This window comes from Pogona vitticeps, chromosome 3 (assembly GCF_051106095.1).
Source record: "Pogona vitticeps strain Pit_001003342236 chromosome 3, PviZW2.1, whole genome shotgun sequence".
In the NCBI taxonomy this organism is placed as follows: Eukaryota; Metazoa; Chordata; class Lepidosauria; order Squamata; family Agamidae; genus Pogona; species Pogona vitticeps.
Window position 1 is genome coordinate 157,341,535 of NC_135785.1, and position 121,896 is coordinate 157,463,430.

At 43.0% G+C, this 121,896-nt stretch overlaps 1 protein-coding gene and 2 long non-coding RNA genes across 4 annotated transcripts; 1 reads left to right on the plus strand and 2 right to left on the minus strand.

Moving 5' to 3' along the window:
• Nucleotides 1-7,988: 7,988 nt before the first annotated feature.
• LOC140705798 (uncharacterized) lies at nt 7,989-12,954 on the minus strand. Its single transcript, XR_012085321.2, has 2 exons — nt 12,231-12,954; nt 7,989-10,945 (listed from the first exon to the last, which is right to left on the minus strand). It is a non-coding gene; the product is annotated as an uncharacterized LOC140705798 (long non-coding RNA).
• A 45,484-nt stretch (nt 12,955-58,438) lies between these two features.
• Nucleotides 58,439-117,958, minus strand: LOC140705797 (uncharacterized). Of its 2 annotated transcripts, none has more exons than XR_013544048.1 (3): nt 115,948-117,958; nt 97,256-100,065; nt 58,439-58,880 (listed from the first exon to the last, which is right to left on the minus strand). It is a non-coding gene; the product is annotated as an uncharacterized LOC140705797 (long non-coding RNA). The 2 variants fall into 2 exon arrangements; XR_013544047.1 differs by lacking the exon at nt 115,948-117,958 and adding an exon at nt 111,280-112,580.
• A 50-nt stretch (nt 117,959-118,008) lies between these two features.
• On the plus strand, nt 118,009-119,812 carry SPRY2 (sprouty RTK signaling antagonist 2). The gene has a single exon (XM_078391396.1). The coding sequence runs from the start codon at nt 118,009-118,011 to the stop codon at nt 118,954-118,956; it is 948 nt and encodes a 315-aa protein (XP_078247522.1). The 3' UTR covers nt 118,957-119,812.
• The last annotated feature ends 2,084 nt before the right edge of the window (nt 119,813-121,896 follow it).

Below are 121,896 nucleotides of genomic sequence, written 5' to 3' on the forward strand. Positions count from 1 at the left end.
AAACAAACCGTGGTTTAGTACCCAGCCACACACCACCATTAGAAGTCATAGTTTCATTGCTGCTGGCTTGACAGTAGTTTGAAAAGAATGGGAAATCGCACCCTCTGTGCATGCTCTGTTCCCTCTCACCTGATTTAGGACTATATGGGTCTTCTTTTAAAAACAGGAAATGACTGGCCAGACAGAAAGTGACAGACTGAAGTTGGGGCCCCATGGGAGGTGAATGAGACTTTGCCCAAACTGCTTTATTATTAAAATTTGCAAATACACTCGGTGTGTACTTCAGCTTTCAAGGATTGTGTTCCCTAACCATATCTGAATGCAACATCATTATGAGAAGTGTTGTTTTAAAGGCAAAAAAGTTGATAAACCTACAACCCAGATGGTGGTTGTGGGTTTTTCGGGCTCTTTGGCCGTGTTCTGAAGGTTGTTCTTCCTAACATTTCGCCAGTCTCTGTGGCTGGCATCTTCAGAGGACAGAACTCTGTGCTCTGAGTGCTGTCCTCTGAAGATGCCGGCCACAGAGAGTGGCGAAACGTTAGGAAGAACAACCTTCAGAACATGGCCCAAGAGCCCGAAAAACCCACAACCACCATTAGATCCCGGCTGTGAAAGCCTTTGTGAATATACTACAACCCAGAGATTCAAATAACACAAAATGGTACATGTCATGGGATGATTGTGATAATCACCCTCTCTTCCCCTCTTTTCCCTCTACAAATATTTTCTAGAGAAGGTTCAGCTCAGCTTAAATTCAGTTTACAAAATATTATATATATTCAAAAGCTAGTAGAGAACATCAAAGGATTACTTCATTTCCTGCAAAGGTTATTTAGTTGTTGCTGTTTTGTTTTGTTTTGAGTGGGGGGAGAAATCTGCTCTGTGCCGATATGTGTGAACTCATTGAAATCCACAAAAATACATAAGAGAGGCATAAAAATATTTATGACTAAACCAATAAACTGAGTGAGAGCTTTAGAAGATGCTTATGGAATGTCGTATTTTGCAAGCAAGGACTTGCTCAGCCTTTCGGTGTCAAAACAAAGTCTGTGAAACAAGATAAGATCTGTCATATTACAGCCAAATTAGTCAAATAAATTAAGAAAACAGGAATGTAATCTAAGGTGAACTAATATGAAGGTGCATTACAGCTGACTGCAAGATATTTATAAAGAAAAATATTTTAAAAATTAATTACACCAAACATATGAAATATAAATTTCCTTTCATTGGGAAGAAGAGACTCCCCACACAGGGCTGGGTTTATATAAAATCAACTGCTGAGAAGTGTTGGAAAATTGTATGCAGTTAGATCTGTTGTCACTGATACTACTTAATTGAGCATACAGTACTGTGGTTTTTCTATGCTAACAGCAGTAAATAGATGTAGGTACCAGGGTAGGTGTTCAAACTCTTTAAGTATACTTCTTACCAACAATGACCCATGGTCAACAATAGACAAAGAGTTAAACTGAACAATTGAGATAGTACCGCTTTAGATATGTGAATTCCTTAAATCCTGATTGGATAGCTCTCTCACCTCCATAGCTTGCTTTGTTTTGTGATTGGTTATCAGGCGGTAAACACGAGCTATATTTGCAAGTGTGATTGCTTATATAGAGAGTATAGAGAAGAAACTGAATCACTGGAACAATAATATGCTTTCAGTTTCTAAAGGTATGTGGTACCTTAAAGAATAATAAATGCATTACAGTATAAAGGATTTCTTTTCAAAGGTTCCACTAGCCTCCTTCTTGCTTTTCAAATCTCTTTGGAAATGAAAGCACATTTTCAATCTGGAATCTGGAAGATATATGATTCAGGGTTTGGTAACCTTTTAAATCTGTTCCTACCAAGCAAACTTCCTCTACTTTTAACTAATTTCCTCTACCATTGGACAAGTTATCAAATAAGTGTGACCACTTATTTGATGGTCTCTTTCTGTGCCTTTCTCACAACCAGGACAGTTTCAAGCCAGGCCACATACTGGATTCAGAAAACCACTCATTCTAAACTGAATCAGCTTAATTTTGGCCAGTTTGTCTGAGTACCACATCAGAGCAAAATGGTCAGTATTAATGAAGTGAAATTGATTAATGAATCAAATTGTATCCAAAGTACAAGTTGAATCAGATGGGCATGGATGTTTTAGCCTTTTCCTTTGGGAGGGAGCAAATTGTAAAAGTGTATAGTAAACAAAACCTTGATACTAGCTGTGCGGCATGCTTTCGTCCCACTTTCAGTTCTATTGCGTCTCCAAATTTCCTGAATATAATTGAAAAACAAAGAAAGAACTGCACCTGTTTTTGTTTCCCATTGCAAGTCAATGGGAAAATTATAAATCAATTCACTGTGTGACTGCATTGGCCCTTTTGGTGTGGTCTGATGCAGTTTAATAGGGTTGCTTGAGGTCAGAGAGATATGTCATTTGGTTGATCTTTGTGTCCAAATGGTATACCAATCTCGAGTGATTCTATTTCTGGCTAAATGACCCACTTCAGGATATTAGCAAATTGGAAAAAAAATTGTCTCTGCTAGGTTGTCGCTGGTGTACCGAATCACTTAAATAAAATTAAAGAATGCTTTTCTTTGCATTTGTATGAAGTGCTGGTTCAAACTGCCAGGAAAAAAAGAGCAAACCAATCCACCTTCCAGCATACCAGACAATGGGATAAATGCCCATCGGATCAAGCCCTCAGATCCAGGGCACAAATCAAACTGGATGCAGCACAGATGTTTCTGAACTGAATCAGGATATATTCCAAAGCTCCAAACTGGCCTACAAATTGGACCACACCCTAGTTTTAAGTCTTTTTGGCCCCCTGACTGAGATCCAGTTCTGCTTCACACATGTCCATGCACACACACTGTTAGTTCCTGACAATGAAAATCAGGATTCATGAGGAAAGAAGCAAGTTCTCAACAACATTGAGTAGGTTTTTTTAAACTGCTTTGAAAAGCTTTCCCCTTTCTTAAACCTTTAAAGTACAATGAGCACATCATTTAGAACACAGAGTCTGCCAACAACATACTTTCACAACTGAGGCTACAGTCATATGTAAATTTGCCTGAGAGCAAACCTTATGGGGCCTGCCTTTGAGTAGATGTACTTCTGTATGTATGGAAGCAAGAGCTGGACCGTAAAGAAGGCTGATCATCGAAGAATTAATGTTTTTGAATTGTGGTGCTGGCGGGGACTCCTGAGAGTCCCCTGGACTGCAAGGAGATCAAACTTATCCATTCTGAAGGAAATCAACCCTGAGTGCTCACTGGAAGAACAGATCCTGAAGCTGAGGCTCCAATAGTTTGGCCATCTCATGAGAAGAGAAGATTCCCTGGAAAAGACCCTGATGTTGGGAAAGTGTGAAGGCAAGAGGAGAAGGGGATGACAGAGGACGAGATGGTTGGACAGTGTCATCAAAGCTACCAACATGAATTTGACCATGTTGGCAGCTTTCATTGGGGCAGTGGAAGACAGGAGGGCCTGGCACCCTCTGGTCCATGGGGTCACAAAGAGTCAGACACAATTTAATGACCAAACAAGAACAACTTCTGTATGGCTTCTATGATAAGGTAAAGTATAGATTAAAGCTTTTAATGCCTTCTGTGCAGTGTGTTGAATTTCTAAATCAAGATAATAAAGGCCTGTATCATCACTCAGAAAAATAAGAGTTCCTGCCCTCTCCAGCTCAACTGATTTTTTTTTACTTTCTATTTTTCAGATTTAAAATAAAAAACAAAAATAAATTGAAAAGAGGAAACAAACAAAAACCAGCAATAAAATGTTAGTACTCCCTATTAACCACCATTATAAATTTACAAATTAATTGCAACAATTGTTGCATACATCTCATATTATACATACAAATCAGTGAAGGCCTTCCAGATGTCCAGGTAAATGTCATTATGAAATTGGTGTCTATATGATACTTGTTCAAATGAAGTTAGTATTAATAGATCCTCTGACCATTGTGAAGTGGATGGTGAATTTTACTTCTTCCAAGCTTTGAGTATTATTGCTGCATGAGAGTGCAGCAAATAATATTGTGTAGCAGAGCAAATCAACACTCTACAAGGCAATTTTAAAAATGGGTGCACGCCTTTAAAAAATTATAAATTTGAAATTGGATTTTGCATCAGCAACTAAATTTGGCTCAGATGTAGCAGTCAATGGCAGCAGTCAAGATGGTCTACATACCCTCTTCTGTTCACTACCATTCATGATTGTTGAAAAATACCCCTGACAATTGCTTTGTGTTTGGGTGAAAAGTAGTTAATTAATGAAAAAACGAGTCAGCTTCTGGGATTTTCCCTTTAGTGATGCCACTTTGTGGAATTTGTGCTTTAGAGCAGGGGTTCCCAACCACTGGTCCATGGCCTTGGAAGGACGGGGCTGCCTGGACAGACAAGCAGCGAGCAGGAGGTGAGTGATGAACCAATCTCCCCCTCCTGTCAGCACGCTCCTATTAGGTTCTAATGGGCCTATTAGATCCTATTAGGTTGATCTGAGGAGGCGGAGCTTCACTCCTCATGCCCCTCCTGCTACTGCTAGATCAGTTGTGCCTTTGGCATTAGGATCTCATAGGAGCCTGCATGCCTATTAAATTCTAAGCTGCTGCTGATTTAATAGGAGGTGGAGATTCAATTGCAGCTCACCTTCTGCTCCTGCTTGCTGCTCATTTGTCCCAGCACAATACATATCATGGGCTCAATTCAAAGCTATCCTCCAACAACCTACTGCATAACAAGTACCCCCCCCAGACCTTGGGAGAATGGTCTTCAATTAAACTGGTCCCTGGTGTCAAAAACGTTGGGGACCACTGCTTTAGAGAGCACAAGATTTGTGCTTTAGAGCCATGGCCCCCTACCTTTTCTGGGGCCACAGACTGATCTGGGGGAGGTAGCTCCAGGCGCAGGGGGTGGGGGCAGTGCAGTGGGCGTGTCACACTCATAGGGGCATGTCAACCTCACAGGGGGCGTGTCGCACTTGCGCGCATGCATGTGAGCACAACACACACCGCAGGTATGACATGCCCCCCACACGTGTGTGCGGGGGGGGCGGAGATCCGTATCCATGGCCCAGTTCTGGCAAGCCCATGGACCAGCACCGGGCCACGGACCGGGGGTTGACGACCCCTGCTTTACAAAGCACAAGATGGTATCTTATAGACCACTTGACTGGGTATCCTGTAGATCATTTTAACTGTTGCTACTAGTTTTGTCAACATTCAGGCTGCCCTTTTGCTTTGTAAAGCTTGGAATCCTTTTTCCTGCTGGTAACACAGGCATGATATTGTGCAGCAATATTGGGTTATTTCTTGGCGTTTTTAGTCATGGATACAAGAAGTACAATACCCCACATTTGTAAACTGGGGGTTATTGAAGAATTGAATAAGTCTCTTAGCCATCATAAGAGCTCATAAAAGTACAATTTTGTTAGACTTCATAGAACAGGAATATTTTCAGTGTCATGAAAGGGCAACAAATTATTATTTATTATGTTAATATAAAATTGAATTTGTATTTTTAAATTGCTAGATATTAGCAAAATGCTTGAAGAATTTTCTTGGGAGAAAAGGACAGGATTTTTTTCATTGGTGCAATGTAATGCTAACACCAAAGCATTCACAATGAACACTATAAAAAACAAAACCTTTTCCTGGGCTGCATTAACACGGATGCCTGAGCAAAGTAATGAGTAACTCAGTGAGTTCCTTTTAGAAAGCAGCATTCCAAGCTCTGTTTTAAAACTGGTTACACTGCAATCCTAAATAGCCAAAATAGCCAAGGGCTGCTTGATGTAACATTTGGTCATCAGCAACTGTACTAAATCCAAGTCTCTTCCAATTTGAAGGTGTTTGGAATGACTTAAGAGAGATAGCAGTACTCTCACATTTGCTTGAGTTATCCTGCTATAGTGGAATGCAGAGGGGTTGAATCTGAACTAACTTGGCTTCTTCTTCACTCTACATAGCTTCTCCCTCATTCTGCACTCTCCCCACCATTTTTTAAAATCTTTTCATGACAGACCTTTACCTGCAGAGCAGTTCAGAGCAGAGGAGCCTCATGGCGCAGAGGTTAAACCGCTGTACTGCAGCCAAAACTGTGCTCATGACCTGGGATTCAATCCCAGGTAGCCGGCTCAAGCTTGACTCAGCCTTCTATCCTTCCGAGGTCAGTAAAATGAGTACCCAGCTCACTGGGGGGGGGGCAATTTGTAGCCTGCATAATTAACTTGTAAACCGCCCAGAGAGTGCTTGAAGCACTATGGGGTGGTATATAAGCAGCACGCTTTTTGGCAGATCTTTGAGATTAGCCAGAAGAAGGGAATTCTGCTAGCACAAAGGCATTTCCGCTGACATGAGGGGATTTCTACCTGCAGAAGTGGCTTTGGCTTCTTCCTAACACTCTGGAATCAGGATATGTTTGAGTCAAAATTTTAATCTTAAGTACTAATGAAGTGTTATGTTAAATAAGCAATATTTCCATGTAGAACCACTATGGAATTTCTGCCTTATCTTTTACCAGGGATATTGCCAAGTCTTTTGACTTGAGTCCCAAGTCTGATTCTGAGTCTTGGGGTCCAAGTCCTGTGAGTCTCTAGTGCTTCAAACACTCTCTTCAAAATCCCCCCCCCCCCAAAAAAAGGAGGAGTGAGTATGGTTCTGTGGGTTGTGTGCATGGGAGGTTTGAGGCTTGTGGGAGGGCAGAGTTTGGGTCAGCCCTGCCCTAAATCTAACCATTCCCTCAACCAGCCCCAGCTCCCCCTTTATCCCTCCAGGGCAGCCTAAATTTCTTCCTTATCCCAAGAGACCCAAGGAAGAGGAGGAGGAAGGCAGGCTCTTCACTCACAAAGCTCCAGCGCAACAATCTTGCAAGAGGAAGCCACCTTGGAAGAGCCACCAGTGGAGGGGTAGAGGCTTAAATGAAGACTCCATCCACCCCTTTGACTTACCCAGATGGATGGCTGCCTCTTCGACTTGCCAAGATAGGACACTATCAGTGGAAGGCTTTCCTCCTTGTCACTACCTCCTTTTTAAAAAAAGACTTGGATTCGACTCACAACTCGGACCCATTTTTCTGATTCACATTTTTGAGTCTCTATTATTTTAATAGAGACCTAGAGGAGCGACAGACAAATGGCCTCTCCTGCAGGTCACCATTAAAATAACAAGGACTCAAAAATGTGACTTGGAAAAATGGATCCAATTTGTGAGTCTAGATTGAGTCTTTTTTTAAAAAGTCAAGTCCAAATCGAGTTGCTGATGTGACTTAAGTTGGACTCAACAGCAAGTCACAAGTCCCCATCCCTGTCCTTTTGTTGTTGTTTAGTCATTGTGTCCGACTCTTCATGACCCCATGGACCAGAGCACTCCAGGCCCTCCTGTATTCCACTGCCTCCTGGAGTTGGGTCAAATTCATGTTGGTCGCTTCGATGACACTGTCCAACCATCTCGTCCTCTGTTGTCCCCTTCTCCTCTTGCCTTCACACTTTCCCAACATCAGAGTCTTTTCCAGAGAGTCTTCTCTTCTCATGAGATGGGCAAAGTATTGGAGCCTCAGCTTCAGGATCTGCCCTTCCAGCGAGCACTCAGAGTTGATTTCCTTCAAAATGGATAGGTATGTTCTCTTTGCAGTCCAGGGATCTCTCAAGAGTCCCCTCCAACACCACAATTCAAAAGCATCAATTATTCAGTGGTTAGCCTTCTTTATGGTCCAGCTCTCACTCCCATAAACACAAGCAGGGCACTGTCAATTCAACACATATACATATTCTGCTTTTAAATTCCTAGATATTATTAGAATACAACTAAGTTTGAGGGAGTCACTTAAGATGGGACTTTATGCGCTTACAAATAAAGGCTGTGTGTGATAAGACAACTGTGCACTATTGAATTTGTGGGGTAAGTTATATTAGGCTTTTATAACACCAAACACTGGACAAGAGGAAGTTCTCTCAATTCCCATCTTAATTTATCTGGGTAGCATGGGGGTAGACTTCTGCTGTACCACCAACCCCTTTGAGCATTTTTAATTGCCTCACTCACTTTTCTTAGAAGATCCTATTTCCTCCATTAATTGTGTAAAATGAGTAAATGTTATCCCACCTTTAGGACTGAAATACTCCTTTCTGATTACCCAGTAATATTTTTAAAAAGTTTTGTTCTCCCCCTCTCCTCTTCTTCTTCTTCTTCTTCTTCTTCTTCTTCTTCTTCTTCTTCTTCTTCTTCTTCTTCTTCTTCTTCTTCTTCTTCCTTCTTTCTTTTTTAAAAAAGAAGGCTAAAAGAGGAAATTGCTTTGCTGGCTAGTAGCCATGCTGAAGCTGAGAACATGTCTTTTAGTAAAGAAAAAGTATCTCATTGAATAGTTTGCTTTTGAAAGGCCTAGAGACAAGCCTCACAGTCATTCAGTACAAGCTGCTGCTAAAGCTCTAATAGAAGTCAGAACAATTGTTCATGTATACCTTGCTGCACATCACAGTAAGCAGCAGAAAGTTGCTTACAACCAATTAGCATTCTGCTGATCAACTTGGAATCTTTTAACTTCGAGAAAAGATACTAACACAGAAAGAGTTTGGTGTACCTACTCATTCATCTTCTGTTCAGTCAACAACATGGCTATATCCCTTCCCCTTGCCCTCATTCATCATCATACCTAAAATGACAACAGTTCTATGCATTTACTTCAGAAAGGTAATTCTACAGTATATTCATAGGAACAAATCTGGGGGACCCAAAACCTGTTCTATATTTTTGTGATAGTCTAAGACATTGGTTGGTTCAAACCAAACTGTTGCCCTATTAGGAATTTCAGAGTCACAGGGATGGCTTACAAGGTGAAGAACCTCTCATTTTGTATGAATCTATCGATCGACTATGGGTGTGTTTACACTATTGAAATAAACTGAGTGATAGATTGGGGGTTTTGAAGTTGGTTTAAAGTCACATAGTAGTCGTGGGGTTTTAGATCGATATGTGCATCCTCTTGAGACAACTTTTAATCCATTTTTAACCTATGTTGTATATTGGTCAAAAGGCTAAATGGGCTTCTAAAATCATTGCATTTGAGGCTTTGTTCTACACTCACCCACAAGTGCACTGGCATGTGTGCTCAATTGTGTGGGGTTTGTCAAGTAATTGATGCCAGGATCATGAGTTTGGGCTGCAGAGAAACCTTGTACGTAGTTTGATCTGTTATATTTTTTTTCTATCTATAAAGAAAGAGAGAAAGTTCTTTGCCTACTTGCAGGACAGCAAGGATAGGGTCAGTTTGTCCTCCTGCGGGAGGGAGTTCCAAAGTCTGGGAGTAGCAATTGAGAAGATTATCTCCTGCGTTCCCACCAAATGCACCTGTGAAGGTGGTGGGACCAAGAGAAAGGCTCCTTGCTCCTTATAACCGCAGTGGCCATCTCTAGTGGCCATATAGGGTATTAATGCTGAACAGCTGTTACTTCTCAGCCTAACCTTCTTTATGATGGAAGAATTAAGGGTGTGCCCTTAAAAAAATTGACTCCAAAATTTTCCACGAATCACCGAAGCAGAATTCTGGGAGTTGAAGCTCACAAACCCATACCTGCAGTCACCTTCAATTCACTCAGCTAGGGAGGGTCAAGACCTCCTTCTAAGGCCTTCATTTCTGCTGCAATGCTTCCTGGGAAGGAGCTGCCACAATGCTTCTAAGCATTGTACTCTTGTTGTATTTTATGTTCTGTAGTGTAGAGGGTGCCTCCTGAAGAACTACAATCCACAGGAAACATTACAGCAGGAAATGGAGGTTAAAAACAAGGAGGCCTCAACCTTGCCCAGGTGTATGAAATAAAGGCCTCTGCAGATATGCATTTGAAGTTTGAAACTCTCAATTCCTTCTGGGGAATTTTTGGAGAACACTTGGAATGCAAGAAATAAGGCTAAATAATGAATGGCATACCCCTGGTAAGCGTTTAAAAGGATAGGAAGAATTATGACCAGGAACTTCAGAGGAATCAAGGATCCATAAGCCATCAATCATTCAGTGAAAGCATGGGCAAACTTTTATTGCTGGAGAAATTAGATCCTCTTCAATTATACAGTATGCAGAGCAAGAATCACAGCACTAGATGTCTCTTAGGTGGCATGAGGACAAACCTTGGGGACTCAGCTTTTTCCCATATTAGGACAGCACTGCCGACAATATTCCATGAGAGTAAATATGGGGTATGTGAGACTGGAGTGGATAAAGTCTTGGGTTCATTTGTGGGCTGCATTGATATGTCAGCCACAAGGCTTAGTAGGCCAAGGATATGCTTCAGGAAATCACACCTTTCAAGCTAACTCACCTCTCATGGGTGTTGTGAGGGGGAAAAGGTTACACCCAGCATCTTGTAGGAAGGGTGAAGTGGAACTTAAAATACCATTTAAAAGGAAGAATGCTGAGATGTGACAAAAACAGACAGTGCCTGATAGAAGCCACCCCTTCCCACTGGAAATCACTGGCTATGATTTTAGCGGGGCCTTGCTTGTTTATTCTTGGATGCCCTCCACAAGGTAATCCAAGACATCTTTGTCCAGATTGTCCTGGACAATGGACAAGACGGCAATTCCTTGAGCTAGTCAGTCCATTTCTGGACATCTGGCAGCTTTTAAAAACAGCTAGTATGAATGGAAAAACTTCTTTGTAGGTCCTTGGAACTTAAATAGTTTTACATACGCAACCCTAACGATGTTTATAAGTTTAGTCACAATGATTCCGATTCAGTTTATGCGCAACATACACACACGCTCCTTTGAAAAGCCTCAGTCTTTCAATATTTCAGCTAGGGCTATGCACAAGCCCTCCAGCCTGGTCCATGCTTAAATAAGATTGCTCTTGATTGCCTTGTCCAAATTTGGAGACACTCTGACCCAGTCTTTGCTCAGGTCTCTGCTGGTATTTGTTTATTTCCAGAGCCCTTGGAAAAGCTCCATTCCTGCAAATAGGGAAACGCAAACAAATATGATGTGGTGTGTATGTGTTGTGCAGCACCATCAAAAGCATTTAAGGCAGATTTTGCCCACATCCAACTTGGAAAACACAAGAAAAAGTAAAGGAAGCGACAGCCCTTATGAACTTTAGCAGTTACACCATTATAACAAGAAGAAAAGAAAAGCAGGAACAGGGTAGAAATACAGACCGTATCTTCTTGAAGTGAGATATTCAAAATCCATACAAGAAGACAGGTGTGCACACATATACTCTATGTTAGTAGTGTGTTAAAAGTTGTGGAAGAAATCAAGAATGCAAAGCTTATGGTATATGTATCAAAAAAAATTACTCATTTTGCACCAATATTTTTTTTTAATGCACAGTATGATTGCTACAGTCTAGAGATCTCATGCAGAGACTCTCAGGAGATAGAGGGTACAGGAGACTCATAGGAGTACTAACTGCAGGAAATTTGCATTTCCCTTCACGCCTAGTTTGATCCTTAACTACAAATCTGGAGCTCCGTGGTTGAACCATATCTTGGCCATAATCTCAACAGATCTTCTTCCTGGCAACTTCTACCAGTCTCAGACCTCTTTCTTGCCCAGACTATAGTGATTATAGTTTATTTAAAAAACACACCTACCCCAAACTCCTTTCCAAAGCCGTACATTATTTTCCAACACTGCAATTCCCACAGAGCAAAATAAAGTTTGCTTGAATGCAAGATGAGGAGCTGACTGAAATCACACATATGTTGCTGCTGTTAGTCTTGGATGTGTGGGAAATTCTCAGTGGCACTCGTGGGACCCTCAAGGGCTACAGACAGTGGTGGTTTGCAGGATGCCCATGGGAGATTTTACTGCAATGACAGGAATTAATCCCCTGCCACAGTCCCACAGATCCTCCCCAACAGTGGTGGCCATGCACTGATAAAAATAAAGAGAGAGAGGATTTTGAGTGATGAGTTTAGCATCATTTATAGCAAAATTGGTATCATAAATGCCCTCATCACTTGGGGAGCAGCACTTAATACTTGCTTACATTTGTGAAGGATGCCCAACTTGCAGGTTGGTACAGACGTCTGGTAGGTTAACATCCTTTATCTTACCCTAGTGTAGGCAAGTATGCAAGGTAAATATATATCCCTTCCAGGTATAGGCAGAATGCCTTCTTTCCCAATACTATTTTATCCATACTTCGTCCTTGCAGCAAGGTGAGTAACCCTCACCAGGGTCAGATTGTCTGATGGCTGCCACACACACTGATACAAGGCACTTCTCACCCACCTCTTCCTCATTTTTCTCCTGATCTCCAGGAGGCCTTGCCCAATGGTCAAGGGTAGGAGAGATGCAGCAACTTCCACTGACCTCTGTTCCCAACAATTTGGTCTGGATAGAGTCTCTCTGAAAGATAGTCCAGGAGAACTAATGGAAGATCTTAAAGATACCTTGAGTCAGAGATTTTTGCTTCTTCTCTTCCCAGGTCGTGGGCTATCAGCCAGCATCTCCCCCACAATCTACACCAACTCCTTCCCATGAGTCCCCATGTTCTCCTTCAGTAGGATAATGGAATGTTGCTTCAAGTCTAGCACTGCCTCATCTGGTAGACTGTATACCATTCATTTTTCCTTCTCTTCTCACTTTTGTTGGCTCGGATAGTCAAGTAAATAGACATTCAAGTCCCCACCTCTCATTTGGGTGCTGTCCACCATTGTGATGGTCTACTCCCATCACCGGCAGATTTGTGCTGCCTATTGGTGCTATAATTGCAGGAGAGCACTACCACGACACACTCTACCCTGAGTTTTGGATTGCCTCCACCAGGGCTAAAGTGACAAGCAATCCCAGAGTCTCCATGATAGTTGGCCAAAGACATTGCAATATCTGAAGTAGATGAGACTGCATCATTCTGACTTCATCTATAGATTATGATTAGATTATATACGAATATCCCCACGCAGCTGATCCTAACAAGGATCTGGTCCCTGGGACCAGACTGTCCACTCATGCATCCTGCTGTGGCTCTGGTCCTGCTTGTCCTTCCAGTGGTGCCCGGACCTCTGCTCTCTTCCTGCTCAGTTGGCCACTCCAGGCAGGGGGTGAGAAGACAAGTGTCGCTGCACGGCGGCTGAGTGGCCAACCAAGCGGGAAGAGAGCGGAGCTCCAGGGGCCATTGACAGGATGAGCGGAGCCAGTGCTGCAGCATGATGGGTGAATGGACAGCCAGTCCCAGCACCGGACCCTCGTTAGCTTCAGCTGTGTGAGGATATTTGTATTCATATATTTATATGAATATCCCCCTCTCTAATTATGGCCATTGAACTTTAACAGGATAGCATCCTCCACCTCAGCTGAGGATAGTCAGCAAGCTTAAGGATATATGGCAAAATATCCCCAGAGATTCTGGGAAGACAGTGAGAGAGGCCACTGCTGCTTCCTTATCCACCAACATCTGCTGCCTTGGGCAGTCACCCCACTCCATCTGATGATGGGGCCTAATGGTAGGCCTGATTTTTTTTTTTTCTAGCTTGGTCATCAGAGATGCTTAAGAATCAGTGGGGAGCAGACCCGTGCAATTGCATAGTTGGTGAAAAAGTGGCCAGCGCTCTTTCTGAAAACAAGTGAAGGAATATACCATTTTTAAGATTCCACCTCCATCGAGTCTTCTGTGACCATCAATGATGAGAAGGGGCTGCTGAAGCCTTTTTTCTTGGACAATGCACATAGTCTGCTGGGATGACAAAACAGCTTGAAGTGGCACTGATTAAGGAACAAGGAGAAATAGGTTCATTTGCCTAACAAACATTCACCTAGAGCCACCAAGGAGCAAGGTTTTTTCTCTAAGCAGGCTCTGAGATCTGTGACTGTGACAGGGAAAACAGGAAGGGGGAAAGAAAGGAAAGCTGTTCAGGTACTTGAAATGACAGTTTTTTGCCAAATAATTTGAATAGAACATTTGACAGGCATTTTGTCTGAGCTTCAGCTGACAGTGAAATTTAGCAGTTTGTTAGGCTAGCAAGAAAAATGGCATATTTCATTAGGGTCAAACAAGTCATGGTGGAAACATCATTCAAATGATTTGAATTGAGGTCTCCTGGGTCTCACCCTGATACTTTATCCACTACATCACACTGGCTCAGACATGACTTATTTATTGCAAAAAGGAATAGATTTCAAATAAGTACTTACCTCCAAGCAGTGACTAGTACTAATTACATCCACCTAGTTACTCTGGAAAAGGTATCTGGAAGACAGATACTAAATCCTGCCTTGTTCCCCCATTGCTGCAGCTCAGCTCACCACAACTCCTTTGCTCTCACACTTTTTCATCATTCCTGGGTTACTCCCCATAGCAAGTCTACAGCAAATACCCACCATCCTCACAACCACCACCACAGCTGCATTTCATCTTTTAAAACTGTTGCATTTCAGTTTTTAAAATTATGCAGTCCAGGTATCTGTGTGTTCTTATTTTGTCTTTTGCAAATATAGCATTTCTTCTGGATATATTTTCATTAAATAAAATTTTATCATTCATTCATTCAAAATATTTTACCTTGCCTTTCTCCTTTAAAAGGATCCAAGGTGGCTTAAAAACAATGAAAGACAATACTTAAAGTTGAAAACAAGGAGTATACAATGGTAATTATCATTGAAGGACAATATTTAAAGCTAAGAACAATGAATAAGGAGGCATCTTGCAACATTAACAAGCAATATTAAGGCAAAGATCAATGAGTATACAAAAAAAGTCACTTTGAGAAATGGAAAACAGTCAAAGCAGTAATGCATAACAATCTATCTAAATATCACACATAAGTAGCTGGTTAAAGTAGCTGGTTCTCCTTCATCCAGTCCATTATTGATACTAAACACGGATCTAGAGCTGAAATAGCTTTCTCAGATTTACATAGCAAGAACAGGTAGAGTTGAGTGTCATCTGCATACTGGTGACACCGAATCCCAAAACTCTGGATAATCTCCCCCAGTGGCTTCATGTAGATGTTAAATAACAAAGGAGACAAAATAGAACCTTGGGAGATCCCAGAGGTCAGCAGCCAGGATTTGGAACAGGAGTCCCCCAGCACTAGCTTCTGAGCTTTCTTCCAGGAAGGACTGGAGCCACCATAAAACTGTGCCCCCTTGTCTCATTCCAGAGATATGGGTCAGGAGGATACTGGAGTCAATAATATTGAAAGCCAGGTCCAGCAAAACCAACTTCTCCTCTTGCCTTCACACTTTCCCAACATCAGGGACTTTTCCAGGGAGTCTTCTCTTCTCATGAGATGACCAAAGTATTGGAGCCTCAGCTTCAGAATCTGTCCTTCCAGTGAACAATCAAGGTTAATTTCCTTCAAAATGGTTATGTTTGTACTCCTTGCAGTCCATGGGACTCTCAAGAGTCTCCTCCAGCACCAAAATTGAAAAGCATCAATTCTTTGGTGGTCAGCCTTCTTTAGGGTCCAGTTCTCACTTCCATACATCGCTGATGGAAAAACCATAGCTTTAACTGTGTGGACCTTTGTCAACAAGGTGATGTCTCTGCTTTTTAAGATGCTTTTTATGATGTTGTCTAGGTTTGTCATTGTTTTCCTCCCAAGAAGCAGGCGTCTTTTAATTTTGCGGCTGTTGTCACCATCTGCAGTGATCATGGAGCCCAAGAAAGTAAAGCCTGTCACTGCCTCCATAAATTCCCCTTCTATTTGCCAGGAGGTGATGCGACCAGTGGCCATGATCAGTTTTTTTTTTTAATGTTGAGCTTCGGAACATTTTTGGCACTCTCCTCTTCCACCCTCATTAAGAGGTTCTTTAATTCCTCCTCACTTTCTGCCATCAAAGTGGTATCATCTGCATATCAGAGGTTGTTGATATTTTTCCGGCAATCTAATTCCGGCTTGGGATTCATCCAGTCCAGCCTCTCACATGATGTATTCTGCATGTAAGTTAAATAAACCGGGGGATAATATACAGCCTTCTCATACTCGTTTCCCAATTTTGAACCAATCAGTTGTTCCATATCTAGTTCTAACTGTTGCTTCCTGTCCCACATATAGATTACTCAGGAGACAGATAACATGGTTAGGCACTCCCATTTCTTTAAGAACTTGCCATAGTTTGTTGTAGTCCACACAGTCAAAGGCTTTTGCATACTCAATGAAGATGTTTTCTGGAACTCTCTGGCTTTCTCCATAATCCAGCACATGTTAGCAATTTGGTCTCAAGTTTCTCTGCCCCTTCAAAATCCAGCTTGTACTTCTGGGAGTTCTCAGTCCACATACTGCTGAAGCCTACCTTGGAGGATTTTGAGCATAACCTTGCTAGCGTGTGAAATGAGTGCACTTGTACAGTAGTTGGAGCATTCTTTGGCACTGCCCTTTTTTGGGATTGGGATGTAGACTGATCTTTTCCAATCCTCTGACCACTGCTGAGTTTTGCAAACTTGCTGGCATATTGAATGTAGCACCTTAACAGCATCATCTTTCAAGATTTTAAATAGTTCAACTGGAATGTCATCACCTCCACTGGCCTTGTTGTTAGCCAAGCTTTCTAAGGCCCACTTGACTTCCCTCTCCAGGATGTCTGGCTCAAGGTCAGCAACCACACTATCTGGGTGGTCCGGGACATCCAGATCTTTCTGGTATAATTCCTATGTGTATTCTTGCCACCTCTTCTTGATGTTTTCTGCTTCTGTTAGATCCCTACCATTTTTGTCCTTTATCATGTCCATCTTTGCACAAAATGTTCCTTTATTTAATAGCTCCAATTTTCTTGAACAGATCTTGGTTTTTCCTTTTCTGTTATTTTCCTCTATTTCTTTGCACTGTTCATTTAAGACGGCCGTCTTGTCTCTCCTTGCTATTCTTTGGAAGTCAGAATTCAATTTTCTGTAACTTTCCCTATCTTCCTTGCATTTTGTTTCCCTTCTCTTCTCTGCTATTTGTAAGGCCTTGTTGGACAACCACTTTTCTTTCTTGCATTTCCTTTTCTTTGGGATGATATTTGTTGCTGCCTCCTGTACAATGTTACGAGCCTCCATCCATATTTCCTCAGGCACTCTGTCCACCAAATCTAGTTCCTTAAATCTGTTCTTAATTTCTGCTGTGTACTCATAAGGGATTTGGTTTAGATTATACCTGACTAGCCCAGTGGTTTTTCCTACTTTCTTCAGTTTAAGCTTGAGTTTTGCTATAAGAAGCTGATGATCAGAGCCGCAGTCAGCTCCAGGTCTTGTTTTGCTGACTGTATAGAGCTTCTCCATCTTTGGCTGCAGAGAATATAATCAATCTGATTTCGGTATTGCCCATCTGGTGATGTCCATGTGTAGAGTCACCTCTTGTGTTGTTAGAAAAGAGTGTTTGTAATGACCAGCTTGTTGTCTTGACAAAACTCTATTAGCAGTTCCCCGCTTCATTTTGAACTCCAAGGCCAAACTTCTCTGTTGTTCCTTTTATCTCTTGACTCCCTAATTTAGCATTCCAGTCCCCTTTAATGAAAAGAACATCTTTCTTTGGTGTCAGTTCTAGAAGGTGTTGTAAGTCTTCATAGAATTGGACAATTTCAGCCTCTTCAGCATCAGTGGTTGGTGCATAAACTTGGAGTACTGTGATGTTGAAAGGTCTGCCTTGGATTTGTATTGAAATCATTCTATCATTTTTGATATTGTATCCCAGTACAGCTTTTCCCACTCTTTTGTGGACTGTGATGGCTACTCCATTTCTTCTACAGAATTCTTGCCCACAATAGTAGATATGATAATCATCTGAATTGAATTTGCCCATTCCTGTCCATTTTAGTTCACTGACGCCCAGGATGTCAATGTTTATTCTTGCCATCTCCTGTCTGACCACATCCAGCTTACCAACGTTCATAGATCTTACATTCCAGGTTCCTATGCAAAATTTTTCTTTGCAGCATTGGACTTTCCTTTCACTTCTAGGCACGTCCGCAGCTGAGCGTCCTTTCAGCTTTGGCCAACCACTTCATTAGCTCTAGAGCTACTTGTACTTGTCCTCTGCTCTTTCTCAGTAGCATGTTGGATGCCTTCTGACCTGAGGGGCTCATCTTCCAGTGTCATATCTTTTAGCCTTTTGTTTCTTTCCATGGAGTTTTCTTGGCAAAGATACTGGAGTGGCTTGCCAGTTCCTGCCCCAGGTGAATTGTGTTTAGTCAGAACTCTCCACAATGACTTGTCCATCTTGGGTGTCCCTGCATGGCTTAGTCCATAGCTTCTCTGAGTTACTCAAGACCCTTCACCATGGCAAGGCAGCAATTCATGAAGGGGGATTAAATCTATAGGGGATATTTAAATATACATATTAGACTCAGGTATAATGTAGTACTGGATAACTAGTACTGTGTATACTAGGGCTGTATAATGTAGTACTGGATAACTAGTACTGTGTAGACTGGATAGACTAGGGCTCAGGAATTTACCATGGAAATTCACCTCTCCTTAAATATCTCACTTAGCTTGAATGTCCTATTAGGGTTGATATAAGGTTCTGATTAGACAACACAATACAACAACGTAAGGTAGTATTACTGTCCTTGGAGTATGTTGCAAAAAGAAATTTGATCCTACTCTAACTTTGGGGGTTATTTGAAATGTTCACATATATTTTTTTCTATCTCATAGCGACTATGGGCATTCCCTTGCAGAGTAATGTCATAAGGATGATGTCCAATTTTGATTGATTGTTGACTGATAGATGAATGAATGAATGAATGTGTGTTTTGATAATCATGAGTGAAAAATGGACACACAACTTCCATCCATATTTTGTTAAGGACTGAAATATATATTTTTTCCCTTTAGACTCCCACTATCACAAGCTTTTGGGAAGAATACTAATGAATATCCAGTATCAGGTCAGCCTTTTCAAATCTTGAACATCAAAGTATAGAAACAGAACAAAACATTTGTCTAAAATACTAAAGGCATCAGCAGATCAAATAATTTGAATTTAGTACTTCTAGACTCAGTTACAAATACCTTACATAAATATGTTCATACCTAAATGTGTCCAGTCTTGTTGATCAATGTGCATAAAATTCACACCCTGACATGTATGAATGTAACACAGCTATGAAAAGTAATCTCTTTGTGACTCATGTAACCTTCCAAAAGTTGATGTAATTCTGAAAACATCCTGGTTAGTTTTCAGTCTGGGACTTAAACCCCTATACATACTACACCAAATTTAATAGAGTAATATTCCAAAAGATTGTTATCAGCTCCTACAGGAAAGAGAAGGCAGTTTGTATAGTTCAGCCAGGGCTATAGCCTTTAACTGGGGGAGATTATTCCAATAGTATGTGCAAATTTATCTGAGAGAGTTTACATGTGTGCATGTAAAGTTGTGCTATGCTGAAATTTTCTGCCATGAAAATATTACCTATTTTCATTCAGCTTGATAGAGAGGTAATTCCTTTCAAAAAGAATTCTAAAGAAGAGGAAATTCTCAAGGTTCTTGTACTCACCTTGTTTACGAGGTAGCTGAGGATAATTGTGCGCACACATCTTTTGTCTTTGTACAATCATTTCTGTGACAGCCAGCAACCACCCCTTTCTTCATGCTTCAGCTGAAGCCCAGGAAGAGGACTCTAATAAAGTCACTCCTGTCCTTCCACAGGGCTTTTCAGATTGAGAAGTGTGGGGAACCAAGGAAGCTGCAGAGTGATGAAGAGATGTATAGTAGAAAGAAAAAGATAGAAATGCATCATCCTTACCAAGAAAGCGCAAAAAAAAAACCTCAATATGAGATGCCAAGATTGGTTGGTTGATAGATTTTGCATCCCAAAGAGAATGTCCATTTATGAGACATGTTTCTGCATGTTTCTGTAAATGTGGAATCAAAAACTATAACTGCAACCAGGTTACATGAAGTATTAAAAGAAGAAATACACACAGCTTCACAGTGGACAAAGACACCAGACACATTAGTAAAGATCCTATTGTGTAAATTGCAGAAGGGTGATAAATGTCACTTCTTGGGGGAGATTTTCCATAATTAAAGCATTTCTCCTTCTGTCCTGTTGCTTGCCCAATTCACATATAATTGATTTCACTGCATGGAAGCAATGGGAGCCATGAGATGGAAGGAGGAAGTCTTTGTTAACCAGAAATGCCTGCTGATAATGCCATGTAGTTGGCAAAGATTTCACAGTCTCCCCACAAAACCCAAACACATTTTTTAAAAAAATAAAAAAGTGTACTCAGAAAGTTTCCTTGTGCCTTGTAGGGGGGCAATGTTTCCACATTTTTAGGTTCCCACACTCCTATGGAACCCCATATACTGATTTTTTAAAAGTTTGACAATAAAGAGAGTGAGGAGGGTGCTCTAATTTAAAAATATTGTTTTTTATTTGTGGGGCTCACATTAATTAAACCCTTTTTTTCAGTTAAGGAAAAACCCATTTCTCTATTTGTTCACACCTTTCCCCTTCAGATCATACCCCTTGGAAATGTGGCCCTGGGGCTGCTATAGATCTGGAAAATGGCCTTCAGCCCTAATAAGATAGCTAACTCCAGAGTTTAGATAATGAGATTATTTAAGAAAGGAAGAGAGAGAAAAAAAATCAGATGACAAGTCTAATTTCAAATAAATAAGTCATTTTGCCTTTCAGTGCATGCTTGCTATAATTTCTCATTGTCACAAACATGCAGTGGAATATATATGGCTCTATATGATCGCTTAAGGCTAGGTAGTTTGTAATATGTATATTCCTTCCTTTCTTTCCCCAAATACAGATGCAGTACCACAGTCTGAAGGTCATTCTTGGTATGTTAGGGGAAATGTGTTACCAACTGCTCACAGATTCTTTGTTTTGCCTATCACAATATGACTTCTGAAGGAAAAACAAAAAAAAACCACAAGGCTGGGTAATAAAGAGACACAAATGAAGCCCATGCTCAACTTTCACAGAATCAATCCCCAAACAGAGCTCACTAGAATGCCAAATACAGAACTGAGAGAAAGCCCTTGGTTTGACAGGTGGATGTCTTCCAGCACTTAGGTGAGCTTCGTTTTTAATGACGTGCTAACTATACAACTTAGTTTAGGAGTGTACTGCTGCCTGGGGAATTCTGGAAGTTGTAGTCCAAAAACACAAATCTGTATAGCTCTAGTATCTGGTTTAATCCTCACATGACAGCTGAAGATGAGAGACCTAGAATCATCTTTTTATTGCCATCTTATGCAATAAGAGGAGAAATGAGGACTGTAACCGATTAGAAAAATAAATAATAGAGTAAATGAGATTCCCACTGAAAATCTTCCATTTCATCCCCAGTGGTATTAAATCAATGCAGTAAATGTGATTCAACTTGTCACCATACTCATACTTACTCATGAGGAAACCCCACTGGATCCTGTGGGGCTTAATTCTGGACTGTGATACATATCATTGCATTAACATGGATTTTGATGGTTCTAGGATACCCCATGGCAGTGACCCAGTTAGGCTGATCTGAGAGAACAAACCAGGTCCTTCTGCTCTTTTTCTGTGCAGTGCCACTCATGTGTTTGGGTTCCTGTTTCAACCATGGCAGGAAAACTTCTTTAAGTCAGGTAACAACCAGATGAACAGATAGACCGTAGGGTCAGTTCTACCATTAGGCCCAGTGAGGCAAACACCTCAGGCAGCAGATATCTGGGGCCATCAGTGGCAGACTTCCAACCATTCCTTCTGCACCCTGAGCTGTTCCTCCCCTTGAGGACAGAGCTGTGTGCATCACATGGCCTGTTTGGCATCCTCTATACCACCCTGCCTTCATAGCTTGGATAAGTTATATTTAAAACTACAGCTCCCAGAACCTCTAAGCCAGAATGCCCCAAATTAACATCTGAAGCTCCATGGAGGACCCTGTCTCACTGCCTGTGTTGACACCTGTCACCCACAACTCTTAGTCCAGTTCGCTTCTGTAGACAGAACACAGTAGATGCTCAATTTTCCTTTGTATCAAGCAGCAAGAAGTCTTAGGCTGGCCCTGACAGGTCTCCTGAAATTGTTTTGTTGGCTGGTTTTGATTCTCTTGCTATGAGAGACAAGGTCCTTTGTGAATAAGAATTGGAAACTGACAAAAAAACAATTTTTTATGTGGGCAAGAACCCTTCTGTAGCAAATTACTGTATTAGGGCAAAAGTAGGAAAAATTCCAGATTTTCATATTTTCCCCCAAACACACTAACATCTATCATGTCACAAAACTATCATATAAATATTTGGACTGTCTGGTTACATTTGTGGTTGCTTTTTTCCCCTCAATGATGGGTCTCGTGTTTGGGTTCGCAATGGATTCGACTCCCTGATACGAAAAAGTCATATACAGAGACATGATTTAGTTCAATCTCTGTGGCTCTTTTAAGGGAGCAATGAAAGCAGAGATAAATGACTTGCCCTAAGTGTCCAGGAAGGCAGAGCAATAAGTCTGGAATGTTGGAGAATTCTTAGAAATGTGTCTCTCTAACCAAACAAGGGCAACAGAGAATGCATATTAGAATAGGGGAACATTTTTAGCGTCTTCTTTTTAAAAAAACCAAAAAGTGACCTCCATCAAGATGTTACAATTTCCTATATTCGTTGCAATCAAAGCACCATTCTCTCCCTGCAAATATCTACCCATTTAATACAAGTACATAAAAGCCATTGATAAAGTCTTTCTACTGATTGGTCCTAATTCAGACCTATTGACACATAACTGGTCACAAGCAAAGATCTGGAGGGGGTATATTTATTCCCATCATTTCCACCCAAAGGGATCTGCCAGGGATTCATTGAATTCTCCCCAACTGTTGTTTAGGTACCACATTTAAGGATGGAATAGCTTACCTCAGTACAAAGTGCAGAGTGGAAGACCAACTCAACATGCTCAAGGGCCCTGTTGATTGAGAGATCTTATGTTGAGAGATCTCAAATGAAGTGTCTGCCAACAATTCCGAGAGCCTGACAATGGCAATAGGAGTGTTTGGAAACCTAATTAAAATGTTTTAAAACAGTAATGGATGAGAAAAGAGAATCCAGTAGCTAGTTCTGACGGAGGATGGCAACAAATGAAACATACCAACTTGATACTAGTCCTGCTATTTCAAGAAAGATCTAAGCATATTCTTCTGCATCACAAAGCTCGTCCTGGGTCAGTCTGGATGATACTCTCCATCTGTGTTGCAAACAGAAACTCCTTTCCTCTGATCTACATTTCAGTCCCATGACCGCACACACACATGGCCTAAACAAACAGAGTATTCACATGCTGGAGTTAACTGTGCCCAAGGATGTGCAAATCTGGCATGTGGATAATCCATGTGCTTTGCCTTATGTTTGTGTTGTGAGCATTTAAATGTTGTCTCTACCACATAGATTGTTGGAATTGGAAGGCGATTTCTCAAGATAGCTGTAGGTAGGGTGTGGTATCTAAACTGATACTCTGTGTAAAGTAGGATGCACCTCAGTCTTGCCTATACCTCCACGCCCCAACAGCAAGGCATGCCATTCCACCCATGATGAGCTTCAGATTGGGACATGCCAATCTGTGACCAAGATACTAAAGCAACAGAGAATGGTACAGTATCCAGGTCTTCTTTTGATGGGCTGGGCTTTCATATAACAGCCTATCCTTTATTAGTATTATTACACCAGAAGTCACTGAATTGAGTTTCCCCAATAGAACGCAGCACTAGCCACAAAAGAGGCAAATAACTCCCTCTGGAGGAGGAGACACTTCTGCCACAATGTGTGTGTGTGTGTGTGGGGGGGCTGCCACAGCAAAAGTGTGTGGATGTATAATTTTCCTTGCCACTCTGGAGGTGGCTGAACTTGGGCAACCCATGCCAGAAAGCTGGCATATGTTAGACTTTTGATCCATGTTCCCTCTAATTTTCAGCCCTGCTGGGTAGGGCTCCACTCCTTGCACATGCAACTCTGCCCCCATGCACACTCTGCCCTCCTGCATATGCAACTCCACTTCCAGCAGGCACAACTCCACAAACCACCACCCCCCCACGTGAGGTTCCATCCACGACCAGAACCAAAGGGGTTGGAAACGCTGTGGGTGTGAAGAGAGGAGGAAGAATACATTCACAGTGGGGGGGGGGTGCAGCATTGCACACCTGCACAGCCTAGAGGGAATGTTGCTTTTGATCCCTATAATTCAACACAGCCGTCACTTAGCAGCAGCGGCATTCCAAGTTTCCAGAATCTGGACTTTCCTTAATGAGTCATGGCCCATCTCTACCTGATGCCCACCCGTCTCACTGGTGCCCGCTGGCCTCACATATGTATGCAAACAATAATAAGCAAACTAAAGATGAAATGATAATTCTAGCCCTCCTTAAGAATTAGGTTTTAAAGGGAGAAGAGTTTGAGGAGGATTGTAATACTGGACACGGAGGTGGGCTAATGCTCTCCTTGGAGAGGAAGCAGAAGTAAATGTTATTTTTGAGAAACCCATCCTACCCTTTATGAACACAGTATATAATATCACATTATTTCTATACTTAGGAAATGCAAATACTATAAGGAAGTTTGCAGATTGTTAAGTGTGGTGCAGTGGTTTTTCTCTCATGGAAACGACAACCATCTATGCAGTATACTGTTCATTAAATCCAAAGGTAAAGAATAAAGCAAATTTCCAGGAGGCAGTACAGACTGTGTGTCTCCTCTGTAACCGGATGCAAATGCCCTGAGAACAAAGTAGCTGCTGTCTCTGGGCATAAAGTCTTCCGAATGAAATTGCAGAGAACAGATCACAGTATCGGAGTTGCACAGGCCTTTCAAACAAATGGCCTTATTCAGCTGGGTTTCTCCCTACCCCCACCCCCAGCATCTGTTTAGGGCCAGATTCATGCAACTTGCTAAAGCAATGCCATTCTTTCAAAAAATCTCTTTTCCCTCAGAGCAATCATTTAAAACTCATCACTTGGTATCAAATCAGCCAAAGAGGAAGGACATGCCAGGAACTGACAAAAGGGGGAGAGTAAGACCATTGGGTGAAATAGAGCAGATCAAAAGATAACCTCTTAGTTCCAAAGCAGAGCTGGGCAACAGCTGTGGCCCTCCAGATGTTAATGGCCTATAATTCCCTTGAGCCCTTGAGCCCTGGCTAGACTGTCTGGAGTTGGTGGGCATTGGTGTCCATCAACCTCTGGAAGGCATGTTGTAGAGAAGAAAAGAAAGATGGCAACAGAATGGAGACAACATTATATAGCTTACAGACACATTTTCTTTGGAGAGTATATGCAAACTGCTAGGTTTCAAGAAATTCAGACTTTCCCAGAGCTTAATTGGCTGTTGTAAAGAGATGGACTGTGAGGAGTATCACACCAAAATAGAACAAAGCACATGGTCAGACCACCCAAGACAGCACTTTTATTCAGTACATGGCCACGGAGGACTGCAAACATTATGTTTTGGTGCTTCTGACATGAAAGCAATGCTCCTAGCAATTGAGGTTTCTGGGCTTTAGATGGCATGGAGGGACACACCTGACACCCACCCCCCAAACAAATACATTCCTATGAATGAAGAACCAACATGCAAGGGAGAAGGGTAGTTTAGAAGCTTCCTACAGGAATCTAGTTTGTATTGGTATGATTATTGGTAAGTTGTTCAGCCAAGACACAAATTCAACATCTTGATGAAAATCAAATGGATATGGATGGGTATTTGTTAGTTCTCTGTGTGAGTATAGCTCATACAGCTCCGTAGGTTAGAATGCCTGGCTGAGGAGAGTTCGAATTCCCACTGTCTCTCTTGGGAAGAGGGGCCAGCTGAGGTCACCCACAATGTGTCTGGCTTATGGTATTACATGCCCTGCTAACTGTGTGACTTTGGGTAAGCTGCTGTGGCAAAATGCCAACAGGTGATGTCATTCCCGCCTGTCCATCACAGAAGCTCAAAAGGGAGGAGCCAAGGATAGGGCAGGAGGGGTGGAGTCAGAGAGACAGTTGGAGATGTGAAAAGGCAGTTAGGGTTTAGGAGAGAGAAGAAGAGGGTTCGTGAATTGAAAATAAACAGGGGCAACAAGGTTGAACGTCACAGCTGCATACCCCTACAGCACCATCAGAGCAAAGGATTGGTAAACCACTGGATCATCATAAGTCCAAATGACTTGACAGAGCATGCTGATTAGTACTATTAGTATTGATTTGGGGGATTCTTGTTTTGGTTTGGTTTGTTTTTTTTTATATCAGCTGAACCATCTCTGATTCGAAAAGCAGCAACTGTTAGACACAGAAGCTTGCTGAATTCACAGCTGAATTTTTCAGCATTTACGATAGGAACATCTGTGAAGGAATTAAGAATCAAGACAGGTTGTGTTGCACACACAGCATAGTGTCCTCTAACAAAGGAGAAGCACTTAAGTAGTCAGTAGGGACATCTAGGAAACGGCCACTTCTGCTCCGAACCCACCACCCTTTGAGGTAGGTGCCTCACTCTGCCTACTGGTACAGCCAGCACTGTTTCTACAACATGTTGAAAAGCCTAACCAGTTCTCCAGTGTAGATTTGAAAGCATAAACTAAAAAATAGCTTGCCTCTTTGGCAGTTCAAGTAGAAATATCCAAAGAGAGACAAATAAATAAAGAGCATCATGCAGACTCAGGTTCCAGTATAGGGTACATTTGGGTAAGGGCAAGGAAGCACCTTGCAGGAAATCTGTACATGAGCCTCATCATTGCCAGAGTATACTGAAAAACAGCAAAAGGACTATCATGGAAGAAAAGGTGTGGACAGAATCAGGCCTAAAATGGGAAGTTATATTTTCAGACATTCTGCATGATATGCACATGCCACAAAAATGAGGTATCACAAAAGCAAGCAATATCACAATGCTCAAAGATATAGCTGGTAAGAGGGAACTAGGACATGGGGAGCAAAAGACTTGTCTAATGATAGAACACTTTCTAAATGGTTTATTGGGAACACTCTTGCATGGTGTCAAATAAAGAGATATTCACTTTTTAAAGCAACTCCTTCATAACTGGAAGATGCTTGTTCATCAGCTTTTGATGGCCTGCGGCTCCTTGACGAAAGACATGTCATCTGCTCAAGTGGCAGCAGAGAGAAGAAACCATTTGGGATGCCAGGATGTAGTCAGAAAAGAGAGCAGACGTTTTGTAGTTGGTTAGAAGGATCCTCCTAAGCAAAAAGTAGGTGGCCATGAAGGAACGCTCCATGAGCATAATATTTGCTTTGGGACACTGATAATGCTTTAAAGTATGTTTGCTGGGACACTCGCCAGCATGCTGAATGTTGGTGAGCAGATGCTACCAAAACAGTGTCATTCCTTGATATTATCTTATCCAACTAAACAGATCTTATAAACAAGTTATATAAGCTCCCTGCAATTTCCTGTTGCCCAGTGAACTGGGAAAGTTCAAGATACTAGTCCCTGAAGTTCTTTGCGGCTAGAAGAAAAGTTTTCATAATCAGCTGTAGCCTCAAAAACAGCAGCAACAACAACAACAACAACAACAACAAAAAACACCTATACTTCAGCCTGAAGGAAGTACAATGGTGGCTGTCAGCTAGAACCACCAATAGCTGGAACCACCAGCTATTCCTTTATGATGCTCTCTCTCTCTCTCTCAAACTTGGAAGGCAATATATACCCATGGTAGCATTGCCAATGCAGCCTGTTGTTGATACAACAGGCTGAAATTATTATGGTATCTCAATCTTACTACATATTACTTTTTCTAAGTACTGTTTTGTAATATGTGTATCAATACAAAATAATTTACACCTGATGAGTGTTTGTTTAGGTAATTGCCATTCTGGGCCAAATTCAGAAGCGATGCTAATGATGAGCAAGTGCACCCCTTGCGGGAGGGAATCCAGTCCTTTATCTCCCTCTTCATCTGCATGAAAAGCCACACTAAAGTTATTATATAACTATCAATGGGATATACATGTTGTATCTCCGGAGTTGAATGACAAGACATTTGGGACAGAGAAAAGAAGGTGCTTTTTGACACAACACATAGTTAAACTGTGGGATTTTCTTCCACAAAAAGAAAATGATTGCTGTCCATTTTTGTGGCTTTAATGAAAGGTGGCTGAACAAATTGGCAGATGATGAACCCATCGGTAGTTACTAATCCTGATGAAAAATGTGTATCCCTTCCAGTACCAGACATTAGCCCTGTGTAGAAAATTTCTCACAGAAGACTTTCTACCATTGCCATTCAGTTTGGTAGGAAAGAAATTGCTTTTGAAAGAATTTCAAAGAAGCAGAAACTCTGGAGAAATCACCAGGGGTAAAGTTCAGGATTGTTGTGCTCGCCTTACTTAGGGAGCAAATGCAAGGACAGCTATGTTAGCACTAAACACATTCCAAAATCCATACTGAGGTAAGCCTCTAATAAATTATACTTCTCTTCCTCGTCCTTCATTGTTCATGCCAACTATTCCTTTCCCTAGGGCAGCACATAGCAAAAGTCATAGAAGCTAGTGACGGATAAAATGGCACTGAATGTTTCTGGAAAGCTAGAAGACAGACCCTTATAATTACATTTTTAAAAAACAACACTTTTTTCACTATTTCCTTTCCTGGGAAAGGAAATAATTGTTCTACAAATAAATTGACTACAGTTATGATCATTTTACTTCAAATAGCTAAAATCATTATTTTAACTCCATTTTTTTTTTAAAAAAAATCTGAAATATACAAGCTACTGGCCAAGATCCAAAACATACCTGTGTTACCTGAGGCAGCATTAAAAATATCATTTTATAATTTAAAAGTATTATTGTACTTTTATGTTTCCAAAAGTTTAAATACACACACACACACACATACACACATACACACACACATGGAGAGATTTTTTTAAAATAGCCATAGAACTAATAAGGGCACTACACAAGAGTGTCATCTGTCACCTGTCAAAGACACTGAAGAACAATGCATAAAAATATTCTTAAACTATTGAAAAATTAATATGTTGCTTTGAAGATGAAGCTGGGCTCTACCTCAATAAAACCAGGTGCTCAAACAGCTTATTAATTACAATGTACATGATTGCAAACAAACAAACAAACAAACAAATATCCTAGAAGTGTTTTTTTTAAATCCTTTTGGTTTATTCAAGCCTAAATCATTGCATAAAAAGACAGATGAACAAAGCAATCCCCAAACACTCTCTTTGCATGTTTCTTATACTCAAAAGAAGTATAAGAAGCAGAAGCGCTATAGTGTAAAATCTAATTTAAGCATTTCTACTCAGAAGTAGGTTTTTTGTACTTTTTTTTAAAGCAGCAGATTGCTCAGGAGTAAGAATGGGCAGCAAATTCTAAGATCATCCAAAATCAGCCTATTTCCACAAAAAACAGTAATATTATTTTAATTTGGTCAATGAAAAAGTCACAGAAAAATCTAATCTTTCAAGATTACAGGATTTTTTCTTCAGATAAGATTTACAAAAGCAGGTGGAAACAGAGGGTAACTTATGGGAACATTTGATCTTAAAATGTTCGAGACAGATATCCAAATAGGACGTATCAGGAGATGTGTTGATGGCAAATTTCAGTCAGGGCAATCCATAGACTTCATGGGAGCAGGAAAGGGATAAAAGTTTGGTTCTCCATGGTAGAAAATACAAGTTTATGTTTTCACGTGTGATCAACATGGCTACTGTCATGAGGTGAGTGATTGGCCAGTTTTAGAATGATATGGAATGTCTTATCGCTGCTCCCAATCTCAGTAGAGTCTACTACAGTAAACCTATGTAGTCAACTGCTAAATAGTGAGTTCAACACATATGTAAATTTCATTGGCTCAGTAGGTCTACTCTGGCTGGAACTAGCGACAACATTCTTGTCTATGCTACAAAATAACTTCACCATAGGAGAAGACAGGAACACACTCTGGATAGAGCTATGAGCTAAAACATAGTTAACTAAATGGTTAGTCCTTAATCATGAAAAGAATAGAAAAGATGTAGTCTGTGAGCCACAATAATTTCATGCTTCATAAGGAATAGGGATGGGTTAATTAGCCAGTCAGAAATACGACTTCAACTAGTAAGGGGCCAGTATCATGAAAGGAGAAGAAAGCAAGTAGCACAAACTGCAACCCATTCAAACCCTCTTGCTTGGGAGAAGAGCTATAAGGATTGACAAAATACGGAGCTTACGTCAGTCCAAAGCTCCTTGCCTCTCAGCCAGAAATCTTTGTTACGTAGGCTAGGATAAAATATTAAAACCTACTCTGTAAATTCTAGTTTGCTACATGAGCCAAGAATACATAACTTCCATGTTAAGTGAAAACATTTCCTGAAATCCACTGTAATTCTGCTCTGCTTGGTAGAGATAACAAGGAAAGGCTGTAATTTTAATTGGTCCTATAAAGCCAGCTCTTATTAAGGTAAATGAATGTAAAAAGTAGATCAAAGGCAGCCTGCACAACTAGCCTGTCAGCGGTATCATTGAAACAGAATTAGCAGCCTTTCTGCACAGCGGTTGACGTTGGAAAAGAACTCTGCAGGACACGCGGTGGTCCTCCAAGCTCATTTATATGTTTTCAAAGAGTTTTAGAGGCAAAGATTCACAGAATCATAGAATCATGGAGTTGGAAGGGGCCTATAAAGCCACTGAGTCCAACCCCCTGCTCGATGCAGGAATCCAGATCAAAGCAGATCTGACAGATGGGTGTCCAGTTTTGATATTGATCTGTAATGCTGCTCAATGGCAAAGCAAGAGAAAAAAAAATGTAACAGGTGGGGGTGTGAGAGGACAGGGAAAAGAAAAGAGGGGCCAAGATTCGAAGCACTCATTCAGGGAAATTCTGTGCATCTTTACCACAGTTTGGAAAATTTTCTTTTTGGACATCATTTCCCAGAATCTCCCAGCCAGCATGACTGTTTACTGGAGTCTGATAAAGTGATTCTATCTTTTTCCTCCTTTTCCTCTTGTTCATATCTACCATTTGAATATTCTAACAAGAAATTGAATAGTCTGCTACTGATGACTGGAGGAGGAGGGAAGTAGACATACCCCTTCCCTCCTCCTTCAGTCATCAATGAGAGACTAACCACTGGGAAGTAAGTGCATATGCTTAAACCGCCCTCTTCCCTCCAAAAGAACACACTGATACCCAGCTGGTGTATCAGTGGTGAGTTCTGGTTTTGATATTGTCTTAATGTCAAATCAATCCTTTGAAAAACTTCCAGTTTATTAATGTGGGATACTGCTCCTGAAAAGCCCAGGAAATGACCCAACATTGCCTTGCAATATCATGCCCGCATTGCCAGCAGGGAAAAGGATTCCAACCTTTACATAGCAAAGATCAGCCTGAAAGTTGATGACATCAGTTTCAGGAGACAAGATGGTCTACAGCAGTGGTCCCCAACCTTGCGACTCCAGATGTTCTTGGACTTCAATTCCCAGAAATCCTGGCCAGCAGAGGTGGTAGTGAAGGCTTCTGGGAGTTGTAGTCCAAGAACATCTGGAGGCCCAAGGTTGGGGACCACTGGTCTACAGGATCCCCTCACGTGCTTGCTACCATGCAAAAAGAGACATCAAACAAGGGAAAATCTCAGAACTTGACTCCTTTTTTGTCTATTAGCCATTTCTCACCCAAACAAAGCAATAGTCATGGCTGTTTTCCTACAAGTTATCTTGATATCTATTGCTTGGGACACAAAATAATCCAAGTGTTTAGACAAAAATCTGTCTTTCAGATCTTTAAGACCCTTTCCTCCAAGGGTCCCATTGATACACAGCTGCTGATTCTGGTGAGGTTTAGTTTTGATATTATTTTATTGTTGATTCATTATTGCTCTTTTGAGTTTGCTTGTAAGCTGCTTTGAAAGGAGCTGCATCCTTAAAAGTGAAATGTAAATGGCTGTGAATAAGAAACTTGTTAATACGGAGTCAGATCACTGATCCACTGAGCCCAATATTACCAGCTCTGACTGGCAGCAGTGGCTTTTCCATGGATTTTACCCTATACCTACCAAAAATATTAGAGGTTGATCATGGGACCTTCTACATGCAAAGCATATGTTTCTGCAACTGGAGCAACAATAGCTACTAACCCCTTTGAATCAATCTATTCATAGCCAACAGCTCTGAGTAATAAATAATGACTGTGTAGGACTTATGGTAATTACATTATGGTATGCTGAACTGACAGTCGAAACAGACATTTTGAACAGCCCATGATTAGAACTGAAGGCATTAAGGCTGCAGACAAGTAATACAGGCAGGCTTTTACCTCCAAAAAGAGGCAACAGAATCCTATGCTTAAATCTTGAGGACCAGTCACAAGAAAAAGTAATTTGCAAATTATAAGAGGTGGGAAAAGCCCCTGCTGTGCCTTCAGGCACATTTAGTAATTAAGGAATTTCCTCTTTCTAACGATGAATTATCAGCAACATCTGTTTCTGCCTAGAGTTATAGCTCTTAAATTTATTCTTCTGAAGGCATGTATGTAATCAGATATGAAGGGAAGAAATGCAACGAAGGGAATACACACACATACACACACATACACACAAAAATAATTCTCATTTCTCTGAGTGATAAATGGTTGTATAGATGTGGCCTATGTACAGTACAATGGTGAAGAATCAAGGCAATAATTTGTATCAAGGAGCAGGAATCATATATCCAGTATCTGGGTCTCATTTCCTAGTACCTTGTGCAGGCTTTGAGTATAAACATGCCATGGGGGGGGGGGACAACACTTTACTAGATGTCTGTATCTGGAGAATCCATGTGTATGTGTGTATACGTGTTTGTGTAAAACCATTCCTTACTATTTGGCGATGCAATAATGGTGATCAGATTACCATACACTTGCACACACACTATGGAGTTGTCCCTTGATAAATGATTACCTGTACTCATTCTTAATTTCATGTAATTCTGCCCAAGTAACTTCACACACATGATGCCAATGGATGTGTTTATATTATTCTCCTTTTAAATGACCATTAGGAATTTGAAATCCCGGCCCAGGAGCCTGTATTACCACATTTCTGCCAAACCAGGTTAGCGTAATGCCCAGTTGTACATATATATGCCTTTTGCAAAAGAAGGCTCCCAACACACCCAGGCAAAGAGAATAAATAAAAGTCTAGCAGAACTATCATGCAAAAGAATCATATCAAGAACTTTTTATCAGATTGAGAAAGCAATCCAAGAAATCTCTGATAGCAATATTCTGCCTAGCAGGGTGTGGTGAAACTTGGCATGTTAACCTTTGTCAGATGGATTGATATCAAGAAGTTGATGACAGCTAGGGCTTTGTGGATTTCCACTGCAGCTCTGGCTCTGGCTTCCACCTGACCACTGAGCAGGGCGTATAAGCCTCTGAAAGGAAACTTGCAGAGACAGAGTGTCATTTGCAACAAATTTAACACTTCAGCAGCTTTGATCTGATAAAGGAAATAATAGCGCTATGTTGGTATAGTGTTGATGCAGGACCAGCACTGTTAAAAGGAAATACAAAAAAAAAAGAAAGAAAGAAAGAAAGAAAGAAAGAAAGAAAGAAAGAAAGAAAGAAAGAAAGAAAGAAAGAAAGAAAGAAAGAAAGAAAGAAAGAAAGAAAGAAAGAAAAAGAAATCAGATCTAACAAACAAGATCTGACTCCAGAGACAACTCCACACTGTTAGTGTGTACAATGCTAAAAATATTTGTACTGAAGGCGGAGGTAACATTTGCTTTCAATGAAGCATGCTTGAAAGATGTTGCCCTTGTGAATTTCTCTCTGAATTTAGGTGCTCTCCATTACCGGATGTTGTCTCATACTTCAGACCTTATCAGTCTACACTCCTCTGGTTTTTATTTTTAATAGACTTTACATGGACTGTTCTGTGTGCAGTTTGCTCCAGTTTCTCATGCCTTTCTGTTCACTCGCATATATCTCCATTTAGGTTACCAAAACCCCAAATGTGTATGGGCAAATTGATGAAACATAGGAGTGAAAAGGGGCCTTAATGCAATTTCCACATTGTGATACTTTTTTGGTCCATTAGAAGAAGAGTTTCACTAGAAAATCTTTTTTAAAATTGCCACCACCATGCGCCTAACCAAAGCTGTGTACATTGAGAATATCTGGCTTGTTTACATCTTAACTTCTCTATATAGGAATTCCTCTTTAGTCACCACATTTCCAAAAGGTTTCATTTTTCCAACTCTCCTTAAGAAGTCATTCCACTGCAATAACTCTTTTTTTGAGCTTGCAAAGAAGGAAAAAAGAAACTACAAATCAAGCAAATAAAAACAGGTTATTGACCATATCAATAACAGAAGCTGTAGTGCTTTCCTAGAACTGCTTTGGCCTTCTCAAAACACCTCACTCATAACCCCTCTATAACTTATATATGCATTCATGTATGCATTATAAAAGCAAAGAGGAAATCTATGTTTCCCCTCTTAATCATGGCCTTCTCTCTGTTGCATCCCCAATTTTATCCAGTAATTCTAAGTATGACTAGGAGCAGGATCCAACTGTGGCAAATTTGCACAAGAATCCAGCTGAACCACAAGGGTGATGATCTTCCTCCCCACGAAGTCCTGTTTGAACTGGTTTATGAGTGGTTTATGAGTTCAGCCTGAAAACTAGCTCTGGGTATTGAGAATGCTGCTGGAACTGGTTTCTGAGTGGCATGATGCAAGGGGAAGAATAGAATGAAGTTGCGCTACAACTGAGGTTGGCTGAAATCCTGTTGCATAGTTTAGTAAACTCCACTATAGCAGGCCCATTGAATCAGTGGAGATTTGGTGAGTCAACTGGTCTCTAGTGCAACTTATTACACTAAGCAGCAAAATTTCAGTCATTACTTCATTAAAGAAAAACAACCCTCACTAACTTCCGAAATGGATAGTGCTGCTTCCATTACATAACAAGACATAGCATTGCCTTACATGCCAGCCATCTATTCTGAACTGCTGGTTACAAAGAGGTGAAAATGCCTATGTGATATGCAACACTCTTTAAAGTGCATGTACTATTTTAGTCTTCAAGTGTGCAAGCTTCTCCTAACTGTGGCTTCATGACTAACCTTGAGGAGCAGACAGATCAAGATTTCTAAATGCAAGATAAACTGTTTCACCAACCTCAAACACAAGTTACAATGCAAGGATATAAACAGTCAAGGGCACAGGGAGAAGTGTATCAGTAACTAAGGAAGCATGTGATTAAGTCAGGAGAAATCTACAGAATCTATTCTCTGAACATTTAACTGATATAGGAACACACCCAACATGATGTCAGATATGGCTTTCAACCAGATAGTTAATGTAGGGGCATAAATATGGCAGGAACAGTGACAGGTGTAATTTCCAGGCTTTGATCTGCAATACAGATAAGGAGTATGTTTATTCTGATTCATAACGACAGCCCAGGATGCAAAGAGAGGAGCAAGCAGTGCTGGGATAGGGGCTTACATTGGCTAGAAGCTTTAAGGAAAAAACCACCATGTGAAACCACCTGTGCAGACGTGTGCCTTTGAGAATAAGATGCAGAGCCTTACAGATTGCAAAGTGCTGAGAGATAACTATTTCTGCTTGCATAAGTTAGGCAGACTTGGCTCCAGGAATAAGAAAGAGAGGATGCAGGCCAAACCTGGGATACATCTTCCAATGAAACATAATCCTATACACCAGTGGTTCCCAAACTTTTTCCGCTCACAGCTCCCCTGAGTGGCGGCAGTGCAGGAGCGACAAGGGACGCTGTGCAGACCAGGAAACAAAGAAGCAGGAAGGAGCCAGAGCTGGGGCCAGCCAGAAGAGCAGCAGCACTAACACCACTCCAGGATCCGTGGAAAAGCTTCCGTGATGCTCCTGACTGCTTTGGTGGAGCCTCTGGGAGCCTGTGGGCACCACAAGGCACACTATGGCACACATTTTGTGAAGTTGAGCTGTACACTTATACTTGAGATTAAATCCCATTGAGCGTGATCCCAGAAAACATAGGAATATGGCAACGATCAGAGTAGCTCAGCATCGCCAGCTCTGAACAGCACATCATGCATTTCAAGCATTGTTTCCTAACCCTACCTGGAAGTGCTAGGGACTGAATCTTCTGCATGCAAAGTGTGTCCTCTTGAGCAGTGGTCCTCAAACTTTTTCGGTCCATGGACCGGTTGGGGGGGTGTGGGCTCCATGTGAGGACCGGTTGGGGGTGGGGCACTCCTATGCTCACGGGTGGGTGTGTCGCACTTGCAGAGGGGCATGCCGTGCTGGTGCTAAACCTTCCCCCAGCACCCCCACAGGAGAGCAGTGCCCCTTCCCTGCGCAGAAGCCGCCATGGGGCAGCCTACCCGGGAAGCACCAATGGCTGGCAACCGGGCTCGGCACCACCCCACCCAGGGCGAGCGGCCGGGTGGGAGCACGCGCGCGATCCTGCTGCTTCCTGCCTGGCCGACTCTTCCTGAGTGGGAAAGGTGGGCTGGGCCGGGGTTGTCTGCAGAACTTCTGAGGATCTGGGAGGGCGGCAGGGAAGGGGCACTGCTCTCCTGTGAGGGTTGCTGGGGGAAGGTTTAGCACCAGCACAGTGCGCAAGTGCGACACACACTTCGGGCGGGGCTGGGGGGTGGAGACCCGTGTCCGCGGCCCAGTTCCAGCAAGCCCATGGACCGGCACCGGGCCGCGGACCGGGGGTTGATGACCCCTGCTCTTGAGCATCCTGCACGTTGAAGTCATGTCCCCTTGCTGGTATGGCACCAGTACAGCTTGGTGGTCCTGTACAGGACCACCAGTACAGAATGTTAGCCCTGAAATCAGGGTTCAATTTCTCCGGCGAAGACAACAGACTAAGATGCACAATAACCAGCTGCCAGTAAAGCCAATCTTTATTGATAAGAACAGCTAGGGCCCTTCGTCTTAAAAGCAGAGAAGAGCCCTGATCACAAATTGCATAGGTATTTTATAGGGTTTTACACAAAGAGCCATAAAGGGGAATATCCTGATTGACTTCTTGAACCTGAGAATTTGGATCCTCCTGTCCATTGGCCAAAGATGTTCCATGGACCTACTCTTATTGGCTATACTTGAATATCCATGCTGTGCCGTTGTGTCGCTTTGACCCAGGGTCATGATATACCCTAAAAAGAGTCCATGAGTCTGCAGAGGATGTGCCTAGATTCTCCTTATCTCTTTAGTAGTTGAACTATTCCGCCCCCCTTTTTAGCTTCCAAAATCAAATGAGATCAAGCAGCATCAGAGTAGTAGGCTCAAACATATTAAATGTGATAGATAAGAGGTGGGATTCCCTTTCCCTTTCTCCCTTTTTACATTATTGTATACATCATCATCATCATCTATTTATATACCTTGCATATTTCACACATTTCTAGGCTATAGGTTTCCAAAGGATAAAAAATCCACTTTTAAAAAATGCATTGTAGAAGCTATATGGAGAACAGCATTCTTCTACTGGGCTTTCAAAGTAGGGTTGAGGATGGTCATCCAATGACAGTATTCAATACACCAAACAAAACAAGAAAAAGGTAGAAGAAGAAGTATATGGTTGGAGGGGTGAAGAGAGGTTGCAAGAGAAGTGTGATACTGTAGCAAAAAGGAGGTGCTGATCATGGAAATAGCCAGAAAAGAGGCTGATAAGAAACTATGCTGTTCAGGACCAGATTATTTGCCTTCTCCTGTATAGACTCAGCTAGTCTTTACACAAAGGGAGAGTGCAATATGTCCACCATATTGCTCTGTGTACCTTGGCTCAATGATTTCTGACACTCTCTCCCTAGATGTCGAGCTGATAAATGTATTGGCAAAGCAGCTACCATGTTCTCTAGACTCACAAAGAGAGTATGGCTCAATAAGAAGCTGACAGAATATACCAAGATTCAGGTCTATAGAGCCTGTCCTGATTACACTCCTGTACTGCCGTGAGTCCTGGACCCTTTGTGCATGGCAGGAGAGGAAGCTGAACACGTTCCATATGCATTGTCTCTGAGGCATTTTTGGTATCACCTAGCAGGACAAAGTTCCAAACAGAGTAGTCCTGGAATGAGCTGGAATTTTTAGCATGCATACACTACTGAAACAGCGACATCTATGTTGGCGTGGGCATGTTGTGAGAATGGCTGATGGTTGGATTCCAAAAGATCTCCTGTATGGAGAATTAATGCAGAGAAAGCACCCCAGAGGGAGACCACAGCTGCAATACAAGGATATTTGCAAGTGGGATCTAGAGGCCTTAGAAATGGACCTCAACAGATGGGAAACCTTGACATCTGAGCGTTCAGCCTGGAGGCAGGTGATGCACCATGGCCTCTCCCATCTTGAAGAGACAATTGTCCAGCAGGCCGAGGCAAAGAGGCAGCCCTGAAACCAGCAAAATCAGGGAGAGGGGACAGATTGTATTTGTCTTCAGTGTAGAAAGGATCGTCACTCTTGAATTGACCTTCTCAGCCACACTAGATGCTGTTCCAAGTCCTCTATTCAGAGCACGTTACCATAGTCTCTCGAGACTGAAGGACGCCTAAATTGCAGCCCGGGGAGGCTCATTTGATGTAAATAAATCCTTTTTTATCATTGGCCCTGTGACATTTGCCCCTTGTGGCCCCTAGTTGTCTCCCCAAAACACAGAACTCACAAAGGCAAACTAAAACCCCTCTTCACATGCTCCCACCAGTTGATCTCCTTATCAACATACTTTACTTAGAAAAGATGAAGGTCCATTCAGTACTGGCTTATTAATAAAACAGGTTTATTGATTACAGATGATTTCTAGGATAATTCATAGGCATATTCTTTCAGTTTCACTAAGCATCAGTGTGGATCCAGGTATCAGCAGTTCCAGCCCTTCTGGCAATTATAAGCCTTATGATGAAGGCCTAAAGTGAGGGGTCTTCATCTTAAATGCAACAGGACAGCCTCTGATTGGGAAGGTGAGTCATGGGCTAGAGCTGTGGGCGCTGGCAGGCCAAAGAGGTCCACTGTACTCTTGAGCAGGGGCTTCAGCTAAAGCCCAGTTGGGTCTTAGGGGAATGGAGCACCCAGAAGCAGGCCATGTTCTATGGAGGCCTGGCTGAGGAATAGTGACCAAGCTCTGCCTTCCAGGTTACTCTTTAGTGGGGCAGGATAGGGCAGAGGGGAGGGAGAGCAAAGCAACAGCCGCTTGCACCAGTTTTTTCTCTCACTTGTAAGGGGCTTAATCCAGTTTTCTGTTTTGAAAATGGTTACGATCCTCCTGAAGATCAGCTTTGTAACCCCGGACTGATGCTTTAACCTATGCTGGCCCTTGATGCCCCAACAGCGGCATTGGCACACATCCATGTCTTGGGGCAGCTTTGATCTGTCTTGAGTTAGACTGATTTGGAAGAAGACATAGAACTCTCCTTGAAGAGCATCCAGAAGCTTCTGTTGGGGTTAAATGTAGCACCTTAGCAGCAAGCCAGGATCGTATTGTTTCAATATAGAAAAAATTGATTGCCACAGAGTTAATCAAAGCTGTTGGTTATGACCTTTAAAGTGCAAAGGACTTAATGCCTGGCTATGTAAAGAGCGGCTTGCTCCTTCTGGACTTCTCTGGAGGAAATGATCACCTGCAGAGGTCATTTTGACAGGTACACACTCCCTTCAGAATTACTGTCATTCCGCCCCCCCTTCTGCTGCCTTTAGAAATGGTGTTGAAACGCATCTTTATAATTTGGCCTTTTGCACTGTCTCATGTTCGAAATGGAGGTAAAAGCACATGGCAACTGCCAAACAATAAGATAACAGGAAAGGTATCAGAATAGATCACTCTTTTCTGTTTTTATTATAATTCAGCTACAAATTCTCTATAAAGAGAACACTGCCCTTTAATAGCACAAACCAAAGAAATTAGTGACAATTCCCTGAGGAGCCAGGAGTCCTACTATGCCTTGGGGAAGAATTGGGCTGTTTAGCCTTAGGCAAGCTACTATCTCATGATGCTTTACAGGTTCAGATGGAGCTTAAAAAGTTCCAGTCATGGGGGTTACCTAACTATTAATGTCTATTGCTGCAGATCTTGTCAGCTTATTGAGGAGCAGATGTACTAAAATACATTTAGATTTTTTGACTAAAGCTTCCCAAATTCCAGCTGGCCTAGTTCCCAACATAGTGCTCTACAGAGGTTTGCATTAAGACTCCCATAGTTCCCCCAAACTGCCTCAGTCCTGTTCTTACTGTAGCCTCAAACATGAAAGAGGCATCAGGTTTCTTATCTCTGCCATGGAGCCTTATGCAGTATTACCAACACTAGGCAACATATGGAAGATCAGATGCCCAGTTATGTCGATGGGTCCCTTGAAAAGGTTTGTTCCCCAGTTTCTCATTAAAGCTGCAGCCCTGTTGACTCCCATGAACGGGACTGATGTTTGCGCAGGTACTCTACAACACCCATGTGGCTTAGCAACCTTGGGAATGGCACCCCCACACCGGGTAACAATACCTTGACCACACTTTGTGATGTCACTTTTTGTATAAAGTCTCCAGCAGTCATCATGTCCTCAACAGAGGAAAGCAGCTTGGTAACAACTCCTGAAAACCAAAAAGTGGAAAAGACAGAAGACCTTTCCTCCAGCAAAACAACTGGGATGAGGAAGTCAAATCTATTTCACTGGACTGAGCAGGATGCTTCCGACATAGAGGTGGTTGAGGAAAGTTTTCTTCCAGGTACTCCTTTTAAAAATCTGCTTGTACGTTTCCCAAAACATCCTATTGGGCATCCTAAAATACACCTTTGTTTTTTGGATCCTAAAGTGCTGTTTTAACAGCCTGATTTCATTGCAGAAGTATCAAAAACTTCTGCAATGAAGTGGTAACTTCTGAAAGTGCAAAAAGCAGAAGAGCTTTCCTCCAACAAAACATCAGGTGAAGTATTCTAACAGTTTGGAGACTGAAATAGGCGGCAGGGAAGGATCACCAGTGACCACAAGTTACAATGACTCTGAAGAAGATATGAAATTGGAGGAATGACACCATCATCAGAAATGGAAGATGAAAGGCAGCTTCATCCAGCACTTTGTCGGTGGCTTGTGGTTAGGAAAGGAAAACTCCGACTTCAAACCCCCACTGAGGTGCCGCCATCGTCCTCCATGCCATGAGGGAACAGGCGGGATAGGTGGGATTCATTCAGCCCTGGAAGGCAGCCCATCTAGGAGAAGGAAAACTCTGACTTCAAACCTCCACTGCCTTTTGACTATATCCACTTATGGAAAAGGCTTCAGGAGTTAAGCTCAAGGCAAAATCTGGAGCCGGAATCCCGGAGGCAGTTCATGTCATTCTGTCAGCTCCTGCAACGTCGCTGAAACCAGTTGTATTGGCTCTTGCCTTTCCATTGGACTATTTCAGTGATGTGGAGAGGGTGGATTTGCTGCTTGGGTAACGGCCAATATTCAATATCATTTTACCCAGGTTTCGTGCCCTGGAGAGGACACTCCAGCTTTGTGTATAGCGTCAAAACACTAGACACTGTTCCAAGTACTCCATACAGAGCACATTACCATAGTCTCCCAAGACTGAAGGATGCCTGTGAATGAATATTAATCTTCTATATTAAATATCACAGGTTACTAATCACTCCTCAGATCCCAAACTATCCTTCTCTCAGATTCCTAACAGACTCAGACTCTTTGACTCCCCCTCTCTCAGGCTACGCCTTTTAACATCTCTTTCGGCTCCGCCTCTCAACCACATTAGTATAGAACATGGATAATACAGTGGTGCCTCGTTTAACGAGTGCCCCGGTTAACGATGAATTCGCATAGCGATGGCAAAAAAGCAATCTCTTTTGCCATCGCTTTGCGATGTTGCCTATGGGGAAAAATCGCTTTGTGATGTTTTCCCCATGGGCACCATTTTCCCCCAGCTGAGTGGCGGGAGCCTCCAAAGGACCGCTCCCGCTGCTCAGCTGGGGGAAAATGCCGGTGGTAGCCTCGGAAGGACCCTTCCGAAGGGTCGTTCCAAGGCCACCGCCGGGATTCCCCTTCGGAGGGGGCATTTTCCCCTAGCTGAGCGGGAGCCCCGCTGCTCAGCTGGGGGAAAATGCCGGCGGTAGCCTCGGAAGGACCCTTCCGAAGGGTCGTTCCAAGGCCACCACTGGGATTCCCCTTCGGAGGGGGCATTTTCCCCTAGCTGAGTGGGAGCCCCGCTGCTCAGCTGGGGGAAAATGCCGGCGGTAGCCTCGGAAGGACCCTTCCGAAGGGTCCTTCCAAGGCCACCACCGGGATTCCCCTTCGGATGCCTAAAAGGCATCCGGACCCCCGCCGCCGCCGCCGCTTGTATCCGCCCCGCGGCCGGCTACCCCCGCCATGGTCGGACTCTCAGGAGTCCGACCATGGATGGGGTAGCCGGCCGCAACACGGATCCAAGCCGCGGCGGCAGGGGTCCGGATGCCTATCAGGCATCCGGGGCTAGGATCTGCCCCCCGGCCGGTTCCCCTTCCATGGTCGGACTCTCAGGAGTCCGGCCATGAATGGGGTAACCAGCCGGGAGGCGGATCCAAGCCCCACCGCCACCGGCGCCGCTTGGAACCGCCCCCCGGCCGGTTCCCCTTGCATGGTCGGATCCGACCGTGCAAGGGGAACCGGCCGGGGGCTGGATCCAAGCGGCGGCGGCAGCGGTAGGAGCTTGGATTCTCCCCCCGGCCGGTTACCCCATCCATGGCTGGACTCCAGAGAGTCCGACCATGGAAGGGAAAGCCGGTCGGGGGGAGAATCCAAGCAGCGGCGGCGGCGGTAGGAGCTTGGATCCGGCTGGGGGCCGGATCTAAGCTCCTACCGCCGCCGCCGCTGCTTGGATACGGCCCCCGGCCGGTTCACCTTGCATGGTCTGATCCGACCGTGCAAGGGGAACCGGCCGGGGGCTGGATCCAAGCAGCGGCGGCGGCGGTAGGAGCATGGATCCGGCCCCCGGCCGGTTCCCCTTGCATGGTCAGATCAGACCAAGCAAGGGGAACCGGCCGGGGGCCGGATCAAAGCCCCTACCGCCGCCGCCGCTTGGATTCGCCCCCCCCCGGCCGGTTCCCCTTGCTTGGTCAGATCCGACCAAGCAAGGGGAACCGGCCGGGGGCCGGATCCAAGCGGCGGCGGCGGCGGTAGGAGCTTTGATCCTGCCCCCAGCCGGTTCCCCTTGCATGGTCAGATCAGACCAAGCAAGGGGAACCGGCCGGGGGCCGGATCAAAGCCCCTACCGCCGCCGCCGCTTGGATTCGCCCCCCCCCCCGGCCGGTTCCCCTTGCTTGGTCAGATCAGACCAAGCAAGGGGAACCGGCCGGGGGCCGGATCCAAGCGGCGGCGGCAGGAGCTTTGATCCTGCCCCCAGCCGGTTCCCCTTGCATGGTCAGATCAGACCAAGCAAGGGGAACCGGCCGGGGGCCGGATCAAAGCCCCTACCGCCGCCGCCGCTTGGATTCGCCCCCCGGCCGGTTCCCCTTGCATGGTCAGATCAGACCAAGCAATGGGAACCGGCCGGGGGCCGGATCCAAGCGGCGGCGGCGGCGGTAGGAGCTTAGATCCGGGCCCCAGCCAGTTCCCCTTGCATGGTCGGATCAGACCATGCAAGGGGAACCGGCCGGGGGCTGGATCCAAGCGGCAGGGGGGCAGGGGGGTTCCGAATGGCTTCCAGTGCTTCGCCTGGAAGCCATTCGGACACCCCCTACCCTGTCCCCGCTGCCGCTGAGAGCCTTCCGAGCTCTCAAAGGGCTTTCTCCAATGTGTGGTGGGGAAGCCCTTTGAGAGCTCGGAAGGCAAATGTCGGCGGTCGGCGGTGGCTTTGGGATCCATCCAAAGCCACCGCCGACTGCCGATATTTTCCCCCAGCTGAGCGGCGGGGCTTTGAAGCTCCCGCCACTCAGCTGGGGGAAAATGCCTGCGGTGGCCTCGGAAGGACCCTTCCGAAGGGTCCTTCCGAGGCCACCGCTGGGATTCCCCTTCCCCGCGGCCGGCTTCCCCGGCCATGGTCGGACTCTCAGGAGTCCGACCATGCATGGGGTAGCCTGCCGCGGGTCGGATCCAAGCCGCGGGGAGAGGGTGGGGGGATCCGGATGGATCCCACCACCCTCCCCCCGCGGCCTGAGGAGGGTGGGAGGCATGGCCGGACTCCTCGGCAGGCACCATGGCTCCGATCCGATCTGAGCCGCGGTGCCTGCCAAGGAGTCCGGCCATGCCTCCCACCCCCACCTCCTGCGGCTTGAGAAGGGTGGGAGGCATGGCCGGACTGCTCGGCAGGCACCGCGGCTCCAATCCGATCCGAGCAGCGGTGCCTGCCAAGGAGTCCGGCTATGCCTCCCACCCCCCCACCTCCTGCGGCTTGAGAAGGGTGGGAGGCATGGCCGGACTCCTCGGCAGGCACCGCGGCTCCGATCCGATCCGAGCCGCGGTGCCTGCCAAGGAGTCCGGCCATGCCTCCCACCCACCACCCACCTCCTGCGGCTTGAGAAGGGTGGGAGGCATGGCCGACTGTGCTTGCAGCAGCGGAAGAGGTGCCCGGTGGAGGAGAAGGCAGGAGCTGATCTATCATTTCTCCTCCACCGGGCACCTCTTCCGCTGCTGCAAGCAACTTCGGGGCAGTCCTTTGGGGGAAGCCGGGCTGTGGAGAAGAAAGGCAGAAGCCCATCCGATCTCTCCCCCTCCACACCGGGCAGCTTCTCCCGCTGCTCCCGATGGTTGGGAGGGGAGATCGGATGGGCTTCTCCCTTTCTTCTCCACAGCCCGGCTCCTCCCAAAGGGCTGCCCCGAAGTTGCTTGCAGCAGCGGAGGAGGTGCCCGGTGGAGGAGAAATGACAGATTGGCTCCTACCTTCTCCTCCACCGGGCACCTCTTCCGCTGCTGCAAGCACAGTCAGGGCAGCCCTTTGGGAGAAGCCAGGTGGTGGGGGAGAAGGCAGGAGCCGATGCCGTCTTCCCCCCCTCCCCCGAGGCTTCTCCCAAAGGGCTGCGCCCGATAGTGGGGGAGAAAACCGGATAATCCATTCCTATTGGAACGGATTATCCGGTTTTCAATGCATCTCTATGGGAAAACACGTTTCACTTAATGATGTTTTCCCATAGCGATGTTTTTTTTGGAACCAATTAACCTCGCTATGCGAGGCACCACTGTACATGACTTATATTATCTAACATAGCATGAATGCTACATTCCTCCCCCCTTAAACATGTTTGTTTGGGCGGGGAAACTCATTTTCCCCTCCCAAAGTCCAAGTCTTTCACACTCCCACTGTCCTCTGCTTGGCACAGAGCCTCTCCAAGTCCAATGCTCGATGTATCCATGACGATGCTGAACTCCCTGCTGTAGTCAGGTGTGCTGTGGACTGGTCCAGTCGTTACCGCCTCCTTCAGCTTGTCACACGACTGATGGCACTCAGGAGTCCCTCTGATGATCTCGGGCTCCTTCTTCTGCATTCTTTTCCGTCGACTAGAAGTCATCAGGCCTTCTGTTGTCCACTGGACGTCTTCTGCTTGCCGTTTCTTAGTGAAGCCTGCTTTCTTTCTGGCTCGGGGATTCACTTTCTCAGCCAGGGAAAGGATAGGCAGTTCCCTCTCCTCCTCCCGAACATCTCTGGATGTGTCCCTTTTTAAGATGTCAGGGCTTACACCTTCCAAATTCACCCACAGGTGCAAAGCTTTCCCTGTGTGGGGAACCACTATCATGGGTCATCTGCAAACTCACAGGCAGGTTTCCTTTAAGTGCACTCTCAAACGGTTTATTTTAGATGCACAGAGGTTTCCCTCTGATTCTATTTCTTTCTTCATTGATAAGCTAAGTAGGGGTTTGCCTTGCAATGTTTTAAGGCCTTTTCCAGCTGCAGAGCTACTAGACTCTTGAGCCCTCCCGTGCTGATGCAACACATCTACAGGTTCCGACCCTGCCAAAAGCAATTTACTCCCCTCTGTGGGTCTCAGTCCCGCTACTTGGTCCTCAGGGCAGGATGCTCTTTCCTGGGTCTCATACAAGCCTTTCTATTTTTCAGGAGTACTTCCCAAGCTTGGCTCTGCCACTTCTGAAGACTTCTCTTTATACAAAAGATCCTTATCCAGGCAAGAACTTTCAGGGCACTCAAGAGACAATAAAGTGGAGGTACTGGCTGCTTCAAAGCAACCCACCAAGCTAGTGTCCTCTTTCTGCTCCTGGGCAAAACTATTTTTACTAGGATTACTTAAAAGCATGAGATCAGTTTCTCAACAGCTATTAAGCTGACTATCTAAGGCAGTGGTCCCCAACCTTGGGCCTCCAGATGTTCTTGGACTTCAACTCCCAGAAATCCTGGCCAGCAGAGGTGGTGGTGAAGGCTTCTGGGAGTTGTAGTCCAAGAACATCTGGAGGCCCAAGGTTGGGGACCACTGATCTAAGGGACTTTCTCCCTCCAGGCCTCCTTCTGCTACAGTATCCATTTCTACTACAGTGGGTGATTTCTGGCCCCCTTGTGAGTGTATAAGTACAAAAGCACTCTTAACATACTCTATCAAGTTTAAACCCTCTCTATACATCAGGTCTTTATCAGTTATAGACCTCTCTGGGTGTTCTGGGGTCAGTGGAAGGGGATTCTCTTTAAGTTTTCTAATACCATCATTTAAAGTACTATCTTCCTTCTGCTCACCAATACAGGAAGTATCATAAGGGGTTTTCAATATAACCTCATCTGCCATTTCTGCTACCTCGGGATTTTTCTCTAACCTGGGGCATCCCTTGTTTGATTCAGAGGTTAGGGATTCCATTCTTCTCTCAGGGATTGTTAATTGCTCTCCCAGGGAACATGTTACTCCAAAGCACTCTGCACATGCTTAGTGAGATCTAGCCCAATTAAACAAGGTGCTGGAATTTGATCAGAAATTGCCACATCCCAAATTCTGACCCAATCTCTATAGTTGATCTTTACTTCAGCCATAGGTAAAGTCACTGGAGTAGAACTTATTCCCTTGATTATAACAGTTTGGTTTGGAATTATTTGTTCTCTAGGCACCACATCAGGATGACATAGGGTTATGTTGGAGCACGTAACAAGCACTCCCACATAAGACTTCTCATTAATAAGAATCTTCTCACCAGGCTTCTGTACTAAAATATCTTCCGTCTTTACAAGAAAACACTGAACAATCTTAGCTAGTGGCAGATCAGAATTTTCTGTGCTAGTTGCCATGGAGACAGAACCATTGTTACTACTTCCCTCAGTTGCTTCCACAGTTTTAAGCAGTATACCTTTTTTGTCTATCATCCTTTCCATTTTTATTCTTGTTTTTACTACAATTTGACTGAATATGCCCAAACTCGCCGCAGTTATAACACTGTTTAAAAGTCCTTCTCTCACTCTGAGGTGATCTATTAAACTTTTCCTCAGGGTTCCCTCTCTTCAGAGGACTAGGCCCTGACAACTTGGCTGAGGCAACTCTGGCCTTTCCCTGATGTGTTTCTGAGGTAATTTTTATTGAAGGGTTTTTTACTGTTGTCCCAGCTCTGCTTGTTAAATTTTACCTCCGAGAACTTATGATTTTGAATCTCCCCAATGTAATCAGCTGTTTCACCTGCTTCTAATAGATTTTTAGGATTTTTGTCTTTAACTAAATAACTCAATTCCCCAGGCAAAATAGAATAAAATTGTTCTAACCGAATCACATTTTTCATTTGTTCTAGAGAAATGACATTTTCACATTCCATCCATTTGTCCAAACATTGAAACAGTTTAGCTCCTATCTGGGAATAAGATTCTTCAGGCTTTTTGGTAAGGGAATGAAATTTTTTTCTTAGGTGTTCTGCATTTTTGCCAAATCTAGCATATGCCATCTTTCTACCGTATATGCTTCAAAATCTGCTCCAGAGGCATCAGAGAATAAAGTTCCGCTAAATCTCCACTTCTTTGTGAGCTTAGCACTATCATCCTTTCATCATCCCTAAAATCCCTACACACCCTCTCAAATGAAATGAGGAAAGATTCTGGGCTGTCACCTTTTCTATATTGGGGAAATTTCTTTAGATCGATCTTTGAGAGATTTCCCTCACTACAGCTGTTATTATTGTTGTTGTTATTAGTTTGAGTAGCAATTCCAGACTTTTCATCTCTATTTGAAATTCCATTTCTTTTAATTCCATTTGTCTGGCCTCAGCCCTCTCCTTTTCTCTGATTTCTAGTTCCCTGAGCTCTAGTTCCTTAGCTTTCTCTTCGTCTCTGGCTTTTTCTCTCTCCTTAATCTCTAATTCCTTGAGCTGTAGTTCCTTAGCTTTCTCCTCAGCTCTTTCTTTAGCCCTTTCTTTCTCCAATTCTAATTGGTTTCTCATAGCTAGCTCCTTCAATTTAAATTCTTGTTCTAGTTTCCATTTTTCAAAATCTAGGGAGTCTAGATCCCTTTGTCTCTCTGAGGCACCCTCACCAATCTCCTCCTGTTCCATTGGAGTTAAAGGGTCTCCATTTCCCTCCATTTCTTTAGGTAAACTCTCTGCCTCACGACTCCCCTTTTGGCTACGTTTGGGGGGCATGTTTACTTCTGAGATAATTAGTCTTGAGTGTTTGTACTGATTTTAAAAAGGACCTGTCTTTCTTCTTTTAATTCCAGTAACTATTGTTGGGCTACTCAGCAGATCTCTCTGGCTGTTCTCCTGCTAACAACCTTATTTACTGTGTCTCTCTACGTCTGAGCTATTCTTATTCTCAGACACCCAAAATAATTTTATTTTTCAAGACTCTGTTTTGATTTTCCTATCCCCTCAGATCTGCTCTGACCTCTGGTTTCCGCTTTTATCCACCAGCACTACCTTCTCTCAGAGCCTTGGACTTTAAGCTAGCCCACTGGTCTTCCAAATCCTGAGGTAAATAAACAGGAATTTTTCCTTCAGAGTTGTTCCCTATCTTTAGTCCCCCCAGATCTGGGATCAGAAGCCCCACTACTGAGCTTTTCCACAAAAGCTTTAGCAGGTCACACACTTCTTCATCACAGACCTCTGTCTAAAAAGGTACCCTTGACTCAAAAAAATTCACTTTCAACTCTGGCTTTATTGGATTCTTTCGTATCCCGCTGCTGCCCACCAATTGTGACATTCGCCCCTCGTGGCCCCTGCTTGTCTCCCCAAACACGGAACTAACAAAGGCAAACTAAAACCTCTCTTCACACGCTACCACCAGTTGATCTCCTTAATGTACTTTACTTAGAAAAGACAAAGGTCCATTCAGTACTGACTTATTAATAAAACAGGTTTATTGATTACAGATGGTTTCTAGGATAATTCATAAGCATATTCTTTCAGTTTCATCAAGCACCAATATTAATCTTCTATATTAAATATCACAGGTTACTAATCACTCCTCAGACTCCAAACCATCCTTCTCTCAGATTCCTAACACAGACTCAGACTCTCTGGCTCCCCCTCTCTCAGGCTCCACCTTTTAACATCTCTTTCAGCTCTGCCTCTCAACCACATTAGCATAGAACATGAATAATACATGACTTATATTACCTAACAAAGGGTGAACACTACATTCCCAATTAGTAACTGTAGGTTTTGCCTTATAATTTCAGTTTTATAAGCGTCAGGGACAATCTGGATAAAATCAGCCAAGGGGATATTATGACAACTCTAGCCTTCATTATGTCATGGGTGGGGGTGGGGAGGCTGGAGCTGGCAAGGGTTAAGAAGGAGATGGAACTGCTTCTAGGCCATCTAATTGTGTAACATAAGAAAAATCTGGGTAAATGGGTCAAGAAACCATATAAAATTTTCTTAACCATGGAACAGGGCAATCAAGGAAGGGAGATTTGGGATAATCAGGCAAGCAGCACAATAAGTCCAGCAGCTGCAGCAGTTGCCTCCATTCCTGATATAAATCCACACCTCATGTTGCTTTATTTATAGTTGTGGGGCTTGCAAGGGTCTTCCCAGCCTTGGAAGCAAGAGTTGGATTCCCTACTCACAGTTCACATGTGAACTGGGACATTGGTGAGGGAGAGGCAGATGATGTTCTTAAGGCCACGGGTGTAGCTACAGCAGGACTTGGATTTAAGAAAAACAGCAAAGTAGGAGAGGAAGGTTGTTAGGTGGATACCGTGGACTGGGACGTGGGTGAGGCCCAGAAGGTGCTGCTGCAACTGGAGATGTTGATGGCTGGATAGGAGATGGTATGCTGCAGTGCTCCTGAGACTTTCTTACTTGGTCGAGTTGCTCATCCTACCTGAGGAAGCCACCTTAGTTCATCAGGACCAGGCCAAGTACCAAGAATCATGGAGGCTCAAGAAACAGCATTGAGCCCAGCAGCAGCAGAGGAAGCAGCAAGGGCAAGCAGCCCCAGTGGAGAAATCCCACAGTCTTACTGGTCTCTGGAAGGCCAGCCTCCAGCTCCTCCCTATCCTACACTTTGCCACATGGGAGAGGCCAGCCAGGTCCAGATAGACTTCTGCCATATCTCTTGGGATGATTACTGCATGTTCAGGACAGCAGCTGATGGTGGGGGTTATGGAGGGGTCTTTGCCACTCACCTCCAGGGCAACTACAGTGTGCATCCAGCACCTTGTTGCAGCACCCTATGCCTGGCCCACCTGCACAGTGTCCTAGAACTGGTAGAGGAGGCAGGGTTCCACTCCTCCCAATAAAATACTTTTGGGGGGCACTGCCCCAAGGACTGGGAGTGAACTTACTCCCTGGCACCTGGAATTATTAGTTTTATGTTCTTGATCCTGTTGGTCCTTTAAGAGTTTTCTTGCTTCCATAAGAGCCCATTCCAGTAACTACTTATGTCATAATGGAAGGGAGTAGGGGGCTGCTCACAATAGCATATGTGACATACTGGGAGTTTTCCACCCACTATGTTGCTTCTGGAACTTGTGGAAGAGTTGTCAGAAGCTCACAGGGAGTTTTTTTTCTCCCCAGATGTTTTTCTTTCCTTTCTTCAGGCAACAGGTCTCATGAGTTGCTATAACGGTGTGTCAAATGGCATGATGGACCTAGCTATGTGAACCACCCACTCTTTCCCTGCTTTTACTGCTCAGACATTGTCCCTATACAATGCATTTATAAACATCTTCACACAGAACCCAGAGTGGTAGAATATACCAGATGGGCGGGATATAAATCCAATCAATCAATCAATCAATCAATCAATCAATCAATCAACCAACCAACCAACCAACCAACCAACCAACCAACCAACCAACCAACCAACCAACCAACCAACCAACCAACCAACCAACCAACCAACCAACCAACCAACCAACAAACAAATAAACAAACAAGTGAATTCTAATGCTAGCTGGGAGTATGGGGTATGTGTATCCCTTAACTTTTAAGCCATCTTCCACATTCACATTCTTCTCCACCAGTGCTGGTTGCCCTGAGATGTTTCTCCCATCTGGCCACCCATAAAAACATAGCAGTTTCTTGCAACATCAGCTGTTGTCCTGAAAGTTGGCAACTGCAGGAATCAACTGTGGAAGGCTCACCAAAGAACATATAGATGACCTGATAACATCTGGATGACTAAGCCATGTGATTCAGACATAAGATTCCCATTATGTGGCTGCATCATAGGGACTAGGATAAAAGGATAACCATCTACAGTACGCCACATCAAAAAAGAAGATACAGGTCTGTATAAAATTTATCTTATGCTGAGGACAGAATGGAAGATCTTACCCATGTCACTGAAAAGATTTAGAAGAAGGTGCGTTTGAAGTGAAGATATGGTAGGATATATTTGACCTAGTGAACTCAATTAACTCACTTCTTCACATGATTAAAGGTAGGATAGTTCAACATCCCTTCTTAAGATTCATTTCTGCTATCACTTTTAAGAATGTCTTGCGTCTTTCCCTTGCAGAAATCATTACAATCTACAGGGCAGAAGGTTTGGTAAATGTGTGGTGGAAGGATCATCACAGAACTAGCAAGGTAAAACACCGTGGGTGGGAAGGAAAGATGCAATGGAGGAACTTTGGAATGACAAAAGTTTGGAATAAGGTTACATTTGTCTGTTTGAAAACTGGGCACCCATTACCAGTGAACTCTAGAAACAGACTGAGAACAATTTTTAGAGTAGTGTGAGGCCCACCTTCCCCTTCATTCTGAAAAATCAGCCATGTGAAATTTTTACTCCAGTACCCTTAAAATAATATTATCAGAATGATTCCATATAGGATGTATTTGTTTATCTGAATTTCAGCCAGAAAGTCTGCATTGATTTGCCAAAAAAAATGGAAAATTATCTTCACAGTCCACTTATGATGGAAACCATTTTAGACAGCACACATAAATCCTCACTTGAGACCTCAGGTGATTCCATTTAGTACGAAGGATCTGTTTTCCTGTTTGTTAAATTCATCTAAAGGACAGTTACAAAATATGTTAAGGCAATTTTCTTGGTCCAGGAATCCTAGTTTGTTTGTCAGCTTTGACCCCTTCACCTATAAAAAGAATCTAGTAGTCTCATTACTACTGCTATCATTACTATCTTTCACTGTATTGTAACTAACTTTCTGAAATAATATATGAGGCACCATTCTTCAGATAAGCCTCCCTGCTTTGTTAACTCTCAGGTTAACTTTACACTGGATGAGAAACTTGCTATACTGTACAAAACACACTTATGCATTCTTTATGGATGTCATGACATCACGTTAGTGAGAGCCATGGCAGTAGACCTAAACCACACAGAGTATCCTGAAATTACAGAGATGGAAATGAACCACTGGTTCAACAGTTTGTGCCTGTTTGTTTTTCAGCCATACAGGTGTTTGGTGTTTCCCAGCCCCACCTCCTCTGGTGGGTGCCCACTCAGAGGCAGCACCCATAAGAAGCAGGACAGGGAAGCTTGAGCACTTCCTGTGAGTCGGTGCCTGCTGGAGGAGGTGGGGCTGGGAAGTGGTAAACACCTGCTTGGCCAAAAAACCAACCCACACAAACCGCTGAACCAGTGGTTCCTGCCCATCTCTACTAACATATTCTAAGACTCATCTATCTTAATAAGTCAAGTCAGTTCTGATTTATGGCGTCCCATTTTGGGGTTTTCCATGTAGAGGGTATTCAGAAGTGGTTTAACATTCCCTTCTTCTGGGGACAGCCTGGCATAGTGGAGGATTAGAACTTCCAACCTCTGGCTCCGAAGCCAGGTACCTGAACTACTGAGCTGTTTAGACAACTTATTCATTTTATCAATGGATAATATACTGGTCTGGTCAGAGAAGCATTTGCGCTAGTTGGCATGTTAACAACTTCTCTCCCCGCCCCTCCACTGTAAGGAGAACTTTGTCATTCCTCCCTGCCAGTCTCAACTAGGGACGTTAAGCTGCAAAGGCCTTTTGATCAGCTATATAGACCTTTGGCTGCTTAGGTAAGCTGAAGGACAGATCCTGAAGCTGAGGCTCCAATACTTTGGTCATCTCAAGAGAAGACTCCCTGGAAAAGCCCCTGATGTTGGGAAAGTGTGAAGGCAAGAGGAGAAGGGGACAGCAGAGGATGAGATGGCTGGACAGTGTCATCCAAGCTACCAGCATGAATTTGACCCAACTCTGGGAGGCAGTGGAAGACAGGAGGGCCTGGCGTGCTCTGGTCCATGGGGGTCACAAAGAATCGGACACAACTAAATGACTGAACAACAACAACTGTCTAGCTAGATTCAGGGGGCTCACAAAGTGTGATTCTTTTTGCTATATTGTCTTATGTTGCATCCTTGTCAACTATCTATACAATAAGCCTTCTAAGGCACAGAATTCAAACATAATCTCACTGCGGTTCTGGCTGGTTCAAAACCACCATCCAGCACCTTTGTTACGAGCCCATTGGCCACGGGAGTCCCATTGCATGGTTGAGCAAGGTTCAGCTACTTAAAGTGTCTTCCCACAGCTCAGAAAAGTTACTATTTGAGCATAACATTTCCATAATCTCACAGGCAGCATGGTCACTGAACTTCTCAGAGGGTCAATGCTCATCCAGTCAGCTCCTATACACAGAATGGAGGTGGGCCATTTTTGCGTTGGCTATGAAAATAACATGTCTTAGGCTCACTGCAATGACATTTTAGGATCTGTGAGGTGGTAACCAGCACCGAGTTACAGTTTGAGATGAGTGATTTATACAGTGGCTTTGATGTCGCAAAAGCATTATGACATTTCAGGCTGACATGTGTTCATATGTAGGGATGACATGTGTTTATATTTAGAGTAAATCCACTTAGGTCAATGGAGAATTCATCACCATCATTATCACAGAACTACAGAGCTGGGATGCTGTAGTCTAGCCCCTGTTAAGGAGGCACAGTAGGGAATCAAACTCCCTTCTGGCTTCACAGTTATTGTAGATACCTAAAGGTAAAGGTAAAGGTTCCCCTTGACAATTTTTGTCCAGTCGTGTTCGACTCTAGGGGGTGGTGCTCATCCCTGTTTCCAAGTCATAGAGCCAGCGTTTTGTCCGAAGACAATCTCCCGTGGTCACATGGCCAGTGCGACTTAGACACGGAACGCTGTTACCTTCCCACCGAGGTGGTCCCTATTAATCGACTCGCATTTGCATGCTTTCAAACCGCTAGGTTGGCGGGAGCTGGGACAAGTGACGGGCGCTCACTCCGTCACATGGATTCGATCTTACGACTGCTTGGTCTTCTGACCCTGCAGCACAGGCTTCTGCGGTTTAGCCCACAGCACCACCACGTCCCTAGATACCTAAACCACTGAGCTATCCAGCCTTTCATTGATTTCAGTGGGTCTACTTTAAATACAGCTGTTTGGATTTCACCCAATGAATTTTCTCCTTTGGCAAAATAGTACATGACTTTTATGATACAGGAAAAAATGTTGTTTTTCCTTTAAGAAAGAGAGAGAGAATAAAATAAAAGCCTTGCCCAAATTGTTGTCATGTGTCTGCATTGCAAGTGGCATTCATATTATTTTGCTTGGAGACAGCTACAACTAAGAATATAACACTATACCTCATTTCGTGTCCAAATATATTTCTCTACGCATCTGAACCAATCAGGAGATGCTTTCCCTAAATACTGCAAAGATTTCCACTTGTTTCAGGATATTTCTAAAACGTGCCTCTGAGCTGAGGGCTCAGGTTTGATTAATGCATCGTTTCCTTTTTTAAATTAGAAACAGGAATCATGAGTGATGGTTTAATATTTTTCTTCTGTTTGCTCTTCTGCTCTTTTCCATGCGGTCTTAATTGCAGCCGGCTTCCCAGGCCTGATTAGGAAGATTGTACATCTGACTGCAGTTTAAGACAGCGCTTCAAGGCAGGAACTCAGACTTTTTGTTTCCACTAAATAAGAACAATCTGGGAACGAAACCAGTCAAGATATCTACCCTTCCACGTTCTTTCCTTCTGATTAGAGAAGCTAAACTGGAGGAACAGACAATGGCAGGGACGAAGCATGTATACATTATAGAGAAATACAGCTATGATTCTGTATTTTTTTTTAAAGGAAGAAGAAACCAAAAACACTTGTGGAGGCAATTTAGCTCAATGAAAAAGAGAGGGTCTTTAACCCTTTCCTTTCTTCATGATACTCTGACCCCAACTCTATCTCCCAAATCCCAAATGTAAATTCCAATTGTGGAAATAAATCCCACTTGTCTAATCCTTGCAGGTAAAGATGAGGAACTGCAACATTCTTCTCCTCACTGATGAAGATGTTGGGGACTTTCCTGGGACTACTGTTGAGAGTGGTGTTCTAGGCAAAAATGTGTGAAAGTTGTGAATTATCCAAAACTAGGACATCTGCTGTTTTATTTACAAATCTGAAGCACTTGATGAGTTCTTGGCGTTTTCCTTAGCAATCGGCCGGTCCTTCAGTGTTTGCTGCGGGTGTGCACATTTTGCTTCTCAAGAGGAAAGGATTTCAGAAAACGTTTAGGCAAATAACAAAGATCTTGATGGGAAAATAAGGACTTTTTGTCTTGTTCTTATCTGGAAATAAAAAAAATCTTGTAGAACTTGTGGACTTCCCATTGAGATGCTTTCTCATTTGGGTTACTCCAGACCAAGAAGCATAAGGGATTTAGTGAATGTTCTTTGCATATCTATTCTGAAAGTGTGCAGGAAGAGGTGCAGAAGCAATAACTACCTACCAGTCACAATTTTTTTGGCTTGAAGCCACATATACACCCATGCCAGGTTTGAAAATATTTAGAGCATCCAGCTCAACCTGTATAGGATGGGGATAGTGAACTTTTTTCAGACAGAGGGACAAACTGATTTTAGGAAAGCACATTGTGTACCATATGCTGATTAATGGGTCATGCAATAGCTCAAGGCGAGTAGAGCCACTCCACTGCTGGGCACAGTGTATACACAGGAACACAGGCCCACATACAGACACACATGGTCCCTCACACCCACTGCCCCTCACATACTACTATCTTGCATTTTAAAAAAATACTGATGGCTTTTGCACTGTTTCATTGCAATGAGGCAGGGGCAGTGGTTTGGTAGGAGGGAGTTCTCAAACCTGGTTTAGGGATAATTAGCTCTTCTTTTCCCTGTAAGGCAGTGGTTCACAATGCTGGGTAATCCAGGTGTCCTTGGACTGCAACTCCCAGAAACCCTGGGCAACACAGTTGGTGGTGAAGGCTTCTGGGAATTGCAGTCCAGGAACACCTGGTTCACACAAGGTTGAGAACGACTGATTTAAGGTACGAGGTGGTGGTCTCAAACTCTTGACAATTGGGCTCTAGCCTATGCTGCTGGCCTTCTCTTCTGACTTTAGCCCTAGCTGACTGAGCTCTATGTTTCAAAGACACTGTTTATACTGCCAGTCAGGTGATGTAAAGATTGCAACACCAGGCCCTAGTGCTGAGACCCAGAGTAGACCTGTTTCATTTGTATTACTTGCCTGTATTGGAGGGACATTGCTTAACTTTTGTTTCTTGCTTCTTTTCTAATATGATTTCCTAATGTGTCCAACGATCAGCCTTGGAACAGGACTGGAAGAAATGCTGTTTCCCACTTAGAAAGCAATCGACGTTTTCCCTCCAGAAAGGCACTCCTTCAAAACTGTTGTATTTGCACAATCAGACATGCAGAGGAAACCCGGGTTTTCATCCTGGTGACCAATCACAAAAGAAAAGTGAGCCAATGTGCAAATCACTGAGCTGCAGAACCTCACGCTAGGATAAAGAAACTACTTTTCTGTCTTACAACAGCAACACATCTAATGACACGCTAACTATATTGTAATGTCTGATCCCAAACATCCTTTTTTAATAGTGTGCCATGCTGGCCACTTCCTTTGCAAGGATGAAAGTGGTGTGTATGACCTTGATCTACAGTAGATCTCACAGAAAACTGTATGCTTTTACTTCCCGTGTCTTGTTTTAACTGAAAACCAGAAACAAACCCACTGGCTGTTTCCCCACTTTCAAAGAGACTATCTGTAATATGCAATAACCTCAGGAGACACTGTAGCAGCAAGGAGAAGAGATTTTCAATGGGGAGAACAGCATGGGGATGAAATGTTAACCCCTATATCCTCTAGTTTTGATCTGATTTGGAGGACAGTGTCGTTTGTTTTTTCTCAAAACAAAAAGAAAGGGAAGCAAGAACAAAAGGAGACAGCATTGAGCACAGCTTTTGACAATGCACACTTAAAATAGTGTGTACTTTGACCCTTCAGTTCATGCCTTAATAATGCAATCCTAGACCTAACTCAGCCTCACTTAGTTGAATGGAGCCTATTTGTAACAAAATGGACATGGGATTGTAGTCTCAATCGTTTGAAGAGCCTGGATTATTTTAAATGCAAGCCATTCTGCACAACTGTGTTATGGAACTGGAGATCAAGAGCAAAACAAGAAGATGTAAGTGTAAATAGTAATCAATGGTCTTTTAAATTACAATGTAGACTTTAGTACACAAATACTATTTCACAAGTGATTTCAGAACTAATTAATGTCTTTCAGAAAATGGGTGGGGAAATGATGGCTTTGGACAGCTCTTCCTCACACACTGATTATCCTGTCAGAGAGGATGCATCCTGTTAAAAAAAAAAGAAATAAAAATGAAACAGATGGAAGCTGATGGGATGAATGGTGGCAGTTAGATTCTGTCTAGTCTTGGAACAAGGAGAAGGCTGAGAAAGCTGTTGCTAACATTTTGGATGACTCTTTGACATAGTAATATATTGTGCTGTTGTCTGCAGGACACTCATCGGCCTTCTAATCATCTTAGTGGCTTTCAGACAAAAACCATTTGGAGCATATTTGTAGAAAATAAACTGTCTGGCTTTTTGAGGACTTCAGCACATGATGCTTATTAACAGGGGCCCGATACATCCTGTACAGCTTGGTTTCCTGTCATTCCTGCTAGAGAGGACAGCCTGTAGCATCTCCTATGTTGGCATTTATCTTGGATCTTTTGAGAGAGAGAGAGAAAGAGATGAATGAAATGAGTGTGGAACAAAGCTACAGTTCAAAAATAACCAAACGAGTGGGAACAAAGTTCCTTTATTTGTGTAATGAGTGTCATTTGTTAGGAGAGCAGGCCATGCCAAGCAGCAGCCAAATTAACTTGTGGATTCATCCCCTGAAAATCACAATGGTGAGCAGAGCACACTTCCCTCTTTGGAAAGAAATCACACCCACACATCTTACTCTAGGGAAACAAGAAAACTACTGTTTATTAAAGAAATATATTACAATAAGAAAGATGAAAAGAATTCTATTTCTATGCGATGCAGGGAAGTGGAGAGGCAGGAAGCCATGGCTGCCCCTTCACTTCTTGAGGACAAAGGCAAAAGGTCTCTTGACTTCTGTCAAAGAAGGAAAGGAAGTGACATCAGCAGCCCTAACAACATCATGGCCGAAGGAAGGTCAGCACAGGTCAGAGCAGGTAAAGAGAAGTCTAGGACATCCAAGAAATACCTCCGTTCTCTGTGTCCCTCATGCAAACGGGCATCTTCTTCAGTGAGTTGCATCATTATCTTCAATACCACTTTCTAATTGTTGTTCAAAGTCACTTTCAAATGGCATTCTAAGGATTTTCAGTGCCATTTTGGCAGGAGGCTTTCAAGTCTGTGCCATTTTCTTATCATCCCTAAGCGTGATAAGCAATGGAAAATAATTAAAAGCAATGACCAAAGAAATAAGGAAGGAAATAAATTACTTTTCCAACACTCTCAATGAGTTAACAATTATATTTTAAACATAATTTAAAAAGTAATTGACATTACTCTCTTTAAAGGGGCTTTTCAAACTCTGGTTGGAAATGAAAATAGCAGCTTTAGTAATATATGTCCCTATCATGTACGAACGATATACAGTGGTGCCTCGCTTAACGATGATAATCTGTTCCAGGAAAATTGGCGTTAAGCGAAAACATCATAAAATGACATTAAAAACCCCACTGAAACGCATTGAAACCCGTTGAATGCATTCCAATGGGGTAAAAACTCACCGTCCAGCGAAGAACCTCCATACGGCAGCCATTTTCGCTGCCTGTATAGCGAAGAATCCGTCCCTAAACACAGCGGGGGATCCATTTTAAGCACCTGGTGGCCATTTTGAAACCGCCGGTCAGCTGTTAAAAAAACATCGTTTTGTGAAGGATCGGTTCCCGAAGCAGGGAACCGATCATCGCAAAGCGAAAAAACCCTAGACTATTGTTTTGTGATTGCAATTGTGATTGCAAAAAGATCGTCGTACAGCGATTTTGTCATAATGCGGGGCAATCGTTAAGCAATGCACCACTGTATTGCCCTTCTTTAAATCCGATGGAGAAACATCTATGCTTGTGTGGCCTCTGGCATTGGCTGCCAGAGAAGAAGACATCACCGTGGAATGTTCACAAAGATACTAACTGCTCACAAAACAAAGCAGCCTAGTTTCAATAATGGAACAGAAACTGCCATTTGGGTTTCAATGAAAATCTTATGTGAAGTTTCAGAGAGGACTCCGAACAGATATGATGAAAGGGAACAGTAAGTCCAGAGGAAAAAAAACTGAAGAAAAGGGGCAGTATGGGCAATAATCTGAGAAAGAAAGAAAGAAACTAATAAATGGGGAAGCAAAGCTAGAAACTGGGGTGGGAGGTGGGGAAGAGGCTGAGAAAAAACCTCACAGTGCTTCAGGTGAAGAAAGTCTGTATTTATCAGACTGAGTTGGAGGTAGTTTCACTAAAAGAAGTACAATAGAGCAGCCAATATGCTGAAAACTAAAGAACAAAGAAAGCAGCGGGTGAAGGAGAAATTGAACTGGAAAAGAGGAAGCCAAGAGAAAACCTTTACCACCAGCCTACAGTTAGGAAGAGTGGTGCAAAACTGGCAGGAAGGAGTGGGCAGGCAATGGAAGCAGGGAAAAAAGGGGAAAGTCTGTAACCTGTGAGCCACAGAGTTAAGTTGGATTGAATTAAATAAAAGCCTGACTCGGTAGAATTTCCACAATTCTCAATTCACACAAAGTTTAATGTTTCAACTGAGACTTATATCAAACTTCAAGTGAGCACCATGCCAAAAATGCTATTGTTATATAATTGTATTCTTCTTCTCTTAAAAAAGGAAATTGGTTTATGATGCATGGGACCACTAATACTCATTGTAACAGAGGGCTAAAGCATCCCACAGAGAAATGGGGTGATACCCCATATCTTCATGATACATTTTGTTCCAGTAAGATTTAATTGAATTTGGAACTCATTCAACCCTATTTACCTCACAGCAGGTATTTTCTATTAAGAAAATAAATAATGTAATATTCAAGTCCACTCTTCTGTGACTATGGAGACAGATCATTTAACAATGCCACCTTGAATTTACAAATGGTTTTCTCCATATATTCATTATTGCTTTCTGAAGGATGGTTGGCTTACTTATTAGCCTGCCCACTGGGTTCTTCTCTTTGCTATGATAAGTGTTCCACAATTTTATGCTATAGATTTGAATGCAAATTATGTTTTTCTCTTTCTTTTTCTCCAGCTAGCTTAAACATCCGTCAACCTGTGTGTGGGATATGTGTGTGGACTTTTCTCCCTCCAGATACTGATGAAAAAGTAAGCAAATGAAAGCAAACAGTGGCCAGGCAGCAGGAAGAGATGGCATATTCTTGGACTGAGAGATCCAAGTTGAAATCTCTATTGAGCCACTAAGGTCACTGGGTGTTGGTGACCTGAGGCTCGCCAATTGTTTCTCTTAGCCAAATCTAGCTCACCAGTTCATTGCAAAGATAAAGTAAGATGGAGGAAAGCCATATGCACCACATTGAGCCCACTAGAGAATGGACAAGATATAAAGGTAATGAATAAGTGAGCAGCTGAGAAACCTCTGTTTTTTGTCCCTGCTAATGTGCTTCAGACAAAGGAAAGAACAAAGTATCTCCAGCATTACATTGTGCTCCAGTTTATTCATCCTCATCATCCCCCAAGACCCTTTCAGAGCTTCCGCCTGCGTTCAGCTCTGGACAGTCTCTTTCAGCAATTTCATGTCAACGCTGAAAAATGCAGGTGACACCAGTACAGTGGTGCCTCGCTTAACGATTGCCTCGCTTAATGAGGAAATCGCTTGACGATTAGGTTTTTGCGATCACAACAAAGATCACAAAACGATGGTTTAAATGGGAAAAATCCGCTTCACGATGATCGGTTCCCTGCCTCAGGAACCGTTTTTTGCATTACAATGATCTAAAAACAACTGATCATTGGGTTTCAAAATGGCTGTTGGGTGTACAAAATGGCCCCCGCCATTTTCTAGGACAGATTCCTCGCTTTACAGGCAGCGAAAATGGCCACCCCTATGGAGGATCTTCGCTGGATGGTGAGTTTTCAGCCCATTGGAATGCATTGAAGGGTTTTCAATGCATTTCAATGGGCTTTTTTATTTTGCTTAACAAGGATTTCATTCTACAGCGATTTCGCTGGAACAGATTATCCTCATTAAGCGAGGCACCACTGTAGTAGTTACAGTCCGGGAAAAGCCAAATCCTCCACTCTTCAGCCACAAATCATATCAATTATTCTTATCACCCCATGAGAAAACCTAAATGCAGGTGGCTCAAACAGGGCCAAGCGATGCACCACAGATAGCCTATCATTAGAAGCTGAAATTTGCCAGTACCAGGGATGTGATTCCGGCAGCCTTCATGAACATGCTCACACATGAACCAGGTGCTTAACTTTTGTTGACCAATTATCCATTAATCATTCATTCACTCAGTCGCTTACTCATGCATGTTAGTTATATGTCATAGGTGACTCAAAGGAGGTCACAACAATAAAAACTATTCGACAATCACACATTCTAAAATGCCGTAAAACTATAATACACATTAAAAATATTTTTTTAAAAAATTAAATCTCTAAGTTCAATAACTATCACACTACTGGAACATGTACACACACCCATACTGCTTGAAAGCCTGCCTGAAAAGAAAGGTTTTTGCTTGAGGATAGAAGGGGAAGATGGAGGGAGCCAACCTCACTTCATGGGGCTGTGCATCCCAAAGTCTGGGAGCATAAAGCAAAGCAAGCTATTGAGGAGGTTCCTTCTCATTGTATTTCCACACTATTTTGCAAACTACAGGAGACATGAAAAGTTTTTGATTTAATACACTTCTGCCACTTACAGAACAATCTAATGATGGATATTCTGTAATGTACAGGTTTGTTCTTACTTGGTAGGAAATCTAACTGAACTCAGTGGAACTTACTTCTAAGTAGATATTATAGATACTATAGGAAATCAGCTCACCCGTTCCATTTTGTTGCTTTATTTTGGTGCTCTCTCATGCATTTATAGTGCAAGAATGGTACAACTTAGCTTCACTCAGAATTATTTACATTTAAAATATTCATAGTTTTATTCTAGATTAGGACATGTGTTGATGATAAAAAAGGATGAGAGCTTAATTTAAGCATGGAAAAGCAAGAGTTCATATGCACAATAGTTGTAGATTTGATTTTTTTTCCCCTTGACTGATCTTTTTCTGCTATGTATACTTGTAGAACAGAGTATATTAGCAACACTAAAGAGGGTGTGTGTGTGTGTGTGTGTGTGTGTGTGTGTGTGTGTGTTTTTAAAGGACAGGATATTTTTCAACAACAATCTGCCTTTTACCAAACATCCCAGCATTTGTCTCCAAAGACTTTCAAAGCAAGGAAAGAATGAAGAACGGAAACCATAAAGCATGCATTACTGCTATCCTCTAATTACTGAATGAATAGAGCAGTTGTTTTGTTTGACTGCACTAAGCCAGTTATCCACTGCTAGCTTCATTGACAAAAAGGGAATCTGAACAAATTATAGGGAAATTCAGGCACCCAAGGAATGTTTTGGTTCAAGGGGTTGCAGTGACTGTTGGCTTTGCTTCCTGGCCAAGGTTGCCTCTGCCATTTGAACTCTGCTGGGCTGGGTCAGCCTGATGCTTTCCAAAAAAGCCTGAGAAGAGGACTAACTTATATGACATCTGTGTCCCATAAATAAATTAAAGTGATGTTCTCCAGTGTGAATTTGTTTCTTGGCAAGCCAACCTGCAATCAGAGAATGAAAAGCCTTTCATTTGTGGGACTCCAGCAAGAGGAAGAAAGCTTTTGTAAGTGGATTCACCAGAGACCAAAATATTAAGAAGTGGAATTGGAAAACCATATGCTTCAGTTCCCCTTAAATATGCAGATCTTTGAATCAAAACCATCAAGAGGATGTGTGTCGGTGTGAGCACTCAAGGCACCTCTGTGGTCAATGGGATCTCATTCTGGAAATCTGAACTCACTTCCTTCCTTCCTTCCCTCCCCTTTATGGAAGTGTTCTCTTTCTAGGCCTGGGAATGACTGCAAAAAAGGTGAATAGATAGGCTATGTAGATGTAAGAGGCATGCTTTATCACTCTAGTGTTCAACTGTTGACATATTCACTAAAATCAAGTCCAGGCTATGAAACAACAGGAGGACCTTCAGACATGGATCCAATTGCAAGTACCAGCTACAGCCAACCTACTGAAGTAGTAAGTTACACAAGGATAGATTTACCATTCAGCATTTAATTCAGTGGCTCTACTCCAGTTGGGGCTATTAATGGGATTTAATCCTTCATTTTGCAAGCATTGGCTCCATATGTATTACAGAGGCAAGAAGACAATTGGTAAGACTAGAGACCTCACAATGTCATAATGCTACATACAGGAGTTCTTTAGCTTTTCAAAACATTGACACCCCAAACTATTTGTCACCTAAGTATTCCAGATTAGCCTAGCCAAGCACTAGAGTCAAGATTCAGATACTGCAGGGCTGAAGGAAGGGGGTTTCAACCAAACCCCCCAAGACCCATCGGAAATGGGGGAAGCCAAAAAACAAACACCCCAGGACCCATCAGAAATGGGGGAAACCCCCAAAAAGCAACCAACCCCACCAGACCCATAGGAAATGGAGGAAAGCCAAAAAACAAACCCCCAAGACCCATCAGAAATGGGGGGAAAGCCAACAAATAAACAAAAAATGTAAGACCAATCGGAAATGGGAGGAAACCCCCAAAAGCAACCAACCCCCCCAAGACCCATCGGAAATGGGGGGAAGCATAAAAACAATCAACCCCCCCAAGATCCATTGGAAATGGGGGAAAGCCAAAAACCAAACAAACCCCCAAGACCCATCGGAAATGGGGGGAAACCCTAAAAGCAACCAAACCCCCCAAGACCCATCAGAAATGGGGGAAAGCCAAAGAACAAACCAACCCATAAGACCCATCGGAAATGGAAAAAAACACTCTAAAAAGCACCAAAAACCCCAAGACCCATCCCATTGGAAATGGGGGGGGGACAAAAAACAAACAACCCCCCCAAGACCCAGCACAGCACAGAAACATAACACCCCCCAGCTCAAAACCATGCTGCAAAAACACCCAGAACAGTTTTTAAACAGCAGAAAACAGCACCTTATCTTACCAGGCAGCTGGAAGCCTCCCTGCAAACACACACACACACACACACACACACATGCTCACTCAGAAGCAGAAGGAGGCAGTCCCAAGCCTCCTCCAACACACTCTCTCTAACTGCTGGGGCAAAAGAGCTACTGTAGGAGGCTTTGTCACCACCTACAGTTAGAAATTTGAATTTCTCGCCTTTTCCCCTGCCTTTTTCTGTTCCTAAGTGGAAGCTCCAGTCGCAAGTAGAAGCAAAATTTTGCAGCCGGAGCTGGTCATAACTCGAAAGGGTCATAAGCAGGGACGTTCATAAGTTGAGGCCCCACTGTAGATCATTTGCATAAGAGAACATGGGTAACCGATCAAATTATGTCTAGTGTTAGCCAACAGGTGCTTAGAGGGCCAACTGTCAGATATATGGAAAAGTGTCAGTTAGTGAGCCTTATCTGTTGATACCTTACATTTTCAGTTAGGACTGTGCTGCTAGGGGCTGCTTTTATTATGCTACTAAAGAAGATGTCCGGACTGTCTGATAAGTGCATGTTACAAAATTGTTTTAAGGAGTCTCTCAAGCACAACCCAAAATCTATACCAAGTCAAATGTTTGATTGTAGTTAGTTTATTCTTCAATATGTTTTTAAGTAAACGTTCTTAAAGTTTCCTATGACTGGATGATTATCCTTTCATATATGTATCAAGAGAGAATATTATTTATTTCTATGTGGGTTTATTTTATATATATATTATTAAACAAACCCACATAGAAATAAATTATTTATTTGTTTGTTTGTTTGTTTGTTTATTTATTTATTTGTTTGTTTATTTATTTATTTATTTATTTATTTATTTATTTATTTATTTATTTATTTATTTATTTATTTATTTATTTATTTATATTTACTGACACTCAGGCCCTGATCACACAAGGGAAATGTTTTCTAGTTCTTCTGATATTTTCCACACCTCTGTCGTACTGAATCATGATCACATAGTTTATATCCCAGAACAAATGTCCCAAGAACCTTTAGCAACACCAATTTCCTATTTTAATCATTTTATATATACATTAATATATCAGAAACAAGTCTCCCGCTAAGGTGTGTGACTGCACAAGCGCACTTGACTGCTCTCCACTCCACACAGCTTTCCTCCTCCCCTGTGCACTCACAGCTACCGTTTCCAGCCCCTTTCTTTCCTGTCTCAATGGAACACCACGTGGGGCGGGGGTGGTAGTCTTGCATATTGATTAGGAAGGGGTTTCTGCTCAGAAAAGTGTCCCTCTATTGCAGTGGCTGTTCCTGCAGAAATGCATTGCACACAATGGCATATCCGCACAGCAGTGCTAGTGATCACACACACACACCCTGTGACACTGGCATACCAACATTCCGATGTATCTTCTTACAGGAAAGAAAAAAATTATTACTCACCAGTAATGTAATGACAGCGGCCCCCTGGTGATACACTTTTACCAATGTATTGATGTATTGGGCACAATTTAAAAAAAAAAAAAGTAATGTGTGCACTGCAGTAATGGCAGCCACCATCCTTGCTTCAATTCTGAAAAGAAGCAGGGCAGGTCATTCACACAGACAATCCTAGTAACACAACAAAGCTACAAAATCCCAGGTAGCCGGCTCAAGGTTGACTCAGCCTTCCATCCTTCCGAGGTCGGTAAAATGAGTACCCAGCTTGCTGGTGGGGCAATGTGTAGCCTGTATAATTAAATTGTAAACCGCCCGGAGAGTGTTTGTAGCGCTATGGGGCGGTATATAAGTCCAATAAATAAATAAATAAATAAATAAAATAACACAACCCTCCTAGTGATGGGGAAATGTTCCCTAATTACACCACTATCTGGGAAAGTGTCTCAGCCTTGATTCTGTGTCATGTGACCAGGAAAAAAATGCCGACATAACTGGTGAACAGTGACCCTCGTGTGACCTGGTGTGTAAACTCTCAAACATTTCAGCATCTCAAAGGACAGAGTTGTGCATGTCAGAAGGTCTGCCTCTGCCCCCTACTGTAGTGTTCAAAGCCAGAACTACACATTTGCCTCAAACTGGTTGTCAATGAAAAGCAACTTTTGTTGCATCATATGTTGCACCCTTTACTGTACTTTAATATAGCATGCACTAGGTGGCATTTTAAAGCAAAGTCAGTCTTCAGCCAGATAAGAGAGCCCTTCCTCTTCTGAAGGACATGCATGTCCAATGGGTAGGTGGATGGTCAGAGTGGCATCTTTGAAGACTGGAGAGATTGCTGCTGATGCTATCCCATCACCCACCAGACAAGCAAGCTCTGCAGAGGTAGGGGGCAGCTTGATCCACGTGTGGAGAAAATGTTGCTGCTACAGCTGACTTCCTAGACAAAAGCAACTTTGCCAGGAAGCCAGTGCTAGCTGGCTAGTGGTGTTCTTACCCAGGGCATTGGCGGGGGGGGGGGGGAGCCTACTGCTGCATTTGTGATGCATTATAAAAAAAGTACAGCATGTGACAAGAGCATTTTTTGTCCCAATTGCAGGCAACCTGCAGTTTAAAGGGGGTTGTCTGCAATGTGTAGTCTCAGCTTAAGTGCGGTAGAAGTTTCTGTCTCATTGATTGTGCTGACACAGTCAGTTAAGTTCTGCACATGTTGGGTCCTTCACCTTAGGCAGCCAAATGTCTTGGGCCATTTCTATTACTGCATTGATTCTGGAGACAGAAAGGGCAATTTTCTCATCCACAGCTCGTGTTTAAAAACAGATTCTTACACGAGGCTCCAGTTTCAATGAAACCTGTTTGAAATCAAGACATCAAGTCTTCCTTCACAAAAGTATTTATCTATCTAACATTTAGTATTTACACACATCAAAATGACAACCTGGTGCTTCCCTTCTAAATCTAGTGAATATGGAGGGACATACCCATGTCCACTTCCCAAATATTTGATCATTTCCTGGGCTGAGGTTTAAATCCAAACTACATTGAGATGAGGGAGAACTGGTAGGTAGGAGCATTTGTAGGGGAAACTTGGGAATCTGGATGTAACAAACTCCTCTCAAGGACAGCGGCTAATAGTCCTCTCTTTTTTTCATTATTTCCCATGTTCCCATTATTTTAATATATATATTCACAATTCTTACAGAACCAGAAAAGTATATAGTTCTTTTAGAATCTGGATGCTTTCCAGTTAGAATCAGACAAGATGCAATGCACATCACAGAACCATAGAATTATAGAACTGTAGGGCTGAAAATGGCCTTACAGTTGCCTTCAAAGCAAGAAATCCACAGCTAAAGGACCTATGACTGATGGACATCCAACTGTTCCTTTAAAAATAATATCTTTCTACTACCTTCCAAGCAGTCCATTCTACTATCGTACAGTTCTTATTATCTGGAATATCGCCTTAATGTATAGCTGAGATCTTCTTTGAATGCATTACTTTGGGTCCTGCCCTCAGAAGCCACAAAAATTAAACTTGATTCATCTGCCATGTAACAGCCCTTCAGATATTTGAAGAGAGCCATTATATCATCTTTCAGTTTTCGCCAGGCTACCTGTACCCAGTTCCTCAAACATTTTTCACAAGGATTATTTTCCAAAGTTCTTATCATCTCAGTTGCCCTCCTCTGGACATACAGTACTTCATTCTGTCAATACCTTTCTTAAACTGCTGAGCCCACAGCTGGACACAATATTCAGCTCTGACTAAACTGGAAAAGAGTAGGATTTATTACAGATTGACACATTTTATCTTCCACAACAGGATTTCCTCATATTATGTCTCTGGAATCCAATGGGTAAATTAGGCCCCTGTGTACTTTCCACTGACCAATCATAAAGCAAATGATGCTAAATGTAGACTGTTCAGGTGAAAAACACCATTAGCTATGAGAAACATATTTGACCATTTGGGGGAGCACCTCTGCCAATCCTCCCCAAATCCACCCTCCAAATGATGAATGTATATCACCTATTTTTACTCTAAAATACAAATGATCAAGAGATTAGCAATCACCATTCTAATGAATCTTCTCACCGTGAAAGGCTATAAAAAGGTAAAGGTTCCCCTTGACATGTAGTCCAGTCGTGTCTGACTCTAGGGGGCAGTGCTCATCCCCATTTCCAAGCCGTAGAGCCAGCGTTTGTCTGAAGACAGTTTCCGTTGTGACGTGGCCAGCGCAACTAGACACGGAACGCTGTTAGGCTGAAAGGCTATAGTATCAAGTTATCCCTTTCCTGTACATTAGCTTTCCTTGACCCAATGCCCTCCAGTTGGATGGGATTACAATTCCAACACTAAAATAAAAAAATAAACCTCCTACTGTAGACATCTTCTGATTTTGAGCCCACTTTCCACTTGCAGTGGGTGGCACAGAAATTCTGTTACCATGCTCATTCACAATATTTTCAAAACACTACATGTTTTCCTGAGCCACTATATATCTTTCTCTTTTATAAATGGTAGGATAATAAGAAAGTATGACATTTGTATAGACAAACTCAGGAGGAAACACCATGATTCTAGGTTAGTAGAGTATACCATTCATTTGGAAAAACAGAGAAAGAGAAAGAAACATACATTGGTGGATGGCAACTCCCATGACTAACTGACAATGCTAACCGGGGCTGGTGGAAACTGGAGTCCAACTCAAACTGGAAGACCACAGACTCCACCTCCCCCTATATTTTTCTACCACATCACCTCAAATTCTTAGCAAAATTAATCATTTTCAGGGAGCATCACCATGCTTGTATAACAAATATCACAACGATTTCTCAGATCAGCACAACTCTTCAAGGGTTAAGGGTCATTTTGATATATTCAAAAGAGCTTCCCTTTAGGGAAGCAGGATAGTTTTCAGCATGGTGCAATACACTGTTCTTTGAAAGAGAAGGTATTATGAAATCACATGAACACACATTAAACTTTGCAGAAAGAAAGAAAGAAAAGAAAAAAGAGGAGGGAGGGAGGGAGGGAGGAAGAACAGTTGACGAGGAAGAAAGGGAGGATATCCTCAGAAAGTCCAAACTCTTGGGAACATATGTTTGTGGTAAAATGTTCTCTGAACAAAAAGATGGTTTCTCTCTAACCATACTTTCAAAGTTTCAGTTTCATATAGGGGATTGGGGTGGAGGGAATGCAAAAGCATATGGAAAAGTGCAGATTCCATGAACTCAGAGTTCATATAAAATTCTACTTCATTATACTCAGAAAAAAAATGCCACAAGCACATAGACATTAGTGGCGGGGGGACTTAAAAGTCCTGGAAAACATTGTAAAATGTTCATCTTGAAGAAGAGATGTGAAAAGTCATTGTCAAAATGCTTCATAGGTTGTGGCTTTGATCCAGCATATTTTTATCAAATTTTGAAATATCAGAATTTCTATTAACTTGGGAGGCATTTAAAAAACACTTCTGTTGATTAAACCTCTTCATCAGGTACCAAGTATGTACAGTGTCATAGCAGCACCTTATATCCAGAACTTGGAAAAGTTCCTTTTTTCATTTTTAATTCTGCAAACCCGCCAGCCTAGCCTGTTGACTGCACTGGCTGGGGGATTATGGAGTTGCCATCCAATAAAATGATTTTTTCAAACTCCACCCTTTTCCAAGGTCCCTGCCTTGAGAGTTATTACAATTTCAGTTTTGATAAGAGCTGAGACAATAGAACATAGAAAAGGGGAAACACGGGATAAATAGCTGGGGATGAGTATACCTAAATCCACTGGATATACTTATGGTCCATTTCAATTGGAGCAAGGAAGTGGTAGATTGTGTGAATGGTGTAGAGAAAGTGCAATGGTTGGCTCCTTCTGCATCAGATATACCCACCTGCAGCCTTCAGATTTATACTTCAATTCGTGCCGCTCCAAGCCAGCATACCCAGGACAACTGGAGGCTGATGTAGAGATTGTGAACATTTAGAAACAAGTTCCAGTAGATAAAAATGGGGAGAGTTGCTGAAGAGAGCAGAAGATGTTTGGATGGGTGAGCATGACAGAGTTCATCTTAAAGCTATGTCATATGACTTGATGGCATACGGTCAATTATATGTATTTCATCTGGGGCTGACATATTTCATCAGCTCAGTCTGAAGTACGTTCAACGTGAAGCAGTCCATTTCAAACATCACGCACCACTGCCAAGCATCACTCTACAGAAAATGCTGTAGTGCCCCATAAACATCATGGTGAGACAGAATGTCCTCTACAAATTCAAATTCAGAGCAAAAGAAGGTCAAAGCTATGCACATTGGTCCCTAGAATTTCCACAGTATTTAAGAACACAAAAGGAACACTGCAAGATCAGTCCATCCATCCATGTGCTTTTTTCCAGCTGCATCCACCCAAAAGTATGGCTGAAATCCTGCTACTTGACATATTACATTGCCCTAGAGCAGGGCCACTGAATCAGTGAGGATTGGGTGAGTTAACTCCTATGTAAGTTCCATTGATTCATTTCAGCCTAATGTAGTTGTGACTTACTTTAACTTATTAACTTACAACTTGTATAGGCCTATTTGAATCAAGAACAGATTTAAGGAACTAGATTTGGTGGACAGAGTGCCTGAAGAACTTTGGATAGAGGCTCGTAACATTGTCCAGGAGGCAGCAACGAAAACCATCCCAAAGAAAAGGAAATGCAAGAAAGCAAAGTGGCTGTCCAACGAGGCCTTAGAAATAGCAGAGAGGAGAAGGGAAGCAAAATGCAAGGGAGATAGGGAAAGTTACAGAAACTTGAATTCAGACTTCCAAAGAATAGCAAGGAGAGACAAGAGGGCCTTCTTAAATGAACAATGCAAAGAAATAGAGGAAGATAACAGAAAAGGAAAGACCAGAGATCTGTTCAGGAAAATTGGACATATTAGAGGAACATTTTGCGCAAAGATGAACATGATAAAAGACAAAAATGGGAGGGACCTAACAGAAGCAGAAGACGTCAAGAAGAGGTGGCAAGAATACACAGAGGAATTATATCAGAAAGATGTGGATATCCCGGACAACCCAGACAATGTAGTTGCTGACCTTGAGCCAGACATCCTGGAGAGCGAAGTCAAGTGGGCCTTAGAAAGCCTGGCTAACAACAAGGCCAGTGGAGGTGATGGCATTCCAGTTGAACTATTTAAAATCTTGAAAGATGATGCTGTTAAGGTGCTACATTCAATATGCCAGCGAGTTTGGAAAACTCAACAGTGGCCAGAGGATTGGAAAAGATCAGTCTACATCCCAATCCCAAAGAAAGGCAGTGCCAAAGAATGCTCCAACTACCGTACAATTGCACTCATTTCGCACGCTAGCAAGGTTATGCTCAAAATCCTACAAGGTAGGCTTCAGCAGTATGTGGACCGAGAACTCCCAGAAGTACAAGCTGGATTCCGAAGAGGCAGAGGAACTCGAGACCAAATTGCTAACTTGCGCTGGATTATGGAGAAAGCCAGAGAGTTCCAGAAAAATATCTACTTCTGCTTCATTGACTATGCGAAAGCCTTTGACTGTGTGGACCACAGCAAACTATGGCAAGTTCTTAAAGAAATGGGAGTGCCTGACCACTTTATCTGTCTCCTGAGAAACCTATATGTGGGACAGGAAGCAACAGTTAGAACTGGTCATGGAACAACTGAGTGGTTCAAAATTGGGAAAGGAGTACGGCAAGGCTGTATATTGTCCCCCAGCTTATTTAACTTATATGCAGAATACACCATGCGGAAGGCTGGACTGGAAGAAACCCAAGCCGGAATTAAGATTGCCGGAAGAAATATCAACAACCTCCGATATGCAGATGATACCACTCTGATGGCAGAAAGTGAGGAGGAATTAAAGAACCTTGTAATGAGAGTGAAAGAGGAGAGTGCAAAAAACGGTCTGAAGCTCAACATCAAAAAAACTAAGATCATGGCCACTGGTCCCATCACCTCCTGGGAAATAGAAGGGGAAGATATGGAGGCAGTGTCAAATTTTATCTTCCTGGGCTCCATGATCACTGCAGATGGAGACAGCAGCCCTGAAATTAAAAGGCGCCTTCTTCTTGGGAGGAAAGCGATGACAAATCTGGACAGCATCTTGAAAAGCAGAGACATCACCTTGCCAACAAAAGTCCGAATAGTCAAAGCTATGGTTTTTCCTGTCGTGATGTATGGAAGTGAGAGCTGGACCATAAAGAAAGCAGACCGCCGAAGAATTGATGCCTTTGAATTGTGGTGCTGGAGGAGGCTCTTGAGAATCCCCTGGACTGCAAGGAGAACAAACCTATCAGTTCTAAAGGAAATCAACCCTGAGTGCTCACTGGAAGGACAGATCCTGAAGCTGAGGCTCCAGTACTTTGGCCATCTAATGAGAAGAAAAGACTCCCTGGAAAAGACCCTGATGTTGGGAAAGTGTGATGGCAAGAGGAGAAGGGGACGACCGAGGATGAGATGGCTGGACAGTGTCTGCGAAGCAACCAACATGAACCTGACACAACTCCGGGAGGCAGTAGAAGACAGGAGGGCCTGGCGTGCTCTGGTCCATGGGGTCACGAAGAGTCGGACACGACTAAACGACTAAACACACAACACATTTGAATCAATGGAACTTAATGGAAGAGTAGACTCTCCAAATGCCCACTGATTCAATGGGCCTACTCTACTGTGACTTAATATGCCAGGCAACAAGATTTCAGCCAATGAGTTTTTCCACCACCATGTATGGTATATGCAAGTTTCAGAGGATGGAATTCCCTCAAAACTACAGCAGGGAAAGGAATGGATTACATTCCTTCTCCATGCTTGCTCTGATTATTTTAATTACTATCCACTTCCCATCAGCAACTGCTGCTATTGTTATTTTTTAAAAGGACAAGAAGGGGGGAACAAAATTGAAGCTTCATAGTATGAAAGATCCAGGGCAAACTCAGATATTAGGCAAAGTGAGGCAGTCACCAAACGGTTGATTTTAGGTGTCTTGGAAGGATAACAAATGTTTAATCATCTGTCATATTATGTTCATCATTTAGATGGGAAAAGCTGGGATTTTTTTGCCTCTAGCGCTAAAATAATTTGAACAGATTTGAGAGCTATGCACTTGTTGTGCCAGAAGCTTCTTCCATGAGAATTTCAATCTTTCTCAATCTATTTGATAGAAGAGAAAATCCTTTCAAAAAGAACCTCAAAGGAGGAGGAAGTTTTATAGACGGTTCACAAGGTTCTTGTCCTTATCTATGAGATGGCTGATGATATGTGTTGCTGCATATCTCGTTTTCCATTGAACATTTCATATCCATGGCAGCCAACAACCCGCTCCTAAACTTCCCAAAGGTTAACCAAACCCTGAGGAGAGGTGTAATAATGTGGTTCCTCCCACAGGCCTTTTTCAGATCAGGAAGTTCTGTCAGTCAAGGAAACTGCAGCAGGGTAATGCAACGTGTAACAGAATAATGGAGAGCAAATACAGCACCCTGCGATGTTATGATGAGCTAGAAAGTACTGCCGTAAGACATTTTAAAGGACCCAAGAATGAGGCAGAAAAGACTCTTTCACAGGAAAATAAAACATCAGGGAAATTGGAGGACAAATTACAGTATGGCTAAGCAGTCAACTTCACCTACAAATATGGCAGAGAATTTCAAAAACTCATTTGTATACAGCTGAACAATGGGCACAAAATAACAGGCAGAAAGTAGGAGCAGCGAGGGAAACCATTTGCTACTTCACCTCAGGCAGCAAAATGATCAGGGCAGCTCCCAAAAAAAGTGTTAACATGTGCTTGGCCACTTCCAGAGGCCTGGGGGCCACATTAAACTCTCACTACCACCACACCTTGGTGGATACATCAGCCTTCCAACTACTTTTTTAAAAAGTATATTTTCAATCTAAATGGCACCCCAGGGCCATTTGAGGTCATTTTTGTGTTCTCCACTACCCTACCAAATTTAAGTCTGTAGGGGCCTCCCCACCCCCACCCCACACAACAGAAAGTGACTGGTGGGCATTATTACCTAGAGGGAACTAAGGCAGTTTAAAAAAAAAAAGAATTGCAAGGGGAGAGACAAGGGGACCATGGAGAGTACACCTGGTCCATGACTTGCTCCTTGCCCATGTTGGTTTAATATCACACCTTGTTTGGCCCTTACTCTTCCTATGTTTGCATGACTTAAGAGTAAACCATTTTGCATCCAAGAATAAAGTGTGTCTGAAACCTTAACTCAAGGAGGAAAAGTGCATCTCAGCCTCGGCTCTCAGAAATTTAGGAAAACGCTGCCATAAAATATACAAGAAAGAGGGCCAGCCTTCAGAGCTAATAGTGTAGTAGTAAATGAATCAGCAACATTATTCTGCCACCTCGTTTTAAGGTGTTGTGATATGTAGATGCATTTAACCAAGGTGAAGAAAATTTAAGAGCCTCACATTTAGTAAAGTAATCAAAGCCAACCATCCAAAAACAACAACATTAAACCATTTTTTAAAAAAGCATGTGTGGAGAAACTGCTTGAGTTGGGAAAGCAGTAATGAGGGATACAGATTTTCACTGCTAGATTACCAGTTAAGGTCCACATCAACAGGGCTGTATTTTCTTTTCAACAGCAGAGGTTTTTCGGGATGGTATCTAAAGTATGGGTGGGGTTCAAAATAGTTACTAAAGTTCCTGGTGGGTCTTGTGCAACTCCTGCTCCCACTGAATTTGCTCCAGCAAGAAATGAAATTTGCTGGTATAATGGCTGTAATACTGTTTTCAAAGGAGTTCTCCTTTGAGGGAGATGTTAGAAGTGCCAGCCATCTCATTTAATTCAGCTCTCAGATCTTTTACAGTGCAATCCGATGGATGTCTACTTGGAGGTATGTCCTATCAGCTTCAGTTGGATTCACTCCAGAGCAAGAGCTCATTTTCTATTAATTTATGAGTTACAACTGTATCCTGGTTTCTCCCAGTTAGCTCAAAGCCCTGTGGGTCTCCTCCATTGATGTCACAATTATAACCCTGTGAAGTAGGCCAAGCTGAGAAAAGAAGGCTGGCCTAAGGTCACCTTGTGAGTCTCATGGCTGAGTCAGGATGTGCAATTCCCCAGTTCTTTTCCAGTTGCAGCACTATTCTGTGCATCCCAATTAACCTGCATTCCAGGGTTAAATGCATTCCAGTATACTCACCCAAAACTTCCCCTTTTATGCAATTCCAGTAGCAGATACAAATATTGTTATCCACTCACATCTTAATTCCTGAGAGAGAGACCCACTCCTAATGTTACTTCTTGCTGCTTTTCCTTTTTGGCCACTTTGCATTTATTATTTTCATTGACATAACTTGTTGAGAGAATATCAGTTTGGCCTAATTTGACATTGCTATTTCTTTCCAAGTGATGTTGTTTGAGTTTCAAGTTCTGATGACTATTCATCTCTTTGAGCACACTCACATAATAAAGCAAGTTAGGAACTGCAGAAACAGAGCAAACAAATTTCTAACACGTGTGCATTACATGTGTAACTTATCCACCCCTCCTATCACATGCTTACCAAACCAATGCATTTCAAACAATACATGTACTGTCACAAGCCAAACCCAGATTCAGATTCTTACTGCTCATTAAGTTAAGTAGGTCACCCTAAGCCAGCCATGTGCTCAACCAAGTCTACTTTACGGAGTTACTGTGTCCCCAAAATGTGGATTGTTGTGTATGGAACATAGGAGAGATCTGACATATAACCTCACCTTTCTGGTGAAGGCACATGATAACAATGTAATTGTGTGACGCTTGGGGAAATAAAATGCATGCAGATCTGATTACAGACATATGAATCATATGAAAGGTTTTGGCCATGAATGAGACATTAAAAGCCTCAGACCCCATGCTATGTATACGAGCTATGGAACAAGTCATAATGTGAACCCACCCTAATCAGTGGTGCAGGGGCATCATGACAGTCCTCAGATTCAGACTCACAAATAGAGTCCTCTGTTGCAGGCATGTGTATCAATACATACAAACAAAACTGTTCTAACAGTCTTCATCTCTACCAGAAGCACATCTTTTAGTAAAGTTAGGTTTTAATTACCATTTCAAGACCAGTCTCCAAATATCCCAGATAACAATAGGAACAATTTACAACCATGCATTATTTGAATGGAAATTTATTTGCAGAACCTAATGTAAAGATGCAGGTGGGGGCCTAGAGGCTCGGGAAAGAAGACAGAGGATGATCATGCCCTGTGAGCCCAGGCTTCAAGGCACTATTGGTCTGAGCCTCCCACAGCATGGCTCTTGCTACTTCTGACACTGTGCATTTCTTGCATCATGGAACTTGACCCCGTCCGCCTGAAGCATTTGCCAAAATGTCACAAATTGTACACATTCTGCCTCTGAATTATGCAAATTCAGACAATCTGTAAGAGCCTTGTGGCACAGTGATTAAATTGCACTGTAGCCAAAATTCTGCTCACAACCCAGGATCAATCCTAGGTTCACTCAGCCTTCCATCCTTCTGCAGTAAACTGATTACCCAGTTTGCTGGGGAGAGGAAAAATGTGTGGCCAGCATAATTAAATTGTAAACCACCCAGAGAGTGTTTTAAGAGCTATGGGGTGGTCTATAGGCAGAATGCTTTTTGCTTTGCATCAGAAATGGCCAGTCCTGTGCCATCTGCTCTATGATAGGAGTTGGAGCAGCATTTTTCATTATATCCTACATGGGAAGTTAGCACACATGAGTGAAAGAAGGTTGTATAATCAGGATTACTTCAACAAGCAAGAAGCAACTGAACTGGAAACTCAGCGTGTGATCTCTTCAGCTCTTTTGCCACTGCCAAACAAGGGTGAAGAAAGGAGAGGAGAGATACTGGAAATGAACAGGAGATGATCTGATAGAGGAGACAGGAGGGTTTCGAATTCACAGATCAGTAGAATGCCTTCTGCAAGGAGAGCCAACTATTTGGATTAGGCTGTCTCCACTTAAGTGGAGAGGTTGCCAGCCTTTGAGGTTGAGAACTGGCAAAGCTTGCTAGGCCGGCTTTTAAAGCTTGGAGGAAGGGAAGTGGAGAACTTTCACTTACTTAAATAGTCTGTTATGCTCTTCCAACATTTAAATTAAGACAGAGGCTAAAGTAGTCCTGAAGCTGTCTGATTAAAAAAATGTACTCACATACATAGACATGTCCACTGGGGTAATCAGCAACAAGTGCAAATGGTATTCAGTGGGCATGTATTTATGATGACAGAAACTTTAATGAAAGTGAATAGAATGATACTTAAAAGCAACTTTAATTAAATGTAATTAATGGCCCCATTCTATGTCACAGGGAAAGTTAAAAAAAAATAACAGATAGAGAAAGGTGTTTATCCAACATGTAGAGGGAAATGGATCTTTTAAAAGTCTTTGTGTTGAATGGCAGTCAGCTGATCTTATGCCACCCTAATTAAATTAGAATAAATATCTACTACACTTTCTCTACACAGTGTAGATTAACAATGCCAGGGCCATATTTTCATAAGGGGTTTGAATGCAGGTACAGTAGTTGTACCTAAACAACTGTTTTGTATCCCCAAGCAGATGTTTCAGCAGCTTCCTTAATGTTGTAATCCTTTGCCCACTTAATCTGAGAGGAAGCCATACTGACCTCCATGGGACTTCTATATAGACACGTAGAAGCTGGAACTATAATACATTTTGGCACCTATCAAAACATTCTCCTCTCCTATTTCTTCCACTATGAACCATAAAACTGCTCCATGGATGAAGGAAGGAAGGAAAGAAAGAGACAAAACAGATTAAGAGGCATCCTAGGAGGCAATATCCACTTAGGTTAAGCCTAAAAGGAAGACCGGGGGGGGGGGGGGCTCCAAAGACGTTATAAATATGGTAGTTGACTGATTGAGATTGTTTCACAAATACTTCAGAAACTGAATTTGAAATTTAAAAAATTCAAATATGAGAGAAAGTGAAAATGATTCATTCATATGGACATAGATCTCAAAGTGCTTTGGTTTTGAATCCCTTTTTTTCAACTAATGCAAGTAGCACTGAATTCAGATTACAACCTTACATACCCCTCACTGAGGCACACATCAGCTTTTATAGCTATAGCAGGTACTGAGCTTAGACCATAGAGATGCCTGGGAGTTTTATTTGGTTCATTTTTTTAAATTAAATCTTACCAACATTTGCAGATTTCTTCACAAGGGAAAATGAGTTGGAACTTATAAATGAAGTCAGATTAACCTGTGACAGTGACAGATTCATCCATCCCAAAATACAAAACCTCAGTTTGCTTTTGAGAGATTTGTTTCAACAATGAGCTTTCTCAAACATGGGAACGCCAAAAGATAAAAGGAGGTTGGTATGCATTGTCAAACTGGTCAAAATAGGTGGCAGTAATTAATCAACAGAATTTTAAAAAAATGCTAGGTTACCAGCAATTCTCCATACATGCTTAACTTGAATAGCAGGGAGACAGTAGTTCTAAAATGTTTACAGTAGGTCTTCACAAACAATTCTGTACTTGCAGGGAGATGAAGGAAAGATACCCACGAGGCATCTTCACTAATCTACATGATCAAAGAGGCATAATAGGAGGCTACCCATCTAATTGCTTTCAAGAGTTTCAGGCTGAGTATATTATGTAGATTCTAGACGTCCATCAAAAAGAGCACTTGGAAGAGGGTTTTTATAGTAAGAGGGGAAGAAAATTATTTAGAAACCCTACCATCTTTCATGCACAGCTTGGAAAGTTATTTCTATAAGGCAGTTTGTTTGTTTTGATTTTAAAGTGTAAAGAAGTACCGGTATTTGATTACTAGTATACATAAACCTTTCAAAGTTAACTCTTCACATTCTTTTTCCCCAAGTGAACTAAAATAGCCAACTTTTCTGTAACTATCCATATAAATTACTTTTACATAAGTAGCTAACTTTTAGTGATTTTTATACTCCAAAAATTGACTTTCCCCAGCTCTGAACATAACAACTCATACCCCTACCCAAAAAAATACCACCCCAAACCTTTCAAACCAACTTGACTCAATAATTGTACATTTCATTGAAACAACATTCCGAAAGCTGCACAGATATTGAACTGGAACTGAATTGTTATGCACCTCTGGAATTAGGTAGGATATCTGTAACTGTAAATCATACATAAATCAAAACCATTCTGATCCCTAATAGGGATCTGATAGATTAATAATCTGTCAGAATAGTAATCTGTAATAGGGATGTGACAGAAAAGTAATGTGACAGAATAGAAAGCCATAAGAATGGACCTCAAGAGATGGGAAATCTTGACATCTGAGCATTCAGCCTGGAGGCTGGCAATGCATTATGGCCTCTCCCATTTTGAAGAGACATCTGTCCAGCAGGCCGAGGCAAAGAGGTAGTCCCGGAAGCAGCAAAATCAGGGAGCTGGACAGGGGACAGACTGTATTTGTCATCAATGTGGAAAGGATTGTCACTTTCAAATTGGCCTTCTCAGCCACACTAGACGCTGTTCCAAGTACTCCATTCAGAGTATGTTACCATAGTCTCTCGAGACTGAAGGATGCCTAATCTAATTCATTTTGGCCATAATAAAGGAATTGCCTAGCCATATTTTTGGATATATATATAGCCAGATCAATCTGCCAGATCTATTCGTCAGTTATGCTTTGAGATGGATTAGAGTTTAGACTCAAGTCTCTCCCCACCCCTCATGCTCTCTTTTTGTGATGAGGAGTTCTGTGCTGGAATAATGGTTGCTGATTGCTGGTGCAAGCAGGCTGTAAAATGGAGTTTAAAGTCTCTACCCCCCCCCCCCCGCTCCCCTTGTTTAAACTCCACAGTCTTTTTTTTCTTAAAATCAGAAAATATTCTGTGAGGGGCTGTGCCAGCTGTTGATGCAGGCAGACTGTAAAATGCAGTTTAGACTCTCTCTCTTTTTTTGAGGAGTTCTGTGCGGGAATAATGCTTGCTGGATTCTGTGGTTTTTTAAAAGTGTTCTGTTTAAAAGGTGTTCTCCTGCCTTTTTTTAAACCTAAAAGGTGCTTGATTTTGTTTAAAATGTGCTTGTTTTTGAAGGTGTTCCCTCCTCCCCTCCTTTCCTGCCCTTTTTTTGACCTAAGTTCATCTTAGGTCAAAAGAAGAAACATTCTCCCCCTAGTGGTAGAGGATGGATTAGTTCCTATAGGAACTAATGCTTCAACATACAAACTGCGCCTCTACATAAAAACCAAAAACAGACAGAATAGATTAATCGGTTTTCAATGCATTCCTATGGGAAATTTTGCTTCTACTTGTGAACGTTTCAACTAACGAACATCTTCTGAGACGGATTAAGTTTTAAGTAGAATTTCCACTGTATTATATTACCTGATTATAGATTTGGGGACTTTTTTCTAATAAACAAAGGTGCCTCTAAAATAGCTTAGAAAATTTAGACTCAGGTTCTTAAACTTTGTGGGAAATAATTATTTGTTGTTATGTGTCATGAAGTCACCTATGATTATGGTGACCCTAACAGAGTTTTCAATTCATGTAAGATATTTATGAAATGGTTTTACCAGGACCATCTCCTCCCCCATGAGTTTTTATGGCTAAATGGTCACATAACCACCCTGCTACAGCAGATCCAATAACTGCCAATCTATTTTCAGGCACAATTCAAAGTTCTGGTTTTAACCTATGAAGTCCTAAATGGCTTGGGACCAAGCTATCTCAGATACTGCATCTCCCATTAGGAGCCAGCTCAGTTGTTAAGATCATCAAGAGACACTTTTCTCTTAGTCCCGCCACCTTCACAGGTGCGTCCGATGGGGACACAGGAGAGGGATTTCTCTGTTGCTGCTTCCAGACTTTGGAACACCTTCCCACAGGAGGTCAGACTGGCCCCATATTTGTTGTCCTTCTGCAAGTAGGCAAAAACCTTTCTCTTCAGGAAAGCTTTCCTTGAAAGACTGGCTGCCTGAGTCGTTTTTTTAAATGGATGGTTGTGTCTTACTGCTTCAAATGAGGTTTTGCCATTGCTTTTGTTTACTGTTGGTTTTAATGTGGTATCTGTTCAATTATTTTTAGTATTTGTATACAGTGGACCCTCTACTTAGGGAATTAATCTGTACTGAAGTGGTGGCTGCAGGTCAAAAAATCTGTAAGTCGAGGCTCCATTGACCTACAATGCATTGAAAACCAATTAATATGTAATCGGCCTTTTTTGTTCCGTTTTTATTCCATTTTGGTTTTTTTCTGGTCTGTAGGTCGATTCTCCGGCTGCAAGTTGAACCTAAATTTTGCAGCCAGAGAAGTCTGTAACTTGAAAAGTCTGTAAGTCGAGCCGTCTGTAAGTCGAGGGTCCAATGTACTCACTGTTTTTAGCTTTCAATATTGTCTTTTACTGATGTGAGCCACGTTGGGGCCTTAAGGAGAAAGGAAAGATAAAGATATTTTAAACAAACAAACAAATACATAATCAGTCACTCTGCTCACTATGCCACACTGAATATACTGTGGAAAATTAATTTTTACCTGTTGAAGGGAATGTTCTTCCCTCCACCCTATATAATGACACCCAATTTGGTTTCTTCTCTTTTTTTCTCTCTAGTACATCAGGATTGCAGCTGAATGTCAAGAAGATAAAAATCACGACTACAGAACTCAACAGCTCTAACTTTTTAAAGAATGAAATAGTTAGATATTTTGTATACTTTGGTTCAGCCATTAATCCAAATGGAGACTGCAGCCACGAAACCAAAAGAAGACCAGCACTTGGAAGCAATGAAGGAACTAGAAAAGATCATCAAATATAAGGATGTGTCACCAGAGATGAAGACCAGGATTATCCATATTTTTGTATTTCCAATCAACATGCATGAGTGTGAAAACTGGAAAGGAAAAAAAATGTTGACAGGAAAAAAATTGATTGGTTTGAAATGTGGTGTTGGTGGAGAGCTCTGCAGATGATCCAGCCGCTGGAGGGTCCCTGACCTCGAACAGCGAGGCTGGCCTTGCCCTCCACCCGGGATAGCGCGAGAAGGGCCAACGCGACTTCCGGGTGGGAGAGGAAAGCCCTGGTATTTAAAGGGCCTTCCCCTTCCGGAACGCCATCTTCTTTTCAGGCACCCACCCGCCCTCCCCTACTCCAGTGTGAGTTATTCTGGTTGCCGTTACGGGGCCGGATAGGAATTTTGGCCCCCATCCTGATTGGCCTGTGGATGGGGGAATTTTCGCCTATCCCACACTGGAAGGGGTTTCTGTGGCATGCCGGTGGAACTAGCTCCGGTCACACTACGGCGGGTAGTGCGGAAAAATAGGCATCTACGGTGGGTCCCGCAGTAAGTTCAAGTAAGCCAACAGTACATCCTACCGCACGGCACTGCAGATCGTGCGATTACAGTGCCTGTGGCGGAAAGATGCGCTGGGCCACTCCAGACTAACAACCCTCAAACAAAGGGGGATAAAGGTCTGGGGGTTTGGGTTAGCGGCCGGCCAGGTCCCTGCGATACTTTATGGTCGCGGGATCCTGGGCGGCCGGGGACTCGCCCTTATGATAACCCTCTTTAAAGGTTTCCGCACTACAGCAGGCCCCTCCTTCAGAATAAAATCTTGGTATATGATTGTGTGATTAATAAAGTGTGGCCCATATTTAAACCCATACTATTGTCTCGCGCTTTATTCCGGGGTTGGGGGGGCAATACCCTGGACTCTCTGAAAGACAAAAAAAAAAAAAAAAGTGGGTCCCAGAACAAATCACGTTTGAACTATCTCTGGAGGCAAACATTTTGAAACTGAAGCTGTCCTATTTTGGGCACATCAAAAGCCAAGATCCTCTGTAATAGACAATAATTCTGGGAAAGCTAAAAGCAACAGGGAAAGAGGAAGACCAAATATGAGATGGACTGACTCTCTAAAAAAGCCCGCAGGCTTGAGTCTGCAAGAGCTGAGAAGGACAGCTGAGCACAGGACATTCTGGAAAGTGCTTATTCATAGGGTTGCCATGAATCAGAGGTGATTTGATGACACTTAACAATAAAAGCGTATTTCTTTCCCAGGTCAAAGGGACTCACGTAACAGAAACAGGTTCAGACTATTGCCTGTCTCAAATGGTTATAGTAGGGATGTGAATTGGATTCAGGTGAAGTCTAAAGTCCAAGATGACTCAGGTTTTTTAACACTTTGTTGTGCCTTCCGAAGTAAAGCAAGCCTCTTTCCATAGCAACTACGTGGGACACCAGAAAAAGATACAAGTTTCAGGATTGAGAAGGAAGAAAACAACAACAAAAAGTGTCTTTTAGATTTCACAGCCCTGAAAATGTCCAGGGTTTAAGAGAAGCAGAATAAAAAAAAGTGGGAGAGAATATAAATACTTCTGATACCACCAAGATTTGTTTTTAAAAATAAGTTATTGGCAGTTCCATTTTTTACAAATCAGTTTTAAAGCCACAGCACAAAACTCTCTGCACTATTTGTGTAGAGTACGGCAAGCGTAATCCTTTCATAAGGGGCTACTATCGGGGGAACACCATTTCATTGATAAGAAGTTACTAGCATGCCAGCAGATGGAGCACAACTTCACTCACTTTTCAGTGGGTTCTAGAACCAAAGTAGCTAGTTCACTTTGGTGTTTTTTCCTGTTCCATAGTAAAACAACCTCAGGTCTACCAACTTTGGGCCAGAAAACATCTCCTGTTTTCTGCTGAATAACAAACCAAAAAAATGAAAGTAGTGAAACCAATTTTGAGCAGCTGTTAAGTTATTAAGGAGCTAGTATAGCTCAGTAGGTTGGAGAGTCTGGCTATGAAGCCTGGGCCAATACCTCCACTCCTTACTCTGCCTTCTAGAACAGATCACAGGCTGATGCAGTTATGTGCCCTTCTACAACACCATATTTCAGTTGGGTCAGATTTCTTCCTGTTATTTTTCTTTATTTTCTAAACTACCCATCTATATATAGTAGCCGAGAGTACTACTATATAGTAGTCTTGGAGATTGATGATGACAAACCAGTCTCCCTGTGAAAGGGGAGGGATGATAGTGTTGAGTGTCAGCATTCTGAAACGTCCAGGCTGAATGAATTTATTTAGGTTTCTAAGGTCAAGGATGGGAAGGAGTCCTCTGTTCTTCTTTGGTACAATGAAGTATCTAGAGTAGAAACCATCATGCAGGGCAGAGGAAGGGACGAAGAGTATGGCTTGTTTTTGGAGAAAAAGGGAAATTTCTTCCTGAAGTGCCAATGAGTCGGGAGTAGTTTTAATGACAGTGAAAGGTGGAGTATGCTCAAATTCGATGAAATAGCCCTTTTTGATAATTGAAAGGACACATTGGTCCTTGGTGATTCGACACCATGCACTGAGGAAAGGGTGTAACCTGGTTTGAAACGGAGTGAAAATAGTGGTGGAAGATGGAAGGGGTTTACTGGTACTGCTTACCCTTCTTCTGTTGGCATTGAAAGGGCTGTTGACATGGTTGCTGTTGCTGGGGTTGAAAGGATGGTGCAGTAGGCAGTGACGGGCCAAAATAAGGTCTGTCCTGCATTTGTGGCTTGTATGTATGGTATGGTTGGTGGAATGGCTAAAATGGCTGTTGGACAAATGACTGTCTGTGGTACTGGGGTCATTGGTATCAAAATGTTTGCTGGGTGGAATATGATTGAGCTGTTTTCTGAATTTTATGAAGGCTGTCCATTACTTTGTCTGTTTTTTCGTTGAAAAGGCCAGCACCATCGAATGGGAGGTTTTCAGTTCTCAAGCTGGTGTCATCAGATATGCCAGCTGACCTAAGCCAGGCATGGCATCTAAGAGCAATAGATGTAGCCATCGCCTTAGACGCGACATCAGCAGTGTGGTGGGAAGCAGTTCTTTCCTGTTTGGCCAGAGTAGAAGCCTCAGTGTGAATATTTAGGGCTTCAGTCTTAGAAGACTCAGGAGCCGCTTGAATAACAGGGAGGATCTTCTTCCATAGTTGCCTATGGCAAGCTCCCATGGTGGCTTGATAGTTGGCGACTCGCATAAGAAATGAAGTGAGGGAGTAAAGACGTCTGCCCAGAATATCTAACTTTCTTCTCTCCCGGTTGGTAGGTGCAACAGATGATTTGTTACAAGCTCTCGATTGATTGGATTCCACAATAATTGAATTTGGTGTTGGATGTTTGGATTAAAAGGCAGTGTCCGGACCATGGGTTTTATAATGGTTTTCCACATGTTTTGATATTTGTAATGATGAACGGGTTCGTCCCATGATTCTTTAACCAAATCTAGCATAACAGGTATGAAGGTAAGGCTAAGCGGAGGTGTCTTCTCTTGATTAATGTCATCAAAAACTAAGTTTTGTTTAGGAGGTGGTGGTTCCTCGATTTCTAATTGTAGGGATCTAGCCATCCTCATCACTAGCTGGGAGTACAAAGTAAAAACCTCCAAATGTGGGGGCGGATGATTTTCCACTACATCAGATGTTGGAGTGGGTAAATTGGAGGGTGATTCTGGAGAAATATCAGAGGCCAAATCCTGGGTCGATATGGACGATTCAGAACATGGAGACTGATGTCGAGATTTTGATGTGGAGAATTGTGTCAAAGAAGGCTGTTGCAAAGCAGGGGGTACTTGGGTTGTAGAGTGCCTCTCCGTATCAGAAGGAGGAGGAGGGAAAACCCTTATAGGTGGTCATAACGTGTAGATATGTGTTTTGAGGGGAAGGATGTTTAGAAGAATGCTTGGAACACTTTGACTTTGGTTGTTCCTATGATGAAGTCGTGAGCTTGAGGGCCGGCTTGGTAGCAAGCAGGTTCTGGTGAGCTGATGTTGAGTGTGATGAGTGAGAATGGTGTCGGTATCGAGGTGGTGATGGAAGCACAGGAGGTGAGTATTGAGGTGGATACAGCAAAGTGTATCGGACTCTCTTGGGTTTGGTGTAGTAAATTTGTTCTGTTAAGTCTTCGGGGAAATACGGATCATATTGTTGGTAGTATCAATCTCTGAGATCTTCTTGTGGTTGATAGAGAAGATTCTGGGTAGTAATAGCAATCTCTCTGTGTAGGGCCATACTGCACTGGTGACAAGTGTAGTCCCTTTGCTCAGTGTTTTCGAGGGGAGTGATGAGATGAGTCTGAGCCCAAGATTTGAATCGGAATTGCCCGGCCTGATGACGCAGGGCTGGAATGGGCCAAGGCCTGGCTGGAGTGAGCGTCAGCCAGAGAGAGACCAATACTTGGCGACAAGCTACCAGTGGAAGCTGGAGTCTGGGCCGGAGGCAGAGGTGGTTCATATCTGTCTGACATCGATCCCAAGGCATCTCTAGACCTTTCCTCCAAAATCGAGTATGGAAATGTTGATTGGGGTGGTTGAATCTGTGGAACTGCCGACTGGTGAGTAGATTTCTATGATTTCTTAGGCTTTTTTAAAAGTAATCCTATCTTTTTTCTTTTTAGATTATTCAGTTGATCAAGCTGAGGTCCTCGATGTCGACTTTGGTCTCGAGGTAGACTTCAACTTCTCCGCTTGGTGAGGAGAAAGAGTCATTGAATTAGAATCGTTGGTCTAGGAGGCTCTTGGTGATCAGGTCGACAATCTGGGGACAGTGCAGAGTCCATGGTGACCGAAGATGGATTGAGGGATTTCTCCCACAGGTAACATTGCAGCCTCTGAAGTCGCAGCTTAAGAGCAGGCTTTGTGAGCCTTTTACACTCGGGACAAGAGTGTGTTTGGTGCTGTTCCCTGAGACAGTAAAGACAATGGTCATGGCCGTCAATGAACGGGATCTTGTTATTACAAAGTACGCACCACTTGGGGAAAAAACTTAATCGAATCAAAGGTAGAACAAATTAATTTAGAGGGGAAACTTCCAACAAAAAAGTGATTGAAATAACAGAAGAAACAACTACCAATCGCAGAAATGCTCAATTGTTCTAGCTCTCTCCGAAATAGGTCTAACCTAAGTGGCGGCTAAAAGGAACTGAGGGGACCTCTGGTGGGCTGAGCATGTGCTCCATGGGGGAACGTCCCAATAATCACGTCTTTAAGCTCTAGAAACCTCCGAGAGGTCCTGCACAGGCACAGAACAACCCAATTGTGTGCATTCACAGAGGTCACGAAGAAGAACCCTCAGTTTTCTATCTCTGCTTTTTTTTTTAATGGAGGAAAATCTCCAACACCACATTTAGCTGCTCCAGGGATATGTCCTCTAACTATGCTCCAATTGCATGTTTTCTTGTCTGCACCTGGGCAGGCACCTCACTGCTGTTTAATATTAAAACACACTTTAAATTAGAAGCATTTTGAAAGCACACCAACCAAAAATGCAGCCCCAAACCCATTAGAAGCCACTTCCTCAGCAAGAAAGCCAACATGAAGAGAAAGGTTTTTTGCTTGCTGGAAGGAAAGCAGGAATGGGCCATCCCAGCCTCCACTGGAAAGAAGTTTTCTAGTCCCATTAAATACAGTATGCCTCTTAACTATATATACTATTTAGGTCACTTGCACCACGTGATACCATAAAATATGTAAGAACATAATTGAATCAAATTATTATTATTATTATTATTATTATTATTATTATTATTATTATTATTATTATTATTATTATTATTATTATTATTATTATTATTATTATTATTATTATTATTATTATTATTATTATTTCATAAGTTAGGTGTAGGGATAGGGGACAGGGGACAGGGGACTGAACAGGGTTGTAAATCAAAATGAACATTTTACAATATCCATTCTTATCTATTACGTACATTTCAAAGAAACATAAGTTTCTGGTGCAACAAATTTATAATACATATTCTATTTCTAAATTAATCTTAGCTCTTTCCATGATTTCTGATCTTGTACAGCTTCTTTTGGCTGCTTTATATTTTGGCCAGGGTCTGGTTTGATTACATCCAACCAACACATTCTTTGGTGTCCCTGTCATCTTTTTACCTCTGACCATTCAGAGCATAACGTCTTTCTCCAATGATGTTGATCACATTACATGACCAAAATAACTAAGTCTAAGCTTTGTTACTTTGCTATCCAGTGCCATGTCCAGTTTTATGTACTTCAGCACTTCTTTATTCATTATCTTTGCAGTCCATGGAAGGCACAAGAGCCTATGGGGAAAAATCACTTTACGATGATCGGTTCACTGCTTTGGGAACCGATTCTTCGCATTATGATGAGTTCCAAACAGCGGATCGGTGGGTCACAAAATGGCCTCCCGCTGTGCAAAATAGCTCCCCACTGTTTTTAGGATGGATTCCTTGCTTAACAGGCACCAGAAAATGGCCACCCTATGGAGGATTTTCGCTGCACGATGAGGTATTTTGCCCATCGGAACGCACTGAACGGTTATCAATAAATTTCAATGGGTTTTTAAATTCTGCTTGATGACGATTTCGCTTAACAGCTATTTTAATGGAACGCATTATCGTCGTCAGGTGAGGCACCACTGTACCCAGCTCGCTGGGAGGGGGGAATGTGTAGCCTGAATAATTAACTTGTAAACCACCCAGACAGTGATTGAAGCACTACGGGGCGGTATATAAGCAGTATGCTTTGCTTTTTGCTCGGCTTTTGGCTTTATTTTCTTGGCTGCAGTCACCATTTTGATTGACCAGTGAACATAAAAAGATGAATTCTTCCACACATTCAGCCTCTTCTCCATCAATTACTGTTTTGATGTTTCAATTCTTTGCAATTGTCATGAGTTTGGTCTTTTAAAGAAAGAGGCCAAACTTCTCACTTTCTTCTTTGAGTCTCATGATTTTTAGATCTTCCAGGGTTTCTGACAGGAGGATTGTATTATCCACTTATGAAAGGTTATTGTTGTTTCTTCCACCAATTTTTACCCCAATTTTTGATTCTTCTAACTCCAGCTTTCTAATTATCACTTCAGCATACAAGTTGAATAAGAAAGGTGACAGGATGCAATCTTGCCACACCTTTCTCAATCTTTGACCAGTCAATGTCTCCATACTGAGTTCGTACAATAGCTTCCTGATTTTCATTCAGTGATTTCACCAAATGTAGTGGCGCCCAAAGGTCTTCTAGAGCACCACAGTCAAAGGCTTTCCTGTAATTGATGAAGCACATGTAAATGTTCTTTTGATGTTCATAACATTTTTCCATTATCCACTGAACATTTACAATGTGATCACAGGTGCCATGACCTGACAGAAACCAGCTTGGACATCTGGTAATTCTCTTTCAATGACTGGTACCAGGTGTTGTTGAATAATTTTCAGTAAGAGCTTACTAGTGTGAGAGATGAGAGCAATCATGCGGTAGTTAGACCAATCCTTTGAATCCCCCTTTTTTTGGTAATGGAAGAAACACTGATTGTTTCCAGTTTTGTGGCCATGTATTGGTTTCCTTAATTTTCTGGCATAAGACTAATCATTGTTGTTGGTACTGGCCTCAACAGTCCTACAGGGATGTTATCGACTCCTGGAGCTTTGTTATTTGGCAGTTGGTTCATTGTCCACATGGCCTCTTTATCAAGTGCTGTACAGCTGGTCCTGGTCCTTTCCCTCCTCAGTTTAATGTTCCTCTCTTTGTTGGTGACATACAGTTCTGTCACATAATCTCACCATCTGTTCTTGACACCTTGTGGGTCAGACAGTTCTTTCCCATGCTTATCCCTGATGATACCGTTGCGAGCCATGAACGGTACTCGGATCTTTTTAATTTGTGCAAATGCATTCCTAGTGTGTCCTTTTGTACAGTAGTCTTCAAATTGTTTACAACACTTCTCCCAGTAAACTTAGAAGTTAACATTTAATCTTTTCACATCTTCATGGTTACCAACTGCTTTAGCTGCCTTTCTCCTCCCTGCTATTTGGATGGTATTTTCTGAAAGCCATCTACACTTTTTCTCTACCTTCTTGCACAGTTCATAATCATCTGCTTTGTTAATGATAATAAATTAAGTTTATTGCCATAGTTCTTCAGGCATTTTCTCAGCAGTGTCCAGAACTTCAAACCTATTTAGGACTTCAATTGCATATGTGAAGGGAATTTTGGTGATGTCAAACTTTTTTCGTGGTGTTGTCCTCTTGATGTTACAGAGTTTGACTTCGGTTTTTACCACCAGCAGTTAATGGTCTGAACCACAGTCTACACCTGGATAAGTTTTGACTGCAAGAACTGAGTTGGTTCATCATGATTACATAAGACACAATCAATTTGATTGTGATGCAGTCCATTAGGTGAGGTCCACGTGTATAAGCAACATTTATGCTGTTCAAACCATGTATTCATGACTCAAAACTGATTTTCCTCACACAATTGTGCCAACTGATTGCCAGCGTAATTTCTTTCTCACAGTGCAAAACTTCCAGTGATTTCTGCTTCTCTTTGGGAATCAATTTTTGCATCAAAATCACCAACTAAGTAAATAATACCGTTTCCTGAGATTACCTTCAATTAAGCATATGATAGCAGTTCATTAATAATCTAAAACAATGGAAATCGCTGTAAAACAAGAAAATAAATAAATCAGAACTACTAAATGGGCATTTCACTTAGGCAGACCTCTATCTCTAATAATAGCAACACGAACTGTTTAAAAAGACAGTTAATTCTTGGAGACAGGGCAGCAAAATTTATACAATTATTTCAATGTCAGATCATAGGGATTTGCACATCTCTGTTTCTAGGCACAGTGGTGGTACACTTGGATTGAGATCTGCCACCACTTACATAGCTAAAGTCTATGTAGAGAAGGCTTACACTGCACCATAAGGTGAAATGGCTGAGGGTGTTTATTTATTGAGTTCACATTCGGCTAAATTTTTAGAAACCTTTAGAAAATTTCACATTTTATAACATTTGTAGTTTAGCATGTGTTATTGTTTCATTTCATTTTTCAAACTATTTACTGGGGAATTATGTTTCTAGATAGCAACAAACAAAAAGAAACAACGCAGTCAGGCAACATAGAGAATGAGTGCTTAAATGTAGCATGATTTAACGTAGGGATCAGGTGCTAATCCTGAATCTTGTTAAACACAGTAAGCTTCAGATTGTGTCGCAAAACCTTTTTTTTTTTTTTTTTTGAAAAAACTTAGTGCTGTTAACTACTTAACAGGTCTGAAAGTGGTCCCACCTCTGTGGGACTTTTATGGCTTGCTGTGAAGCTTCTTTCTCATTTAGAGCTTTAGACTACTACATTTCTCAAATATTTTTTATAGAAAATAATATGGAAAGGTACTTCACAGTTTAAGAGTACAATGAAAATTTTGAACAATAAATAATCAAAAATAATCAAAAAATGCATATGTTAGAATGATTCCAAAACAGGTCACATATGATTTTAAACAATTGGCATGGAAAATTGTGGCCTAAGATGAGTTAATTCCTGAATGTGTTACTTGAAAGTAAAGGAGAAATAGATGGGAAGGCGAAGGTGATTATCTCGATTATGGAATCACCTTTCCGTGTCATTTTTCTATAGAAAGGAGGTGGGACCAGAGGAGGGAAGGAAAGAAGTGGGGGCTGTGAGCTGGAATGAGACTCATATTGCATGCACTATGGATGGTGAATTCCTGAATGAAAGCTTATATGACAAATAAAACTTGTTAGTCTGAACACAATTATTTATTGTTTTCACTAGGGTACGTTTTGGGATACATTCACTATCTTTCAGTAAAGAAAATATACCACTTCTTGATTTTGAATATATTACTTGTTTTAATGAAATAAGCAGCAGTTCCCTGCTGGATACCAGTTACAATCTCTGAAACTACATTACAGTGGAAATATACAACAGGGTTAATTTTAATAGCTCTTACATATTGATTTTTTTAAAATCATACTTATTTCTTCAAGGCCTTGTCCCCATTATTTTAACCACAACCAAAGTTTGTGTCTCACTAAAGGCATGCTATTTATTTAAAGCAATTGATGTCATACTAAATAATTGCAACTAAGTATTTTCTTTGTACGTTTTCCTCAGGTACATTTGACCACAATGCCAAATTGGTGCAGTCTTTTTTTTTTCTGTTGATGAAGTATGTAGCGGAATCCAAAAGATGACGTCATTCCTGCCTGTCAATCACAGGATAGAGCAGGAGGGGCGGAGCAAAAAGGACAGTTAGAGAGTTGAGAAGAACAGTTAGGGACAGTTGGAATGGGATAGGGATAGAGAGAGTCAGGGACCAGAAGCTATTGAGAGAGTGTTAGGGTTTAGGAATAGATTAGAGGGGTTAGGAAAGGGAATTGAACAGTTTACATCATATTGAACAAGCAGGAATGAACACATAAGCATAATATGAGAGATACCAGTGATTGAATACATGATCTAATATATAACAGTTATATATTGATTTTCCTTTTATTTGTTCATTAATAAAAGAATATTTATTTATTTTATTTATTTATTTATTTATTTATTTGATTTTTACCCCGCCCCTCTAGACCATGTCTACCCCTGATTCCTAAGTTATATGAGCAGCTCCTGTGTGTGGGACTTGAATTGGTATTAAGATAATACCTGGTGGCAGCGGAAAAGGGTGAGTTTACCTTTGTGGAGCCCAAAGAAAAAAAGGGGTGCAAAGGGGGATTGCCACAAGGGGTTCCAAATATAAAAAGAGATGTACTGGACCAGATCTAGCCGAGGACAGTGGTCACCCACAGAACACTTTCTCACCATGTTCTTGATACCAATTTTTGCTATTTTCACTGTGACGCCTGTTCTGTGTTACTGGATGTGTGTGATTTTGCTCAAATCTCTATCAATGACACACTTGCCTTGCAGAGCCTGATACGTCACCTGCCTGCTGACCAGTAAAACTACTTGTTGCTTCTGTGCCTGCCACCTTTCACACTTGAGGATTAAAATAGACTTTCTCATAAACCACAGTGTGATATGAACATAACACTTCTATAAGCGGAAGTGGATGTACTCAGTTGGTTTTCTGCATTCTCTCCTGCACTAGCAATAGTTACATGTGGCAGAACAAATTCCTCTTTTAAAAAAAATGTGCTCAAATCACCTGTAGTGCAGGATCTAATTTCCAAACAGCCACATATTTTTGTTACACTTAATCACCATTTGCGAACTAGGAGCAAACAAAGCTCTGAAAATGTATCCGGGAGTGCTGTCCTCTGAAGATGCCGGCCACAGAGACTGGCAAAACGTTAGGAAAAACAACTTTCAGGACATGGCCAAAGAGCCCAAAAAACCCACAACAACCAAAAGCTCTGAAAAGTCCTTCTTTCAGACTATAATTCTGAAACTTGTTGCTTTAAAATAATTTTCTGAGAGAAAAATTTGCCTGTTTCCTCATGCTATTTCTCTGAAGCTGTTGATATCCATTTCTGGTAAAGATGGCATCCATAGTTGAGAGGAATATTATTTGCATTTTGGCTTAGATTTCCTCTCCTCCCAGAGCTACAGCAGTGAGCTAAACTACATCAGCACTCCATGTATGCTGTTATTTGGGCTTAATATGATGCATGTTTATTTGTGGATATGCATTTTGGTTTGTGTGGGTTAACTATTCATTGCTATAAATCGCTTAGAGAAGTGTTTTCCACTAAGTCAACTAACTACTGGGCAGCTCTATGGTTGAGCCAGAGTTTGGGAGTTAGATTCCTCACTGTGCCTCCTTGTCAGGGGCTGGACTCAATTATCCATAAGGTCCCTTCCAGCTCTGCAATTCTAAGGTTAAATATTATAGAGGTGGTCTATAAATGTCTAAAACAAACAAACAAACAAACATTTTTAATGAAAGGAATGGCAACATATGGACATCCTATAATGGGTCTTCCACTACATTTTCATTTCTTCGTCTTCTGCATCCTCATCGGTACCAAATCTGTTGTTTAAAAGCTATTTGGCTTCTCGTTCATAAAATAGCCCTCAGAATGACCTGGCCTCAGAATATATCAGCTCTCCATATATTACTTAACAGAATATATCACAAAATTTATTAACTGTGACATCAGAAATTGGTAGCCCCAAACTTGGTTTAGTTTTCCAGTCCTTGTACCACATACTGCTTTCACCGAAGCAATCTTCAGAAGTACAGGTATTTCACGTGAAAACAAAATATGAAGTCCCTGCCCTCTCCCCCAAAGAAGAACGTTTTGTCTAGGCACTAGCACTGTTTACAAAATTCACATTTGTTTTTTATGAAAATTGTGGGAATTTATTCAATATTTAACTTGAGCCAGGGACCACATGTTTTAGTGGAAATAACAGGCCTCTGGAAAACACTAATAAGGTAAGCAAAAGTGCCATAGAGCATGTGCACTGCTCATTTCCCATTGAAGAACTCATTTCACTTTTACTAACACTTAATATAATTTATTTCTTATGGCTTTTCTTATTTTACTCTACTGGTTTGCTAGCTATATATTCTATACAGCCACACAAGTACATCATCATTTAGTTGTTTAGTCGTGTCCGACTCTTCGCGACCCCATGGACCAGAGCACACCAGGACCTCCTATTTTCCACTGCCTCCCAGAATTGTGTCAGATTCATGTTGGTAGCTTCAATGACACTGTCCAACCATCTCATCCTCTGTCATCCCCTTCTCCTCTTGCCCTCACACTTTCCCAACATCAAAGTCTTTTCCAAGGAGTCTTCTCATGAGATGGCCAAAGTATTGGAGCCTCAGCTTCAGGATCTGTCCTTCCAGTGAGCACTCAAGGTTGATTTCCTTTACAATTGATAGGTTTGTTCTCCTTGCAGTCCAGGAGACTCTCAAGAGCCTCCTCCAGCACCACAATTCAAAGGCATCAATTCTTCGGCGGTCAGCTTTCATTATGGTCCAGCTCTCACCTCAATACATTGCTACTGGAAAAACCATAGTTTTGACTATGCACACTTTTATTGGCAAGGTGATGTCTCTGCTTTTTAAGATGCCACCAACGTTTGTCATCACTTTCCTCCTAAGAAGCAGACATCTTTTAATTTCGTGGCTGCTGTCTCCATCTGCAGTGATCATGGAGCCCAAGAAAGTAAAATCTGTCACTGCCTCCATATCTTCACACAAGTACAGCCTCTTGCAATTTACCTAAAAAATTCATTAAAGAGGCCCCTTCATACAGTAAATTCAATCACACAATTTTTAAAATGTTCCCTGTATTTTCTGATCATGCACATTCATTGCCCCAATGCTGAATTTAAGATTTAGTTTCTGCTTTCAGCTCTTTGCTCACAACAGACTGTTTGAAAGCCCTATAAAATGCCATTATGATTTCCCCATCCCCACACTTTGCATCTCTTTGTATGATAAATGATCTGAACATGTCCTTTTTGCCCACACAAGGCTTTTTAACAGATGTCCTACCCTGGAACTACCAATAAAGCCCATTAGAAATGGGGAGATTTCAACCCTGTGAGACAAGGGAGGGACTGGCTCTTGGTCAAAATATAACAAAGTACTGTATGAGGAGGTTTAACATAAATTGGAAATGCTACTTAGCCATTGGCTAGGGAATTCTGGGAGTCCCAAAACGAAAGAACCCTATCTGGCAAATCTGGACTTGTTCAGTTGTAAAACTATGAATGCCTGTGTATCTGAGATGAATTCCCAGGCATAAAAGATCTTTGGAAGCAAGACTGTGGATGTCTTGAGAGTGCAGAAATGATAGGCAGAACAGGGCTAGATGGTTCAACATAGATAGGGGATTTGGGGAGTTGTGGTCCAAAAAAGAAGTAATTTTATGTCTTCCGGCCATGGGCAGACTATAGTCCAAGATGGGGTGGGGAGCTCATCCCCAAATGGTGGGGATGGGGACACACACCCCCTTTTTAACGTTTTTTCTTTCTTTTTCTTTTTGACTGTGAGGCACCCATGACTCTGACCCTGACTTGGTACAAAATGTTTCACAGAATGGATGATGGCAGGGCCGTGCAACGGAACACAGCAAGGGCAGCTGTGTTGGGTGCAAGCCTATTCCCTACACAGCCTCAAGTGTTCCTAGGGTAGTGGATGCGTCTCACTCTTCCCCCCCCCCCCTTGTGATATCTGCAGTATAATTGTCTGAACAATGCCAAGCCTGCAAATACCTATTTTTATGGGCTCTTAAATCAACAGACCAGACAACCTCAGCGCCTCTGCAGGGAATATGCGATACCTTCAAAACGGGGGAACTGTGGTCAATTTTCTCTGTAAACTACTCAGCTCGCTTCCTGTGCTGTGTGGGAGACAGGAGATGATTTATAGACGACACAGCAGCAAAAGGAGACGTGATTGAAAGGAGGAGATAAAAAGTTGGAGCGGGGAGGGGGGGGGGAAATACCGGCCAGGGTCTAAAGCAGAGAGAGACAGAAGAATGGTCAACTGCTAAATCACCCAAATTGTTTGGCCAATCTTTGGCATGCATGATTTCCTGTGCTTAATTTTTTTAAAGAGTTTTTTTTTTAAGTTAGCGAAACAACCAGCTGTTCTTTGCATAGTCCAGGAAACAAGTTTGATTTATTGCCCAAAGGCGACGGGGAGGGGATGAGAGAGAGGGAGAAAAGCGGGTGGGGTGGGGGTGGGATGGTGCCGGAGAAGTCACTCAGGCCTGTCCACTTGAAGGCCTCCAAACCCATTTCCTGAACAGCCCCCTGCTACACTCATCACCTCCGACAGCTATTATTGACAACGGTTTGACTGGGGCCTGGGAGTATCTTAAAGCCGCAGGGGTCCCGGCGAAACAATCCGGCTGTCAATTACCTTTTCCCCTGTCGTGAAAAGGGGCCCCGGGACAATGGCGAAGGCTCGGCGGGGGGCGGGGGGGGGACTGCGCCGCTCGGCATTCAAAAACAGGCTACATGGCGATGCTTTCTCCCGCCCCGCCCCCCATCATCCCCGGGCCGCTGCCCGCTGCCACCGGACCCGCCTCTGCTCCGATGAGGATGCCTGAGCAGAAGGTGTAGGTGTTTCCATGGCAAGATTCAGACGTTCTGCCCGGGCAGAGCCGCCTAGGCGAGAGATTAGCATCTTTGTTAATGTCCCTTTCCTTGCTTATGTGGGGAGGGGGGCGAGGATAGTTCTTTTTTTTTCTCTCCCCCTCCACTTGTAGCCCTGACGGCGGGAAGACGCCCGGGCAGCAGTCTCCGCGTTGTGCATCTTTGGAAAATAAAGTGAAATGATATCAAATAAAGCAAAACCAAAATGTAAAACAACACTTCCTTTTCGAGCACGGATGACTCGCGGAGCTGCCTGCCCGTCATACAGGCCCTCTTTGTTCGGCAGTCACTTCCTATTTGAATTTGAACTGAGAGGAACCCGGCGTTATTTGTCACGAACAACAAGGCTTTTCATTCATAATTTCCAGGAGGGGGAAGCGGGGGTGGGGGTGGGGGTGAGGAGGACCCGGGTGCTAATGGCTGGCCTCGGATAACCGAGGGAATGCCTTCGATTCAAGGCCGGAAAAGGCCCAACTGGAGGCGACAGAAGGGAATAGGTGGGAAAAGCCCTGTGGAAGCGGAAACAATTGGGGGGGGGGAGGGGAAGGCGAGGCTCATTTTTCTACTTATAAATCTGAAAAACCAAAGTTAAAGGTGTGAAGGGAAGGAAGAACGAGAGATGGGCCCAGCGGGAAAGGAAGCCCGGGCGTTGGCATTTTCGGACATTCTAAAATGCCCAAAGGCACCTCAAAAGAGCATCGCGTTGGCTCTTGTTCTGATTCAAGGGAAGGGAGAAAGAACAGCAGGGAAAGAGAGGAAGCAAAAGCAAGCAAACCCCCCCCCCCCCAAAAAAAGTGTTGCGATCCCTTGAGAAACAAAATGAAATAGGAATGGTGCAATACAAGTATGGCCCACCCTTGTTTTTGGACGTGATAGGAGAGAAGAAATCCCATCCCCGCCCGCCCCAGTCAAAAGAGAGAGAGAGAGAGAAATTGACTTTGTCAAGAGCAGTAGTTCACAATCTCTGACTAAGGCAAAACTGCCCTGGGTTCTGGTAATTTCTGAGGATGCTGAAGGATGACACTTTTTTAGCCCACTGCAAAAAAGGCTGAAGCCCAGAAATAATGAAACAAGGTTAGAGTTATACGTGTGTGTGTGTGTGTGTGTGTGTGTGTGTGTGTGTGTGTGTGTGTGTGTGTGTGTGTGCGCGCGCGCGCGCGCGCGTGCCTACATGTATACGTGTGTGTGTGTGTTCATGCTATAGCTTGCGAAAGAAAACTTCACCACAACTTTAAGAATAAAGCAATGCTCTCTCTCTCTCTAATGGTGATGGAGTTTGAGGATACTATTTGTTTGAGAATAGTTCTATGGAAATGTGAGCTTTTCCAAATGGGGAAAATGCTAATTAACGAGAAGTGCAAGAGTCAAAATCATAGGAAGATACTCAAATTTGACAATTATTCTTTAAGCAAGAGGTACTTATGGATCCCTTGCTGCCCTTTTAGTAAAATTGTACCAGTAGATTCATTTAAATCCTTAAAACTTCTATTAATACTGAAATATCTTGAGCAATTCCTCCTGGCTGCCAGAATGTACTTTGCTCTTTATCCATTCTAGTATATTCATTCTAATCTCAGCGATCTAGAAGTATTGTAAGACAAGAAAGGAAGACACCCCTGAGCTACATATCCATTTTCCAACCATCCCCCAGCACAGATCATTTGGTATATGTGTTCGTACTCTATTCCAGCAATTGGGACCAAAGTTAGGAGAAATGTTCTGGAAGACCTATAAGGCAGCCAGTCCACAAGGGCAGGGTGGTTTGCAAGCCCAAGCCAAGCCAAGCCACCCATTCGAAGAAAACAAGAACACAACTATAATGGTTATATATTGAGATAACTATACTGTAGTTGTGTGCTGTCAAGTCAGAACTGACTTATAGTGACCCTAACAGGACTTTCAAGGTAACTGAGATATTTAACAGAGTGGTTTTGCCAGTCCCACTCCCCTACTGAGTTTCTTTGGCCATATGGAGGTTCAAACCCTGTTATCCAGACTCTGAGTCCATCCCTATATCCACTACACCACACCGAGTACTAACGGACGATAGAGAAGGCAAAAGAGCCCATGTGATTTAGCGAATAGAATTTTGGACTAGGATTGTACAGTCTTGTGTTCAAATCCCCCCTCAGCCGTGGAAACACACCGGAAAACTCATTGGGGGGTGCAATGACAACCCACTGCTTGACTATCTCACTCTAAAAGCCCTATTGGAAATAATTTGATGGTACATAACAAAACAGAAGCCAGAAGCTTGTAGACAGAGAAGGCTGCTTGACATACAGAGGTAGAAGGGAGCCTCTGGAACAATACTGGAGAAGTACACAAGCAAAAATAGAATCTATATTTTTTCCCCCGAGCCCAACTTGGAAGTTTTCAAAGGTATGTCAGGAGGAATTCAATAGGTATCTGGAGCAGGATGGGCGTGGATCCAAGGAGACATCACTGTTCCTCTCTTCTGTGGCCCTCTGGCATGCAGACTGTAGGAATCCAGGCTGATCCACACAGGGCTCCAGTCTGCAAAGGGTCACAAAGAACTCCATAGGTTTCAAGAGAGATTATCTTCTAGGACCACTGGGGGAAAAAAAGCAAGTTGCTGATAAAGATAATTAAGCCCTTTCCTTCCTAACAGGCGCATCATCATCATCTTCTCTTCTTCCTCTCTGGTTCATTACCGCTCTTTTAAATGCTCAAACATGAAAAGAAAATGGCAATTAAAGGTTTATGTTTCGAAGGAAATACCAGGACATAATGCTTGCCTCCCATTCACTAAATAACGTCCTGGATCAATATCTTTGCATTAAGCTAGGAGACAATGTACAAAATGCTCAGGGGACTGCACCAGACAAACTCTCTGCCGCATGTCCGTTTGCAATGAATAAGCACTTTAAGGAAATGCACTCAGCAGAAAGATAGCCATCTAGTTGTACTACCAAGCTCTTAAACAGATAAGAAGCAGACAAATTATAATTTGTATTTCTTTTTCCCCACCTGCTCGATCCGTTTCCCCCCTCCATTTTATATATGTTAAATTGTATTTTCAGTCAGCTCCTATAGATGGGATTTACAGTCACTGCAGCCACTTATGATGATTTATCTATATATTACACACACAATTTCCTGTCCATTCTCTAAAATACTAAGGGCAGCACAGAGAAAGACAGCATATATGGACAGATATTCTCTCCCCCCCCCCCCGCTGCCCATAATTCCCCAACAAACATGGATCCTTAGAATTCTAGAAGCCACACACACACCCAGGAACCCTTCCAAACTCTGGATGGAGAGGTCTCTGTTTTGTGCTCTAGATATAGGAAATGAAGCAGATAGTACCAGATTAAGACATAGTATGATCTTATTTTAAAAGCCAGAAGGTCCCTAACTTTACAAAACAAAAATGTCTATTGTTCTACCATATTTGTCTGTTTGTATCCTTTAAAAATGTATTTAGAGGAGTTGGAACTTGGCTTTGCCTGATCTAAGCATTGTCTTTTCTCTTTTTCTTTCCTTTTCTTTTCTTTCTTTCTTTCTTTTGCAACATATCAAATTTGGCATTTCTGTTTTCTTAATGTGAAGACTATGGGGAGGAGAGACCCTGTCTGACCCAAACTAAACGTTCTCAAGAGATCTTAATATGTTTCTTCAAGTATATTTCATTACCAGTCTTTCTCACCGTCAAGGCAGGCTACTGAAAGCTTCCCTGTGATGATACTTTACTTACATTGTATTCTGGTTCTGTACATCTCTACTCAGAAATACAACACCTTCTAGAACTGACACCAAAGAAAGATGTTCTTCTCATTCTAGGGGATTTGAATGCTAAATTAGGGAGTCAAGAGATAAAAGGAACAACGGGTAAGTTTGGCCTTGGAGTTCAAAATGAAGCAGGGCAACGGCTAATAGAGTTTTGTCAAGAGAACAAGCTGGTCATCACAAACACTCTTTTCCAACAACACAAGAGGTGACTCTACACATGGACATCACCAGATGGACAACACCAAAATCAGATTGATTATATTCTCTGCAGCCACAGATGGAGAAGCTCTATACAGTCAGCAAAAACAAGACCTGGAGCTGATTGTGGCTCTGATCATCAGCTTCTCATAGCAAAATTCAAGCTTAAACTGAAGAGAGTAGGAAAAACCACTGGGCTAGTCAGATATAATCTAAACCACATCCCCTATGAATACACACTGGAAGTGAAGAACAGATTTAAGGAACTAGATTTGGTGGACAGAGTGCCTGAAGAACTTTGGACAGAAGCTCATAAAATTGTACAGGGGGCAGCAGCAAAAAACAATCCCAAAGAAAAGGCAATGCAAGAAAGCAAAGTGGCTGTCCAACGAGGCTATGGTTTTTCCTGTAGTGATGTATGGAAGTGAGAGCTGGACCATAAAGAAAGCTGACCGCCAAAGAATTGATGCTTTTGAATTGTGATGTTGGAGGAGGCTCTTGAGAGTCCCCTGAATTGCAAGAACAAGCCTATCCATTCTAAAGGAAATCAACCCTGAGTGCTCACTGGAAGAACAGATCCTGAAGCTGAGGCTCCAATACTTTGGCCATCTCATGAGAAGACTCCCTGGAAAAGACCCTGATGTTGGGAAAGTGTGAAGGCAAGAGGAGAAGGGGACGACAGAGGACGAAATGGTTAGATAGTGTCATCGAAGCGACCAACATGAATTTGACACAACTTCAGGCGGAAGTGGAAGATAGGAGGGCCTGGCGGTGCTCTGGTCTATGGGGTCACGAAGAGTCAGACATGACTAAACGACTAAACAACAACTCAGAAATAAATAAAGTTGAGTGAGAGTTTCTGGCTGAAATTTTTTTCTTGCTTTGCATAGCCACAATGAAACAGTGGGGTTTGGTGAGTCACCTCCTCCATAAGTTCCATTAATTCAATGAGCCTACTCTTGTTGTGACTTATAAGGCTAAGCAACAGGAGTTCAGCCACTATCAAGTAAGAGTGTACAGGATAGTATGGAAAAGGTTGTTAGCACATACAGAATCCATAGGTTCAGTAGGTTCTGCATATCAGCAATGCCATATTGCCAATAGCATGCCATGCTGGCATAAAATCAGTCACTGTGCCTTGCTGCCACTGCTGCCTCAGCTGTCTTCTGTGCATGTGCCTGCCTCCCAACTGGGAGTCAGGGGCTTGCACACGGGCAGCACCTGGGCTCTTTGAAGGCTGCAGCACTGTGCTGCTGGCACAATGACGACAAAGGTGGTGGCCGTGCCATGGTAAGTGGTGGAATGGCAGCAGCCGCTCAGCAGGAGAAGGTAGCCCCCTCCGCCACCAGGTGTGAACTGAAAACTGAACAAGTTTGTGGTCCAGTTTGCTGGTTGGTTCGTGGTTTATGGCCAACCATGAACCATCACAAGCCACCCTTTTTCAGGTTTCTGCCCATCTTTAGTTGCAATATAATGAATGAAGGAATCCAGATTCCTCAAAGAGCAAACATCTAACTCAGACTGGAATAATACCCTGTTTCTCTGAAAATAAGCCTTACTCCAAAAATAAGCCCTAGTTGAGTGAAACCCCACCCTCCACCATTGTGCAGCAACCACAAGAAGATGACAGGACTGTATTTGAATAAACGTAAATTGTATATGAAAAAAAATTAAGCATCCCCTGAAAATAAGCCCTAATGTGTTTTTTGGAGCAAAAATTAATATAAGACCCTGTCTTATTTTGGGGGAAGCAGAGTAATAATAATAAAACCCTACTAGCTCTCAGTTTTACAACCCGCCAAGGTGTTTCCAGAACTGTCAACACATTTGGCAGTCCAAAAAGTTATCCAGAACATATTTTTCAGCCAGGACAACAAAGAAATGTATGGGTTTGGGTGCCCAAAATAACACTGGATGCTTTGTGACTTGCTCAAATGTCATTTCAGACTATATTCTGGGTTGATTTTTGGAAGAACACCCAATCTCATAGAGCTGAGAAGTGGCAAGATGTATATGCCCAGGAATACACGGTCATTCCATCAATAACTTAAGTCACAGACGGCTATAAATCAGCCCTTTAATATGACCAAATATTTTTACTGGCAGTCAGCTTTATATGAATAAAGTCTGTTTGATGACGGACTGGGATTATATAAAATTTCAGGTATACGACAGAATTATTTTCTCTCTTTTCCCCTTTGTGCTTTAATTAGTATTCACAACTTGTAACAGACTGCCAGGAAATATAATTTTTAATGTAATTCACACTTTGAAAGAAACATGAACAGCCAAAGTTTATAGTAATAATGAACTTGGCATATTATTATTGTATGAAAATACAATAGCAATAATGAACAATATAAAAATGTGGGTCTCTTATAACAAATGGTGATGATTGAAATAAAGTTTAAAGTAATTTAATTCAGAGCAGAAATAGTTTCAGTTATAAAAATAAAATGAATTCCTTTCAATGTAAATAGCTATTCCAAAAGAAAAGGAGATTTAAATTAAAGCTCTTTTCATACTTAAATTAGAGTCTGATACAATTTCCAATGTCATGGTTTCATCCTATAGAACTTAGGTAAAGGTAAAGGTTCCCCTTGACAATTTTTGTCCAGTCGTGTTCGACTCTAGGGGGCAGTGCTCATCCCCGTTTCCAAGCCATAGAGCCAGCGTTTTGTCCGAAGACCATCTTCCATGGTCACATGGCCAGTGCGACTTAGACACGGAATGCTGTTACCTTCCCACCGAGGTGGTCCCTATTGATCTACTTGCATTTGCATGCTTTCGAACCGCTAGGTTGGCGGGAGCTGGGACAAGCGACGGGCGCACTCTGTCATGTGGATTCGATCTTATGACTGCTGGTCTTCTGACCCTGCAGCACAGGCTTCTGCGGTTTAGCTCGCAGCGCCACCATTATTTGATGAAGCACCTGAGAGCTCTCTGCTGTAGTCTACTGGAGCTCTCTAGCAGAGAGTTCAAACTACCTCACCAAACTGCGAATCTCAAGATCCTTTAGAACTGAGCCACAGCCTACAGTGGCATCAAGCTGCTATAACTGAGTAGTGTCAAGAGGCAATAAAAATGAACCAGCTAGCGAAGACTAAGGAGGAGAGAGCATCAGCTAAGATAAAATATATACATATGATTAATAATATCTATCTCAATGGATTAAATATTAGCTAAGATTTCTTAAGCCATTACCAAAAGTGATTATTCTGCTGTTATCTACTGTTGTTTTCCTTCCCAACTAACCAGACCCACCTTTTCAGAACAAGGCTCAAAGGTAAAGTTTGTCATTCTCTGCATTACATCATGCTGTTTATGCTGTTGTTTCTTTTAGTCATTGTTTCTGTGTACAGAACCAAGGAAATAACTTCAAAAGAACTGAATACCAAACAGGGGTCCTAAATCATTACTAGGTGTGAAATGCAACCAAACACTGTTATCACTGTTGCCTTGCATGAATGTTTTATCATGTAGTCACTGTATTCTGACTCTTATGTCAGAAGAAGTGGACTTGTTCCACAAAAGCTTACATTAAAATATAACAATCTCTAAGGTGCCACAATGTTCTTGTTTTGTTTCGTTTCGTGTTTCTTGTTGAAATTTATTCAGCAGCAGTTTCCTCACCAGGGTGAATGACAGACCTGCAATTGTACAGTCAGGGACAAGATCCAAAAGATCCCAAACTATTACCTATGTTTCCGCCAATTACTATACTGGGTTCAGATCTCAACCTACCATTTAATAGAATGAGCCGACAGCTTCAGGCTACAGATTTCTGGTGTCGTGAAAGGGCACCATATGTTATTTACTTTTTATCCCGTGATATTTTTGCTGCCAAGGAAGCGCAGAGGTGCTTGCCATCTTTTCTGTCTCAGCTGCTAGAATAACTTTGTTCCTTCCGAGAGACTGGGGGAGCCATTTATTGGACAAACTTTTGTCACTGGTACATGCCATCATGTCACCTCCAGTTTAGGGTGACCCTACAAATCAATAATTTCCAACAGTATTTGAAAGTAAAGGCCAGGGTTTTCTTTACTGAGTCAATCCATCTCACATTTGAACTTCCTGATTTACTACTGCTTTCAACTTTTCTTGTCATTGTTATGTTTTCCAATGAATCTTGTCTTCTCATGATTTTGTTCAAAGTATGATTTTTTTCTGTTTAGTGATTTTAGCTTCTAGGAAGAAATTAGGTTTGATTTGCTGCACAACCCACTTATTTCTTTTTCTGGCACTTCATGACATCCATAAAGCTCTCCTCCAACACCCCATTTCAAAGGAGCCATTATTTTAACTGTCGACTTTCACTTTCCAGGACAATTGAGAATACTGTACCACAGTGTGTGGGATCACAGCCTTATCTCCAGCAATACACCCATACAGTTGAGGATTTTCTGTAATTCCTTCACAGTTGCCCTTCTGAGTCTCAATTTTCTTCTGATTTCTTAACTGCAGGTTCCAGTTGAACTGACGATTGACCCAAGATATAGAAAATTCTTAACAATAATGATTTCTTCATTATCAACATTAAGGTTTTGTCGTTCTTGTGTAGTCATGATTTTTGTCTTCTTAATGTTCAGCAGTAATCGTATAGTGTTTGTACTTTAACCTTCATCGGCAGTCATTTTAAGTCATCATGGCTGTTTTCTGCCAGTAATACTGTCTATATACTGTATCTTAAATTATTGATGTTGCAGATATACTTAAACAGTAAATCTGTTGTCTCTCTTGCTTCCTTTTTTAACCTTTGCAGTTCCTTTGCAGTTAAATAGCTCTGTTTCCCTTCTTTTGTGGTAATTCACGTGCTGGCTGTTTCATCTATCTCCTTGCCTACACCATGTAGTAACTTTGGGTCCTATATGAATATTGTCCATCCAACAATAGTTTTAATTCAGGTCTGAAACAATTTGTGCCCGATATCAAACAAACCCCACAACTTCCTAGCCAACACAGCTGCAACAACCCTGGGGGTTGGGATATTCTGGGAGTTGCAGTCCAAACAAGCTGAATCCTGTCCCCTTCCTCCCCCAGGATTCTCTTCCTATGAAGATATGATTGGTCTCCACCATCCTGAACTTTCGAAAACAAGTTAAAACCTTGCTTTTTATAAGCCTTCCCCCCTTTGTAATATTAATTTTGTAGTAATTTTACGCTGCCCCATGGTTTGCCATTCTGTGTCTTGGAATATTTGCTGGACTGGGAGGTTTTAAGAGGGCTTTTTATTTTTATATTTGCTTTCTTTTAATTCTATTTGTACATTCATGTTATTTTTTTTGGAAGCTGCCCAGAGTAGTGGCTTGTCAACTAAACGGGCAGGGTATGAGTCTAAATAATAAATAAAATCAAATAAATATTTGGAGGCAATTTAGTGATAGAATGGGACAGGAAAATAACATATTAAGAAAGACGGGATTGGTAAATATTTTACTGAATGCAACACAATAGCTGTTACAGCTAAGTGTAGTGCAAGCAATCCAAAACGTTCCCATTGGTTCATGTATATATTTTCCCAGTCCTCAGACTTAAATATGTTATTATTAAGAACAAACTGACCATATAATTAAACACAAAGGCTGAAATCCACTAGTACTATAGCTCACAACTAGAGTAGGCCCATTGAATCAGTGGGAATTTGGTGAGTCAGCTCCTCTATAAGCTACATTGATTCAGTGGTCCTACTATAGCTGCGATTTACTAGTGGGTTTCAGCCAAAGTGTTACATCCATAGCTGGCCATAATTAGAAAAATCCCACTGAAACCATTAGGACTTACATGATTTATCCATGCCTAATATAAGTTCCATCCGTTTCAAGAGGATAGCTCTATGTATAACTAAGTGTGACCCAAACTAAGCACACTTGTGTGCAATCACTAGTTTTGTGATTTTTGCCAGTGCACATGCTTCAACTATGCATTGTTATCAAAGATTAAGATGAGATCTTCTGGTTCTTGTTCCTGTTAAGCCACTGGTGTCCCCTTTCCAAAATGTTGTACTTGTGAACATGTGGACATTAGAATTTCCATTCTTCTCTCAGGCTTTCTAAAGTAGATATCAAAGGCAGCTTGACTCATACCAATCCATGTGCATCTCTTGATTCAAGCCAAGTTGCACGGCTGACCCTCTATCCCCTTTTCAGCTGTTTATCTCAGCCTATATTTAGCAGACTGACAGTTGTCATCACACATCAATACTGATGAAAGAAGAATATCTACCTTCCACAGCATCTGAAGGCGATAAGTTAATTTAGAAGGAAGAGGGTACACCAAATGGTGTATAAAGCCCTGCCTGTTCCCTTCTCCTGAGAAATTGCTGCCTGATGCAGCTGCTTCACTCTACCTGATGATAGGGATAGCGTTGCTTCCCAACCTTCCCAGCTAAATACAGTAATGGTAACTGTCATATGCAAAGAGCATGCAAATATTAATGGCTGCTACATCCTTCCAGCCAAGTGGAGTTGATGTGTTTACTGCAGATAACTATTCATTTATGGAAAATATTTATTTACCACTTTATTTTATTTATTTATTTATTTATTCGATTTTTACCCCGCCCCTCTAGACTACGTCTACTCGGACCTGAAAGTCTGCCCACGCAGACTTTCAACGTACTGTAATTTTCCAGAGATCAGATTATTCCAAGCCCCAGCCCAGTGTCTGGAGAATTACAATGCCCCCCCCCGAAAACACAGCACCCCCTCCCCTATATTGGCCTCAGAAAGGGAAAAAAGTCCACAAGCATTCCTGACCCAGCTTGGCTTCCAATGAGATGAGGTGTGTTCAGCCTAGCAGTCCTGTATAAAATGGCTCTTAAAGGGTGGATGGTGCCTCAGGCCTCCACAGCATCTAAGACCCTTTCTGCCTATTGAAATGGGTATATTTTTGTTTGCAGGCAGCAAGGGGTAACTGCCTTTCCCCAGGCTTTTTTAAAAAGAAGGACACTCTAGGACTATTATGCTGCAAAGTCCCTGTGCTGAAAAGCCACTCATAGCCTTAGGCTTTTGAGGGAGAAGGCTCACTTTGAGGTTTTGTGCCCCCCCCACCAACAACACAGGTAACTCCCAGCCCATAGTCAGAAAGAGAAATCGATGCTCCTTTGATGGCAAGCACCATTGAAAAACTAGTCAGTTGGGGAGGTGCAAGGTATAATGGTGAGGAAATAGATTTATTTTTTACTGACTTGCTTGACTGGAGGAAACAAAAGCCAAAATGTTCAAACTGCATCCACAAATGGCCTACAAAACATGGCTTTCAAGTGACATTACACAGCAAGGAATTCTGCCTGTCTTTGCCTTCCTTTCTACCCCCGCTCCCATGCACACACAAGAGCGAGAACCCTATACCTCAGAGCCTTGGCTTCCCATCACACTCCTTAAGGAAGATTACGATGGACAGCTCTTAAGTCTGATGGTATTATCTGTTCGCCAAGTCCCCGTGCCCTGAAATACTGTACAGTATCTGCTTTCTAATAGTACACAAGGCTGATTGAATCACTGCTCCCTCTAGTGGGCAGACAGCAATCGAACTTTTTGTCATTCATAAAATTTCTGAATGAAAACAGCTTGGCCTACTCCTGGCTCCAGGCTGGTAAAACTGCTAGAGTCCTCTCATGTCTGTCCCCTGTAGTGTTGTATAGCCAGATATTAAGGGGAAATTGAGTGGGCGAAAGGGGAGGATCCACAATATATTACACAATGAAGAATATTTCCCAGCCCTTAAAACCCTTAAAATAATCTGTAAGCAAGAGTGGATGATACTTTTTCTTAGACCACTTTAAAAATAAAATCATAAATACAGCTAGCTTTCAGCCTTATACAGGTCTTCATCAGGGTGACCATCACAGAGCTGTGGGTGGTGCTGAAGAAACATAAAAGATCCCAAAGTCGTGATGAGATGTGTGTGCCACACACGCAACGTGTCAAAATCAAGGCTGCAAATTCTTAAAATAAGGATTTATGGCTAGAGGTTTGTTTTTAAAAAGATCTGGAAGGGCTGGTTCTCCACAACAGAATGTTTTAAGCTATCTGTCAGAAGGGTTTGACAACAACAAAATTAAAAACTATTGTTAGGGTTCAATAATAAATGACGAAATAAAAAGTAGAAGTCAAAAGATTATTTTTGCTTCTACTGTAGGAAAGCTCTTCCATTTAATTTTACACAAAAGTGCTTATTCACCACATTTTTCCACATTCCTTATTATTAAAGGCCTGCTTATTCTCCCTGCATACACATTTCAACTTGTAGCTTAAGATCCTGGCTTATTCTGACATCTCGGCTTACGTTCCCTGAGAGAGAAACAATGACTTTGCATGTTGTAGGCTAAAGTCTTATGTACATCGGCCAAGACGTGGCTGGTTCAAACGGGGCCATTCTCTGGATTAGTTTTATTGGAATGGCGACAATTACTTAGTCCTATGCCTGTTTGTTAAGAATTGTCCCACTGAGGCCACAATACAAGACTCCTTGACCCGCCTAGAAGAAGTTCCACTGAACTCAATGAACCTCGGTAAGCATCCGGCCATACTCACTCTCTCCATAGCCACACTCTCTGCACCCACCGTTGGCATGGGCTCGCCCTGACCTTTCACAAACTGGAATCTTGTCCTGGGCTGGAAAACTTTCACCACCGCAATCCCTAGCCTTACACGGTTGGGGGCCGAAGGAGGTGTGTGCAGGACTGCAGGCCAATATTTCAGAGGGAATGCAAATATCCTTCAGCAAAGTTGAAGCTACTTCGGTTAAACATACATAGAACTCAACTGCAAACTAAATCACATCCAGTGATTTCAGAGGCAAAGCAGTTGCTAAGCATGGATGGAAGAGAGACCTCTTGTCGTCATCTCTCCACCTGCCCTACAGAGGTACTGCGGGCTGAAGATGTTTCAAGGGGTCGTAAGCCCCACTAGTTCACCTCAGCAAAAGCAAGCAAGAGTGAGTGGACCCCGAGAGCCTGACAGACATTCTTCAGCATACATTTTCCAGGACTGAAGCCCACCCCATACATCCGGTGGAGCGGGTTGCAATCCCATGACAGCTCATGCCAAAGAAATCTCACTACCTGGGGACAGTGGAGGGGTCATCATCAAACATCTGGAGGGCACCATGTTGGGGGAACGGTGTTCCAGAAATTGGGAGCCAATATCCTAAATCTAGTACATTTACATTATGGGATGCCTTCCCGGTTTGCACCCCAGCAAGACTTGGGAGCATTTCCACTTCATTGTTCCCAAACCAACTGCAGCCTCATTCCCGGGGAGGCAGAAGATCCCTCTGATCACAATCCGGTTTCCACTGCTGGAAACCTCAAGCTTACGTCCAGGTTTATGGGAGATTTCCCCCCCCCCCAATGGCTTTAATTTTAATTCTCTCCCACACACACCCACACTTCAAACCACCACAACATCTACATGATTTGCCACTGGGTCTGCTTATTCGCCTCCAAACGGAGGAAGCAGAAGGGGAAACGGCAACCTTGCTCGCGAGGAAGTGCACGCCGCCCTCCGAAAGATCCGGAAACAGGATCTGTCCGCCCCCTCCCCCCCCCCCGACTCCTCCGGCGCCTAAAATCCTATTTTCTTGAAGGCCTGCAAAAGCGGCTCGCGGCGGGAGGCGCTCTGTTTCACGTACACAGAGTTCCGCTAACGGGGGGGGGGGGCGCGCGCAAGAGAAGGCGGGAGCGAACACTTGTCCGCACAGCGTAGCGTCGTGATAATCCGGCAAACAATAAGCCTGCCTGCTCGTCCGTCAACGCCCCCCCCTCCTCCGCCTTCGCCTTCCCCCCCCCCACACACACAGCGCCCTCTCCAATCTGCTAGGTGATTGGATTACCTTCTTTTCAAAGGAAGGAGGGGGGCGAGGAGGGTGGGAAACGGACGAGGAAGTACAGCATTAATGATGCAATCCTCCAACCACGTGTTCCGGACCCCCGCGCGCTTGTTGATTTTTTTCCCCCGTCTCTCTCTCTTTTTGCTCCGGTCTCCTCTGGAGTAAGAAGCCGAGGATTTGACACCCGGCTCACGGGAGGGGGACAGGGCTGAGATCCCTCGGGAATCAGGAGGGCGTTCTCGCGAGGCTGTGGACTGGGGGAAACAACCTTCCCCCCCCCGGCGCCTATCCTAAACCTGGGACCCCTTATCTTGGGCTAAGGGAGTGGGGTGCCTGTCAACCCCCCCCGGAGTTCTCTCCATGTTTTTTTTTTTTAGGATCGGGCAGCCCCAGCGTTTCCTTCAAAACAAATCCCTTTCAACTCCCATTTAGATTTGCTCCGAGGGACACCCTGCCGGTTTTTAAGCAGTTTTCCCCGAGGCGGCTTTCTCCCACATAAAAAAAAGTTTCCGCTGTGGATTTGGTTCCGCTGAAAACGGGTTGGAAGAGTTGACTTTTCATTCCCCCCCCCCCAATGATGGGCTGGCACTGTGCTCCCCGATGGATTTCCTCGCGAGTCATAAAGCGAGCCTAAATCATGTTGGAAGCGTGCCAATTTCCCTTTCTCTTCCCCCCCCCCAAGGAATGGATTGGAACACGCTGGGCTTCTCAGCCAAAAAAAAAAAACCCAAAACACAATCACGGTGCTTACTCTGGAGTAAGGCAGGCTTGTATAGGGGCTTTAAACCAAAAAACCCAGCTTCACCTGCTAGAAGAGACCCCCCCTCCCTCAAGACGGGGGAGAGCCGACCCCAATCCTTGACCACCTCGCAAGCCCCCGCCAAACTTCGACGCGGGGCTTCCTCCCGAGTAAGCAGCCTGCCGGCCACACGTGCTGTCCGGGGACTCGCCCCGTAGAGATCAGCTCCCTTTGTCCAAAATGTCACCGATGTGTCAAAACGCTTTCGGGTCACCTCTCCCCACCCCCCCACCCCCCTCCTTGTACGAAAGAGGAAATGATGCTCATCATCATACTAAGGGGGGGGAGAGCCCGGTTTGGAGTCGTGGTGGTTTTTTTCCCCCTTAAAACACCCCTCCCCCCTCGGAACAAGAGAGAGAGTGAGAGCGAAGGAAGAGGTTCCGCCGGCGCCTCGGCTGTCCTTCGCGGCTCCTTCGGGTGCCTGCTTGGGGCTCTTTCTGAATCCCCGACTGCCGCTCGTCCGCCCGCTCGCCCGCTCCCTTCCTTCCTTCCTTGCAAGCTCCCAAGCGCTGGCAAGGCGAGGGCGCTCGGGGAAGGAGGGAGGGAGGGAGGGGGAGCGAATGGGGCGCGGGCGAGCCAATGAGCGGAGACCGGATGCGATATATCCTCTGGGACAACAACAGCTCTGTTCCTCCTCAGATCCACATGACGCCATTTACTGCTGCTTTAGCGGGGAGATCACCCGGCCTCCTCCGGAAAGAAGAAAAGAGAGAGAGAGAGAGGAGGAGGCGGAGGGGGGGGGGGAGAAGGAGGAGGGAGGGAGAGAGGGGAGGGCAGCTGGAGGCGAGCGAGCAGAAAAACGCTGAAGCTCGCCCAGCACGGATCTCAAAACCTGCCTTCCTGCAAACATATCACCAGCGACTGCAGCGGCGGCAGCGCGCTCCAACCTTGCGGATATTTCGCCTTCCTTTTTCTTTCTCCCCCCCTTTCAAAAAAAGCCAACAACCGCGTCTTCTGTCCCCCCCCCCCGCGCACGCACACACACACACACGCCCCCCCCCAACACTTTGCAACTCTCCTCAAGCTGCCTTGAAGAAACACGCGCGCTCACGTCCAACACACATTCCCCGAGGAAGCGAGCGAGCGAGGCAGACGCCGCGACCACTTTTTTCTTTTTCCAAAGCAAACCAAAAATACAGATTATTTCTCATACAAACGGCTTTCAAGAGAACCGGGAGCTCGGACGCCCAAAACGCCGCGCTTTGCTGGATCGACCGACCCACCGAAACTCTGCAAAGCCACCTTCGGATCGTATTTTTTTTCCTCCCTCTCTCCCTCCCTCTCTCTATTTTTTGGAAACGTCTATTATTGCTATTCCCCCCCCAGAAAAGAACCACTTTGTCGCTTGCAGGGGTTCCCCCTGGCCTTCCCCCCCCCCCCCCCCGGTGTGTGATGCATTAAGAGAAAGTGACTTGGGATTGACGAATCGGCCTCTTGTTCATTGAGGAAAAAAAGCGACAAGGAAATTAACGTGTGTGATTTGCAAAGGGGGGGGAGGAAGAGAACAACTCGCCCCAGCTGGGCTGGGAAAAGGGGCGCTTCTTTTTGAAAAGCAAAAAATTCCTCTCGTTTTGGTTGGCACTGGTTTATCATTTCTTCCTGGAGAAGAGAGGAAGAAGGGGGTCACCCAGCCGTACCCCCCAAATACACAACTCTTGCTGCGGACCTTCTCCTTAAAAAAAGTTTCAATGATTCTCGCTTGCAACCTGGACTTGAAGTGAGTGTTGGAACAGAGGAGCCGCTTCTGTTCTCATCTTCTCCTTTATTTCCTTTTGGCTTTGGGGTTGGATTTACTCGTCAACCGCAGGAAGAAGAAAATCGGGATGGGAGGGAGGGAGGGAGAGAGAAGGGGGGGTGTTGGAGGTTAGCGTAACGCCGCTTTCACGGTGAGAACCCTTTTCCTTTTTCGCAAAACAAGCTGCTTAATAAGGAAGGGTGGGAGAGAAGAGACTGTTCGCTGGGGAAATGTAGATTTCAAGCCTTTTATACAAGTCTTGCGGGAGCTCCTCGCTTCTGTTCCCAGACAGGGACAGAAAAGGGGGTGCTTTAGTGGATTGTTTTATTTTTAAGGGTGATTGCTTAGGATGGGGGGGGCTATATAAAGTTTCTTAGGGGTGGGGAGCCGATCGCTTTCCCTTCTGGCTGTGCTTCCCTTTCCTCTTGCAGATGACTTTACAAGGGAGGGAACCCCTTCGCACCATCGCCATTGGGGGCTGGGGTGGTTTAAAAGGGCGGAAATCTGCCCTCAGGTTAAAGCTATTCTCGCAGGAGCTTTTGAGAGAGAGAGAGAGAGAGAGAGAGAGAGAGAGCGGCTCCCTGGCTTGTGCGTGCTTACAAGCAAAGGACGCGAGGTACCCGTTTCAGAAAAACGTGTCCCTGACGACTTGGGAATGCAGCAGCCTCTCTTGCTCCAAAGATCCTGTCAAGTGTAGGTTTTCAGGACATAAAACAGTGACCGGACGCGCGTCTTTTTCTTTCTTTCTTTCTTTCTTTCTTTCTTTCTTTCTTTCTTTCTTTCTTTCTTTCTTTCTTTCTTTCTTTCTTTCTTTCCTTGATTTTTAATTTTGCAAGTGTCAGTTTCTGCTGCAAAGCCCATCTCGCCCAGAACCACCGTCTTTTAAACTTGTATTAAATTGGAATGGTGGTGGGTTTATTTCATTTTTTTTTTCATTCCCTGGGTGCCATGCAGAAATCAGCGAACGCCTGGTGGAAATCTTGCGGGGGGGGGGGGCTGTGTTGTTGTTTTTAATAGGGTCGAATTGCTCCCGAGTAACTCGTCCGGAGAACAGCACCTTTTGACATCTGCTCCCCCCCCCTTTAAAAATGTTTCCTGCTTTAGATATAACTGGGGAGTTTTCTTTCTAAAAAGTTGCTTGATTTGATCCGCTTTAAATTAGCTGTTGGCTAGATTGAATCCAGCTCTCATGGAGTGGGGAGTGATAGTGCTGGGGGCGGGGGGGGTGCGCTGTAAAGTTGTCTAGTAACGAGGGGGTGTTTTAAAAGCTAAAATCAAAATAGTATTTGATGTCTCTTTTTTTAAGGCATTAAAATTGCCCCCCTTGCCCCAGTGTCTGGTTGCCTTCTAACCTGTCAAAGAGGTTTTGCACTGCAGGTAGGATAGGCTCGGCGTGCCTTATATAGATTTTTATCCGAATGATTTTAACAAGCGGGAGCACGTCTCCTGTTGCCACTGAATGGACTTTGGCATTTGGAGATCGGCCTGATTATGGGCTCCAAATGTCCCAACGAATCCTGAATCAGCGAGACAGAAAACTTTCCAAGTATTGGGGCGGGGGGGGGGAGCGTTGTGCCCTCCGTCACTGAAATATTAGTAGGGAAAGAAGGGTGTGTGTTTCGGGGCGTTGTGTGTTGGAGTGGGAGAGAAACACGCCCGGTCGTGTGAGTGGGGTGCAGCTGTGGATCTGGGGAATGTACCCTTTTCTGGGCAGTAAAACTCAAGGGGTTGCTTGTTATGCCCAAAAAAAAAGTTTCGAAAAAGTTCCGAGTGCTGCTTTGAGCTGGGGATTTGTTTGAAATTTACACAAAATGTGGAGGAAGGACTCTCGGTACCGGCGAGGGGAGGATTCCTGACAGGGATGATTTCTAAAGAGATTGTAGCTTGGTAAAGTTTGCAAAGACTTGAGTGCCGGGGATGATTCCCAGCGAAGAGTCTTGTGGCAGCTGCAAGTCTCCCCGTTTTTCTTGGGCAGGAGCTAACGGGAAAGGAAAGTGGGCTCGCGTCCATATGGAAGATTTCGGGTACAACTCTCCTGGCCTGCTGCTGCAACCGACCATCGCAGTCTCCCTAACCCTCCCCTAGTCCGGCAAGGTCTCCCCTGAGAAGAAACCTGGTTTGGTTTGGTTTTGTTTACCTGCCTCGGAGGTGCTCTGAAAGGAGCAGCGAGGTGGGACGCGGGCAGGAGCCTTTCCCTCATCTCTTCCTGAGGGGACGGAGGGAGGCTCCTGATAAGGCCATCTGAGGAAAAAGCCCCATTCTCGCTTCTGCCCACCCGCCTCCTTTGCCACCAGGAGGTCTCCGGTTTTTCGGCCATGCACGCCCCGGGGAGGTGATCCCTTGAACCCGCTCCGGGCAGCTGAGGGGGTGGAGAAAGGAGCAGGTCTCTGGAGGCCCCACCTGCTAGGAAGCAGCCGAATCTGAGGGAAGGAAGGAAAGAAGGAGGGCGGGATGCCCACTGGCAGGGAAGGAGGGAGGGAGGGACTCTGGAAGGAAGAGGCCAGGCGACTCTTCCAAAACGAGGCTTTATCCTGGGCAGCAGGACCCATTCAGAACTTGCAGCCTTTAAATGCCTCGATTTATAACCCTCCCCGTTAAGATGTTTTAAAAGCACAGGCTAAATTTGCTGGCGGGCAAAGGACGGCACCGTGACTTTTCTCCAGGCCCTTTTGCAACAGCTTCTGGAGGAGATGTGCTGTTCTTGTTGCCTTGACTCTTTTGGAAGGCAAAGCGGAGAACTCTGAAATTTCTGTTCACAGGCGAGCCCTGTGGAGTTCAACAGGGCTGAGTTGGACGGAGCTGGAGGTAGAATGGCAGGGATCTGAAATATGTTTATTCATGCATAAATCCTGCAGAGTCCTATGGGATGCCTAGCCTCATCCTCTGTTTATGCTTTCTCAGAACTAAATTCCACTGCATGCTGGGAAGCATGCCTGGGATTGTAGTGAAGTTCAGGCAATCTTTCGTAGCACCAAAGTTATAATTCAGATGTAAAATGTAGCAAACTAATTTGTGAAGAATCAGGATTTTCGGTTTTGCTTGCATGTTGACAGTTGTGTTGTTGTTTATACATGGTTTGTTTAACAGTTAACATACTTTTAGTATAGTTTAGTGCGGCATAAGGTGTTGTGTCAGGATATTTGCCTATTGTTAGCTTCAGCCGCTTTTTCTAGTAACGTCCAGGAAGTGAAAGGATCATCTCTAGGTGTTATTGGTACACAATAAAAGCACAGTGCTCAGCATTGTAATGTTCAGGTTCAGGTACTTAGAATTGCAAAGTGGTGCACAAATATAAAAGTTCTGAAGAGAGATGTTTTGTTTATTCAGTTGACCTTGGAAAGCTGCATGAGCTCATTTAAGGCTAACCTCAGAAATGTTATCACTTCTCGTTGTCTGCCCCGCCTCTTTTTGCCATGCATAGAAACTTTGCACAGCCTTTTTTTGTGAGGGAGGGGGCATCAGGCTTAAGTTAAGTGGGCAAATAGAAGGGCCTACCCAAATATTTGCTAGCTGGTGCCCTCTTGCTTGCAGGCATAGTTTAATTACACTGGTGCTATGTGAAGGGGAAAGGACCCACCCCTCACTGTGCCTTAGGCTTCAGTTCTGTGAGCATGGGAATAAATCCCAGTGAAGTTAGTGGCATCTCTCTCTCTCCCTCTCCCTCTCTCTCCCTCTCCCTCTCTCTCTCTCTCCCTCTCTCTCTCTCTCTCTGTGATTGTTACTAGAGCTGGGACGTGTGTATTTTAAAATCTTTGGTCTAGAAGCATTGGTCATGTGTTTGGAATAGAAATCCTAGGAGAGTCACGTTAGGCCTCTTTGTGCATTTACTCTTGTCGGTGTATGCATGAAAATATCATGTGTTCTTGGGATAAAAGAAGTATCTGCAGAGATTTAACACATAAACAATGTGCCAAGATCCCATTCTTTTTAGTGGCATGCCATGTTTGCAGATAAAGACCCTTAAAACGGGATCTCTGTGCAGTAGATGGGAATGCACCTAAGATAATTTCAATTTAAATTCAGTGACAAAGTATTGTAATGTATGTAGTACTAAGGCAATATTAAGGCATGGCAAAATCACCACTCTGCAACACCTGGAAATGTAAAACAAAAACAAACCCCCTAATTCCCCTTTTCTTTCCTGCAGGATTTCCGATGTGTTCTAAGCTTCCTGAAGTGATCACTCTTCAGTGTCCTGATGGAGACAAGAGCTCAGAATGGCAGCGGATCGCAGCCCTTGCTACAAAGTCATCATGACAGTGGGCGACAATATGGCGGCGAGTCTGACCTGAGGGATGTTCTGGCTCAGCAGGTTCATGTCCTGTCGTTAGACCAGATCAAGGCTATCCGGAACACAAATGAATACACGGAACCGCCTACCGTGGCTCCACGGCCTGGGGTAAAACCTGTGCCCCGTCCACAACTACAACACAAAACGGAAAGGCCACCCGCATTGACTGAACAACAGCGTCATCTTACAAGGGCCCAGCATCCCCCAGTCCACGTCTCTTCCCGGGTACCCCTCTCCCGTTCTGTTAGCACAGTCAGCTCTGGCTCACGGGGCAGCACAAGGACAAGCACAAGTAGCAACTCCTCAGAACAGAGACTCCTGGGGCCAAGTTTGGGGACCGTTGTGGATGGAATAATTCGGGTGCAACCCAAGCCAGAGCTCAAGCCGAATGAGCTCAAGCCTCCGAGCAAAGAAGATTTGCGTATGCATGCCTACCGGTGTGAGGACTGTGGGAAATGTAAGTGTAAGGAGTGCACTTATCCGCGAACCCTTCCTTCCTGTTGGATCTGTGACAAGCAGTGCCTTTGCTCAGCCCAGAACGTGGTTGATTACGGGACTTGCGTCTGTTGCGTCAAGGGGCTGTTCTACCACTGCTCCAATGACGATGAGGACAACTGTGCTGACAACCCCTGCTCGTGCAGCCAGTCCCACTGCTGCACCCGGTGGTCCACGATGGGGCTGGTGTCCCTCGTTCTGCCTTGCCTGTGGTGTTACCTGCCTGCCAAGGGCTGCCTTAAGTTGTGCCAAGGCTGTTATGACCAGGTCAACAGGCCGGGCTGTCGCTGTAAACACTCCAATACGGTTTGCTGCAAAGTTCCCAGTGTCCCACCCAGGAACTTGGAGAAGCCAACATAGCATTGCTGATCCGAAATCTGCCAGAATAATAAGGATTCATCTTTAAAATCATATGCAGCCAACTGAATGAGCTATAATTGTGGCACTGTTTGTTAGAAGGATGGAAGATGGGGAGGGTATATTGAGGTTTGCAGTGACCTGCATTTTGTGTGTGTGTGTGTGTTTTGCATGAGCTGAGTTCATGGATATGTTTGTTAGAATCCATCCGAAGGAGATCAGAATGGGAATATATTCTGCAGGACCCAAATATTTCATAAGCTAACGCAACTCAGAAACTCCTAGGCAATCTGTGATGTTGTGTGTGTGTGTCTGTGTGTGTGCGCGTGGACACGTGTGTTTGGGTTTTTTTAATGAATAGTAAATTTGTAAATTAGAAAACTACTTCATTTCCCTCCCAGTTATTTTCTGCCAGAGATGTGGTATATATTTTTGTATATAGGATATTTTCAACTGTGAAAACACAAGTGCCATAGAATATATGGCACGGGTCACAAAATATTATACTAATATGTTGTACATTCAAAAGAATGTGAATCAATCAGTATGTTTAGATTGTATTTTGCCTTACAGAAGACCTTCAGTTGCAAAACTCCCTCTCCCCCGCCCCAGACTTCATGTATATTGTACAGTTACAGTAAATTTCAGCCTTTATTTTCTAATTTTTTTCAACATATTGTTTAGTGTAAAGAATATTTATTTGAAGTTTTATTATTTTATAAAAAAGAAATATTTATTTTAAGAGGCATCTACAAAATTCACCCCTTTTTATGAGGATGCCACAAGTTGCTGCAATTAAGGGGTGGAAGATGCATATGTTCCCTATAAAATAGAAAATATATTAACGTTTGAAATTAAACTGGGCTGCTTGTCATTTTTCCCTACCCATTGATTCTTTGCATTGAAAAGTTTTTGAGGTAGTGGAGATTTTTCTGAATGTTAAACACCAACAGAAGTGGTGGAAAAAAGATGTTGAACAAACATGTTGAACTCTGATAACTGTTGTTTGATAAGCTCTTTAAAATATTTTAAGAATGGGTTCATTTATGGACAGGATGCTATGGAGACAAAGAGTATAAATGGAATTATCAGTATGTGAACATATTATAGGAAAAAAAGCTAAAATGTAAGCAGAAGAAGCCATGTGTCTGGTTTTTTCATACCTCTCATTTGCTTGTTGATGAATGTGCAGCATTATTTGGTCCCCTGCCCTCTTCTGAAGTTACCCACTGATGCAGAATGAGGTTGGAGAATTGCATGATGTCAGGGGCATGGGTTGCTGCCTTAGATATTAATGGAGGGAGAAGGCAGTGGGCAGTTGTATCGCTGAGATTTTAAGCGGCCATATACAGAATTCATTGCCTTCTGGCCTGTACTACTTGCTCATCAAACCCAGTTTATGGAGAAAGGCGAAAGAAGAGGCAGATACTGTAGTTTAAACTGTTAGTCCCAAGATTTATAAACAAATGTATGTGCTGGATGAGATTACACTCCCTTTGAAAGCACAGGTTCACAGTGTTGGGTCTGCTCCTGGATTCATCCTTGAGCCTGGGTGTAAAAGCTAGTGTGCCAGCTGGGCCTGGATAGGTCTGACCTGGCCATAGTGACACATGCCTGCGTGACGTCCTTTTTAGATTACTGTAATGCACTCTATGTGAGCTTGCCTTTGGAAAGTGTTTGGCAATCTCAATCTTGCTGCAGCCAAGATTGTCAAGTGGAGCTGGTTACGGGGATCACATAACCTCCATGATGTGATCCCCTCTGGGACTGCTGATCTGTTTCCAAACACAAGTGAAAGTGACGTTTTTGGTGTATAAAGCCCTAAATGTCTTGGGTCCAAGCTGCTTGAAAGACTGCTTCTCCTTTTATGAGCCTGCCTATGTTCTAAAATAATCAGGGAAGCCATTCTCTCTGCCCCTGGTGAGGATGCAAGAGAGAGCCTTCTCTGCTGCTGCTCCCCAACTCTGGAATTCCCTCACAGGGGAGGCCAGGCTGGCCTCCTACTTGCTTTCCTTCTGCAGAGAGACACAACTTTTGCCTTCAGGCAGGCTTTTTCACAGTGATTGGCTGCCTAAGAGTTGGCCAGCTGTTTTGTTTTTTGTTGTTTTTGTTTCATATTCTCCCTTTCCAGCTTTTATATTATTTATTTTTAATATTTTAAGCCACCTTGGGTTCACCTGAAGAGAAAGGCAAGACACCAATATTTTAAATAAATAATAAACAAATAAATTACATGTCACAGGCCATTAGAAATCTGAATGCCCTCCTGCCAAGTATGCCACACTTAGCTAACAGGGAGGTGAAAACAAAAATTTGTGTGATTGGTGCTATAATCTCCACAGAGTTTAGTATCCCTCTACTGCCTAGTTTCTCTCCAGAAGTCTAAAAAATGTTTGACCTCCCTGTATTGACCACAGACTGGTGTTTTGTTTCTTTGATTTTGGGTTTCTGTAGTTGGTTCAAAGACATGCTATTGTTCAGAGAGTGTAGACATGGTCTGGAGTCTATAGTTCTTCAGTACTGATGGCGAAGTGGATAGAGTTAAAAGGCAAGATAGATCTGTGACAAGTTTGTTGATGTATGTGTAGATTCAAAACTATCCAGCAGGCAGTCATAGTAACTGTGAATCCTTTGCCACCTTGAGCAAAGTTACACAAAGACAGGAAAAATCAGGAAAAGGCTGCATGGTTGTGGAAACAACACAAATGTGGGAGCATTAATCAACCATTAAGAATATAGAATTTTTTAAAAATAGCAAGCTTTTGATGATAAATCATCTTCAAGGCTGTGAAGAAAGGAATTATCTTGCTAGATCAGGTTATAGATTTGACCCTTCAAAATTCTGGTTCCACTGTGGTCTCACCATACCTCTGGACTAAATAATAGTTACATCCTATCAAGTAAATTTCAACCTACAACAACCCATTCCAGGGTTTTTCTCAG

Excerpts from the sequence above, each read along its gene's own strand:
- SPRY2 (XM_078391396.1), top strand. The coding sequence starts at position 118,009 with ATGGAGACAAGAGCTCAGAATGGCAGCGGATCGCAGCCCTTGCTACAA.